Consider the following 144,179-nt stretch of genomic DNA (forward strand, 5'->3'; position numbering starts at 1 on the left):
TGCTATTAAGTATTTAATGACCAAGCAGGATGCCAAGCCACGTTTGTTGAGGTGGATGCTTTTGTTTCAAGAGTTCGACTTAGAAATCAAGGACAAAGCTGGAGTGGAGAATAAAGTTGATGATCACTTGTCTAGGATTCAGGACAAGCAGTTACAAGAAGGACCTGAAATTGAGGTCAATGAGTCTTTTCCTGATGAGCAAGTGATGGCCATAATGTTGCATCCATGGTTTGCAAACTTTGCAAACTACAAAGCTGCTGGTTCAATTCCTGATGATCTTACTTGGCAGCAGAAAAAAAATCTTCCATGATACAAGGAGGTACCACTGGGATAATCCATTCTTATATTTTCAATGTGCTGACGGTATTATTCGTAGGTGTGTAGCTAAATTTGAAATACCGGATATTTTGTGGCATTGCCACGCGTCTGACTATGGAGGTCATTTTGGAGCAAACCGGACTGCGCAAAAAGTGCTGCAAAGTGGTTATTATTGGCCAACAATCTTCAAAGATGCACGAGACTTCGTAGAGAAGTGTGACAAGTGCCAGAGAACGGGAAACATCTCCCGTAAAGATGAGATGCCCCTCAACTGCATACTAGAAGTGGAGCTCTTCGATGTTTGGGGGATTGACTTCATGGGACCATTCCTTTACGTCATACTCAAACCAGTACATCTTGGTTGCAGAGGATTACGTGTCAAAGTGGGTCAAAGTAGTTTCCTTGCCCACTAACGATGCAAAGGTGGTCGTTTAGTTCTTACGAAAAAACATTTTCACCCGCTTTGGAGTTTCTCATGCAATCATCAGCGACGGAGGCACACACTTTTGCAACAAGCAGTTTGACAGTTTGCTTGCAAAGTATGGTGTCACTCACAAGGTGGCTACACCATACCATCCTCAAACCAGCGGACAAGTTGAAATTTCAAACAGAGAGCTGAAGAGGATCTTGGAAAAGACTGTCAGTAACTCTAGGAAAGATTGGTCCAAGAAGATGGATGATGCACTCTGGGCATACAGGACTGCCTTCAAAACACCCATAGGTATGTCACCATTCCAACTGGTGTACGGTAAGTCTTGCCATCTTCCTGTAGAGTTAGAACATAGAGCTATGTGGGCAAATAAATTTCTGAATTTTGAACCATCTAAGGCTAATGAAAAGAGATTAATGCAATTGAATGAGCTTGATGAGTTCAGGTTAGCTGCATATGAAAATGCCAGGATTTATAAACAGAAGACAAAGAAATGGCATGACAAGAAGATCCAGCCAAAAGAGTTCGAGCCAGGACAACAGGTATTATTATACAACTCTCGACTGAGGTTGTTTCCAGGTAAGCTCAAATCTTGCTGGAATAGTCCTTTTGTTATCAAGAGAGTTTTTTCATATGGAACAGTAGAAATCTCTCCTCTCAATGAGGACAGACCTTTTAAGGTCAATGGGAATAGATTGAAAATCTATCATGGAGAACAGATGAATCGGGATAAAATTTCTGTCCCTCTAGCTTCACCTGAAGCTTAGATTGTTCCAGTCAGGCTCGTGATGTTAAACAAGCGCTTGCTGGGAGGCAACCCAATAGAATTTTTTTTAATTACTTAGTTTTAATTTCTTGTTTTTAATTTTTAAAGTTGAAGAAAAACAGAAAAATCAAAAACAAACGGTGCACTGAGTGATAGAAAAGGAAAATCAGTTGAGAGTCCACGCTACTAGCGTGGGACTCACGCTAATAGCGTGGCAGAATCAAAGAGGCAGTACTTACCACGCTTAGAGCGTGAGTTTGACGCTCTCAGCGCCAGAAAAGCCAACTGAGGCAGTGAGGTCCACGCTAACAACGCCATTGTGGCACTGAAAGCGTGGGAAATTTGTAAAGGAAGCCACGCTACCAGCGTGGGAACAGCGCTCTCAGCGCCATAAATCAAAAAGTGGCAGTGAATATCACGCCTTCAGCATGGGAACCACGCTATCAGCGTGGAAATTTCACGCAATACTCGCGCCCATAGCGTGAGCTTAACGCTGGAAGCGCCAATGGGTCCAAATAAGGCAGTAAGAACCATGCTCACAACGTGAAACCCACGCTGTGAGCGCAGGAGTAAAAATCAGATCTTAAAAATTAAAACCCTAATCTCACGTTCCCTCTTTCACTCCCTCCCTCAGCTGTCACCTCTCACCCCCTTCCCCCCTCTCTTACTTCTTTCTCTTCCTTATCTCTCTCTCTCTCCACCATTAACCATAGCCCTCCGTAGACCACCTCCGTCGACCACCACCGTACATCATCCACCTCATTTTCTTTTCTTCCCTCTCTCACTTCCTCCTTTTCACTCTCACCGCGACCACCAGCTACCACCATAGCCCACCATTGACCACCCTCATACCTCCATAACCACCATCACTGTTCCCCTTCTTCACCGGTGCAACCCATCTCTTACACCAACCCACAACCACATCATCGAGCCACCATTTTCATCTTCTCTCCAAATCCTGACCACCGTTGAAAGTTAGGGTTTCATAATTTTATTTTGGGAATTTTTTTTTCACTTGCACACTCCAAGCGCTGTTTAAATTTAGTTCCTCCATAAGGAAAATGGCTGGAGATAAGGTATGACCTCTTACTCATAATGATGCTTGAACTTGGATACTGGAGAATTTTAGCCAATTGCATTGTATTCATGATGTAGATTTAATCAAGTGATTGGATATAGTTCTTTTGATTGTGGGCAACTTCTGAGTAAAAGCATGCATATCATATGTTTGATAATTGGTCTGTGTAGCCTAGCTAGTCACTTATACATGCTTCATGACATATTGCCATTACATGTAAGTTGCTAATTTTGGTGGAAGCTTGTCAATTGCTGAACTCTGAATTTATGCGACAATTGCCAGATTTATATCAATTTTGTGTGCTGGTCCTGACAGCTTCATGACCACACCAATATGGATTTTGGTAGATTACATCACATGAACAATAACAGGTCCCAATTATCATGCAGAAATTCGATTGAAATTCCTTGAGATATTATAAACTGAAAAATATTTTGTTGCTGAATGTGATGCTTTGGTCATAATGATTTTTTTTTGGATCATCGACTTTTATATATGCCTAGAATGACCTGATGACTGCCTGATGGTACATTATTTTGTTGTCAATGCTTATAATTTTTGAGTAAGCATATGATTCTTTTGCAATTCTGATAACTAGATACATACAAAAGACCCACTGTGACCATCAAATTTGGGAATTTAATGAATGTTCCCCTGATTAAATTTCAACACTCACGTTTATAAATTCCTTTGCTGTGATACTTTTCTGAGTGCAGGTAAAAAGAACAACAAAATGGCTGCTGGCACAAGTGATAAAAAGACGGGCACAAGTAGTGCAGCTGGCACTAAGAGGCCCAGGGCTTCTGCTTCCACACAGTTTGATGGTAACTGGTTCCTCACACCTGCTGCACAGGACCGGTACTACAATTGGTTCATACATAAAAAAATTATTCAGGAGAGAACAATTAGTGAGAATCTGAATGAAGATTGTCCAGTGAGGAGAACCATAGAGAGGAGACAGTGGCAGCATTTGGTGCAATTCCCTATAGTCAGCTCTAGCATCATACTAAAAGAATTTTGTGCCAATGCTGATCCAGAAACAATTGACCGGACCAGGAAGAGTTGGGTGCTGGGGAAGGAAGTCTCCTTCACAGATTTTCAAATTGAGAGGTTCCTGAAAACCTCTTGGGATGCTACCAAGAGATGTCACTTCACCCAGACTTTTAACAAGCTACAGCCTACTGACGGGCTGTATCTGGAGGAGATGCCTGACATTGCTGAGAGAGTCAGGATAGCAATTACCCAGCCACAGTCTGTTTGGAAGCCCAAGAGTGGTCAGCCTGATGTGCCCGAAAAATTAGATAGGTTGGACCTTAATGAAGAGGCTATTTTCTGGCATTCTTTCATCAACTCCAACATCATCGCTTCCACCAATCTGAGTGATGTTAATGTGGAGCGAGCAGTACTGTTGTATACTCTCCTGGGAGAGGAGAATCTCCACATTGGAGCTATTCTGTCTGATAGGATAGTTTCCATCATCACTCAGGGAAAGCCCGACCATCGCCTAGCACATTGTTCATTGATTGAACAGCTATGTGTGCAGGCTGGAGTAGAGATACCAGAGGAGGAGCCCCGAGATGTAAAGTTAAAGAGGGAAATGACGCAGAGTCATTATTGGGCAATGAGGAATGAGTCCCACAGGCAGGCCATCTGGAAGGCATCTAATGACATATTACCTCCTCCTCCACCAGCATCACCTGAGCCGGATGATGAGCCACCAGCAGCAGCCATAGCCACTACAGCTGATTCCCTACTTCTACAGCAGAAGATGATCCAGAACCAATACATGATGAGCATGATAGAGAGGCTATGCCTTGATAGAGGGATTGACACGGCTAGCCTCAGACCACAGTTTCCACCACCACCTCCTGCTCAGGCTGACCCACCAGTAGCTCTTGCTGATGCGGCTGATCCTGTTGCTGATGATGCTGCTATAGCTGACCTTGATGTTGATGTTGTCATGGACGATGCATGATTTTATTTTACATAGCATCACTATCACTTGACATTTACTTAGGCATTTCATTTTGATGTTTTGAGTACATTGTTGGTTTATATGATGGATTATTTCTCCTTATGCAGTACATTTTCATGGTTATTCTGTGTTTACTGTTTAATAAGTGTGTCACTGTTCCATCTGGCAGAATTAGCCCTTCGACTAGTATAGTTTGTTGCTGAGGACAACAACGTTCTAAATCTGGGAATTGTTGTCGCATGCTGTATGCGAGACTTGCTAAATACTGCGGAACTACAACACGGAAAGGACGTCTACACATAAATTTTTCTGAAAAAGGGGAGATATTTTAACCTTCAATTTTTTTTATTTTTTGTTGTTTTTAGTTAGATTCAATTTTTAAAGAAAAAGAAAAAAAAATTTAGAGAATTCCTAAACATGCAGTTCCAGCATGTTTTAAGCTTACTCAGTAAATAATTGGATTGAGTTAGATGAAGCATGATATCTGTGACCAATTAATTGTTTTAATCTGTGAATGATGACTGCTTGTTTTTATAACTATTTTGGTGAAATTTTTAATAATGCTTGATGTGAAACTTTGAATTGTGATTCTAGTTGAATGATAACTGTGAGGATTTGAGCCTAAACAGAAATTTTTCTTTTTGAGATGCCTCACTGTGGTAGTTTCTAGAACTTGAACTGTTTCTCTGGCTTGCATGCATGACTGAAATGATAAGGGCATTTTTATTCTTGATAACTTAGAGCCAAAGAGCCTACCCATAAGAATTTCCATTGTTAAGCCCCTTTGAGCCTTAAACCAGTTCATTCAAACCTGATGAAAATTGCTTAATCATGTTCCTTTTGACACACCTTGAGAGATTGAATGTTGATTAAAGAAGAAAAGTCAAATTACTTCTCAAAAAGGAAAAGTTCAGTAGCTGAACAAGGAAAAGAAGAATAAAAAATTAATTACAGCTCAAAAGAGAAAAGAAAGAAAACATCTGCAAACAAGGAAAGAAAAAGGTAGTGAAAAAAAAGGGAAAGAATCCCAAGTTTGTAAAATAAGGCAAAGCCTCGAAGAGAAGGAAGTATTGTTAAAATCAGTTTTTCAATCTCTCCAATCAGCTTCTGACCAAAAGATTCTCACCCCCAAACCAGGCCAAGTTACAACCTATCAAAAACCTTTTGATCAGTCGATGCATGTCAAATGTGAAAGTCAAAATTGGCTGCACAAAGGTCCCACCTTGATGCACCTACATGAGGGTAAAAACAAAAAATGGTGCCTACATGAGGGTAAAAACAAAAAATGGTCTTTGATGCGGAAGCATAGACAATCTATGCCCCTCATATTTTAGGATCTGCCCATTAAACATGTAGGGTTTAAAATTCATACCTTTTTCACTTGAAGGTGTCAAAGTGGATGACTCCCTCTAACAGTAATCCACACAGCTACCTCTTGGTTGCTTCTGAGAAACGCTTTCTCCCTGAACCCTCCCTTTCCTTGGAAGCTCGCTAGGCTGCGGCAAGGTGGAGGCTTTCAAGTGTTTTTGTTTATTTTTCTCAAGACTGTAATGTTGTCTTGAGGTTAGGTGAGAGGACCAATAATAGAGGAAGAGAGATGAAGAGAAAGAGGGGCGGCCAAAAAAAAAATTAGGATTTTAGTCCAGAGAGGCGCTGTATATCTTGATCTGAAGAAAAAGACGTTACATTAACGTTTCCTCATCAAATCCCTTAATCAGCATTAAGAGATGGACGATACATTAACGTTTCCTCATCAAATCCCTTAATCAGCATTAAGAGATGGACGTTACATTAACGTTTCCTCATCAAATCTCTTAATCAGCATTAAGAGACAGACGTTACATTAAATATAATTTTATTTAAATTCATAATTCAAATAAAATAGAAATAATAAATCTCTATCTAATCATATTAGATACAGATAAGGATAATTCAAAACTATCCTTAATTACCTAACCTCTTGAATTTAAATAAAATTAAATTCGATTTTATCCTAGCCCGCAATTTAAATTTGAATTCAAATTCGAAATTCGAAAATTCAAAATTCAAATTCAAATTTCGAATTGTGCCAAAAACGTATTTTGGCCAAGTCAACTATTTGACTTGCTAGGATTCATGGCCCAATACCGTATTGGGCCTACTAACACATTTGGGCTTATTAATAGAAAAATTAATCTTTCACTAATAGTCCAAAGGCGCATGATGATATTGGACTTGGAGTTCAACTCCAACCCAATTACACCTATAGTCTTGAAAAATCCAATAACACTTATTGGTCCAAACTTGCTAAATGTAAGCAATCAAGAATAACCTTAGTGTGTGACCCATTAGGCTCAATTAGTCACTGACATAAATAAACTTGAACCAATTAAACTCTTTTAACAGGCCCAATTTATCTAATGACCACATAAGACACTAGCATTGCTCTGCAGCCCAGAACTAATTGAGTTGATCAAGTGATCTACCTTTCTTATTTAGATACCGTGCCGACATCATCCCTCACAACGTCATTCACATTTAGTCGAGAGCAAGGATAGAGTATCATCTCTCTTTATTGACTAAATATAATATTTCACAGGAACTAGGAATCTTCTTCCATTGATTCTAAGATAGATCATGACTCTTCATGATCTCTTACTATGCATAGATTCCCGAGTCAACTAGAAGTCATCCAAGCCCTACCGGTCTTGTGAACGACTAATCCCTTATAGGGGATTGTGAAGTCCTTTCGGCATGTTCATCTATACTCATGTATACGAGTCATACCCAAGAGTACACCGTTCTCCCCATTTTTCAGGCGGATAAAGTTGTACAGTCAAAGTATAACTCTAGGATATAGTATTCGATGACATCCTTAAGCCTAGGACGATCTGCACTACCAAACGATGAGAGACTTTACAAATCCAATGATACTCTCTATAATGAATCCTTGTGGAGTCTCTCGGTGGGTCAGTTCAGTGCTATCTGTTCTCTAATAGATCCACCCACGACATCATCTAAAGCATCACCATGCCTGCATTCCATGAGGTTCCTACCTTGTGTCTTTATACAAGTAAATGACGTCGTACTAGTCTTATTGAGATCACCAATACCCTTTCTTGGTGATTCAAGACCAGGAACAGATTTTAGATAATAGACATACAGTGTCCTCAAGTCCTCATGATCATGATCCCTATCATAGATCCCCGAGTGAACACCTGTTCTATTCATAGGGTCTTTATCTTTATTCACATATTAACAATAAAATATTGGCGAGACATAAATATGATAAAGATAAAGTTTGCTCAAATTTATAAATCATGAAACACCACTTCGAAAAAGGTGTTCATCTGATAAAACAGATTGTCTCTTGGACACCTATATACTAACAAAATGGATTCCCCATTCTTAGGAATTGAGAATAAGTTCAAGCCTATGGAATTCCTACTACACTGATGGATAAGTGTGAAACCCTTAAACACTGAGTGTGATGAGAGTACATTTAAACTGTTGAGGAATATTCAAGCTGGAGTCTAAATTCTTAATATAACTGAAAAGCATTGTTGGAAATTTTAAACAGAGAGTTATACATGCATAGCAGTCTGAGTTCTTAAGTGGTTGTGTTTCATGTTTTCACTGAATTATTCTTTGCTGATAACTTGAATCTATTACATTGCTGAGGACAGCAAAGTTCAAATCTGGGAATTGTTTGATATGCGCTCAGCATATAAGGAAATCTAAGCCAAAAAGAGAAAGAATGTGATTAAATCTTAAGCAAAAAGGGCAATAATCACTGTTGATCTGTCAAATTTTTAATCAGAGATTGCATACTGATTTTATGTTGATTTCGTAAGAAAATAGACAAATTGGAGCTAAAGAGGAAAAGCTATACTGAAGGCCCACGCTCACAGCGTGGGTATGACGCTCATAGCGTGAAGAGAGCCCTTTCACACAGAAACAACCACGCTACTAGCGTGAGACTTACGCTAGTAGCGCCAGAGGTCCAAAAACAGGAAGAAGCTACCACGCTACTAGCGTGGGATTGACGCTAGTAGCGCCAGCCTTTTTCACAATCCACGCTTGCAGCGTGGCAGCCACGCCAGTTGCGTGGTGCTCCAGAATATAGAAGAAAAACTCCCACGCTCACAGCTTGGGAACCACGCTAGTGGCGTGGGAGGTGCGGACAAATCAACTTAAATCTTCGTTTAAATCAGAGACAAGATTACAGTGAGATGCAGAAAAGATTAGATCAAGATTCTCCACTAGGTCAAAGACTCTATGAATAGAGACTCAGACCTCAAGAGAAAAACACACTTTTGCACAGGAGAAATTGCGAGCGACAGGAATCGGAGCAAGCTTTCGGTGACTGAAGATCAAGATTTCTTCTTTCATTCTTTCCGTTTATTTCTAGTTTTTATGAATTCTTTTGAATACTTTGTTTTTTAGCTAGTTTTTTATATTGTGGTAAGGGTCACAACCCTTGATGTGAACCCCTTGTATTTTGGTTAAGTTTATGGTTAATTATTCAATTGAATTTATTTTACTCTGTTCTTCATTCCATAATTCTTTTAAAATTTGCGACTCTATTAGGATTGCGAGGGTTAGGGTTCGTAATAGGGATATTGGGATTCTAATTCCTGACAAAAGGGTAAGATAACTGTTCATGTATGCACTAGGGATAGACTATATGAACTGCAAATGTGAAAATTCACTGGGCTTAAAGATTAACTTGAAAAGGGATTTCTAAGGGATTAGGATTCCAATAGGGTTAATAAGATTAAGATCACTAAGGGATTAGGGCTTAACTAATTAATTATAGATGGTGAATTATTTGATCAATTGGGTAATTAAACATAAATATTAATCATTATTACAAGGTGGGGATCGGAAAGGTGTTGGCGTCCTTTACTGCAATAGTTTTCTTACAATATTTTCTCAAATCTTAACCCCTTTTGCTTTAAGTTTTCAACTTCTCTTGAATTGTTCATAAATTATTGAATAATTCACAATTGTTACAAACACCATTACTTTCAAATCAACTCTTGTTCTTCCATTCTTAAAAGGAACAATTAGTTGATATTCGACTCAATCCCTGTGAAGATGATACTTTTCTTATCACTTTATTACTTGGAACGATCGGTGCACTTGCCGATTTTTCGCAACAGTTCCCTAATTAGTGGTGTCATGTCACTTTAGTGGAACTTTGTCCTTTAGTGAGACGCGGTGTAATTTTTATCTAAACCGTAGTCAAATTTTTACCCGGAAACCCCCAAGACTCTAACTTTAAGTACTTAACATTAATTTTGTCTAATTATCATGTTCATAACTTAAAAATTTGATTAGTTGATCACAGATCCACTAACAGTTGTTTAATTGCACTGTAGTCTTTACCAGTGTTCTTAAATGTACCTAGATTTCATAATCTTCTTAACTTTAACATTTTTGGTCTTATTATGACTTGTTAGGCATATATTGGTCTTTATTTCTATTTTCTCATCTTTTTTCCGTTCCGGGATTTTACCGGCTGCTGCTACAGTAGTACAAAATACCCGGCAGAAGTGACTTTTTAAAAATACCCCAATATGGGTATCAATCTTCGTCAAATCATATCCTAAACTCATTCATGATGTTTATATCGTTAGATTAGCTCTCTAACTATAATTTTCTCACTTGAAGTTATTCTACTGACTGTTACTGCATCAGCTGTCAAAATTAACAGATGAAAATTCACCTGTGTAAAATACCCTCAATATGGGTATCAAAGTTCTTAGAATTTCAATCTCATTTCATTTATGACCATAAGGTCCTCATCATAACCCTCTAATTTGAAAGTTATATAATTAGGGTTATTATATCCACCACACCTTTTAAAAAGATTTTGTCCTCAAAATCAGATCATACCTGATATCAAAATCGGGATAACGCCGGAGAATATCATTCTCCCGCTCCCATATGGCTTCCTCAGGTGTCAATCCTTCCCATTGAATCTTGATCATGGGAATGACTCTATTTCGAAGTCGTTTCCCATCTCGAGCAAGAACCTTAGAAGGTCCAACAACGAACTTCAAATCCTTCTTAACCTCTATGTCATCGGGCTGTACAATATGTGAGTCATCAGATATATATCTGCAGAGCTGACTCACATGGAAGACGTCATGTAAATTCGCCAAGTTGGGAGGTAGAGCAAGTTAATACGCCACCGGTCCAACCCTCTTTATTATCTGGTAGGGCCCAATCAACCATGAACTCAACTTCCTCACTCCCAAGGCAGGACCAACACCTGTAGTAAGTGATAGTCGGATGAATACATGATCCCCTTCAAAAAACTCAAGGGGTCTATGATTGGCATCATAGTAACTCTTCTGACGGCTTTGGGCTTTCTTCAGCCTATCTCTGATCATCTCAATCTGCTATGTAGTCTCTTGGACCAAGTCTGGCCCCATTAAATGTCTTTCTCCAATCTCCGTCCAACAAGTAGGTGCTCTACACCTACGGCTATACAAGGCCTCATAAGGAGCCATGCCCAAACTGGCATGATAACTGTTGTTGTAGGAGAACTCAACTAGAGGCAAGTACTTGTCCCAAGCATTACCCTGCTCTAACACACATGCTCTCAACATGTCCTCTAGTGTCTGGATAGTCCTCTCTGTCTAACTATCTGTCTGCGAGTGATATGCAGTACTCAATCTCAATTGAGTACCATAGGCCTCATGTAACGCTTCCCAAAAGCGTGAAGTAAACTTTGGATAAAAATTTGATAATAGTTCAAAGAAAGATTACACCGGTGTCACTAAATGACAGAAAGCCACTTAATGACATAGCATAAACCCTAAAAACATAAGGGATCCCTCCCCTCATTTTTAATGAGCACCCTAGCAGCCCCCTCTCTCTAAGTTTGAGTTTTCAAATTTTCTCCCCATTCTCTCTAAGATTCCACCACCAAAACTCCATCAAATCACCAAACACTCTTCACAAAACTTGTTCCCCTCATCCTCCTCTTCAAGAACATACCATTTTTGTTCTTGAAAGCCAAAATTTTGTGGTGCATACCCCTCCATACAACAACGTTTTCTTGGATTTTTCAAGCCATGGTGTTGGTGCTTTGAGTTCTCCTTGAAGAATCTCATTTTGGTGTCTACTTCCCTAAGTTCTAGTGTAAGTTTTCTTCTGGAAAAATATCACCTTTGTGTTGTGTTCTTGATTTCTAACCTTGACTTTTCTTAAAGGTATGTTCTTTGTGGAAAGAAAACATGCTTGCTTGAGAAACATGGGAGCTTGAAGCATTGGTGCTCATTTGAATATGTAAGCATGAAACTTTAAAAAAAAAAGGTGACAAAAATCCCACCACCACCATCTAAACAATTTAGCCATCATGAGTTCTTAATGGGGTTGATGTGTTTAATTGATAAAAATTAGTTCTTGAGGTTGTTAAGTGTTGACAATCATGAGTAGGACCAAGGGAAAACGTTAAAAATGCAACATTTAAGCTTAAAAATGCTAATCTTGATTAAGGAATGGATTTAAACTCTAATGACTCTATTATATCAAATCTGTCTTAAATATTATAATTAGGGTTTTATGTTTAAAATTTTATTAAATGATGGATTAGTGGACTAATTAAGTGTAGGACTTAATTAACTAAAGAAATGGTAAAGTTAACAAGTTAAAAACCTAGTTTGTATAACCTAAACAATTTGTCCACCTAAGGATCAATTAGGTTTAGTATGTTAAATGTTGGTTTAAGACCTAATTAGGATACTAATCTAGGGTTTAAGTGAAGTGGACCATGCATAACGTATTAATTAACTATAAAAACCTTAAAATGGACCTAATGAGGGTTTAGAAGCACTAATTATGTAATTAGTGAACCTAATGAACTAAGACCTAATGCGACTATCTGGAAATGCATAAGTGACCTAATAATAGAAAAATTCTAAAATTAAAGTGACTTAGAGTTTCTAACCAAAGATAATTAGGATTTGCTAATTAAACACACTTGGGGTTAAATGACCAGTTTTTGGCTAATTTTGAGAGATCATATCTTCCTCCACAGAGATCCTATAGGGATTTTCCATAGATCATTTTGAAGCTTGAGATGTCATGTATATGGTGTCAAAATTTAGTACCATTTGAAGATGAGTAGCATTCTGTAGGTCTGATTGAGTGGAGACTGTCCAAGGAGGCCATGTGCAGGGGTTATACGTGGCAGCATCTTCCACGAATTGTTTCTCCCTCAGTTCTTACTCAAATTAGGCTCATGATATATCAAATTAAATTTAAATGTGTCTAGTTTTATGTATAAAAATTTGAGAGTAATTGGTTTAGTAAATTTTCTAAAATCGCTGAAATGGTGAGGGATATTTGGGGCTCTGTTTGGAGTTGGCAGGCAGTTTTGCTTGTCCAACTTCAAACGGTGATAACCAAAGATAGAGAACTCCAAATGAGGCATGTGATACCTTGTTGGAAAGGTAATTGAGTCTAGATTAATATACTAAAATATGAGAATGTTATAACAAGTGGATTGCGCACAGTAACTAGAAAACAGAAGTGTGTACAGTTATAAGAAAATCGTAAAAGTGAGATTTAGGCTAAGTGGGTTTATGTGAACCCTTAGTAACATATAATAAGTAATGTTCAAGGTTATGAATGACATATATTGATGATAAATGTCTTGATTAGTAATAAGTTAAGTGGAAAATGCCTTAATCTAAGAGAGTTCATTAATGGACTAAGTGTCTAATGAGTTATTGTGGACTTAGTGAACAATTCCTTATGCACTAAAAACATGTAATTAAGTAATAAATGGTCTAGACTTGTAATGGGCATATTATTGACATATAAGTATGAAATGTGGAACCGTTAAGTGATTGAGTATTAATGATGTAAATGATTCCTGCTCTAGGTTTGCCTAGAGGACTTGGCACTTGAGGATTTATTGGAGCATACGTGTTTTACTATTGGAGTTGGGCTTGTGATAAGCTCGGTGAGGTAAGCTCCTGGTTTTGTATAGATGTTATGGTTGTATTATATGAAAGTACGTGGTATGATGTATATGTGCATTCATTCACATTCATATAGATGTTATGTGATTCTTGATGTTATGATGATGCACTGATGATATATGTTATAAGGATCCTGGCTAGTGATCATGGTATGTAGGTTGCCTATGACTTGACTCTGGGAGCTATTTCATACTGAGGTTATGTTGACTGTCTATGGCGTGACCCTGGAGTCATACAGTTGTAACCGTCTATGGCTTTGACCCTGGGGTTACACAAGGATGATATGATGATGCTATGTTTATGTTGTATGCATGTATTATATGCTTTATATCTAACTTGTCATGCAGGAAGTGGGCTAGAGGATCCTCTATAAACCTTGAGCTTACTGAGATGTGTTATCTCACCCCGTTTGGGGACATCATTTCAGGCACCCAGGTTAGCAGTGTGTAGTCTAAGGGCAAGGGCCCAACTACGGATTAGTGGATTGTGGCTGCTGCTTATTTTTATGCTGTTATGTTGTTATGTGGCATGTGTAGTGTTTTGACATGCCTAATCAGCTTCTTTTGAGACTATGTTGTTGTATGTAATAATGCTCAAGATTAATTACTATTTGAGCTTTCAGATTATTGATGTATGTATTATGAGTTATGTTAGATGCATGTGATGAGTACACAAAGACATGATGTATGAATTTATTAATTTGGGCACGGAGCCATTATATATGTACTTACCCATTGAGGGCATTGCAGTCCATGTGGGACTTGCAAGCTGTCTGTTATTTAACTGTGTTTATCAGGTGTGATTGTGTGAGATTCTTATCTCCCAGATATCCGTTAAATAGCCATTATGCTGTCCGTGAGACTCTGGCAGGAATGACACTTGTTGTCATATCCGGTTAGTCAATGGCCACTAATACTGGCTAATGGGATTAATTAGTAATTATATATGTTAGATTTACGCTTTCGCGATATATCAAGTGAACGTTTTGAGAAATGTTTTCATAAAATGTTTTGGAAAAATTTTACTCGTATTTTTATAAGACGCTTTATTATGTTTTTAAAATAAAGTCTTCCGCTGTGTATGCTAAATATTATGGATGTTAACAATCGGTGTACTACGGGGTGTTACACAGGCCACCATATGTGTGCATATAACGTTGATCAAACCATCTTTGAGGTTGACGAGGGATGGGATAGTTCGTATTCTATCAATCTGCCAAAGAGGTTCTGTCAATATGGAAAGTTTAAGGCCTTTAAATACTCGTGTAGTCAAGCTGCTGCTACTGCTTTAAATCTTCGTCAGAATCCTTTCCAATACGTGGATGACGTATTCTTGACAACTAACATGGTTCAGGCATATTCATTTCTGCGGCAGCCAATTGGTAATCAGGAAGCTATTCCACCAAGTGCAGTTCTAGTGCTTATACCTAACACTTCTATGCTACATGCAAAAGGTCATCCAATGTAACATCCTGTTGTACACCGGTATTGTTAACATTAATTATGATATTAAGCGCAGTTACAATCACAGCAATTCATTTATAAAAATGCGAGTAAACTTTTTCCGTTTATCACGCAAGCATTTAAAATCATAAAAAACGTAATAAATAAAAGTTGTGATCGTAACTGTAAACTCTTTGCAGAATAATTATTTAAACTATTTTTACATCATATAATACTTCTCTCAAGTCACTAAGGGGTTCCCATAAACCCACTTAGCTAAATTCTCATTTTTACGTTTTCTACCTATCCGAACATGGTTTGGTCTTTAAATTTATGCGGACAAACCGCATTCTACAAGCCTCCCATATTTTATTATGTTAATCTAGACTTAATTACCTTTTTAGGAAGCTGTCACACCAGTCATAAAGTTCTCGTTTTCTCCAGATATAACCGTTTGAAGTTGGACAAGCAAATCTGCCAGCCAACCCCAAAACAGCTCCAAACAGCCTTCACTCAATTAATTATTCTGGCAAGTATAGTCAACCAATTGCTCTCAAATTTTATACACCATACTAGACACCTCAAGCTTCAATTTGACATATCATACATTCTAATTTGACAAAGAAACGAAGCGGGAATAATTTTCCCAATCTTGCACCAGATCTGCCACATGTGCAGTGGCAACATGGGCAGTCCATGCTCTCTGCCTTCTACAGGCCGACGACCAACCCAGAAAAATCCAAAATTTTACCACAATTTAGAGGACATCACAAGCTTCAAAACGGAATAGTGCACGTCCCTATCGGACCTCTGTGGAGGGAGATATGCTCTCCCAAAATTTGCCTGAATTCTGTCAATTTCTAGAAAATTCGCCAGAGTTTCCTCTGTTTTTCTGATAAGTCCCAAATTTACAAAAGTGCTCTAAACCTCAATTTGTACCTAATAATCATTGGGTGGAACACAAGGACCAGCAATACCTTGGTGCTCTTACAACCCATTACTGTTTATATTCAATTTAATCAATATACATCATTCATGCTTACTTTCTCAATTTAACTTATTTCAATCACAAAGTCCCATTTGCATGCATTCTTTGAATCATAAAGTATCATTCACATCCTAGAATAGGACTATTTCCCTTTCATCATATTATATATGCTTCAATATTACACAAGATCCAATTGTAATAATTACAATTCTCCAATTTACATCATAAACAATAAAGTCTCCAAATACAACATAAATAACAAACCTCAAAATGAAACATAATACATATGCAACTAGACTTAGGCAAAAGATGGCATGAACAAATATGACAATATACATCATCCTAAATCCATATACAATGTTCATGCCCTAAGTCTAGCCTAGGCCCAATGGCCACCAAAATGCAAAATAAATGGAATCCTATGTCTGAATCATCCTGCGAGCTTCTTGCCCGCCGCTCCAACACCACTGCTACCTCCTGAAATAAAGCCCCCAAAGCGGGGTGAGATATACAAATATATCTCAGTAACCCAAAGGTTCTGGAGAATACTTCGCCCAATGGCTCACTTCGATGCATATAAATAACATAACATAAAATCTGAAAATGGGATAAAGCAAGGGATTTAGTGAAATAAGGGAACATAGGGATACAAAATACGACGAAGCTGGAATGGTCAATGCCAAAACCGCGCAACGTCCAGCCTATTGGCTCGACAAATAAGCCTACGGGTTTCAAACCAAGGCGTGTTCCCAGAACATCAACCAAGGCATCCTCCATCCATATCCACCCGAGACTTCCTAGTGTGCTCCTATCCGGATCACACACCACAACCCCAAGTCAACTGGAACTCCCTCACGGAGACCTATCCAATGGAAGTCCGTAACGCCCGAAGGCAAACAGTCTACTGGCTAGAGACACGGTACATCCTATGTACCACCACACATACAATATGCATGAACATATTATCCTATATTATTTACATACACTTCCTACCATCACCCTCTACGGGCATGATGGAACACACAAGGGGATCAAACCCCAGTACGAAGAGGTTACCTGTATAATCCTCTCCCACAGCTCCAACGTAATATATTTCTCGAGCTAGGTGCACAAACAGAAATGCCTACACAGAGGACATTTCCAATTAATTTTCCATTCACCAACACATGCAATTCATCAAGTACATATGCATGGTTCCAAAAGACTTACCTCAATCCCTTTTGGTCCGGGACCAAGGCAACCAATCGAGCTCACAGTTCAAGGTTTAACTCCGCGGGAGGTAACCTACATTGATCATATACGGATCTCTAATATACGGTCAATCCACCAAAGTCACAAAATGACAATTTTTCCTCCCCCCACAAGTGAGGTTCAGCCATCCATGTGTTAAAACACAATTTATTTTTCTAAATTTTCTTTTCAATTTTCTTAAGCATCCTAAGGCTACCCCAATGTCATTTTAGGTGCCAATTTGCATTCAACATCATCACAACATCATTTTGCCATTAATTTCACTCTAGGTTCAATTTCCAATTTCACACAACCAACCATTTTTTCCTTTGATTTTCAAAACATCCAACCATCACACAGTTCATAATTAAATAATTAATAAACAAGAAATAACAATTTTAAAAATACTGAAAAATACATAATACCCCACCTCATCTCGACATAATGTATCCATGGTTGCCCAATAATGTACAACCTCATGTGGCTTGAATCGCCGAAGAGTATTAAACCTGTCATCCAAAATAAACATCATTATTAACAATGCAACTCGCAAATTAATAAAAAGACACAATTGCCAAAACACACATACTGACATCCATAGTGCATCCCAGGAGGAGGAAGAGGGGAGCAATAGGTGGAAATTTGATCCAGGCCCAAATCTGGAGAAGAATGTGGCACCCACCTATATCAAATCTACCGGCATCTGTACACTTGCACAAATTCTTGAACAAGTGCGCCAAAACCACAAACCCCCAGCTATATCGGCCAATATCATTAAACCCTCCTCCGAGCAATAGAACTAAGCGACAACCCATGTTGCTACCTCCTGATATATCGTATAGAAGCCAACACCCTAAAATACGCGTAATATGCGCCCTGGTGAAGAAAATCTCACGGACATGATCCCCAGCTACGTCACCCTAACGAGAATACATCTGATCTAAGTACGAGATCCGTAAGTCACCGACGCCATGAAACTCACTCGCCAGAGGCCTAGCACAAAAAATTCCTCACAAACGGTCGGCTAATCATCAGATGTAGATCCGATAAAACCTTGCCTATCAATAGGCAATCCCAGTATACCAGTCACATCCTGCAAGGTGATACTCATCTCACCCTAGGTCATACGAAAGGTATGTGTCTCTGGTCTCCACCTCTTGACCAGAGCACTAATCAAGGCAGCATCAATCTGAAATACATAATACAATTATCACATGACTTGTAATTAAATTGAATAACAATATAATATATTACATCCTAAAGTGCATACCTGAATATATCGCATGCGATCAACATGTATAAATCCTGCCTGGGTCAGGTAATCCATTACCACATCTGGAATATCATTGGCAGGTGGCCCCCTGCATCATACCGTGTCTGGTCTTCAGCTGACGTACCTGATCTGTATTCCACACGCGCTGTGAAATATGTGCACTCTGCGTCCTCTTCCAAAAGACCTCCCACCTATACGGCCCAGGTATGATATACATACTGGGATCGGTAGGCTATGGCTTGTGATCGGATGAAGACCCCCTAGATGATGATGAATCAACCATGATAAAAAACTATACAAAATATTAAATTTATTGTTACCATTAAATTATAATCAAATTATATATACATATGTGATAACACATATTTTATTATACTTATTTATTACTCTTGGGTGGTATTTTTATGATTTATTTGAATTAAATAAAGGTCTTTTGGGTCAAATCAAAATTCTAGATTTTAATTGGGTTTAATTGATTTTCGTCATAATTTTTTAGATTTACACTACTTTCGTATTTTGACCATATATCACTCTACAGATGTCCGATTGACTCTATTCTTGTTGTGTTTTGCAGCTAATAGATAGGGCTACAATCGCTATTTCATCTACTAAAGCCCAATTCGGACAGGAAGATGGTCGAAACCTGAGCCCAAGATGAACGTGTTTTGCTAGAAATTTATTTTGACGTTTGGACTTAAGTTATAATTTTGAACCCAATGTACATGAGGCCCAGAGCCATTATTTCTGTTTTGTTTCCTTTTATTTTGGGTTGGATTTGTAGAGCCCTAAGCCCAGCTTGATTAGGGGTTAAAAGGGCGAGAGTAGGGACCTTGTGGAGAATCTTTTGTTTGAGTTTGAATTATTACAGTTTTGAAATTAATATAATTTTCGTCTCTTTTCTCTCCTCTTTTCTTTAATCAACCCAAGGGTTGAGGATTCCATGGTTGAATCTTGAGGACCTGCGCCTCATTTTGAACCAAATATGTTTCTCTTTCCAACTCGGTTTGGCATTGCGCGATTGTGGGTGTTCAATCTGAGATACGCGATTGCGTTCTTAGGAAAGAGATTAACCATTAGATTTAATGGTTAGGTTGATTAACCCAATGAACTCAAGTCGAACGGATTGATACTCCGCGATTGCTCGAGTAGACGCGCCGTATTCGACCAAACGCAAGCAATCGCTTAGAGAGGGTTCTCAATTGGAAATAAAGATTCTGATTCAATTGAGATCAATCACGATTTGGTAATTATTTGTCCAATGATGGATATCCTTGGAATCCTAATTCTTGGGTTGGTTGTTTTTAATTTGATTATTCTCTTTTGTTATTTTATTTTTTTTATTTCCGTTTAAATTGACAATCATATTAAGTCCCCCCTTTTTAGTTTCCAATTTTCTTTAGTTTCCGTTTCTCCTTAGTTTCTCTTTTATTTAGTTCCCATTTTTATTTGGTTTTCATTTTATTTGATTCCCATTTTTATTTAGTTCTTGTTTAATTTAGTTTCCGTTTTCATCTGGTTTCCATTTTATTTTTATTTTTATTTTTATTTTCATAACTGAGCGATTAAGATCCTTGCAAACTCCTTGAGAGACGACTTAGGGTTTTCCACTTTACTGCAAATTTTCTGAACCCTAAATAAATTTTTTTTAATTTGCGCGAGTTCGACAGCTCATGTCAAATTTGGCGCCGTTGCCGGGGAGTTTGCATCGTTCTCTATCGTTCTTTACCCTCTTCCTCCTTTTGTTTCAATTATGCAGAAAATTAATCATAGGGAGTGGTGTGATAAGCAGACTGAGAGGATCTTCACATGTGGATGGACATTGTTTCAAGCCTTTTTATGAGGGACTCCAGCAGCTTGTGGAGACACAAATCAGGCTCACTGATGCCACTTATCTTCCCTAAGAAGGATAGGGAGTCTTCTTTTCATTTTTCTTTATTTCCTTTTTCTTTGCATTTTTTATTTCAACTTTAATTGTCAATAAGTGGATTTTCTTTTTCTTTCTGATAATTGTTAAGTTATACATGGAATGAACTTGGACATATTTCTTTTGATAGATTATTCTGATCAGGCTTAATTCTTGACTCTTGGATTATATTACTTGTTGACTGATATTGTTATGCTGATTGCGTAATTTGGTTTTACCCTTGTGAGATTTTGGGCCTTTATGAATGGATTACATCTTTTGCCATTCTCTCTTTCTTGTGTGTTTCTACTCATGATATTTATTCTCTAGAACTTGATCTTGTTCTTTTTGAAACTGCATTTTTCATTTACATGCATGAATATAATAGCTAGAGGCATTTTTTCTTTTATTTTTCCCTTTAGCCAAATAGTCATCCCTTTCATTATTACCCCTTGGTGAGCCCCTTTGAGCCTTTATATCCTTTGTTTCTTAAGCCACGTTACTTGCCTAAGTGAAAAAAACAAATTAATTCCACACCCTGGAGATTTACTGAGCATTGGTTTTCATTGTGATGTTGTGTTTAAGTGTGGGGGTTTTCCCGAGACGTACAAAAATTTAAGTGTGGGGGTGACCATCTGATTCTTTTCTGCTATGTGTTTTACTGTATTGATTCAAAAAAAAAAAGAAAAAAAAAAAGAAAAGAGAAAAAGCAAAAAAATAAAAAAATCAAAAAATGTTTATTTCTATCTTTTCATTATCTTTGTTTTATTTTCTTAGTGTTATTCTTAACTTTTGCTCTTATAGATTTCTATGGTGTTGAACCTTCTTTTCCATATTTTATCCATACCTTCACCTCAGCCCCATTACAACCCTGCATAAAGCCCTCTTGATTTGTGCATGCATGTGTTAGTAGCAGTGGAGAAGTAGAATTTGAGCAAGCCTATGGTAGAATGATTTTCTTGAGTAGATTTTAGTAATACACTGATTACCTGATACACTTGAGAGAAAAATATTGAGAGCAGCTTGTAATGAACCATTTTCAGTAATTGACATGTACAGTTGAAATTAGCAGGTCTTGTGATTTGAGATTAGGGAATTTTTGTCCTAATTGGTTAATCTGTTGAAGACTTGTGATCTTTGTATATTTCTTGTATGCTTGATAATTGTTATAAGGGATTAATTGATCTTAGTCCTTGCTTTCTATTTTAGTTTTAGCCTAGGAGTGCAAAAAGATAAGTGTGGGGAAATTTGATAACACATATTTTGTTACACTTATTTATTACTCTTGGGTGGTATTTTTATGATTTATTTGAATTAAATAAAGGTCTTTTGGGTCAAATCAGAATTCTAGATTTTAATTGGGTTTAATTGGTTTTCGTCATAATTTTTCAGATTTACACTACTTTCGTATTTTGACCATATCGCACCCTACAAATGTCCGATTGACTCTGTTCTTGTTGAGTTTTGCAGATAATAGATAGGGCTACAATCGCTATTTCATCTACTAAAGCCCAATTCGAACAGGAAGATGGTCGAAACCTGAGACCAAGATGGACGTGTTTTGCTGGAAATTTATTTTGACGTTTGGACTTAAGTTATAATTTTGAACCCAATGTACATGAGGCCCAGACCCATTATTTCTGTTTTGTTTCCTTTTATTTTGGGTTGGATTTGTAGAGCCCGAAGCCCAGCTTGATTAGAGGTTAAAAGTGCAAGAGTAGGGACCTTGTGGAGAATCTTTCGTTTGAGTTTGAATTATACAGTTTTGAAATTATTATAATTTTTGTCTTTTTTCTCTCCTCTTTTCTTTAATCAACCCAAGGGTTGAGGATTCCATGGTTGAATCTTGAGGACCTGCGCCTCATTTTGAACCAAATACGTTTCTCTTTCCAACTCGGTTTGGCATCGCGCGATTGTGGGGGTTCAATCTGAGATACGCGATTACGTTCTTAGGAAAGAGATTAACCATTAGATTTAATGGTTAGGTTGATTAACCCAATGAACTCAAGTCGAACGGGTTGATACTCCGCGATTGCTCGAGTAGACGCGCTGTATTCGACCAAACGCTAAGCGATCGCTTAGAGAGAGTTCTCAATTGAAAATAAGGATTCTGATTCAATTGAGATCAATCACGATTTGGTAATTATTTGTCCAATGATGGATATCTTTGGAATCCTAATTCTTGGGTTGATTGTTTTTAATTTGATTATTCTCTTTTGTTATTTTATTTTTATGTTTTCGTTTAAATTGACAATCATATTAAGTCCCCCCTTTTAGTTTCCAATTTTCTTTAGTTTCCGTTTCTCCTTAGTTTCTCTTTTATTTAGTTCCCATTTTTATTTGGTTTTCATTTTATTTGATTCCCATTTTATTTAGTTCTTGTTTCATTTAGTTTCTGTTTTCATCTGGTTTCCATTTTATTTTTATTTTTATTTTCATAACTGAGCGATTAAGATCCTTGCAAACTCTTTGAGAGACGACTTAGGGTTTTTCACTTAACTGCAAATTTTTTGAACCCTAAATAAAATTAATTTTTAATTTGCGCTAGTTCGACAGCTCGTGTCAATATGTAAGACAATGTTAAAAATAATTTAATTTACAACTACTTACAATATGTAACAGTGATATATATTTAAAAATTATGTACACACATCTAACAAGTGAATCATCCAAATGAAATTATATTATAATCATAATTTCAATTACTTCTTCTATGTTACTAGTCATTGCCTAAGTCACTGTCAATTTTATTAAGCATACACAAAATTCGAGAAACCTACCAAATTCCTAAGTCACTAATTAATTCGTAAGTAAACAATATTAATTCTTAGGTCACTACAACATTCCTAAGTCACTACAAAATTCCTAAGTCGCTACAAAATTCCTAAGTCACTTGATATTTCTAGGTCACTAATAGTTTCCTAAGTCACTAATACATTCATAAATCACTAACATATTCATGATCTATTACTGTAATTTAAACTTATAGAAAGCAGGTATTAAAAACTTACTTTTTTGATAAAGCTTCGCTAACCAATTTTTCACGGAAAGGAGAGCAACAACGTATTAGGGACAAGTTAGAGAGAGAAAAATGGTAAAAAAAGAAAAAAAAATTGGGTATTTATAGGTTGCAGGTGATCACGCCTGAATTGGGCGTGACCCACCAGGGAGTGACGCCTCCTTTGGGCGTGACCCCTACCGCCCAATCAGGGCGTGACACACTGCAATACACGTGTAATTATTTTCAAAACAGCAAATTTTTTTATTAAAAATACAAGAAATTAATTTTTTTTGCCTAGGTTTAGATACCGACATTCTATTAGAGTCAGGGAAGACCCCTAACTTTTTGAGGATTTTTGGAAGGAATTACATATCACTCATCAACAAAATCCTCACATCAACCAGTAGGATTTGAACTCACGTTCTTATGAAATATGGATCAAATCCTTAGCCAACCATACTCACCTTTCTTGGCCACATTTTGTAATCTTTTATGTTTCTTCTCACGAACCCAAAGAGAGACAACCTTCCTTTGTTTACTTTGTCTTTTTATCCACCCACCCTATGAACGCTTACCAAGAATACTAGTGGCCTTTAATCATAGAGATATCAAGAAGGTAGTTGTCAACAATGTTAATAAAATCGGACCGGCCGGTCAGATCGACCCTAGAACTGATAAATCGATCATATAACTAGTCTGGGTGAAGTAATGGACCGCCCATGTATCGGAACTGGTGCGAACCGGTGCAACCCGACCGATTTTTGTGAAAATCGCAGACCCGGTCGATTAGCCGGTGACCCGCCTCGGTAAAAAAAATCATAATGAACATATTTAAGTATTTTTTTGTTTGTTAACTTACATAGGTTATGTACCTACAATACTAATATTATCTCAATTATGCACTATGCAGAAAATTTTGGTTTGATTTATAGTTAGAGATGTTATTTACTGAACCTGAAGCCTCATATCACGATCATTATATTTTTATTTGATCTTTTATTAAATAATAATGTGTGATTTCTTATTTTTTATATTAAAATATTTGAATTTTTTATCATTTTTTTAGATATTTGAGTATGTTTATAATTTTTTAATAAAAATTATAAAATTGCATATAATTACCGGGTCATGCGGTTCTACCAGTGATCCATTGGTTGAACCAGTAACCCAATACCTTGATCGATCAATAACCGGACCAATTTTATTAATTCAAATATTAATTAAAAAATAGTTATTTTAACCAAAATGACTGTCCTTTAGAAATAAAAATATTTTTTCCAGAATAATTTATATTTAAAAGTTTATTGAAAAAATTTAAAATAAAAAAATTCTATAATTAAAAATACTTTTTAAAAAAAAACGAACATACAAACAAATCATGTATACCAAACAAAGAAAAAAGTTATATTTACAAACTAAATTATTTATAAACTTTTACAATTAAATTTTAATCGTTGATTTTCATCAATCAAACAATTATAATTTATTGAAAATTAATAGTTAATAAATAAATATAATTCAATAATTTATCTTTATTAGAATAATAAAAATTAACAGTTAAAATTTAATTATAAAAATTTATAAACAATTTAATTTGTAAATACAATTATTCCGAGATACTCAAACTAATTAATAATATAAATAACAGGAGGGAAAACACAACGTCGTTTGGAACTGCGCTCAAAGGTGTTAGAATTGTCGTTTGAGAGGTTGTGAATAGCGAAATTGGTTGCTGTGTTGCGTTGAGAATGAGAATCTGAAACAGAAAATGGGAGAGACAAGCACCATCGTCGACGACGATTTGCTTCTCAAAAACTTCTTCGCCGAAGTCAGCGAAGTTGAGAGAGACAATGAATTTCTCAGGTCTCTCTCTCTCTCTCTGATTATGTATATGAGATTATGATTTGTTTTCGTCACTCTTTCCCTCTGTTATTTTGGTGCATGCGCTCTTTGTTACCTCTGTTAGGGTTTATATATATATATATATATATATATATATATATATATATATATATTTGATTTTTCAGGCACTTATTCCTGTATAATTAATTACTGCATGTAATGGAGGATTTTTGTTGATTATGATCACTGCATGCAGCTCCCTGAGCTGTGATCCTAATTGTAACCAATATTTTGCATTGTTTGAGTTATTAGTCTCTGGATAGTGTGGTGCTGTCTCTGCATAGGCTAGAAAGTGTGGAGGCACACAATTGGCAATGTAGTTTGTTTTTCTTGAATTTTTGAGTTTTATTTTCATAGTTAGATGTGAATCTGTGATATTAAGTTAGATTTTCATTAAAATAGGGCGAGTCTTTAGTCAACGAAAAACCACACAACACCATATGATAGTAGCTCAGTTGGTACATGAGAGCTGAGCAGGTGGGGTGGCACGTAAGAGCTGAGCAGGTGGGGTGGCACATAAGAGCTGAGCAGGTGGGGGTGAAAGCATGTGTTCAATCCTCCCAATACTATCTTTGAAAGGAGTTTAAAGTCTTAATCCTAAATCCGTTCCGAACAGGATTGCCTCCTGTGGAGGATACCTGTGGTTTATCCAAAAAAAAAAAAACACAGCATTTGGGTATGTTGTATAAATGTGTTAATGTTGATTATACCTTTGACTGTAAACGGAAAGAATTTTTTAAGCTGAATATGTTGAGAGAAGCATGAAAGGCGGTGATTATGACATCTGAAGGAAGGGGGGGGGAAATTAGCAATTGATGGTTTGTTGACAATAAAAATGGCTGAAAGATCCCGGTGAAAAAATTAAGAAGCTAGCAAAAGGGGCAAGATTGTGCAGTGGGTGGGCTTTGATTGAAAGCATATGTATTCCTCAGTTTGTAGTTTCACTTTTATACGGTTGAGTTAGGTTCTTGTAACAAAAATTTTTTGCTTTAATTTTTCCCTCAGGATTCTCTCTTGTTTTAAGCTGAATCCATTTGAGTATCTGAACCTACCATTTGATGCTTCACCAGATGATGTGAAAAAGCAGTACCGGAAGGTAACTCCTTCCTCTGGCTGAGGGCTGTTTTAACTGTTCTGTAGGCCTCTTATGACATGCTTTTGCTATTTTTCTGTAGTTGTCATTGATGGTTCACCCCGATAAATGCAAGCATCCACTGGCAAAGGAGGCTTTTGGAGGTACATATATGCATGCTTTATTATTTCTGATGCTGGCATATTCAAAGTGGATATCAATTTCGATTTTAAGTTCTGTGGCAAAAGGGTTCTTAAAAGATTTTGTATTTATTTTTTGAATGTTTGTTGTATTATTTTCTTATATGCAGCACTAGCTAAAGCCCAGCAATTATTACTAGATCAAAACGAAAGAGATTAAATTCTTAGCCAAGTTAGTTCAGCAAAAGGTTAATATAAATTTGTTTTTTTTCCCTGGCGTTAGTATGGCTTAATTTTCCAGATTATTTCATAAATGGTCTCTGTATTTTGAACTTTGAGAAAAGTGATTCTGATTTCTGAATAATTGGGAAACCTTGATTTACTATCTTCATATCTCAGGGAAGATCAAAAAAAGATGTTCTTCCTTTCTTTTTCATCTTTGCAATTTTGCATAATGTTAATACGTTATTATGGACCCTATGTCTGCTAAGTACTGTGATTTCCTCGTCCAGTGTAAAAGTTTTTGGTAGAAGTGTCTGTTCTTCGTGCTTGCTCATACATCTGTGTTGTCATGGTTGGGGAGTTAATGGCTTAATGTAATATGTGTTTGAAGCAGGGGCAGAGGGTAGTGTAGCTTGAGAGGGGCCTTCCCCCGTAATTTCAAAGCATGACTGTTTATCTGTTATTTAAATAAATAAATAAAAAATTCGCCTCCCTCAAATAAAATTTTCTCATTATGGTCCCCCTCACAATCTTCCTCTAACTCTGCCCAAGTATGAAGCTTGAAAATCCCAACTTTGTGGCATGGGGTGAAGCTTTCTTTCTTTTTCTTCTTCTTCTTCTTTTCTCTCTCTCTCTCTCTCTCTCTGTCTCTCTCTTTGCCACCATCTCTATGTTAAAGACATGTCTTCGTGTTTAGAAATTTAGGGTCATATTACAAAAATAACTTACCTTTATTTTCCCATTAATGTGGCTTGCAGAAGAAATTAAAGCAAAGAGGAAAAAGCAGTTGAAGAAAGATACAGCTTCAAAAATTAAGTCTTTGGTTGATGAGGTACGTGTAGTCTTACTAGCATTCATATCTAAGATTGTGGACATTGATCAGTTCAGAATGCTCAACCTATAATTTTAGAATGCTCCCTCCCCTCCTCTTTGTATGTGTGTTTTGTTGCTTCTTGTCTGTCTCACAGTGCCATTGTGGTTTAAATACATTGAATAATGAGGTTACCAGATTCTAATCATGCAAAATTAGTATGTTACAAATATTAAAGGGACAATATACCTTTGGTTTTTCTTTTTCAAAAGATGTATCATGTTTGCATCTCTCTCTTTTCTGCATCTCAGGGAAAATATGAGCAGCAATATGAAGAATCAGAGGAGTTCCAACAGCAGCTGAAAATGAAGGTTTGAGAACTATTAACAGAACACGAATGGAGGAGAAGAAAAATGCAAATGAGGGTATGCTCCAATTCTTGATCTCCCTATCACCCCTCTCTTTCTCCCCATGGCAAAACAAAACAAAATGGTGTGACTTGGGAAGTTTCAGTGATAAGAAAGTGAAAGTGTGATCATTAGAAGACTGCTTACCTATGCAAATTTGGCTTGGAGAGAAATTATAAACATAAGCGATTCATGTTGTGACCTTGCTTTTATTCATGATCATGTAGATATCAGAGGAGGAAGGCAGATTAAAAAGGGATGAAGAGGAACAGAAAGAGATTTGGAAAAGAAAACGTGAACATGAGGAGCAGTGGGAAGGAACAAGAGAACAGAGGGTTAGTTTTCTATGATTTCGTCTTTGACCTACATTTTATTCATCAATCAGCAATAAAGTTTTATTGATCTGACTTAAAAGGGATCTTAATTTCAATTTTTTCTAATTTGTGCCTGGGAAATGATGTCTATAATGAAGTTTAGTGCCAATGTGACAGCATATCAATTGGTAGTACTAGTAGTAATGGACATACACATATATATAAGAAAGGTATTTGAACGTAGTATGCACCTCTTCAGCCTTTATCAGTTATTCTCACTGCATGTTAAGCTTAGCCTGTCATTGAACTACACTTGCTAAAGCCCAGAGATTTAAAAGCATGAATCCCATATTGACCGTGTTTGAGTCTAAGGATCGCAGTTTATAAAGGATATCTTTACATCACAACGAGTAATAGAGCCTGGTTTGATCAGGCCCAGTATCATGTGGTTGACGCATGAGTGAGTTCCATATTGGTCAAATGTGAGACTGATAAGAACCAAACTACAAAATCAATAAAGGATAACAGAACACAAGTCTTTTGGCCTGGAAAACCCAGATTTTTTGTATATGTAATGAAGAAACAAAAAGTTACAACTGACTGGGAATTGAACTACTGATAAGAAAATTACAGAACCACAATGACATGAAGAGAAGAATGAAAATGGCCGAAAAGAAAGATAGAACAGTGAAGCAATTGAAGAGGCTTTACACTTTCCCAAGGGTCCCAATTCCAAATATTCAATTCCATATCTCCTTCAGACACCCTTTCCACTACTTAACCAACTTCATCTTAACAAACTTTAGCTGAGTCAGCAATTACAGAGTTTGTGATTCTCTGCTCCTCCTTCTATAATACACCTTAATATTAGTTGGGGTCCTAACAATACTCCCCCCACAAAAATTTGCCTTGTCCTGAAGGTGATGGTTAGCAAACGAGTGTCCTTCCCTAGGATCCCACTGCTTCAATGCATGAAGCAATATAACCTCCACCGAGATCCCATTGCCCATCTTTAATCCCAGCTAATGTTTCCATGAGATAATTTGCAGCAACCAAAAGAGCACAAGTATAAAATTCAGTCAAAGATATAGTAGCATTGTACATGGCAGAATACACCCAAATATCACTACTCTTGGGATAAATGACACATATCCACAGTTGTTCCTCAATGACACTTGCAGCACCCAGAGCAAATTCAACAATGTACTCAAAAATATCAAATAGCTCAAATATATGACAATTATAATGTATGAATGTATTGTATTCAATTGTGTATAGAACTGTACAAAAGACCTCTATTTAAAGAGGTTAAATGACCTAATGGGCAAAGCCCAAATAACCTGCTAGAATAACAAAATAATAAATAATACAATGCTATTTAATATTATATTATTTCTAACACTCCCCCTCAAGCTGGTGCATATATATCATAAGCTCCCAGCTTATTACATATATGATCTATTCGGGGATCTCTAAGAGCCTTGGTGAAAACATCTGCAAGTTGATCACTGGAATTGACAAATGTTGTTTCGATCTCTCCTGACTGAATCTTCTCTCTAACAAAGTGACAGTCAACTTCTATATGTTTGGTCCTCTCATGAAAGATTGGGTTAGAGGATGTATGCATTGCTGTTTGATTGTCACAAATGAGCTTCATGGGCTGCTGTTCACAGAGATGTAGTTCCTTAAGCAATTGTTTTAGCCAGATGAACTCACAGGTTACATTTCCCATTACCCAATATTCTGCCTCTGCACTTGACCTTGCGACCACAGTTTGCTTCTTACTCTTCCAAGAGATCAAGTTTCTCCAAGAAGAACACAATACCCCGAGGTGGATCGTCTGTTGAAGGAGAACCTGCTCAGTCAGCATCTGAATAGCTAGATACCTTTGCATTCCCTTTATTTGTGTATAATAAACCTCTTCCTGGTGCTCTTTTGATATATCGAAGAATCTTGATAATTGCATCCCAATGGGAGTCACAAGGAGAATCAAGGAATTGACTTGCCACACTAACTGCAAAAGAGATGTCTGGTCTTGTCACAGTAAGATAGTTCAACTTTCCAACTAATCGGCAATAACCTATGAAGCACCGACACTTCAAAAACCCTGACATGTCGTGTCCGACACTCCCCGACACTCCAACATGCGTTATAGAAATTCAAAAAAAAGTTCAGAGGTTGCATTGTGTTGAGTTTTTAGTTCCAACTATTAGATTCGTTGGATTACGATTACCATTTTATTGAGTTTAATATAAATATTTGGGATATCTTATGTTTCTTTGCAAAATTGATGAATATTATAAGTTTAGTTTCATTTTTTTGTTAAATTATTGAATATTAAATATAATATACACTACATAAATTAAAAATATTATTTAACATCAAAACGTGTCCTAACATGTCGAAATCTAACATTTTTTAGAATTAACGTGTCAGAGTGTCGTGTCGTATCGTATCGTATCACGTGTTCAGTGTCAGTATCGGTGCTACATAGGCGATAACGACCAGGGTCTGCCAATGGCTCCCCCTATCTGGGTAATAGCTTAACATTAGGATCCATAGATGTACCAATAGGTTTACATCCCAACATACCAGTCTCATCTAGGATATCCAGTGCATACTTCCTCTGACAAATGGAGATGCCCTGCCTAGACTGTGTCACTTCGATCCCTAAGAAATATCGAAGTCTACCAAGATCTTTGGTTTGAAACTGATTGAATAAGTACTTCTTTAACTGATCAATCCCAACTTGATCGCTGGTAGTAATAATGATGACATCAACATAGACCAGGAGATAGATGCACTGGCCAGAAGAGCTATGCCTATAGAAGACAGAATGATCGGCTTTACTTCTGATTAAGCCAAAGGATTGAACAGCAGAACTAAAGCGACTAAACCAAGCCCGAGGGGATTGCTTCAGGCCATATAAAGATTTACGAAGCTTACATACCATTCCAGAATTCTCCCCCTGAGCACAAAACATGATGGTTGCTCCATATATACTTCCTCTTGCAAGTCACCATGTAAGAATGCATTTTTGATATCAAGCTGTAGAAAAGGCCATTGATGAACGGCAGCAAGTGCAAGAAATAGGCGAACAGATGCCATCTTGGCAACAGGAGAAAAAGTATCCCCATAGTCAAGACCAAATATCTGAGTGTATTCCTTGGCCACCAAACGAGCTTTGAGGCGATCAACAGTGCCATCAGGACTAACTTTGACAGTGAATACCCATCGACAACCGACAATTGACTTTCCAGGAGGAGCATGAACAAGATCCCATGTGCCATTGGAGTGAAGTACTTGCATTCCATCATCATCGCCTGACGCCAACCCAAATAAGATAGTGCTTCACATGTGGTTTTAAGAATAGAAACAGACGAAATACTAGAAACAAAAGTAAAATATGGTGAAGAAAGTCTATCATAACTCAAGAAACTATAAAGTGGATGAGGATTACGAGTGGATCGAATACCTTTGCGAAGGGAAATGGGAGTAATCTCTGATGGAGGATCCGAAGGGGAAGAGTCGACAGCAGTAGGCGGTGAGTCAGTAAGGGTCAAATCTGCTGGAGACGCAGTCTGACGACGTTGATAGGTGAGAAAAGGACAGTCCTCAGGAATGGAGGCAAGGCCCCGCTCCTCCGGGAGAGAGTCTCTTGCAACTGGTAAAGACAAATCAAGACAAGGAACAGGAAGAACTTGATCAACTTGTGTTATCTGAGACGGGATAGAATGAAAGGGTTGTTGATCAAGGAAAGTGACATCAGCCGAGACAATATAACGCTTGAGATCAGGAGAGTAGCAACGATACCCCTTTTGAAAACGAGTATATCCAAGGAAAATACACTTGAAGGCTTTGGATGTTAATTTATCTTTTCCTAGAGTAAGATCATGAACAAAGCAGGTACATCTAAATACATGTGGAGGTAGAGGATAGGAAGGTGCTCTTGGAAATAAAACACTATGTGGAACTTCATTATTGAGTACGGAAGAAGGCATGCGATTAATGAGAAAGCAAGAAGTGATTATAGCATCTGCCCAAAGGCGAAGTGGAACATTCATATGAATTAGTAGGGTACGAGCAGTTTCAACCAGATGTCTATTCTTACGTTCGACCACTCCATTTTGTTGTGGAGTGTGTGGACAAGTGGCCTGGTGTAACGTCCCACGTTTCTCCAAAAAATTAGAAACTTCAAGAGACATATTCTTTTGCATTATCATTGCGCAAGATTTGAATAGAAGCACCAAATTGAGTATTTATTTCAACCCAAGATTTTTGATAAATTGAAAATAATTTTGAACAATTTTTCATTAAATAAACCCAAGTACAACGAGAGAAATCATCAATAAAGGTTACAAAATACTGAAAATCCAAAACAGATATTGTTCGACTCGGACCCCAAATATCATAATGAACAATAGAAAAGGGAGCATCAGCTCTTTTATTGACTCTATTAGCAAAGGAGGAGTGAGTATGCTTTCCTTGCTCACAAGACTGAAAGTTTAAAGACTTAAGACTGGATAAAAAAGGAACCATATGCTGAAGCTTGGAGAGGCTTGTATGACCCAGACGGCTGTGAATTAGCTCAGGAGATTCAGTGAGAGAACAAGCTAATGGAGAAGGTGGTGCAATCAGATAGTAGAGACCTCGTGACTCAATACCCATTCCAATCGTCTTCCGCGTACCTGGATCCTGCATAGAAAAGGATTGTTTAGAGAAGGTAACAGTACATGAAAGAGAATGAGTCAACTGACTAATAGAGATTAAATTAAAAGGAATTCCAGGTATATAATAAACAGAGTTCAAAGTTAAAAAGGGAGTTGGGTTGGCTTCCCCAATTCCATGAGCAGGAGCCTTAGTGCCATCAGCAAGAGTGATAGAGGGTAAGTTATTAAAATAAGAAAGTGAAGTGAAGAGATCCTTATTACCACAAAGGTGATGAGTAGCACTTGAGTCTATTATCCAGGGTCCAAGAGATGATTGAGTAGCACTTGAGAAGTGCCTCATAGTCAGCACTTGAAAGAGTTACCGATCCAGTAGAAGGTGGTATAGCATCAGTTTGAGCAAAGTTGGTAGTCGATGGCTTCAAATGAGGGTACTTCCTATAGCAGCGTTCTTCAAAATGCCCATGATTCTGGCAATAATTGCAACGAGGCCTCTGTCCGTGGCCACCCTGTCCGCGGTCACGTCTGGGACCGCGTCCACTATTCCAATTGGAATCACTGGCACGAGAAAAGAATGCAGTGGAATCGGTAGCTGGCACATGTGTGGGAGCTGTTGATTTATCCTTAAGATTCAGAAGGCGCTGGAAAGTGTGTGACAAGCTAGGAGTCCCAGCACTTGTTAGAATATTCTCACGAACACTTTCTAACTCTTTTGAAAGACCGGAGAGGGTCACGACCATAAAGAAGCGCTCCACCTTCTTCTTGTATGCAGAGGCATCTGCAGCATGAGGTAACATAGCTAAGAATTCTTGCATCAAAGAACGAATCTTACCAATATAAGTCTCCATTCGAGATTCTGGTGATTTGCGCAATTCCATTATCTGAGAAACAATGGAATAAAACTGCTGAATGTCATTTGTGTAGAGGTTTTTAGCTTCCTCCCTTACGTCATAGCAGGTCTCAAAAGGGATGAAAATGTCTATAATTGTCGGATCAATGGATTGCCAAGGGATACTTAGCAATTGAGCATCAACCTTTTTCCATTCAGATGTCTGATCCTTTGAAATATCGGCAGACTTAGTTGTGAGATGTTTTCCGTATCCCTGACCAGTAAACCAAATCTTAACTAAGGTAGATCAGGTCTTGTAAGTAGCAGATCTGGTCAGTTTCATCGTTGTAATGGATGGGGTAGTACTGGAGATGATGTCAGTTTTTGGATGCATTACCTGATCCCTCCATCACAAAAAATAAAAGAGATGACCAGATCTGAAAATAGGAGAGGAAGGCGAGCTATTCTGTCTCGGAATGGCCGGAAAAAGACGCGTGAACAGTACTTATACGGACACGGTGGACAGTACCTGTACAGGCGCGGGGAACAATACCTGTACTGGGTGCGGTGAACAGTGCCGCGTGAACAGTAACGTCAATGAACAGTACCACGTGAACAATGTAGAACCAAGTCGGAGGGACGCACGGCGTTAGAGGAAGGAGAAAACGCCTAAGCAGTGAGCTTAGGGTTTTAGCAGAAGCGAAAATTCCCAGAACAAAGAGCTCTGGTACCAAATTAGAATGTATGAATGTATTGTATTCAATTGTGTATAGAACTGTACAAAAGACTTCTATTTAAAGAGGTTAAATGACCTAATGGGCCAAGCCCAAATAACCTGCTAGAATAACAAAATAATAAATAATACAATGCTATTTAATATTATATTATTTCTAACAATGACCTTTGCCAAATTTTAATTCTTCAAGAAATTAACAATTTCGGGATAATGAGCACTATTGAAGGATCTATGACCTTGCCATCTAGTAAATACGCCACCATTTCTACCATAATTTTGGGAAAGTTTAATTTCATTCCTAACTTCTAGAAGGCTAGGACTTCCTTTTTTTCCCTTCCAATAAACACCCCAGTTGGACCTTTCTTGTGAATCAATAGGAATAATTTGGCTATCACCACTCAAGGAAGCACGGACACTTGTAAAAACAGGAAGAGTCGGGTCCGACACGCTCCGACACGGCGACACGCTCCGACACGCTCCGACACGGTGTCGGACACGCGGTTGACTTTTTTCGACACGTTGACCATTCCGACACGCGAATTTGACCGTGTCCGACACGGTCAAATGGCATTTTCGTAATTTTTTTTTAATTTTTTTTTTTAATTTTTTTTAAAAAAATTTATTTTTTTAAAAAGTTAAAATATATTAATAAAGCTTCCACCTGATCATATCAATTTTATCTTTTGTCTTTTTTCCCCTTAAGTAGATAAGAGATCATCTCAGCATCATTGTTGTAAATTCCTATCACGCTCTTGTTGTATCTTCTTCTCTCTAATATGATTTGATCTCTCTATCTGATATTATATATATATCTCATCCCAGTTCTTATTTTTTTATTAAAGCTTCCATCTTTATAACATGTTAATGGGTATTATTAATTTTGTTTCATTTTTTTGTTAAATTATTAAATATTAAATGAAATATACACTATATAAATTAAAAATATTATTTAATATTAAAACGTGTCCCAACGTGTCGAAATCCATAATTTTTTAAGATTGACGTGTCGGAGTGTCGTGTCGTGTCGTGTCACGTGTCGCGTGTCGTATCGGTGCTACATAGTCACCACTTGCTCTAGGTGCCAGTCACTCAAAATGACTGGAATTACCATATCCCTCCTCACAAGGTTTCCGATATATAGGATCACCAAAAGCAGAGGTAATCTATATTGCGCAAGGAACCTTTTTACAAGTACCAATTCAGCTCCATGTGAAATGCTTCCCCCAGTTGAAATCCCTTCATTTACATCAGGCAAGCCCTCCTTGTTAGACCATTCCCCTTCTTCCCTGTTAGAATAGGAAATATAATATATATAGATTTGGTTTAGATTTGTATAGATTACTTTCCTATTTGTAAATATTCTTTTCCTATTTAGTTTTGGATTAGGTGTGGGCTTCTCACTTAAGCCCATTAGGATTTCTATATATTGTAACTCTTTGTATTAGCTTAATACACAACATATTATTTTATATTCAAGTTGGTACCAGAGCTCTTTTGTTCTGGGGACCCTCACTTTCGCTTAAAACCTCATTTTCGCTTTAAAACCTAAGCCCACTGCTTAGGAGTTCTCTTTTCTTTGTCGTGCGAGGCTGTAAGCTCCTTCAGATTGATTTTCGCACGCGTCAGCATCTCTGACCGCCACCGGAACCACCGTTCGTCACTGTTCTGGCCACCGGAGATTTTTTCTGGCAAGTTTTTGAACCAGAACACCTGCGATCAGGTCCCTCTCTCTCCGGCAACCAGTTTTATGGAAGACCCACCGCCGTCGCAGCCTCCACGCGCCACCTGTCTTCTCTGCGCGTGGTGCTCACGCGCTACCTTCCACCAGCGCGTGTGCATTGTTCCGGCGTCCTTTTCCGGCCGTTCCTAGACAGAAAAGCTCGCCCTCTCCTCCTCCTTCCAGATCTGTGGTTGGTTCTTCGTGAGTCTGACTTTTTGTGTGTGCCTCTTCTTGATTTGCGATCAGATTAGTTTCTATTCACTGGATTTTGTACTCTTGTGATTTATTATAATGGCGGCATCTTCTCCTGCTCACTCGTAGATCAATTCTCACTCTCGTCCGGCCAAAAGTTCCCTAATATCATCTCCACCAATGTTGGGCCCATTACCTCTTCAAAGCTGAAGAGTTCTGTTAATTACAAGAATTGGGCCACCTCTGTTCAAGTTTGGTTCATTGGACAGGGACATGGGAACCATCTCACAACTAAATCTACTGATATTCCTAAGGAAGAAAAATCTGATTGGGAAAGGATTGACAACCAGCTTCTGAGTATCCTTTGGCAGTCTATCGATCCAATCGTCTTGCATATTTTCTATTCTTTTCAAACATGCAATGAAGTGTGGGAGGAAGCAAAACACCTCCACTAATGATGTTCAGCAGTTCTACTCTATCATGTCTCAGTTTATGGATCTGAGCAAATCATCTGACACTCAGATGGAGACATATGTTGGCAAAAGTCGATCTTGGATGCAGACATATTTGGATATGTTTCTCTACCCTACTGATCCTTCTGCATATCAAAAACAAGTGGAACGCCTCTGTATGGTTGCCACACTTTCTGGTCATCCCGAAGAATATGATAATGTCCGGGATACTATCTTGACCAGTGGGGATCCTGACCTATCAATGATGTATCATCGTCTTCTGAACCTTAATAAAAAATCTGTTCCTACATCATCTTCTGTTATTGATTCCACTGCTCTTGTTTCCCGTACTGACTTTCGCGGGAACATTGGAGGTGGTCGAGGTCGTGGTAAAGGCCAGGGAGGACGTGGTCAGCGATCTCGTTGTCATTATTGTCAGCAACTCGATCATTATGAGGAACGTTGCTACACAAAGTATCCTCACTTGCGACCCTCTAATGCTGCTAATATAGCTCAATCGGATACTACTTCAACTGGTACAGTCTCTCTGTCCTCTGAAGACTATGCAGCATTCCAGACCCTTGTCAGAAGGCTTCTCCTCAGTCTCAGCCCTCTGCTTCACCGTTGCTTGTGTTTCTCATTCTGCATCACTTAGTCCTTGGATATTTGACTCAGGTGCTACTGATCACCTTTGTGGTACTAAGGAACTCTTTTCATCTCTTACGTATTCTGATAATTTACCCTCCTTTACTCTTGTTGATGGCACTAAAGCCCCTGTTCATGGGATTGGACAAATCTGTCCAACCTCCTCATTGACCTTGACATCTATCTATTACATTCCTGACATCCATTATAACTTAAATTTTTGTTAGTAAATTGATCAACTCTCTTAATTGTATTGTTACCTTCTAAAACCATTCTGTTTTTGTGCAGGATCCGGGTACAGGGAAGACGATTGGAGTAGGCCGTGAGTCACGAAGTCTGTTCTACCTGGTTGTGCCTCGTCCTTCAGTTGCTTATTCTCTCACTGAATCTCCATAACTCATTCACAGTCGCCTTGGTCACCCTAGTCTTTCGAAATTGCAGAAGATGGTTCCTCTTTTATCCGGTCTTCAGACTTAAGATTGTCAGTCATGTCAGCAAGGGAAGCACATACGCTCCTCCTTTGCCAATCGAGTCAATAAAACGAGCTGATACTCCTTTTTCAATTATTCATTCAGATATTTGGGGTCCAAGTCGTGGTGTGTCTGTTTTAGGGTTTCGGTATTTTGTTACTTTTATTGATGATTTTTCACGTTGTACCTGGATTTATTTAATGAAAAACCGTTCTGAGTTATTTTCTATTTATTAAAAATTTTCTGCTGAGATTCATACCCAATTTGGTGCTTCTATTCGTATTTTACGTAGTGATAATGCTAAGGAATATGTTTCTATTGACTTTTCTAATTTCTTAGCCTCACAGGGTACTTTACACCAAACTACTTGTCCTCACACTCCACAACAAAATGGAGTAGCCGAACGTAAAAATAGACATCTCATTGAAACTGCACGGACTCTTCTTATTCACATGCATGTTCATCTTCACTTCTGGGCCGATGCAGTCCTTGCCTCTTGTTTTCTCATCAACCGTATGCCTTCATCTGTGCTAAATAATGACATTCCTTATAACTTGTTGCTTCTAGATGCTCCTCTCCATTCCAGATGAGCAACATATTGCTTCCATACCTGAGGGACGTCCAATTCTCACTTATCAGCGTCGTAAAACTGTGCCTCTCGTCGACTTGACCCCTGCTGACTCATTGCCCCCTGCAGTTGATTCTTCCCCTCCGGATCCTTCACCAGAGGCTCTTCCTATTGCTCAAAGAAAAGGTACACGTACTACTCGTAACCCTTATCCTCTTTATACTTTTTTGAGCTATGACCGTCTTTGTACTCCTCATTTCACCTTTGTTTCTAGTCTTTCTTCTGTTTCTATTTCTAAGACCACAGGTGAAGCATTTTCCCATCCAGGGTGGCGCCAAGCGATGCTTGATGAGATGACTGCACTTCATTCCAATGGCACTTGGGATCTTGTTTCTACTCCTCTAGAGAAGTCTATAGTTGGTTGTCGCTGGGTTTTTACTGTGAAAGTTGGACCTGATGGCCATGTTGATCGTCTCAACTCACGTTTAGTTGCAAGGGTTTTACTCAAATCTTCGGCCTTGATTATAGTGACACATTCTCTCCGGTCACTAAGATGGCGTCGGTTCGCCTGTTTCTTGCTCTTGCTATTGTTCATCACTGGGCACTCCTTTAACTTGACATCAAAAACGCTTTTCTTCCTGGTGATTTACAAGAAGTTTACATGGAGCAACCACTTGGCTTTGTTGCTCAGGGGGAGTCTGGGAAGGTGTGCCGACTTCGTAAATCCTTATATGGTCTCAAGCAGTGTCCTCAAGCATGGTTCAGTCGCTTCAGTTCTGTTGTTCAGGATTTTGGTTTAATCCGCAACAAAGTTGACCATTCTATATTTTATAGGGTCACATCTCCTAATAAGTGCATCTATTTGTTAGTCTATGTTGATGACATCATTCTCACTGGAAGTGATCAAGCTGGAATTCGTCAGTTAAAACTATTTATTCAGTCAATTTCAAACAAAAGACCTTGGGAAGCTATGTTATTTCTTGGGAATTGAGGTGGCACAATCTAGACACGGCATTTCTATCTGTCAAAGGAAATATGCCATAGATATCTTAGAAGAGACTGGTATGTTGGGTTGTAAACCAGTTGATACACTCATGGATCCCAATGTCAAATTATTGCCCGGACAGGGGGAGCCATTATCTGATCCTGGTCGTTATCGGAGGCTAATTGAGAAGTTCAATTATCTTACTGTGACTAGGCCAGACATTTCTTTTGCTGTTAGTACGGCTAGTCAGTTCCTTGATTCCCCTTGTGATTCTCATTAGGATGCTACTGTAAGGATCCTCCAATACATCAAAGGAGCACTAGGAAAAGGTTTGTTGTATTCTGATCAGGGAAATACAGAAATTTGTGGTTATTCAGATGCTGATTGGGCAGGATCACCCTCAGACAGGCGCTCTACTTCCGGTTATTGTGTCTTCTTTGGAGGAAACTTAATTTCTTGGAAGAGCAAGAAACAACTTGTTGTTGCTCGATCTAGTGCAGAAGCTGAGTATCGTGCAATGGCAATTGCTACGTGAGTTAATCTGGTTAAAGCAGTTGATTAAGGAGCTTCATCTTTGTAAACAGAAACAACCCACGTATCATGGTTTAACCAATTGCTACGTGAGTTAATCTGGTTAAAGCAGTTGATTAAGGAGCTTAGACCCAAGGAGCTTCAACTTATTGTGTCAACCTTTCAAGCTTCGAGAGGTTGAAAGGTCTGTCACAGGCAGGGTCGAAGTTGATCACGTGTTGAAGGTTTAGCAAAGATGTAGGGTTCGTCCTTGGGTCTAAGCTCTGGTTCGCGTATGGATTTCGGACAGCTTTCGGTATGAATTTAGTTTTGGGTATGGGTTTGGATCCAGGTATGGACATGTTTTCGAATTTGAAATTGAATTTTGGGTATGAGTTTAAGTTTGGGTTTGGTATGATGGGTATGGATTGAACCCTCTCTTTAGTGCAAGTTATTTTTGGGCCACTTGGTTCAAATTGAAGAATGGGCTTACAAGCCCAATCTGTGTATGAAGCAGAGATACCATTCTCTTTGGATTGGACTGGAAATAACTTGTCATAATATAACTTGACTCAATTTCAACTGTGATCTGTTTTGCCTTCCCTCCTCACCTTCACGCATCAGTAACCATCTTCCTCGATTACGATTGCATCGCTGAATGAAATCCAACCCAGACCAGTTTAGCTGCTGCTGCTTTGTCTCTTTAGGCACTTGTGTCCTTCTTCTTCCTTGGTTGCGCCACGCAGAACCCTCCGCTCTGTCAAGAAAAAACATATCTGGTGGGTCAACTAGTTCTTGCACATCTAGAACCTCCGTTTTTCTATCTTCCTCATCTCGCTCTCTGTTCACAATCCCTTCCAAGATTTTTGTGAGTCAGCAATTACAGAGTTTGTGATTCCCTCCCACCTTAATATTAGTTGGGGTCCTAACAGAGACATGGACTTTCATTTACTTTAGATGCTCTCCAGTTATAAGTCTCGCTTATAGGAGTGTGTGCTCTAAATCGCCCTGTCATTGCTATTTTTTGAATATGCTTAGCATGCATATTCATTTCACTGAGTATGTCATCAGTTCTGTTTAGCTTGTTTTTAAACCGTGGTTTGGTATTTTGTGTTTGGATTGCTTTTATTTTTTTAAATTTTTTAGCATTTATGCTTATATCACTTTGTATTACCTCAGTTCTGTTTATCTAATTTTTTCAAATTGTATTTTGTATTGCTTCTATATATTTAAGATCATCAGTAAGATTGGATAAAGCTTCTTGCACCTTTTTTGTGCATCCTAGTAACATGTTACCTTTTTACTAGCAAAAGGAAGGATAAATTATAACAATTTCGTTAGCAGGTATCCAGTTGGAGAGATTTTATGAAGGCTGGAAAGAAGGTGAGACATTAAGCTTCTGGTTGTCATATAAGCAAATATTCCATTGACACATGCCTAGGACATTGGAAATGACCAACTGCTTTACTTTATTACTTTTCCATCTGCAGACTAAAATGGGAGAAATTTGGCCCCCTAAGCTCAAGACAGAGGATCCCAACAAATCCTACGTTCAGAGGCCTGTAAAGAGAGGTTAGGTTCTGACATTTGTTGAAGGGTTCGATAGGCAACCAATCTAACTGGGAGTTCAAGAGAACTCATGCAGCATATTTATAATTGTGCTATGGGAAGCATCTCAACCTAACTGGGAGTTCAAGAGAACTCATGCAGCATATTTATAATTGTGCTATGGGAAGCATCTCCAATGGAATGTATACATGGAAGCATATTTATAATTGTGATATGGGAAGCATCTCCAATGGAATGTAAGTTATGTAGACCTCCTCAACTGAATGAAATCCCATTTGAGATGTTACACCTCAATAGGTAAGAACTTTAAGTTCTATGCCATTATTAACCTTATTGTTATTTTGGGAAAGTAGTCGTTGTGTGGAACCAATATCTACTGTTTTAAGCCCCCCCAAAAAAATAAAAAATATTCATCAAACAGCGGACGACGTAACCGTGCCCCCCAAAGTTCACCTTGAAAATAGCCTAAAATATCGGTTTAGGTTTGAAACTTACCTTACAAATTCAAACCATTAAGATCTTGTAGTGGGTTGGTTTACCCTGATTTGAAAAAAGTTATAACTTAATATCACTATGCGGTGCAGCTCAACTCACAAATACGCATAGTTCTTTCAGGTGCTGCCGCTTATCTTTATTTTGATCAAAGGACAGATGTTTTTTTGGATTTTTTTCATTCTATCTATTCATTGAATAAGTGATGATCCAGCGGTTCTTACCACTGAGTTGAGCTATTCTATGAAAGGTTTCTTTGTTTTGAATCATCCGATGACCACATTGAACTATTCATGTGACTGAGAGCCCTACAATCAAGACACAACAATGCAATTATCAAGGTGCACTATACCACTGAGCTAATAGCCCGTACTGGTTGTCTCAAATCACACACTAGTATCAAAAATCAGTCCTCGCAACTGCCAGACATTGGAGGACACGGTACTTGGTGAACCATATTTAATCCCCCAAGATTTTCACAGCATAAGGAAAAATACAAAATTATATTATCAAAATTCACACGTCTGTGTCATAAAACTTTGATTCACACAAAAATTAATTGTACAAGAAATGGATGAGGACTACACAATGCAACACCTATGATACATGGACCTCTAAGATTTCTGATTTATATATCTCACCATCACAGGAAAAGGAGAAAGAGAAAACTCATTGTCCTCTTGATTCACACACTAGTATCAAAAATCAGTCCTCGCAACTGCCAGACATTGGAGGACACGGTACTTGGTGAACCATATTTAATCCCCCAAGATTTTCACAGCATAAGGAAAAATACAAAATTATATTATCAAAATTCACACGTCTGTGTCATAAAACTTTGATTCACACAAAAATTAATTGTACAAGAAATGGATGAGGACTACACAATGCAACACCTATGATACATGGACCTCTAAGATTTCTGATTTATATATCTCACCATCACAGGAAAAGGAGAAAGAGAAAACTCATTGTCCTCTTGATTCCCACAACAACAAAAAAAAAAAAAAAAAACTTAGGGACAAGGAGTAAAAAATATGTAAAAATTAATGAGAAAAATCCATGAGACAACCATGACCTGGATTTTGTACCAACGGCTCAATTTACAATGGGTGGGGGGAACCCATCTGCAATTTCTAGCTTTATCAAAGTGAACCTAGCAGTAAATACCAACGTTGCTTCTCGAACTTGTATCTTGTAAAGGCCTGCTTGATTCAGCGGGTGAGAACCACCATTATGAAAGCCTTCAAGCTTTCTCTGCGTGTATTAAGATCACAAGCTCCCATACCCCGTAAATGGCGTCATGCTATACACGTAACACCAGAAATCCATGCGATAGCACAAGCCGTTAAGAGTCATAAACAATAGGGGCATTCTTAATGATCACTATATCCAAGCAAGCGAACCTCGGTCATTTGCCACTTGAGGACGGCCTCTAGTTGGTGTTGGTGGTCGGTTAGCATTCAACTCCTGTACATATTTTAACCAAAAAAATTATGTTTAATAACAAAAACTTCAAATAGAATGCTTAATCCCACAAATCCACGCAATAGATTAGCTCAAAATTCACTTAGATGCACTCCTCTATTTGATAGGTGCAAAATTACGCAACACTAAGAGGGAGCCAACTACTTCAAAAATATATATATATATATATATATATATATATATATATATATATATTCGAAGGAATACCTGCATCCATGTATCTTCAATATGACGTTCTGGTGAAGTTTCTGGTGAAGAAATTGCAGGTGGTAATGGATGAATCAGTTTAGGAACCACAACAAGATCTCTGCCCAAAACTAATATTGCCCCAGCATTATTTGCAGTACCTATTGCCACAAGGAAGTGCCAAAATTTAGAAGGGAAAATGATACAAGGAAAAAAGTGCAATATAGAAGCCAGCAACAAATACCACAGTAGTTTGTAGCCGAGAAAAGTGTGATCAGATGTCCCTGGGCAAAACGCTCAAAGCCATCCATCACACATTCATGTGCACGGACAATCAGCTGAAGATCATTGTTGTTGCAAAATTCCATGACCCGATCAGGCTGCAATAGCAAACCTCATTTAGATGAGCATAATAGCAAACCCAAGTTTAAACTCTTAAGGTAGCAAAAGTTTAAAAATTAAGTACAGACATCATCCAAAAGGGCAAGTGCCTGTAATTAACAATAACAATAACGCCCATCATAAAAGGCAATCTTTAAATAAGAAGAAATATCAAGTGCTGGAATTAACAATGGCATCAGCACAGGAGAAGGGAATAAATGTGAAGTACATGCAGTACAACAACTTGAAGCAACAGCACTAAAAAATGGAAGTGATAAGTTTCATTGTCTTTTCAAATTGAAGTCCATACATAAAGCACAGCTTCAAAAATAATTGTTTAATGGATGCATGTTACAATTGCAGAAGTTTTAGGGTACAAACACTGTACATTTGATTTAAAAAGTCTCCAATAATGCTTCAAAATTCAGCACCACCAATACATCAATATGTAAAAAAAATCACTCCCCGTTAAACCCGACTAGCGAGTGTAGGGTGGAAGAAATCCTTGTACGCAGCCTTACCCTTACATAATTGCAAAGAGGCTGTTTCCTGGATTCGAACCCATGACCTTTCAGTCATGAAGGAACAGTCATCACTATGTATTTCTAGAATAATAAAATTAATATATGAGCATTCTAAATTCATCAAGTTCAATCACACAAACCAGTATTAATCGGCATTAATATATAATATTTATCATCTAATCTAGAAACATTGAATCTACTATCTATTTATATCATTATCCTGGCAACTAATAAACAAAATATTAACCATTTCACAAAATAACAGGTCACGATCACTCACCCCAAAAGTAACTAACCCTGGACCTCTAGCATTTGGCCGCAGCCCTTCCACGCTGTCATTCTCTGTAGGATCAGACCTAGATAAACATTTCATGCTGTTATTATCCAAAAGGACACAATAAATTGTCACGAATATGTAAAAATCTTACAAATGCACTAACCATAATAGATCCATAAGCACAATTGATCCTGCTTCCATTGTAATCGGACGCTGAATATTCTCAATTTGCTCCAAATGATTTATTGAACGACCAATACCCCCGTGCATGCAAATAATTTTTTTCTCAATTAGAGCTGCCAGAGGAAGCCAATTAAACAGACGGTTTATCCGGTGCCATGCCCAAATTCCATCTCTCTCACCCTGATCAGCAAATTACAGGGTTGCTTGAGTATTCGATAAGAATAGAATAGATAGTATAGTATATGAAATTACTTACCAGCCTCTCGATGCACTCAATTCGGAAACCAAAAAGGGCATTAATATCTGCAGCTTCATGATTTCCACGTATTAAATGTACATTGTTTGGATACTCAACCTGCAAATTCACATAACCATGCATAAACCTGTTACCATCAAACTTGATAAACAACACAAAATGACGACCTATATATCCAGAGTACCTTTAGAGCAAGCAGAAGGCTTATAGTTTCGAGGCTGTGCTGGCCCCTATCAACATAATCTCCTAGGAATAGATAATCGATATATCTGAGTCATTTACACAAAATTAGCGACAGAAAATCGAATGCCTGAATCACTGGCATTATAATATTGACAACAAAATATTATGCACATGGGGGAAGAAAAAAAACTACTAATCATTTATTCTGTTTTGTTTGTAACTATAAACTCCCAGATCAACATAAAACAATCCAATTGTTTATATGCATTAAATCTGACAATCAATCTAGCAACTAGTAAGCTACACTATCCAATGCAAACTGCCAGGACAAATCCCACTTAGAGCACAACGTTTATAACCATAAACTCTCATATAACATATAACAATTCACCTTAGGTAGATCAGGTTAGGCTAAATGGGTCAAGAAATGGTACCATGAATATAAAATTTGGAAAAGCATGAGACATTTGTAAAATGTATGTGTTGGAAAATCAATCACAATCACAATCACAAGAACTTATGCTCAAGTTAAGATCACAACAATGCATCAAGCCTAGAAAAACTAATAAAGTGACCCTGAATCTAACGAGGGACTCCACAGATGTTCAAACCGAATTATGGTAGCAAACCAGATGGCATAAATAATAATAAAAAGCATATTGTGGTTTTGACATCTTAATACATTGACAACCAAGCTTAGACATCCTGATAAATAACCTATTGAACCAGAGGCTTTAGCTAGAAAACAGACACCGCAATTCACACAATTAGAGGAACATACTATCCATTATTCACATATAAAGCTATCCATGGGAACTAAGGAACTAAGGAACTTACGCTATGTCACCAGCAGTTGATGGTGCCCCATACTCATCAAAGAGGCGCATAAGATCCCCAAACTGCCCATGCAAATCACCAAATATTTTAATTGGTGCCCTAAGCTGTAAGACACTTGGTTCACTAGAAAATATCCGCTCTGCACTGTCACAAAGATCCGCAATTTCATTGCAATCCAAGAAAAACTGCCGGCGAACTGGTGGTTTCCAGCCACGAGGCTTTAATAGGTGTGCTATGACCTATAAAGAAAGTCAAGAATCATCATAAGAAACAAAATTGACATAAGGTGACGCCAATATCTCCGGTGATTCAACAAAATATGTATGAAAAAATCAAAATGGGGATGTAAAAGCAAACCAAGATTAAACACAACGCATTCAGAAAGTTGCCATGAACAGAAGGGGTGTGATAGACTAGACAATGACAACGAAAGGAAAGTGAATGGACATAACTTATCAGATGTTCTGCACCTGACCCATTGATTATGTCTCCAAGATTCGATAGGTCAAGCGGACATTTAATAGTTCATGTTATTTAAAAAAAATAGAAAATAATATAGTGCATCTGATCCATTACCATTGCTGAATTATTAAATAAAAATATGTTCCTTTTGTAAGAGCTTAATTTTGATCAACTAATAGTGTAAAAATTTTGTATACTATCATTCATCTATGTATCGTCACATCATTAACAAGAGGTCGACCATGATAAGAACTATTAAAGAGGTCAAACTCTTTTATGATGTGGCAATATACATGATTAATGATAGTGAAAAAAATGTTACAGCGGGAACAAAATTAAAAACTTCATAATATTATTAGTACGAATATTCTGCACTCAATTATGACTAGTGATAGAGACAAATATGTACCTTCTTAGGGACACTATTGATAGACATCTGCCGATCTAATAATTTTCTAGCTGCCGTTGCATTTTCTGGAGTCCCATAACTGACCCGCCTGCCTTCATTTTCAAACTGATCAATTGAAAGCTGTCTAACCATGCCACCTAATGCTCCACCAGTCTCTGCAGCAACAACCACCTGCAGAAAATTCAAGAGAACAGAGATTGCACTTGAATACTTCATGAAAAACTTGACACAGCATAACTTTTCCTTGGTAATCAAAATGTATTACTCACAGCTCTGTGATGCAGCCTAACTCCACCTTGAGCGATGCTATCTAGCCCTGCAGAATCAGGCTTAATCAAGGAAGATATTTGTTTCCCACTAGGGGTAGCCTCAGCCCCACGGTCTCGGTCAGGCAATTCAACTTCTCCATTCACTTGTCGTGCCTTGGCAGCAGCCAGTGTGGCACTGATAGCTTCAGCTTCTGCAGCTGATGCTTCAACCAGATACTCAACTCCTTTGCTAGTTCGCCTGTGCAAAGTTCTTCACGTGAATAATGAAGCCAAAGAAGTAACATTTTAATACTTGCCCAATAAGATGATAAAAGCTACCATACCTAGATCCTTGAAGCATGGCATTTTCAGTGCTGATATCAGTATATATGTCACCATTTACAGGGGGAGCAACTGGATTCCCCAAAACAACTGCACCATCAGAAGTCGCTTCAGGCATTGTTTGCCTTGTCCCATCATCAACAAATCCATATTGTCCAGATAGCCGTCCCACTTGTAAATCAGATGCAGCTGCTGCAGCAGCATGTGAAGCAGCAGTTGTTGTTTCGGCAGCAGCAAGATCTTCAGCAACAAGTAGATCATCCAGCAAGACTCCTGCAGCATAAACACAATACATTATGGTCAGTCCTGCTCATCATGTGAAAAATTAGAACTCATCCACAAGATAAAATGACAACGTAGGAGAGCAAACATCTCAGCTTGCAAGATGAACAGGGATTGACTGGCCGTGCTCAAGAACAATTCAAACAATAATGTAATCTTAGATCAACAACAAAATATATTGATAAGAGAAGAACAAATTCAGCAACTGTGTTAACGGGAATTCTCTCATAGTTGCTGACTGATGTCATAGCCTGAGCTAATAGTAAACCTAGATGAATAGAAATACCCACAAGTTTCTCTTAACTATCTAGATGTGCTCCTCTCGACTCTATTTTTCCTTGAAACACCAAGCTTTACATGCATCTGATCAACAGCATGTTTGCTATGGCAGTCATACTGTTCGAGCTATTTCATAAGTTTCCATCTCCCAACTTTTTTAGAATCATTTAAGAACTATTCATATACTGGTAAGTGATAGAAGAGATTAACATACTGTAGCTTCTAACTTCAAGTCCAGACAAAAATCCAAAAAACAAATTCCACTAAAATATTACATTAAATAAAACGTGTAAACAAAAGACAGCAAAGAAGCTAAATTGCCATCAGAAAGCAGGCTGACCTAATGAACAACGTTGATCAAAATGTATCATGTCATCCAGCAAATAGGAAATAAATCCCATCAAAACAAATGCAGAAAAAGTTAGTTTTATGACTTACCGCCACGTAAACCACCGTAAAGAAAAATTAGGTCCCCAACAGCAGCCGCTGCATGCCTACAACGCCGAGTCAACTCAACTGAGGCATCCCCACCAGCTGCATCAGCACTGTATCTACCTGTTCTTGGACTGGTAACAACAGATTTTGTATCACACCAAACACCAGCAGCAGTGTCCAACACTACAAACCGAGAAAAAAAATAATTAAACATGTTAAAGATATATAAAACCATCAATATAGCCTCACCCAACAGTTAAAGCTTTTGGGATGAATTGGTTCTTTACATGGTATTAGAGCCTCGGTGTCACGGGTTCGATCGTCACCGCCCCCCATTTAATTAATAATTAATTAAGTCTTGTAGAGTTTCTTAGCACAGGTAAACTGGGCCTAATGCATCATCCACCCTTCAAACCCAATGGGCTCTCGTGTAAGGGGGCGTGTTAGAGATATATAAAACCATTAACGTAGCCTCACCAAACAGCTTAAGCTTTTGGGTTGAATTGGTTCTTTACAAACCATAGCATTCATTGGTATAAAAATAAATCTTGCATTCACATAAAAATATATAAAAAAAGTTTACCATTGGTACAAAATAACTAAAGGCTACAGCAGCAATAGGCACCAGCAAGCTACCCTACAAACAGTAGCTACAACAGTAATGGAATTCCAAAAGTATTTGTTATTGCGTATAACAGATCACCCAGATTTCCACAAGAATATGTTCTTACTTCATTTCACCAAAAAATAAGCCACTCTTCTGTTAAAGATGAAAAATGCATGTACACAAGAGTGGAGGAAGAAGAAACAGAGTAAGAGCATAAAAACCAAGTTTGTAATAAATGCAATCGAGATCAAACAAGGCCAAAAAAAAAAAAAACAGCAGTACCAGTCAAAAAAACTAAAATTTTAAGCTACACCACAATCACAAACCTGCGACACTTGACGAGTCTTCTACCATTCGGCCTCCGCCAAGAGCTCCGCCAGACACATGGAGCCTTGCATTAACAAATACCTAAAACCATTAAACAAGTGAATTATGATACTTGGAATATATAACCAACTAGGAAAAAATAGAATAAAATAAATGAAACTAAATCTCACTGCTGCATGCTGATATCTAGGAGATGGTGAGACACCAGGGGCAATTGCCCATTCCCAACGACCATCTCTATGCTTAGCAAGTCCATATGCACTTGCCAATGGCTGCAATATATAATTCGCGGGGGTAAGGGGAAAGAATAAGACCAGAGCTTAGAAGTAAAACAGTTCACAAGTGTCACAGAAAAATATCTAACAGAAATTTAACAGAATTACATGAAGCCACCAATTCGTGTTTGTCTATAAGAAAATAGGATTGGAAAACAAAAAGCAGAAATTGATAGAAGTAACTATCAATAGACTTATAAAGTCCACATAGACTGGCCACGACTATCAATGCCATCAGCCAGATAGAAAGCGTCCAATTTTTACTTGCAGGTGATGGCCTGTCTAAGCAATTATAGATTTGGTAGAGTTATTGGAACTTCAACAACCAATCATCAAGAAGTACTCCGATAGTTTCTGAGTCTGTTTATTTCAATTCAAATATCAATATGAAAAGCGTTCAATTAGTTATTAGCAGATTCCATCCTATCAAATATCAATATGAAAAGCGTTCAATTAGTTATTAGCAGATTCCATCCTATATATGGTTAAGTCAGATTCTACAATTGAATGTGTGGATACCAAAATTCAGCACATATAGATAATATATTCCAAAGGGAGAGGCTAAATTATGGAGAAAATCATGATATATATATATATATAGGAAAATGTTATACTTACTACCTATTTTTCTTACTACTTGTCACTATTAAATCTTAAACCGTTGATTTCCGTCAATCTAACGATTGTAATTTATTGCAAATTAATAATTAATTAATAAGTATGACCCCCTAAATTACAACCGTTAGATTGACGAAAATCAACGGTTAAGTTAGATTGACGAAAATCAACGGTTAAGTTAGATTGACGAAAATCAACTGTTAAGATTTAGTAGTAAGAAAATAAGTATAACCTCTGTGTGTGTGTGTGCGTGTGCGTGCGTGTGTGCGTGTGTGTGCGTGCGTGTGCGTGCGTGTGCGTGCGTGTGTGCGTTCGTGCGTGCGTGCGTGCGTGCGTGGGTGTGCGTGCGTGTGCGTGTGTGTGTGCGTGTGCGTGCGTGTGTGTGTGCGTGCGTGTGCGTGCGTGTGCGTGTGTGTGTGCGTTCGTGCGTGTGTGATGGGGAATTTTTTGACTCCAGTGTCAGATTACGAAATTTTACTCCCCATCTCAGCAGTTGATTTCCATCTATCTAACAATTACAGTGAAGGGTATTGGGTCTTGGAAACTAGGTGTAAGATATTACCCGGGCAGTTAAGTGGTTACAGCATTTTCTTCTTGACACTTACCTCTTTATGGCAGCAAGTTATTAACAGCAAGTATAGTTTAGATCAGAATGGATAGGGAAGTCAAACCAGTGATTAATTCTACTTACACTAATCCATGGATGTTCATCTTTCAGGGATATTTTTCTTTTAGACCACTGAACCAATGTGATGGCACTCATATCAAGTTTTAGGAGGATTCCTGGGTCGAAAATGTGTCCTTCCTTGACTCTATAATCTTTCTACTGTAGATGACTCCTCCCATAAATAGTTTCTATTGTACTTGGTCCTTATTAAATTGGGATTTTCACTTTAGCAAATCTTGAGTGATATGGAGGTGGATAAGGTAAGTAATCATCATTTTTTGCTTGAGTCAAATCACTTTTGTGCATATTCTGACAGGTCAGTTTGAATTCAGGACTCTTCTGGATTATTCTCTTGCTTATCAATTGATGGACCTCAAAACAAGACTTGTAATATCAAATTGAAGTTTCTGGAGGCTGCGCTCCTCACAGCAACACAAATGCAGCAAAACCAGAAATTTAAGACAACACCCAAGCTATGGAAGTCTGTAACAGAGGACTAACCAACCCAGAAAAGGAAAAGAAAAATGACCGAGACCTGGCCACCCAGAATCTCAATCCTTTCCTAATTACCCAAATCAGAAAACACATACCCCCCCCCCCCCCCCCCCAGTTCCCCACTGCTCTTCTACCACTACTTTTGGCCCTATTAGAATACTGCTTCTAAAAACAATTATTTTGTTTTCAGAACAAAAAAACCCGTTTAATAAAGCATGTTTTGTAAAAATTGTTTTAAAAATTGTAACTATTTTTTTGTTTTTAGAATCAAATTTAGAGAACATGTCTGAGTTGTTTTTGTTTTGTGTTTTGACTTTTAACTTTCAAAACAAAAAAACAAAGAAAACACATGTTTTCATAACTATTCTACAAAACAGCTTTAAGAACAAAAAAACCATAACACAATCAAACAGACCCTTTATCCCCTCATCATTCTGTTCTGCAGCTTTTTCCATTTTCTCCACTTCTCCACTATTTTCTTGCCACCTGGACTGCTTGATAACCAGCTCACCTCCTTTTCATGACTTGGCTCATTTGGTGGCCCATTCCCCACATCTCCTATCACTGCTTTCTTCCTTCTGCCATATCTTCATTTAAATGGCTCACCATCCATCTTCCAATTTCTCACACTCTTCCCAAACTGTTGAAGTTTCCTACTAGAAAAATTATATGAAAGTCAAAGCTCACTCTAAAGTGAAGTCCTTTGCTTGGACAGCATTTCCAAACAGGATTATTACAAATTATTTGCTATAGATTCACAGGCCTAGCATTGCTCTCTCCCTAGACATGGGTCACGCGCAAGTCAAGCTCATAAATAGTGTAACATTTATTTCTGAATTGAGAGGCAACCACCCTTTTATGAATCAATCCAATTTGCAAAAGGTATTGACTATCCTGCCACACTCCTAGTATCCCGGTTTTGTTTGTTTTTAGATTTTTGTTCAACTCTTGAGGATACCTCATCCTTCCCCTGCGGGACTTCTCTTCTCTTTATTAATATTTCTTTATAAATCAATCAGGCATACACAGACCTACCCAGTGATCAGACTTGTGCAAGGTAGCTTAGGATAAAGGAAAAAGTAACTCTTCTCTTCACCAAAGATAATTAACTCTTGTTAGGCCACCACAGATGAAAGCCATATGCAAGGGGAATAAGGGAAAGTTCTATCAAAAGATTCCCAGGCAAACCAAATCAATAGAATGAGAGAGTGTAAAATTCTGAATAGATGACTCACAACACTATTGGCATCCCTCCCTCCACAAAGCAGAAGAAGCCCATCAGAGCGTGCACTTGCAGTTGCATACCTACTCAAAAGTAAATGACAAAACAGCAACTCAACCCCACATTATAAAAATTTCAAGCACAATGATAGCCAACTTAAATAAATACAAGGAAAGTTTAACAGAGTTATTCGATGACATCTACCAAGGTTCTTAAAGTACTCTCTTGTGCTAACAAAAATTACAGCAATAATGAGCTTACTTCATTCAGAAACACAACACTAAAGCTAATCAAGACTTTGACAAAACTTTTCATTATCAATCAAATGATAAGCAAATTACAGAAGAAAAAAGCTCCTCTGAAGTGAGTTTGTCTTCAAAGCGAGCAAGGGGGTATACACCCTTAGTGGATTAAAATCATGAAGCACTTTATTAAATCAAAGGTGGATACACCCTAGCTCACTTTAGAGGAGCCTTTTCCATTACGTAATAATTCAGCATTTCAATTTTCACTCCTCTGCAATTTCATTATCTTCACACATAAAAGCAACCACAAAATAAAGGTGATCCTACTTTAAAATCAAACACCTCTCAAACTGAAGAAAGAATAAAGCAATGATCAAGCAATAAACCTACCCAAATCTACGAGGCAATAGTAAACCAATGGATATTATGCTTGACATGTCAGAACAAATGAAAATTACAGAAAATTCGATTTGCACTGATTTTGTAGAAATAAAGTCAAATTTTATTTACTAAAAGAAATGAAGAGGGAGATAAACAGAACAATATAAACACATTAAAGACATTGACCTTAGACATTAAAATAGTTTAAAACTGGGGGCAACCATCTTGGTGACATCCAAAATCACACAATATGATATCAAGTAAAACGAAGTTAACAAACAAACTTGATCCACAAAAACATATAATCCAATGAACCAGCATATCTACATAAATGCACAAACTGAAAATGAAGGGTTTTAATCTATTTACTCGATTGCAATCACTTAATGACAGCCCTCAGAACCTAGTTCAAGACTACAGAGCAGGAAAAAGCTATAATATTCAGTGTTTAAACTGATATGTACACTTAAGTCAAAATATTAGTCGAGAAAGGTAGATTTCAAGGACACAGTACATGCATGGAGGTGGACCTTCTCCTTCTGGCTCCAACTTGCGCCATTCATAAGGCTTGGCCGCCGTGTCCAAGGCCCATACATCAGCCAAAGGTCTCTTTCCTGGAAAGCAGGGACGAAAAATGTAACATCCAATAAATTTGAACTCGGAGAGCAAACATCCAAGGCAAAGAATGTAAAAGGGCTAGCATTTGGGTAGTACCATCATTTCCTCCAATTGCCATGAGATACCTCTGCCCCACCAAAGCCATAACATGTCCATAACGTGGCCCTGGTCCCGGGCCCGGAACACCAACTCTACATAACATTCAGAACCCACTGTATCAGATAAATGTCTTCTTTTTTTTTTTGGTGTTGGGGGGGGGAGGGGGGGATGGGATGAAATGTGATAGGTTACTAGTCTAACCTATGCCATCGTGGCCGATGCTGAGTGAGGTCAAGAACATGAAGGTCCTCTGCTGACAATCCAGCAGGACCAATGCCACCCTATTTTACAGTGCAATATTCCACTAAGTAAGAATTAAGCTAATCATTTAAAGAAAGGAAAAATTAACCAAAACGAAGTTAACATAAAAGATACCCTCTCCACTATACCTGAATAACTACCATCGTTCCCACAGCAGTCGCCACGTGTGCTGCCCTTGGGGTTGGAGGCTCTCCAAACGGAGTTATCCTGCATTGAATTTTCCTTTTAAGCACTAAAGCAAAGTACATAAGGCCATACAACCATTACTTTAAGCCTTGATGAAGACTGGAAAAAATCACCTAGTACTAAGCTTACCTAGACCATTTATTAGTCAAGACATCATAACAGTGGACATCAGCAGTGGCACCAGCTAAACCTGCAGAGCAAACGAAATATACCAATCATGAAAAATTTCAAGCATAAACACTTACTGATCCAATCAGTATCAATTCTTATCCAGATGAAAAAATGAATAAAATCTAGACAAATCACTGTTATCTTGCAGCATCTCTCTAAAGATGAGCAGATGTTGCCAAATTCCCATCAAATTAGGAATGTTTGCACTTAATCAAGTTTTCAGTATTTAGTTTCTGACACTGGCATGTACCAGAAAAAATAAACATTGACAGCATCCTACTTGGATGACTTGAATTTTAAGAATTAGAATAAAAATTATATGGACCTTCAAATGACTTACAAAAGTACAATGGCTAAATTATGATATAGGGCATGCACATTATATGGAGACAGGAATTGAATTGTTTAGCTGGAACCTTGGTACTTGTGGCCTAAATGATAAACCAAGCATTCTTAATCTGGTTATCTCATTTTCCTTCTTTGATCGGCAATAGTATATTAAATAATATTGACATGTTCAAAAAGAATAAATTATTACACCAAAAACAGCAACATCCATCACTTCATTCTGTGATTTATGAGGAACCAAACATTCAGCTATTCAAAAAATAAACAAAGCAGCCACATATGCAAACAATGAAACAACCATCTCTCAAAAGATTTAACAGTTTCTTTTTGTGAATCCAAAATTTTCATTGACTACAAAGAATGTTACCATGATACATTACTATCCACATCTTAAACAAAAAAGTTTAGCAGTATATATATGACATACACAACAGCCAAGGGAGGCAATAGGAAAAGGGGAAATAAAAGATTCAGACAAAAACAATCATGCACGGTCTACAGCAAGTTGGATTGGGGTTCAATGGCCCAACCCAGCTATGAGTGAAGCCATAAATGATAATGAAATAGAATTCTGGCACGCAAATTAACAAAGCGGGACTGAGGCAGTAAATATAATTAAGTGGATTGGAATGGAATGAAACAGAATGAAGTGAAGTGAATGACAATAAAGGAAAGAACCACCGAATCCATTGTTTGAACACACTATATTGTAGGAAGCAAAGAAAGTCAATAATGAATTGTTCCCCGATGACATATTTTTCCTCCACTTCTTGTCCCGTAAAAGGGGGGCGAAAAGCCATGCGAATGGAAATGTTTTAAAATGAAATTTTATAAACTTCAAATCTTACCCACCAACCACTAAAAAGGAAACAAAGTTATAAAACAACAAAATTTGTAAAAATTCAATAGATTCGCAACTCAATTTTATTGCATTGTGTTCCCAAGATGAAGTATCCAAAGCAAGGTTTACGAAAGCCATAGTTTCTATGACCAGAAATACTTAGTTCATAAGGCCCAAAGACCAAAAAGATGCCACGAAAATTGAATAGGCCTAAAAAACTCATCCCTCTGTCATCGTATTTGCATTTATATGAACTAAAACCACAATGTAATTGGAGTCTTTGCATTTTTATTTTTATTTTTAATAATTGGAGTCTTTGCATTTAAGCATCTATAATAACTAGACAAAAACAAAAACCCTATTCGTGCAGCGAAATATATTTCAGCTTTAAAACACATCAAGCATGCAAAGCGCATGGCATAAATTTCCAGATTCTACTCACACTAACAATACCAAATTTCAAAGTACTCAGCAACTGATGCATCTACGTTACTTATTGTTTTTAGGGAAAACACAAGGACGTAAAATACATACGTATGCCAGCATTTCCAGCGGATGAAGGAGTCCCTGAAGCCGCAGAATTCCCTTCAAGAGCAGTGGCACCGCCGAACAAAATCAGTCTCGTACCAATGTACCCGGGCGTGCCCTCCTCTCCCACTGCCGCAACTGCCGTCAGCGTGTGGCCGCACCGCGGCCCTGGACCATCCTCTTTCTTCTCCAAAATCGCATTCACCACTGAGTAAGTCGGCGCGAGCCTCGGACCAACTACCGGACTTCCCTGCACCTGAGCAGCCGCCGTTACCTGCTGTTGCTGTTGCTGCTGCTGCTGCACCGGCGGTTGCGCCGGAGATCCGCCGCCCGACGATGACAAAGGCGGCTCCACTAGCTGCTCTCTATCGGGATGGTTCTCCACCGCAGGATCGTGATCGGTCTCCGGCACCATCGAGGAATCAACATCCATTGCTTTAACCCTAATATTCGAGCAATTCCGCCAAGATCGAAGCTATAATTCCCGCGAAATCGCATCCCGAACCACCATTTCGATTCGGTTCCAAAAATTCCAAACGCCGCACAATTGAAAACCCTAACTCAAATCCTCCACTCCTCAATTCCGAGGAAATTCTCTCTCTCTCTCTCTCTCTCCGAAACTCGAAGGAAGGAAAGAAGCGGTGAATGAAAGGAACGAAACGAAACGACGGAAGAGACAATCGCTAACCCAAAGAGCAAAAAATAAAATTAATAAAAATAACTAAAAACAAAACAAAACCCAATTACTTTCACAAAGATGAAGAGATTGTGTCTTTCTCTATTAGTTTTTTTTTTTTCTGGCTTTACAATTTTTTAAAAAAATATATATATAATTTTGGAGGGTGTGTGTTTATTGATATTCAGTTGTGTAGAAGAGAAAGGTGCACTTGGTGACCGGAATGAGCCGGTAGGGTGTGTGTACGGAAGAAGTTGGGGACGGCAACAGAGCGGAGAACGGAGGAGGAGTAACCGGTATAACCGGGGATTGGTTTAACTATCTACGGTGTTCACCGGTTCCTAATTCTAAGGAAGGGTTTGCCTTATACAAGAGGGGTTGACAACTCAGCAAGTTAAGAAGGTGACCCCACCATTTTGGTTCTATCTTTTTTATCCCATTCTTACCAAAAACACTATATTTGAGAGGTTTTTTTCTTTTTTATCTGATATTATTTGGGAGTTTTTAGTTAAGAAAAGAGAGAATGATATGACGAATTGAAAACAAAAAGAAGAAGAAAAAACGATTAATTTGTATATGCTTTTATCATGTTATTGTTGAAGTAGATATTTTATGAACAGAGCAGTACGAATGTATTTAAACTGGAAAATGAAAAAGAAAATAACAATCAGTATTTGTGATTAAAAAATATTTAGTAAGTATTTAAATCAATTTATCTGGAAATTAAATTATTTTATCTTTTATAAATATATATTTTCAAAATAATCAAATTCAAACATGCTCTTATACTAATAGTTTATATATTGAACTAAACAAAGATATCCGGAATTTTGTAGGACTCATATATGGATATTAACATTGAAGTTTTTTTTTTTTTTTTTGGTAAGCATTAACATTGAAGTTTTAATAATAAATCGTAAAGACACAATTACAGAAATAGTCGTTAAGTAATTTTTAAAATATTTATATCTTGTGTGTGTGCCATTTATTTATTTTTTATCTCATATTTAATCTTAAACCGATCGGTATTTGGTATTCAATAGCGCACTTGCATGTGAATTTATGAGAATTTACCTATGTATGTTCTATTTTCTCTTCTTTAAAAACTTGTCAAATTTCATATTTATATTATTTATTTTTCATTTTTCTCGTGTTTAAGCTGACTTATTCTGTCATAGAATAATAAATTTTTCATATCAGTATTGACTTAAATACACATCATTTAAAAAAAAAAAACGAGACATGGAATCAACGGCCACTGACAAATTTGTATTCAATCACGAAATTAAATAATTAGAACCCTTAAATAGGAGTGAAATAAATGATCAAAATTAAAAATATAAGTTACATTTAGGGGTGAAAGTGGGTCAGGCCGGCCTACGGCCTAATCTATATCAGGTCGGGTTTGGCCTATTACATATAGGGTGTGCATGACAATCATTCTATTCCCTAGCACTGTTTTTGAAAAGAAATAATTATTTTCTATTTATGTGTCTTGGAACAGTTTTTGAGAAAAAAAATGTGTTTGATAACATGCTCTATTTTTATTCTGAGAATGAGAAATGTTTTTGATAACACAACAAATAATATAATAAAAACTAATTCCTATTAAATATAAAAAAATTTCGGATCATCACATTTCTTTCCATATGGTGTGATTGTGGTGTTGGTGGCGGCAGTGGCATGGTGGCGGCGGCGGCGGTATGGTAGTGATGGTAGCAGTGGCATGGTGAAGATAGTGGTGGTGGTTGTGACGACAGTGGCTGCGACGATGGCGGTGGTAATGGCGGCGGCGATGGCGGTGGCGACGGTGGTAGTGGTGGGGATGGTGGTGGTGGTGGTGGAGGTGACGACAGTGACTGCGACAATGGTGATAGGTATGGTGGTTGGTGGCGGCAACAATAGTAGCAGTGGCATGGTGGTGATGGTGGCTGTGGCTGTGGCGGTGGCGGAGGTGGTAGGTGACAGTGGTGGTGGTGGTGGTGGTGATGGTAGTGGCGGGGGTGGTGACGGTAATGGTTGTGACGATGGTGGTGGTGGTTGGTGGCGGCGGCAACGACGCCGGTGGTGGTGACGGTAGTGACTGTGGCAATGATAGTGGGGGTTGGTGACAATGGTGGTGATGGTACTGGTGGCGTCGTGGTGGTGGTAGTGGTGGCAGTGTCGTATAATGGCGATGGTGGCGGTGACGACAATGGTTGCGATAATGGTGGTGGTGGTTGATGGCGATAGTGGTGGTGGTGACTGTGACGGTGATGGTGGTGGTGGTGGCGGCGACGGTGATAGTTGTGGTGGTGGTGACGGTGGCATGGTGGTAGTGATGGATGGAGGTGGTGGTAATGGTGGCGGTGGCATCGTGGTGGTGAGGGGTGGTGACGACGACACTAGTGGTACGATAGTGGCAGTAGTCGTGTCGGGATTATGGTGGTGGTGGTGATGATGGTAGAGGTGGAGAGTGATTGAGAGAGATAAGTCTTTCTCATTTTGTGCCCGAGAACAAAAAAGTAGAAATTTTCTGATTTTTTTTTCTATTCCCCAGCACAAAAATTAAACCGGTTCATCCCGGGAACAAAAAAATAAACTGATTTTACCAAACAAGTTTCCTATCCATTTCTGTTCCCGGGAACAGAAATTAAAAAAGAATTGATTCCGGGAAGGTTGTCATGCACACCCATAGTCAAATAGAACAGGCTCGGGCTTTTAAAGAAACCTATTTAAAAAGTAGGTGATAGGCTCTTTTTTTACATATCAAGCCTATAAACCTACAGGCCGGTCTATCTCATATTATTTATTTTAAATAAAAAAATAATATTATTAATAGTAATACCAAATGGTAATAGTTCAGTTGGTGCATGTGAGCTAAGTAGGTGGTGGAATGACTTAGGTTCGATCCGTCACCAATACTATCTTAAGAGTGGCATAAAATTTGTATCAATCTCTACACTATCTTCAGAATCAACATTTAGTGTTGGAAGAAGAGTTTTTAATGCCTATCGTTCTACCTTGGTTGAAGATACCATCCGAGCTTTAATATACGGTGAAGATTTGCTACGTAATAGGTATGACTTGAGGAAAAAATAAAAGGTATAAATATAATCAATTGAAATTATTTTATAATTTAATTATATTCGATTAAATTTTAATATAAATTTGAATTTATTTTTTATGTAGGAAGAACCAACATCTTAGCACGTGAGATTGCCTATATAATTCTTTTAAAAGATTTATTGTTTCTTAATCTTATTTTTTTTGTTTCTATTCTTTATTCTTGTTTTTTGTTTTCTATATTTATAAATTGTTTGCCAACTTATATAATCTTGGAATTGTATTTGTAGGGGAGAGAATATGAAGAGAAATTTTTGGCTACTACAAGCATCATGATGTGTTTGTTGGATTCATGTAGTTATTTTAATTTACATAGTATAGATTTATTTGTCGGATCTGATGAAATATATGTTATTTAGTTTGAGCATTTTGCATTTGAAAGTGACTTTAAAATGTCTTTTTTTTAATATTAAGTAGTATTTTATTTGTCGTGTCAACTTTTTTAATATAAAATTTTTATTTTAATACTCATATACAAAAATAAAAAAGAAAACAAATTTATGACAAAGGTATTTTATACATATGGAGGCAAAAATGAGTTCCCATAAACTCTCAAATTGAATATTATTATATATTAATGAAAATGTAAAATGGAATTAAAAGCACTAAAAAATTTATAAAATAAGATTTATTTCAAATTTTTATTTTATTTATTTTTTAAACGGATTGATCTGTCAACCTAGTATAAAACAAAATGCATTGATATTTCAAAACTACTTTTAAGAGCAGACCAACCCGCTCTGCCTCGTTTTTATTGTTTGGCAGTGGATTGGCCCACATTGCCATCTTTAGGCCAACGTAAATGGTTAAAATAATATTCGATAAAATTGATTTAATATTTTATTTAAGGAATAAACTGTAACCTAGAAATACAAATTGACAAAATGAAAGATATAAAAATAATTTTTTCTATGATCTAAATACTCGTTACTTATTAAAAGTGTATTTTATGTCAGTAGGAATTAAAAAAAATGTGATATCAATTTTATTTTTATTTTTTTATAAAAGTTCTTTCTAGGTACTGTTGTGGATATATATCATATCCTAACTACCTAGCTAAGAATTAATCAAAGGATAAACACTTAATTATCCTAACAATATTAAAAAGCAAGATACTTATGTTAGAATCCTTATCTCAACAGAAAGAAAGTTGAATCCTACCATAACTAGCAGATCTACACAAACACTAGAGGTAACCCTTATAAATAAAAGGCTAAAGACCACAGGTACACAATTTTTGACCTATTTACTATTGTTGCCATCATTGTGCACACACCCATGTTTTGGCTATAAGCCTATTGCTTGTGCGCAGTGATTGGAATATTGGCTATAAGTCAACTACGGTACCTATCTTTACGGTATCTCTGAGCGCATACCATTCGGTATAGCAATTAGGTCTTCTAGGACCTAACATTGGCGCCGTCTGTGGGAATGTTAAATTTCGATTCCCATTCCACGATGACGAACATCCGTTCGACGTCCAGCAACGCTCAGCCCCTACCGTCGTCATATCAGTCTGCCCTCGGTTATCTCCAATCGACTTCAGAACCAGTTTTGGTGGAGGTGCAAGTCGGAGAGGTCGGCACAGAGCAACCACCCTACATGACCCAGGGCAACCCAATGGCGAAGTCTGCACGTCCGCAAAATGACCAGCCCAGAAGTGAGGATCACGTTGTTACTACCGCCATGAATGCAATCCTGCAAAGGTTACATGAAATGGAGAACAGGTTCCTGGCTCAACAAAGGCTGAATGCCCAGAGGATGGAGGCATTTGAGGCCGATCTGCGAAACCAAAACACTGAAGGCCGAGCTGGAAGAGCAAGAACTGAAGGACCGGAGCATCAGAACAGGCCCAGTTCAAACTGAAGGACCGGAACGTCAGAACTCGGCAGCTGAAAATGTCTGAGATCCTCACCACGACAACCAGCATGAAGGAGGAGGACATGGCAACAACCAAGGAGATAACTATCTCCACGCTAAAGAGGCTAATGATAGCCCGTTTACTGAGAGGCTCATGAACTTGGCAATTCCGTTGAGGTTCAAAAGTGCCAAGATACCTCCATATGACGGAAGTCAGGATCCAGACACCCATCTGGAGGCATTCAAGACCGAGATGTTGTTTAACGGGATAACTGGACCTATTAAGGCCAGAATCTTTGCTACGACCTTGACAGGTCAAGCGATGGCATGGATAACTAGGCTCCCCAGGAACTCAGTTGATTCATTTGAGGACCTGGCTTGAACGTTCCGATTGAACTTTGCCACGAGTAAAGCGCACACTATGCCAGCCTATGCTTTAGGAAGAATTCGGCAAAAGGAGAATGAAACATTAAGAAAGTACCTCGATCGATTCAAGGATGATGCCCTCAAGGTTCGAAACCTGACTGAGCCGGTCCACCTGCACTTAATCATTTCGGGATTAGATGGCGACTCTCCACTCGCAAAATCCATCTATAAGAACCCGATTAACGATCTGGAGGAGTTTTGACGAAGGTCGAACAAATACATCGACGTTGAGGATATGCAGAAGGCTTATGGTGAGTCCAGGGGGCGAAGCACGAATCGTGGAAGTCCAATCAAGAAAAACAAAGATAGAGATCAGATAGGGTCAAAGAAAGGAGCCGACTCTCATGACAAGAGGTCGGACGAACGATATCTGAGAACCAAATACGACAATTACATACCATTAAACATGTCTAGATCTCGGATATGGAAAGAGGTGGCTCAAACCGAGATGCGTAATGTCGAAAGGCCTCGACCCCTCAAAAGCAAGGGTGGCTTGGACAGAAACAAGTATTGTGCTTTTCACGATCAGAAGCACATTGACAAGCACTACGGATAACTGCTGGGATCTCCGGGATGCCATTGAGAAGCACATCAGATAAGGAAAGTTGAAGCAATACATCATCCTAACTCAGGGCAAGAAAAATGGCAAGCAAAGGCAAAGAAGCCGGAGCAGGAGTCATAGCCCGAAGAGGGAGAAGAGGAAAGATCGTGAACAAGACCGCCCTCCTAAGGGCAAGAAGGTCGAAGACAAAGATGAAGAGTTCTAAGAAGCTGAATTTGAGTGCAATGTGATAAGTGGAGCCTTGGGCGGAGGAGGTGACACTGCAAATGCTAGAAGAAAATACCTAAAAAAAGTCATGTCGGTTAGAGACAGACCAACCATCAAAGGAAGAGCCAATAATCCTGCTCCCCCAAGGTTGTTCTTTACTGAAGAGGACCTAGAAATGGTCGTACCCAGACATACTGATGGTTTGGTAATTACCGGGGTGCTAGTTAACTGCCGGGTTAAAAGAATCTTCCTCGATTATGGAAGTTCGGCTTACATACTCTTCTGGAGTGCTTTCCAGAAGATGAATTTAGATGAACAAGATCTGAAATCGTGCGTCACCGAGCTGATTGGCTTTAATGGAGAACCATCTCCTCCAAAGGGCTACATAGACTTGAAGCTGACTTTGGGAACAAAGGAAGCATTTCGAGCTTGCAGAGTTAAGTTCATAGTAGTAGATGCACCATCCTCCTACAATGTGATTATTGGTCGGCCTACGATCAATGAGTGGGACATGTTAGTTTCCACTAAACATCAAGCACTGAAGATGGTGGGATCAAAGAATGAGGTCATCACCATAAGAGGAGATCAGTGGGAATCTAGATAATGCTATTATAAGACATTAAGGATCATCCATGGAAGGCCATCATCTCCTCCTAGAATTAAAAATGGAGGTAAAGCCTCCATTAGAGACCAATCGGTATACCCATGTGAAAACCAAGTAAATTTGGTTGAGTTAGACATGAGGGAGGAGCTCCAAGCACCTCGTCCAGAACCCGGAGGAGAGCTGGAAGATGTCAGCATTGGGGAGGACGGCAAACGTCATACCAAGGTCGAGAAAGGCCTGGAGGCCGAGGTAAAAAAGACACTATTCTTATTTCTCAATGAGAATTCCGATGTGTTTGCATGGAAGGCGTCGGAGATCCCGGGGATAGATCCAACCTTTTGCTGTCACAAGCTTTTTATGTTTCCCGGATCAAAACCAGTCTCCCAAAAGAAGAGGAAAATAGGCCCTGACCGACGTCAGGCTTTGAACAAGCACGTGGACGAGCTATTAGACGCTGGCTTCATCAGAGAAATACAATACACCACATGGATCTCCAATGTTGTGATGGTCAAGAAACCTAGTGGGAAGTGGAGAATTTGTGTAGACTACACCGGCCTCAATAAGGTTTGCCTAAAGGATTCGTATCCAATGCCTAGCATAGATAAGCTAGTTGATAATTCATTAGGATTTCAACTACTATCATTCATGGATGCGTACTCCGGGTACAATCAAATTCCACTGCACCCAGATGATCATGAGAAGACTACTTTCATATCTGAAAGGGGGAACTTCTGCTACAATGTCATGCCATTTGGGCTGAAGAATGTCGGGGCAACTATCAAAGAATGATGAATCGTGTCTTCCAAAGTCAAATTGGAAGAAACCTGGAAGTATACATTGACGACATGATCGTTAAATCCTTGCATATAGCCGGATATGTGGCCGACTTAAAAGAGACCTTCGAGCAATTGAGAGCTCGGAGAATCAGGCTGAACCCAGCCAAGTGTGCTTTTGGGGTGCCAGCTGGAAAGTTCTTGGGCTTCATGCTCACCAATAGGGGAATTGAAGTTAACCCCGACAAATGCAAGGTCGTATTGGAAATGAAAGAACCAGAGAACAAAAAAGAAATCTCGCAGTTGACAGGTCGTCTCGCGGCCTTAACCAGGTTTTTGCCAAGGTCGGCAGAGAAATCCTTGCCTTTCTTCAAGCTCCTAAAGAAGGAGGCGGGATTTGGATTGGGGGAAGACTACAAAAGGGCATTTGAAGAAATAAAGAAGTGCCTAGCTACCCCACATGCGCTGTCAAAGCCAGATCCTGGAGAGACGTTGATCTTATATCTCTTTGTGGGAGAAGAAGCCATTAGTGCCGCCCTAATAAGGGAGACTGATAAGGGACAACAACCGGTATACTATGTAGGTCAAACATTGCAAGGACCTGAGCTTCAGTATCAAAAGCTTGAAAAGGTGGCATTCGCCTTGCTTACCACGACAAGAAGGCTTCGACCTTACTTTCAAGGGCGTTAAGTGATCGTGAGAACCAACCAGCCTATCAGACAAGTACTACATAAGCCAGATTTAGCTGGGAGGATGATCAACTAGGTCGTTGAACTCTCAGAGTTTGACATATCATATGAACCTCGACAAGCAATCAAGTCTCAGGCTCTGGCCGACTTCGTGATGGAACTTACTTCCTTCAAAGGAAAAGAAAAAGAGAATGAGGACCTCTGGATAATATACGTTGACGGATCCTCAAACTATAAGGGAAGCAGAGCCGGGGTGAAAATTGAAAGCCCATATGGAGTATCCATTGAACACTCACTCCACCTTGCATTTTCGACTTCGAATAACCAGGTCGAATATGAGGCCTTCATTGCAGGAATTGTACATGCAAAGGAGCACGGAGCAAGAAGGATCGAAATCCTCAGTGACTCGCAGCTGGTAACCTCGCGGGTTGAAGGGAAGTATCAAGCCAAGGGGGCCCTCATGATGAAATATCTCCAACAAGTTAAGGAACTGTTGGCCGAATTCGAAGAGGCGGTGATCCAATACATACCCCGAAATGAGAATAGCAGGGCAGAAATCCTATCAAAGCTTGCCAGCTCAAAGGGAGCGGGAAATCATCAAACTGTGATACAACAACGCATCCCAGAGCTGACTTGTGTGATGTTCATAACTGAAAATGAGAACTGGAGAAGGCCAATAGTAGCCTACCTAGAGAAAGGATTTCTTCCCGACAAGGTCCAAGAAGCCAGAAAGTTTGTGAGGAACTCGGCTTCTTATACTATTGTAGAAGGGCAGCTCTACAAAAAGGGTTTCTATACACCTATGCTCAAATTCCTGAATCAAAATGAGGCCGAATACGCCTTGACCGAGATCCAGGAAGGCATTAATGGGCATCACATGGGAGGAAAAGCTCTAACCAGGAAGGCACTCAGGGCAGGATATTATTGGTCTACTATGGAAGCGGAAGCGAAAGAGCATGTCAAAAGATGCGAACAATGTCAAAAGCATGCACTCATCATCCATGCACCTTCTGAGGAGTTGCAAACCATCACAGCACCGTGGTCGTTCTATAAGCGGGGGATGGACCTGTTAGGGCCCTTTACTGCAGCTGAAGGACAACTCAAATGGTTGATAGTAGCAGTAGACTACTTCACCAAATAGATTAAGGTTGAACCACTCACCACCATAACCTCGGCCAGGATTCAGAGATTCTTTGAAAGAAACCTGATAAGCCGATTTGGAATTCCAACCGAGATCATCACTGACAACGGAACACAGTTCGTTGATAAGAAGTTCCAAGAGTTTATGGCCGACTTCAAGATTAAACATTGGTTCACATCAGTGGAGCACCCCCAGACAAACGGACAAGCTGAGTCAGCTAATAAGGTGATCATCAACGGCCTCAAGAAAAGGCTATTTGATGCTAAAGGAAATTGGTGATACAGAACGAGTGCCCAAACCGCTACAGAGGAAACTCCCTTCAAGCTGACATATGGATGTGAGGCTATGATCCCAGTAGAGATCAAAGAGTCATCCTAAAGGAGGGTGCAAAGATTGCAAGGAACTGAGGAGCAGAACAGTGAAGCATTGCATTAACTGTAAAGCTCGACCTATTGGACGAAAGCAGGGAGAATGCCAGATATAGGAATATGATGGCAAAACGTCTTGTAACAACAAGGTTCAATAAGAAAGTCAGACCTTGATCATTCCAGAACGACGACCTAGTGTTAAGAAGAGCGGACATCAGCAACAAGAATGCCAGAGATGGGAAGCTCGCTGCAAATTGGGAAGGCCCCTACAGAGTTAAGGAAAACCTGGGAAGAGGAGCCTATGCTTTAGAGACAGTTTCTAAGAAGCCTGTTAAAAGAACTTGGAACGCAGATAAACTCAAGGCTTATTATAGCTAACCACGAATTCCGACCTCCAAGAAACTGTAAATAGATTTATTTCTATGCAAATAAGACGAGATCCTAAGCTCAGTCAGTAAGTTAGATTTACTTCTATGTAAATAAGACGAGCTTCTAAGCTCAGTCAGTAAGTTAGATTTACTTCTATGCAAATAAGACGAGCTCCTAAGCTCAGTCAGTAAGTTAGATTTACTTCTATGCAAATAAGACGAGCTTTTAAGCTCAGTCACTAGATAGATTTATTTCTACGCAAATAAAATGAGCTTTTAAGCTCACTCAGAAAATAGATTTTAGTTAAATGCAAATAATACGAGATTTGATCTCAATTTTAAAGTATATCAATTTCTATTCAAATAATACAAGCCTCCGAGCTTAATGATCCAAAAAGGAATACTTTTTGTTGACGAACAAGACTTATTCCAAAATGATCTCGTGAACTCGGCAATTATAAGTCGGTAAAATAGAAAACGAGATTAATAATAAACCCCAAGTTACGACTTGAATGGGAGCTCCGACAATCAAATAAACCAGCAATTTCAGAAACAAAGAATTAAAATTGCAAGTTAAAAAGTCGACATAAAGCGGCAAATATGTCCATACAAACTTAAAAAATGGATCAAAGTCCCCAAAACAAAAGGTACATTGTAAGGTCGGCATACCAACCCCTTCACTCCTTATCAACAGCATGAACGGCTCTATCAACCTCGGTCATGCCCTCATCCTCTTAAGGAGATTCGGGGTTCAGAGTCCCAGGAATGATCTAGTCGTCCTTCACACTATAGGCAACGTCCATCCCCTCTATTACAAGACCGGGGTTCAGAACTCGAGCTTGAGCGATGGCATTTTCAAAGGACTCAGTGGCGGCAGTTACAATCAAATCTCGAGCTTCATCAAAGTCTGCTTGCAATTTCTGGATCTGAACATCCTTGTCAGCCAAAGACTTAAAGAAGGCCTCCTTTTCAGCGCTCAAATCGTCTGCTTTAGCCCTGCCGAGTCCAAAGACTTCTTCACTTTAGCCAGCTCGGAGGATAAATCATAAACCTTCATCTCCAGCTCGAATTTCGACTTGCTGAGCTCATCATGCTTCCCCAAAATTTCCTCCACCTTTATGGAGAGAGACAAATTCGAAGTAGTTGACAGGTCGAGCCATTGATGAAGGTCTTGAAAGGATTGGAGCAAGGAAGCTGTCTTCAAAGCATCTTCCTCCAGACGAGTTAGCATAAACCTCAAGTCAGAAGTCAATGGCGAACCACCCATAAGTTATTGAGGGGGCTTCAGAGTAGTGACACGAGCTGTCGAACACGCGCAAATTAAAATTTTTTTATTAGGGTTCAGAAAATTTGTAGTAAAGTGGAAACCCTAAGTCGTCTCTCAAGGAAATTGTTTTGGTAAAAATCGCTTATGATGACAGAAAATTAAAAGGGGGTTTTGGATTTTGATTGAATAATTAAAAAGGCAGAATATAAATTTGGAATAAAAATTCGTAATTAAAAATTAACCAACCTAAGGTTAGGGTTACATGGACGTCTTTCCTCAGATAAAAAGATATCAGAATCGTGATTGATCATCAATCGAATCAGAATCCTTATTTCCAATTGACAACCCTCTCTAAGCAATCACTTAGCATTTGATCAAATACGATGCTTCTACTCATACAATCGCAGAGTATCAGCCTGTTTGATTTAAGGTCATAGGGTCAATCAATCTAACCATCAAATCTGATGATTAATCCCTTTCCATAATCGCAATCGCGAACCTCAGATTGCATATCCACGATCGCACGATATCAATCTGAGTTGGGAAGAGAAACAAAACTGATTTAAAATAAAGCGCAGACCCTCAAGACTAATCCATGGAATCCGTTACCCTTAGGTTAATTAAAAGGTTCTTAGCCTTGCATGGCTAAGGTAAACATGATTAAAATAAAATAAAAAGAAGAAGAAGAAAAAGATGAAGAACGCGAAGAACGCTCCAGAGAAAGTGCTTTGATCCCAAAATACGAAAATTCAGAATGAATCAAATGTTTCCTACTCTGCTGTCATATACCCCTACCCAAAGCGGGTTAGGGTTCAGTTCTGATCGGCCTATCTGTCTAAAATACGAAATAAAATAAACTAAAACTAAAACTTGGCTTTGGGCCACTTAAGTAATTGGGTTTTAATTTAAATTACAAGTCCAATAATAAAATAAAACTTCAGCAAAACGCGTCCGACTTGGCATAAGAAATCGACCAGCTTCTAGTCCTAATTTGGCTTCGAACTCTTCATAAGAATTGTAGCCCTCTGTGTTATCTGAAAAACCCAACAAGAACAGAGTCAATCCGACAACTGTGGACCGAGATATGGCCAAAATACAGAAGTAACGTAAAGCTGAAAAATTCTGACGAAAATAAATTAAACCCAATCAAAAACTAAAAATGTAAATTAACTCAAAACATCATTATTTTATTCAAATAAATCCTAAAAATACTAATCAAGAGTAACAAATAAGTGTAATAAAATATGAGTTATCAAATTCCCCCACACTTATCTTTTTGCACTCCTGGGCAAAATCTAGAATAGAAAAAGAAAGCAAAAAAATAAGAAAAGAGTGAAGATCAACCTATCCTTCTTAATAATTAGCAAGTATACAAAAGATAACAAAAATCACAAGTCTTGAACAGATAAAACAACCAGGACAAAAATTCCTTATTCTCAAATCACAAGACCTATCAATTTCAACTGCAACTGCTAACTACACAAAAATGGTTCCTCACAGGATGCTCTCAATCTTCTCTCAAGTGTATCAGTTAATTCAGTATATCACTCAAATCAACTCAAGGAAATCATCCTACCATAGGCTTGCTCAAGTTCTACTTCTCCACTGCTAATAACACATACATGCACAAATCAAGAGGGCTTTATGCATGGTTGTAATGGGGCTGAGGTAGGCATGGATGAATATGGAAGAGAAAGCTAAACACCCCAGAAATTTACAAAGAGCAAAAGTTAAGAACTAAACTAAGAACATAAAACAAAGATACAAAAAAGATCGAAATAAACACTTTTTGTTGTTTTTTTTGTTGTTTTTTTGTTTTTTGAAGTAAAACCACATAGCAGAAAGGAATCAGATGGTCACCCCCCACACTTAAACTTTTGTCCGTCTCGGGCAAACCCCCACACTTAAACACAACATCACAATGAAACCAAAGCTCAGTAAATCTCCAGGGTAGGGAATCAATTGGTTTTTCACTTAGGCTTGTAATGCGGCTTAAGAAATAAAGGATATAAAGGCTCAAAGGGCTCACCAAGGGATAATAATATAAGGGATAATTATCTGGCTAAAGTGGGTAAAGAAAGAAAGAATGCCTCAATCATATTCATGCATGCAAGTGAAAAATGCAGTGTCAAAAAGAACAAGAGCAAGTTCTAGAGGACAACAATCAAGAGCAGAATCACACAAGAAAGAAAAACTGGCGTACAGATGAAGACCATGTCTACAGGCTCAAAAACCTCACAAGGGTATACCAAATCATGCAATCAGCAACACAGTATCAAGCAACAAGTAATGCAATCCAAGAATCAAGAACCAAGCCTAAGCAGAAATTTCTATCAAACCCTGTGATTCAAGTATATCCATGTACCACTTAATAATTACCAGAAAGAAAAGAAAAATCTACCTATGAAAAATCATAAACTAAAAGAAAGAAAGGAAAAGAAAAATAAAAATGCAAATAACAGAAAGAAAAGAAAAATAAGGAAGAGAACTCCCTGAACTCCCTAAGGAGAATAAGCAACATCAAGCAGACTCTCAAACTGTTCTGAGCTCTTGCTGGAACCAGTTCATTTTTCTGATTTGCCACTACAGTCACTCCAGACTTCTTGGGAACCACTTGAAACGGGCTGACCCACCAGCTATCTGAAATGGGATAAATGATGTCGGCCTGTATCGGCAATGTCAGAAGCTTTTCCTCCCGCTCAGGTAGAAGGGTCTTGGCCACTATCACAGGTAACTGCTCATTTTCCTCCAGATATACATACTTCAGATGGTCAGGTAGATCCTTCACTTCCAACTTAGGTGGCTGCTCAATGGATGTGAGAAGTCTAGTGGGTGCAGGTTCTGCAGAAAACACATTAACATCTATGCCTACAATCAAATTCTCAGAAATAGAATCATCAATAATTTCAACAGGCAACACAGAATTCAACACCAATGCAGAATCATTATGCAAATCATCATTCAATACATGATTAAAATCAGAACAACACAAAGCTATCTCAGCACAAGCAGTACAGTTACTACTATCGGTACAATCACATGACAGAGCAGAATCAAGTAATGATGATAATTCTGGATATTCAGCAGTTAAGTCAGCAGAGATATCATCCACCATTTCATCAATTACATCCATACAGAAAACAGAATGCTCTTCCCTAGGAAATTTCATGGCATCAAAAATATTAAAATTAACCATGTTATCACGAAATTCCAAGGAAAGAGTACCAGCATGCATATCTATCTTAGTCCTAGCAGTTTTCATGAAAGGTCTACAAAGTATAATTGTACTACTAAGATTCTCACCCTCTATCCCTAAGATATAGAAATCAGCAGGAAAAATCAAATTGTTCACCCTAACTAATATATCCTCAACTACACCAGAAGGATGAACACTACTCCTGTTGGCTAACTGAACAACAATACCAGTAGCATGCAAGGGACTAAGACCAAGAGACTTATACACAGATTCAGGCATGACATTAATGGATGCTCCTAAGTCTAACATACAATCATGAAAAATAGAATTTCCAATAATGCAAGGGATATTAAATGTCCCTGGATCTTGACACTTCTTGGGCATGGGCTGGATGAGTGCTGAAACATTATGGCTGACGCTAACTCGCTCATCTCCTTTCAGCCTCCTCTTGTTGGTGCACAACTCCTTCAGAAATTTGGCATATCTTGGAATTTTCTGAATCGCATCCAAGAGTGGGATGTTTATCTCTACTTTCCTGAAGGTGTCAAGAATCTCTTTATCTTGAGCTTTAGCTGCTTGCTTCTTAGACTGAGTGGCTATTTGAGGGAAAGGCAGCGGGATGTGGAAATCGGAAGTATCAGTATTCTGCTTCCTTGAACTATTGTCACCTCCCTGGGATGACTCGGCAGTAGATTGGTTTGGCTCCTACAATTGGTTGCCAGACCGCAGAGAAATGGCAGAAATGGCACTAACATTGCTGGTTCCCTTTGGATTTGGAATTGTTTGGGATGGAAGGGAACTGCCACTTGCTTGTTGATTCTGACTCATTGATGTTGCAAGTTGGTCAATCTGTGTTTGCAGATTCTGGATGGAAGACTCAGTCCTCTGCTGGAACTGCAAATTATTAGTTGCCATCTGCTTCACTAAATCCTCCAAAGAAGGACCATTGCTACTGGCTTGCTGCTGCATTAATGGCTGCTGCATCTACTGCGGAGGTGCAGATTGTTGGAAATTCTGCCTTTATTGTGAGGGTACAAATTGCTGCCTCTGCTGGAATGTTGCACTTTGTTGATTCTGGCCCCACCTTAAATTTGGATGATTTTTCCAGCCAGGATTATATGTATTGGAGGAGGGATTGTTTTACTGGTGCTGTGGATTTCCAGGAAAAACTGCAGCAACAGACTGATCAACTTGGGAACCGCTGTCATGTAAGGAAGGACAAGCATTCGTGGGATGAGAAGGATCATAGCAGATGCCACACGGGTTGCTTGTCTGTTGAGCAGAAGGTTGCACTATCTGTGTCACTGCCAACTGCCTCACCATTGATGTCAACTCATCAAGCTTGTTCTCTATTCTCTGGTTATCTGTACTTGATGCTCCTGCTGCTGCCACTATTGGATTTTGCATTGGAGAAGTTTGCACTTGGAACACTGCACTGCTGTTTGCTCTAGTGCCAAATTGTTGAGCATTGGCTGCTATCTCAGCAATCAACTCTTTTGCCTCAACAGGGGTTTTATTGCTCAGGACTCCTCCACTAGCTGCATCTAAAAGATTCCTATCCATAGGCAGCAACCCTTCATAGAAGTAAACAATTAGGAGATTTTCTGGAATCTGATGGTGTGGACAGCTTGCACAAAGCCTTTTAAACCGCTCCCAATACTCATGCATGTTCTCCCCATTAACCTGCTTTATGCCACTGATATCATTTCTGATTGTAGTGGCTCTGGATGAAGGGAAGAATTTCTCCAGAAACAATCTTGACATATCATTCCAGCTTACAATGGAGGAAGGTGGCAAGTAGTACAGCCAGTCCTTAGCTCCTGTCCAATGAGAAAGGAAAGGCACGCAACTTGATTTGCTCCTCATCCACCCCTGGTGGTTTCATAGTGCTGCAAACTACATGGAACTCCTTCAGATGTTTGTGAGGATCCTCACCTGCAAGACCATGAAACTTGGGAAGCAAGTGTATCAGTCCAGACTTAAGCTCAAAAGGTACAATAGGATTACAATAACGAATACACAGAGGCTGCTCATTATTAGCATCAGGTGCAACCAATTGCTTAAGAGTCCTATTATCCATGGTTACAGAATCAAATAAATTACCAAATGAATAAACACTATGTAAAGGACTCGAACAAACAGACTCAACAGACTCAGACTCTAAGGTATGCTCAGGAACAGCTCTACTGTAAGTCAACCTACGAGCTCTAGTAGCAGCATGCAATGATCTCTCTATCTCAGGGTCATATGCATATAAATCTTCAACACTGGTATTACTCCTAGTCATGCATCATAGGCAAAGCATACAGCAGTAAAGTCGACACATATACGATAGAACACAGAAAAACTACCAAAAATAGCAAGCAGAAGCAAAAATAAATATACGAAAAATACTAAATGAACTCAGAATGCTATAGGACCAACTCTCCTAAACTCTAATTGACCCTACAGACTCAAAATTCAAATAAATGTTTTTTCAAAAAATAAAATAAAATAGTAAACGAACGAATTCGGCGAAACTAGGGCCTGATTTGTGGGGAATAGCCCCACGATTTTTGACAGGAATGATCGTCTTCTTTAGCTCACCAATTTTCAGATTGATCAAAGTAAGTCGAACAAATCCATAAACACCCGACACGTCCTGAAACGACAAAGAAACACCAAAACGGGTTAGTAAACGACAGAATTTGGCAAAAATAAGGGCCACCTCACGCCCTAAAAAGGGCGTGACTTATGTTCAGAAGGTCGAATTCCTTTGGGAATAGAACTCTTGAAGCCAATCTCTCAAACAGATGTTTTACTGATTTCCCCAAATTTGCCCAAAACGTAAACCGTAATGCAGAAAATGCAAAAACTGAGAAAAGATGCGTGTGCAGAATCAAATTCCGATGCAGAATCACAAGTGCATAAATCGGAATCAGAAACACAAAAGAATGCAAACGCAAAAACAAGACAGATGCGTAAATTATTTTTTTTTAAGTTTTTTTTTTTAGAAACAGAAACGAAAATTAAAGAAGAAGATGATCAAGAATCAAAAAATGATTTAGACCGATGCAATTTCCCCGGCAACGGCGCCAAATTTGACACGAGCTGTCGAACACGCGCAAATTAAATTTTTTTTATTAGGGTTCAGAAAATTTGTTGTAAAGTGGAAACCCTAAGTCGTCTCTCAAGGAAATTGTTTTGGTAAAAATCGCTTATGATGACAGAAAATTAAAAGGGGGGTTTTGGATTTTGATTGAATAATTAAAAAGGCAGAATTTAAATTTGGAATAAAAATTCGTAATTAAAAATTAACCAACCTAAGGTTAGGGTTCCATGGACGTCTTTCCTCGGATAAAAAGATATCAGAATCGTGATTGATCGTCAATCGAATGAGAATCCTTATTTCCAATTGACAACCCTCTCTAAGCGATCGCTTAGCATTTGATAAAATACGATGCTTCTACTCATACAATCGCAGAGTATCAGCCCGTTTGATTTAAGGTCATAGGGTCAATCAATCTAACCATCAAATCTGATGATTAATCCCTTTCCATAATCGCAATCGCGAACCTCAGATTGCATATCCACGATCGCACAATATCAATCTGAGTTGGGAAGGGAAACAAAACTGATTTAAAATAAAGCGCAGATCCTCAAGACTAATCCATGGAATCCGTTACCCTTAGGTTGATTAAAAGGTTCTTAGCCTTGCATGGCTAAGGTAAATATGATGAAAATAAAATAAAAAGAAGAAGAAGAAAAAGATGAAGAACGCGAAGAACGCTCCAGAGAAAGTGCTTTGATCCCAAAATACGAAAATTCAGAATGAATCAAATGTTTCCTACTCTACTGTCATATACCCCTACCCAAAGCGGGTTAGCGTTCAGTTCTGATCGGTCCATCTGTCTAAAATATGAAATAAAATAAATAAAATAAAATAAAACTAAAACTTGGCTTTGGGCCACTTAAGTAACTGGGTTTTAATTTAAATTACAAGTCCAATAATAAAATAAAACTTCAACAAAACGCGTCCGACTTGGTGTAAGAAATCGACCAGCTTCCATTCGGAATTGGGCTTCGAACTCTCATAAGAATTGTATCCCTCTGTGTTATCTGAAAAACCCAACAAGAACGGAGTCAATCCGACAACTGTGGACCGAGATATGGCCAAAATACAGAAGTAACGTAAAGCTGAAAAATTCTGACGAAAATAAATTAAACCCAATCAAAAACTAAAAATATAAATTAACTCAAAATATCATTAATTTATTCAAATAAATCCTAAAAATACTAATCAAGAGTAACAAATAAGTGTAATAAAATATGAGCTATCAAGAAGCTCTGAGTCGATCTGAAACTTAGACTTTCCACAGCTCCCTAGGTTCCAAGACAACTATGTCCCCTTGAGGAACATTAGGAGGAGGTGGAGATACTAGAGGAGTGAAATGAGGAACAGAAACCTCAGTTGATCTCACCCCCTCGCCTATGGCAGAACTGCCGCCAGCTACAACGTCAAATCGTCGTTTTTTCGAGGCCTTGACCTCGAGAAAGGAGTTATCTCTGGCCTTCCCCTTAGAAGAAGTCTTCTTGGGCTTCGGCAAGAATTTCTTGTAATCAGATCTTGTTATACTAACTGCAAAGATAGCCAAAAATCAGAATGCAAGATATAAGACATATCAAAATAAGTTTCAAAGGGAAATCACATACCGAGCTCACGAAGGAGATCATCTCCAAACTTATCTACAATCCGACTTAAATCGATAATGCCAAATTGTTTGGCATAACCGATCAGGACGGAAGCCGCGAATCTTTCTGAATCGGAAAGAGCTACCTCCGGAGTGGCATGATCTCTAGGACGCCTTCGGTAATGATTTTGCGACCAGTAAAGCTCCAACCGACATGACAAATCCCCCGTGTCCAACCATTCCTCGGCGAACCAAGGGAGAGAATCAGAACGAGATGCTACTTTAAAATAGGCATCCTTAAAACCTTTGAAGGATTGGGAGTAGGGAATAAAAATAACCCGATTTGGAGCACCTCGAAGGGTAACCCAACCCTTCCTTTCCTTAACTTCGGCCCCAATCCGGGCTGTATATACATCGAATAAAAAGAAGAACAAACAAACCGAGCAGGGAAGGTAGAGATATACACACACTTGTTCAAAACCTCGGATAAAAGCCCACGAGTTGGGATGAAGTTGCGAAGGAGCAATCCGAAGTCGGCGGATCACGACAACTTGAAACTCAGAAAGGGAGAACCGAAGTCCCAACTTGGTAATTCAATCTCGGTAAAAATAAAAGAAATAAGGTTCGTCCTCATCAGGACCCGCACATACCGGGTTATCACCCGTTGGGAGAATGTCAACCCTAGTGGGGTCACCAACAGGAAGTTAGGATATCTCGGCAGGAGATATGGCAGATCACAGGTTGAGAATTTCAAGAAGAACCCAATTCTGGACGTCAGATTCCTCCACAACTACAGTCCTGGAACACGAAGGATGAGGGTCAGTATAAAAATCAACCAAATCTGACCTCCGACTACCAGGGTCGGATTGCAATGAGCATGGACTCCAAGAAAAAGGGATGGAACTGTCAGAACTACTAGCAAGATCAATAAAGGGCACTCGACTTGAATTCGAATGACATAATATGGTAAAATGGGCTTTAGACCTCGGAAAGCCTAATTCGGAGGAGGAAGAACTAGAAGAACTATCGTTGAGCCTGGGGGAAGGGATTCGATCTAGAACGGATCTTGGACCTGGAGCAACCTGAGACGAGGGAATAGTATAAGATAGAGGAACTGGATTACCAGGGGAGCTCGGCCCAAGAGGAACGACGAGATTCGAGACCAAAGAAGGTCCACCCCTACCAAAATTAAGTTGAGATTGACGCTCCCCTCCTCCTCTCCTACCTCGCCCTCTCCTGCCGCGTCCACCTCGGGAACTCCGGCGACCTCCTCGATGGCCTCGAAGAAGCTGTTGAAGCTTCTCCTCCTCAGTGTATTCCTTACTATAGAACCAATACTGAACTGACCGAGGTAATTGTTTCACCATTTCTTCATTAATCTTCTCTTCACCACCTCGGCCAATAGCCGAACCAGAAGATGGACCAGGGGCATCCATAATTAACCCCAGAAAAAAGGAACTTCACTCAAAATGTTCAGAGGGGAATCTAAAGGAACGTAAACCAATGTTCCTTCCCAGCAGAGAAATAGAGAAATTGAAAGGCTTTATAATGTTGCTTAAACTAATGGCAAAAGGAAAAAAGGACGAGAAAATACCTGAAGATGGAAAAAGAGGATGAGGAAAGTTAAACTCAACCCTTCAAAGGCCTTCGCGAAGAACGACACCGAAGGAACTGGAAAACTCACTTGAAGAAAAAATCCATATACGAAAATGTGCAGAGGCAAATGGTTCAGATACGAAATTCAGAAAATTCTGAATAGCTTCGAGATGGAGGATTTAAATAGAACGTCTGCTTCAGGTGCGAATATGAAAGGTTTACAAACGGTTAAGGAGTCAAGGGTAAGGAGGTAAAGTCACCTCCCCACGCATTAAAAAAAATGCAATCATGACCCATATGGGTTCGGGATGGCGCACTGTCCACGACACACGAACTACCAATGGGCATGAGTAGGGGTGTAAATGGGCCAGGCTGGCCCAGCCCAGCCTACGACCCGGCCTACATTGAGCCCAGCCCAGGCCCGACCTTTCAGAGAAGTAGAGTAGGCTTAGGCTTATAAAAAAACTTTTGTAATAAATAGGCCATAGGCCAATTTTGTCAAGCCCGGCCTACAGCCTTGTAGGCTGGCCTATTTAATTTATTAAAATAAAATAATAAAAATAATATTTATTTTATGTTGCAAAGACTCAAAGTACCAAATACCAATATCTCTTACCTTTTGTGCTATTTTATTTTATGAAAGGAAAACTTGTCTAATGTCTCCAAATTTTACATGTTGTTGCAGCTTAATACCATGGAGCAATGGGTACCTTGCTGGATTATGATGTTACTGATGAAGATCTTTCAATAATACTCTTCTTTCCCTTGTCTTGATGGTGGTTTAAAGATTTTTAGATGAATGACATTCTCTTGTAGACTTTATTTCAGTATCCAGTAATTGTATTTTTCTTATTTTTCTCATTTCTTTGACTCTATCCCTCTATGATATACATTCTAGAGCTGAGGTATTATGTTGACTCTTTCTTGTTTGTTATTTTTTTCTTATGAGAACTACAAGTGCATGCATAAATGGAACTTTCTTTGCTCTATACAATTTTTTTTTTGCTTAGTATATATAGTGGGAGGCCTACAAGGCCTGTAGGCCATGTCAGGCTTTCTTATTTTTGAAAATGGGTCGGGCTTGGCCTACAAATAAAGCATTTAATAGGCTAGTAGGCCAAATAGGCTGAATTTTTATTTACGTAGGCTTGGGCCAGGATGGCCAAAGCCCAGCCCAGCCCAGCCCATTTACACCCCTAGGCATGAGGCACGTGGAGCTCATAACCGTCAAAGGTAAGCAAAGGGTCACGCTAATAAGACAAGGGCCAGGTGCGGTCTTATCCACGACGTGATGGCCGAGATCTATACCACGGCCAAATACGACCAAAGAAATTTGAACAAGAGAAAGACGAAATTGAAAATTTCCCACGTCAGATACATAATGTCGCCGGCGTATTAGACATCGAAGCTATACCCCATCCACCGACGTAATAAAGGGATATCTCGGCATGAACAATTCTGAGTAGCACATAAACACCTCGGCATTCCAAACTTCGATATACCAGGCTGGGGGGCTACTGATATGGATATATATCATATCCTAATTACCTACCTAAGAATTCATCAAAGGATAAACACTTAATTATCCTAACAATATTAAACAGCAAGATACTTGAGATAGAATCCTTATCTCAACATAAAGGAAGCCGAATCCTATCATAACTGGGAGATCTACACAAACCCTAGAGGTAACCCTTATAAATAAGAGGCTAAAGACCCCAGGTACACACCTTTTGACCTATTTACTATTACTGCCATCATTGTGCACACACCTATATTTTGGCTATAAGCCTATTGCTTGAGCGCAGTGATTGGGATATTGGCTATAAGCCAACTACGGTACCTATCTCTATGGTATCTCTGAGGGCATACCATTCGGTATAGCAATTAGGTCTTCTAGGACCTAACATGTACAAAAAAAAATCTCAAAAAAAAAACCGAGCTAAAGAATATAATGATGATTGTTCTGCATCCCTTAAGTGTGTATTTTATTGATGTATTAGTTAATCATGTAAAGTGTGGTGGGAATTTATGTTTAACGCAGTAAGCACGAAGGTTACCGCTACCTGCCAAGGAATCTCATAGACAAGGACACATGGACCAATTACCTGCCAGATCAGTCTTGTATAGTCTTCTTTTTGTTTTACCGCTTAAATTTAATCAATCTCCAATAATTTGCGTCTCCATAAGATTAATAGAAACGTAGAAGAAAGGTCGTTCAACATTTTATAGGCAGCTTAAGTTATAAATTTATAATCAGGAGGTGTGTGTTTTGGTTGGATAAAGCAATACGTTGAAGTTCTCAAACTTGTTATTTAATTCATTTTGATCTATTTTTTTTTTATTTTAAGCATGATAATAATATTAGAGATTTATTCTTTGATAAGATTACCTATCCACATCAGTTAGTGAAAAAAGATATAAAGAATTAGTGCAGGCAATGTATAAATAATCCTCTATACTTTTTGTTCTCGCTTTTTTTTTTATATCAACTGATGAGCTAAAGAATTTATTTTACTGATCTAGGGGCAAGATCTTTAGACACTGATGTCAAATTTAAAATTTGACACATCATCTGAGAGTCATTAGATCAAAAAAGATCAACGACTCTGATTTGTAAGCATGTGACACCATTGATCTTTTTTTATCTAACAGCTCTCAGATGAGGTGTCAAACTTTAAATTTGACATCAGTATCAAAGGATCCTACCTCATATATATATATATATATATATATATATATATATATATATATATATATATATATAAAGGAATACCATTCGTTGGAAAGTTTTACATGTGTTGCATTCTCCTTCACTTTATTTGCTGACGTGTCTCATTATTTTTCAATTTGCTGACATGTCGCATTCTCCTTACATTTCTCTTTTAGTAACTTTTAAATTTTGAATTTTAAATTCTATAGGTGGAAATAGAGTTCAACATTCTTTAGTAGCAAACATATGTATTAATATTTCATTACTTTTTGCATTGGGTGGTGGAAAAGTATTCAAATTCAAAATTTAAACTTGAAGGAGGGAAAAGAGTTCATCATTACTATCTTACTGCTTTCTGCAATTGTTAATCCTATTAATATCCCACTATTGGGCTTAATTATTAAAAAGCAAAATTATTGTGTATAAATAGGATATGTATTACTGGGTCTTTTCATTAGATAATTAGCTTTTGTGCACATGTTTCTTCTCTTCTCTATCTGTTTATCTTCTTCATCTTCTCAAGTTGTTCTTCTATAAGATGAACATGTAATATTTTTTGTTTTTTTTTGTAGCTCTATTGTAGAGTAAAGCTGACAGGATGATTTGGAATCACTAGGATATGTACTTTTGTACTTCCTTAGAGGAAGGTATGACATTCTTCTCTATATTTTTTCTTCTACAAGTATTTTCTCCATAATCCAATATCATGAATGAGATGATATAATAAAATGTCTTTATATTTATGTTTAGCCTTCCTTGTCTGTGCTCTTTGGGCACCATCTCAAGATTCAACACGGTAATCTTAAAGTCCTTATAGTTTATATCTTTAATGCCTGCAAGAGCAAGATGAGTTTTTCCTTCTATTCCTTTTTTCCATACATAATTTATTTCTCACTGTTGTTGTTCTTTAATTTATATATGTTCTTGACAGATATGCTTACCGAGATGGTGGAAGAGATGAGTTTGATAGGAATGATACTACTTTTACCTTCAAAAGACCATCATCTATTTCTTCAAAGGATGTTCGAAGTGTACCAGATGCTAGACCAGTACAACCCAGCAACATAGTTTCAACTTTCAAATGGTGATTTAGAAAAAGACAAGATATAATAAGCTAGACTGTTGCTCTAATTCTATACTTTTGCTTCTAGAATGTTGTTCTCACATGTTTGTCATGAAATTGTAAAATTGTCATTATGCATTATGTTTTGGGAACGAGGAGCCAACATCTCATTAAATTTTTTAGTTGATGTTTTACTTTTTTACAATGAGGTATATGTCTTTTAACAGTCCAAGAACCAATTATAGCTGTTGCATATATTAGTCTGTACATCATTGAAATCCTCCAAATTTAACTCAACAGAAATGAAGAGCCATTCAAATATTAATTCCTTTGATTTAATTTTGAAAAATAAATAAAATTTAATAAAATAAGTTTATATTAAAACACATACAAGCAAAAAAAATTCGAAAAACAATTATGCATTATGTTTTAGGAAACAAGGAGCCATCATGTCATTAAATTTTTTACGTGTCTTTTTTTTCATAAGATTATACATTGAATTTTTTATATAGAAATGAACATACGTTGTTAAATAGATATTCATGTTAATTAAATTACTGCATGGAAAAGGACAAGCCACCGATGGATTGTCATCTTAATAACGTTCCATATACAAAAGTAATCATGCATAATCATAGTCATCAAAAAATGGTTCGTAAAGCATATTATGGTTGATTATTATTATTATTACGATTATGGAATACCTAGAGTTACTTTGTTTTGCTTTACAATTAACGGTATTTGAAAAGGCAAACTCAAGCCATCTATCTATTCGTTTTTATTAGAATATCCCCTAAACTTTCGAGATAACTGCATTGGAAAAGTAATTAGATGGATCAATTAAAAATATTAACTAATTAAAATGGAACATTATTTAGCATAACTATTTTTTTAAATAAAGAAATACAAGAATGCAATTCGGTGGGCATAAGCAGCCTAAAATATTTTTTAATATTTTAAATAATTTTTTCTTTAAGAATTATATGGCTTAATTTAGCAATGTAATTAGGCATTGGAAAGCTCTGTGTAACACCTCGTCTGCAGCCGGTGTCTTAACATACAAATGGTATTTAAAGCGCAGCTTGCAATAATTAATCGTGGAAGCAATATACTATTTTATATAAATAAACAAGGTTAATTCTCATGGTGGATTAACTTTTCCTTTTAATAACAATCCTTATGTAATTGCAACACTAAAATAAATCTGGAATTCCTCGTACTCATAAATAACAATTCAAACGCATCCATAACTCATGGTGCTATAATACAAATACTCGAGTCAACAAATAAACAGGTCATTTAATAGTGGCATAGACAACCCCTATGCTCATCATGGCAAAATGAACAATCATAATATGCATGACTCATAACAATAACGAAATCTCTATGTTGGCCTCTTGCCTCTATCAGTGTCCGTCTCACGAACGTCATCTCTTGAAAAAGTGCTCCAGAAGGGGTGAGTTTTCTAATAAAAATCTCAATAAAACAAGGAGTCCTCAAGGGATCCTCCACCCCAAGCTCACTTACATGTATAATATAAGTTCTAAAACAGTGCAGACAGTATATAAAGAAGCAGATTAATAACAAGATAAGGGGAATGACTATACCTGGCCATTTATAGCAATAAACGATGCAGTATATAAAATGAGCATTTCATGCAATATATCAAATGAGTGTGCAATGTCGCATATGTCCCTGTCACGTGTGTATGCATCCTACTGGCCAGAGAATAAAATGTAGGCATTACGTACGTCTACAACCTACAGTACAAGGAGTCCATCATGTACCTCACACACGGAGTTACCATCTTGCATGTGGCCCGACATGCTCAGGGATTACCGTCTCGTGTGGAATACCCCACACATATATACATATGGCAAATGCACTATATCATAATTCAGCTCAACAACATATCCAATACTCATACCATAAACAGATATAATTCTATAATCCAGCTCAACAACATATCCAATACTTATAACATAAATAAATATAATTTCCAGAAAACATACCATGCACATAAATCAATCCCCCATGGGGTTTGGCGGAATAAGCAACAGATAAAACCGAGGACCAAAAGCTTACCTGTATCGGTAAAGTCCTCTAATACCAACACAGTATCATCGTTGTCACAACAACCAAACAATCCAGTGAGTCATAATCTGGTTTAATAGCAAACACATCATCAATAATCATATCCTACAATTTCATGTCAAATGGAACATGTTTTTTCTTTCATTTAGCGTACTACAGGCTTCTCCCAAAGCCCCTAAGCACAAAATTGCGTTTACTTTTTTTAAAAATTTAATTAAATCTCTTTATAAAAAATTCTAAGATTTTAATATGTAAAACTAGATACCCTAAGCTTTCCAACTACATATTTTATATCTCAATTGGAGTTGTATAACTCCGGTTATATTTTTCGCAAAGTGAATACTGCAACTGAATTTCCAACAAACAAGTCGCAACTTCAAACTAACACAGCGATTAAACCACTTATCCAATAGCTATGAAATTTTACAGGTTTGTATCCCTATGTGTTAGCTTCATATAAGTCCAAACCTCACTCAATTTGGAGCTCTGTAGCCTAAAATATCATGATTTTACCAAACTAGTGTGTTGCTATCACATTTGCATTAGGTAATCGATTACCATAGAGGGGGTAATCGATTATCCTTCATGGTAATGATTACCACTCTAAGGTAATCGATTACCACCTGTGCAGAACACAATAAAATGCAAATTTTTCTGCATAATTCGAACTCCAATGGCCTCCCAAGGTTCCCACCTTCGATTTACCTACAAATAGAAGTTCAAACTACCATATTACACTCAAATTAACAACCTTTTAATTGAATTATCAAAGTTGTCTTTTTAAAAGACTTAAAACAAGCTTTGTTCATGAATTTACAAAGGAAATGGTGAGGGGTTACCTAAGGGCCTTTGAAAACAGAAAAATGAGGGAACTTTGAGGGCTTTGAAGATGCTCCAAGCTACTGACTTGGTGGTGCACGAAAATCACATTCAAAGGTAGGTCTTTTCTTCACAAAAATTGGTTCTTGAAGCTTCCGAGAGTGTAACAATGGCTCCCACACCCTAAGACCAAGTGGACAACCCCATAACAGCCCAAAACAAAACCTTGAATGCCCCAAGAGTGGATTTTTCTTTCACGAATTACAAGCTCTCAAGGGTTTAGAAGATTAAGAAGAAGAATAAAGCATAAAAGTGTGTTCTTTGTGAACTTCCATGGAGAAAGGCACAATTTTTCTTGGGAGTGGTGGAGAGAATGTTCAAGGTTTGAGAAGAAAGGGGTTCACAGATTTTCTGAAATAACCTAGGTTTTGTGCCTTTTAGCTATTTATATAAGTGTGCCCACTAATCAACAGTATTAGTTCTAATAGCTCTGCTAATCATTTTTCTACCAAACTTTATATTCTGAATCTAGAAATTTTTCTAGGAATTATCATATTTTTATTATAATTTTTCGAGACACTTTGCCAGTACGCATTTTCTGATGCGAAATAGCCGGTATTAGTTCTAACATCACCGCCCATTATTTTTACCCCATACTTGATATTCTTAACCTAAATATTTTTTCTAGGAATATTCATATTTCTATTTCTATTTCTCGGATTACTTCGCCGCTATCCATTTATACCGCGAAATACCTGGTATTTACACTTTCCTTCAGATAAGTGACTTAATATTAATTATTATACTCTTTCCATATTTATCCAAAGTCAATTATGCAATTATTTTCTAAACTCATAATTAAATTATTTAAATTTCTAATTTAGCGGTGCAGGTTCTTACACTTTGCTTTGCATGCTCATATTGGGAATATGAACCATAAGAGAAATTGATGGCTCTTCAATTCCAAAATGTAATACAGGCATATCAACCTTTTTATCTTCCAATAAATTCATCATAATTAGCGTTGAAACCAACGTCCTATAAAAAATAAAAGTGAATATTCCAGAAGCCAACAAGTTTTTTTTTTTAAAAAAAAGAACAATTCTACAATATTCAATTCCTAAATATAATACAAAAAAAGAATAAGAAAAAAAGCGTTCAAGTATTTTATTTTTTTAACGTTTAACATATACGTTTTAAATATATATGTATAATATAATAACCCTAATTTGGATAATTCAAAATTTGAGAGTTATTATGAGGACCTAAAGGTCATTAATGAGATGAGGAAGAAATTGTATTATTTTGATAGCCATATTGTTGGTATTTTAAACAGGTGGATTTCTGCCTGTTAATTTTGGGAATAATGACCATTTTGCCATGTTTCACCAAAAAATTTACCAGATACCACGCCAACAGTAAAATTTTCCAGAATGCCACGTGGCATAATTCGCTACCCTGTGTAGCGAATTATGCTTGCTGCTGTGGCAAGTCACAATTGGTGGGAGTAATTCGCTACACAGGGTAGCGAATTACTGCCTGCTTGACACGTGTCATGCTTGCTGACTATGTAAGCTGATTCTTGACCACATAATTCGCTATCCTGTGCAGCGAATTACTCCCACCAATTGTGACTTGCCACATCAGCAAGCATAATTCGTTACACAGGGTAGGGAATTATGCCACGTGGCATTCTGGAAAATTTTACTGTTGACGTGGCAGTCTGGTAAATTTTTTGGTAAAGCGTGGCAAAATGGTCAGTGTTCCTTAATTTTGACTGCTGATGCAGCAACAGACTGTAGAATAACCCTAATCAGGTGAAACCGAGTAAGAAAGTTATTCTAATAATATCAGTATCATTGATGAGTTTAGAATTCAATTCTGTAAAGATTGACACCCATATTGTGGGTATTATGAGAAAGTGAGTTTTGACATAATAGTTTGTACTGTTGAGGCAGTAACAGGTATCTGATAAACCCTAATCAGTAAATCTGAGTCTGAGAACTATTCTGTGAATTCTGATACCCATGTTGGGATATTTTGATAAAGTCATTGTTACCGGATATTTTGTATTGCTGTGACAGCAGCCGGTATAGTTCTGAAATGAGAAAAGAGAAGATAAGTCCAATATATGTCAAACAAGTCATAATTAGACCAATGATGTAAAGTTAAGAAAGTTATGAAGTCTGGGTATAGTTAAGGATACCCGTAAAGACTACAGTGTAGTTAAACAGCAGTATGCGTATCTGTGAGATACTAATTAGATTTTTGAGTTAGAAACATGTTAATTAAACAAACTTAATATTAATTACTTAAAGTTGGGATCTTGGGGGTTTCCGGGTAAAAATTTGATAACAGTTCAAAGAAATATTACACCGGGAGTCACTAAACGACAGAAAGCCACTTAAGTGACATGGCGAAACCCTAAAAACATAAGGAGCCCATCTTCCTCACCCTCATTAGCAGCCCAAACACTTCTCTCTTTACCTTGGAGGTTTTCAAATTTTCTCCTCCTTCTCTCTAAGATTTCACCACTTAAGCTTCATCAAAATCCAAAACATTCTTCACAAATCTTGTTCATTAGCTCTTGAACTTGTGAAAGCTTGTATTCTTGACCCTTTGTAACAGTCTGTTATGTACCAGTGTTGTTAACATTGACTATGATATTAAGCGCAGTTACAATCATAGCAGTTCATTTAAAAATGCGAGTAAACTTTTTCCTTTTCATTACGTAACAGTTTAAAACAATAATAAAACGTAATAACATAAGCTGTGATCATAACTGAATTCTAAATGCGGAATAATTAAAATAATAGTCTAACTAGCATACATTACTTATTTTAAGTCACTAAGGAGTTCCCATAAACCCACTTGGCGTAATTCTCACTTTTACGGTTTTTCTACAATTGAACATGGTTTAGTCATTTGGACACTGTGCGAAATTCCCAAACTATAAGACTCTCATATTTTAGTATGTTTTTTTAGACTCAATTAAGTTTCTAAAAATGTATCACATGCCTCAAAAAATTCTCTCTAGCTCCGGTTATCACCGTTTGAAGTTGGACAAACAAAACTGCCAGTCAACCCAAAACAGGGAACCAAATATCCCTCACCATTTCTGCGATTTTGAACAAACTACTCAACCAATTGCTCTCAAATTTTTATACAGCATACTACACACCTTGATCTTTAATTTGACATATCATGAGACTAATTTGAGTAATAATAGAGGGAGAAACAATTTTTTGAAAATCGGAACCCAAACAGCCCTTGTGCAGGGCCTCCATGGGCAGACCTCACTCAATCGATCCTACAGGTTGCTACACAGCTTAAAATGCTACCAAATTTTGGCACAACATAGCTGATATATTAAGCTTCAAAATAATGTTTGGTACGTTTCTATTGGACCTCTGTGGAGGGAGATATGCTCTCCCAAAGTCAGCCTAAAAAATTCCATTTTAGTATAAATTTTGACGACACCTTTTTTGTTTATTCAACCTATCCCATTTTATCAAAAGTATGTTTTAAAGCCTCAAATGGTACCTAATAGACAAGGGTGGCACACAAGGACCAATAATGTCTTGGTGCTCTCACAACCCATAACAATTTATATCATTCTCATTAATTTACAATCTGTTACTTGGCTTTATTGAAACTTAAACTCATTACAATCACATTGTCCATTTCATGCATTCTTAATAATTGGCATATAAATCATAACCTAAAATAGGCCTATTGCCCTTTCATCACATACATGCTTTACAATTTTACGCAAGGTCCATAATCATTACATTACAATTATCCAATGCCAAATATAACTACAATAAAGTACCTCAAAATGAGTCAATACATAAATCCTAGACTTAGCCAAAATATAGCATGAACAAATAAGGCATGATATATGTCACTAATGCAATATACTATGTTCATGCTCTAAGTCTATCCTATACCAAGTGTGGCCCTAAAATGCAAAATAAGCTCCAACTCCATAAGCTCAACCCGTGGGCCTCTTGCCCATAGCTCAATTCCAGCTACAACCACCTGAAATAATGCCCCATAACATGGGGTGAGATATATGAATATAACTCAGTAACCCAGAGGATCTGGAGGATCACTCCGCCCAATGGCTCACTCAGATGTACATACAACAATGAATCATAACAACAAAGGGATATAGCAAGGGATTTAAAGAAGTAGGAATGTATAAAGAAGAAAACATATGATGAAGCTGGAATGGTTATAGCCAAAACCACGTAACATCCGGCCTACTAGCCTCGGTATATAGCCTACGGGCTCTCATCCAAGAATGTGTTCCCGGAACATAATTCAAGGCGGCCCCATCTGATATACCTGAGACATTCCTAGAGTTCTCCTCAACGAATAACAGCTCTACGGCCCTAGGCCAACTGGAACTCCCTCATAGAGACCTATCTAGTGAAAGTTCGTAACGCCATACGACAATCTATCTACTGGCCAGAGATACGGTACACTCTATGTACCCAATATATATATATATATATATATATATATATATATATATATATATATGCATGAGCATGTTATTATCACATCATTGACATACAACTTCCAACCACTACCCCAATGGGTATGGTGGAGCACACACGGAGATTAACCCCAGTACCAAGAGATTATCTTCTTGAAGCTCCCAAGCTAGGTAGCTTCAACGCAAGTTAACCCGTAACTTAATCCAATCAGAAATGCCTACACAAGGTCATTCTCATATACGTTAGCATCACAAAGACCACACAATTGGTCATAAACTCAATCATGCAAAGTTACACAATTGCTTACCCAAATCCTTTTGGTCAAGGACCAAAGGCAATCCACCATGCTCAATCTTCAAGGATCATGTCCGTGGGAGGACCCCTACAACGACCACATATAGGATCATCAATTCAATGGTGTATCAAGCCAAAACACAAGACATTACACTTCCTCACTCCCACACATAGGGTTCGACCATTAAGGCCTTAAATACCTAACCATGTTGTTAATTTTATTTCAACGTTCCTATGGCTTCCTAAGCCCTCCACAACACCATTTCAAGTTCACAACTTAATTAAACCATAACTCAACATCATTTTTCCTTAATTTCCCCTTTTAAGCCGAAATCAACAACTAAGAACATCCAATGATTTTGCTTCCAATTCACATGCCTCACACAATCACACAACCTATTTAAACTTAGCTCAAACCATCACAACATCAATTACACAATTTTAGAATCATCCTTCCCCATTTTCCTTCCTTTGGCCAAAATGCACATGCTCCCTCACCAAAAGATTTTCAATTCAATTCCACACATTCAACACACCATACAACATATAATTAACTACTACAACTACTCCACAACTCAATTTTCCATTCACACAACAATCCATTTTCACAAATTTACAAGTTCATCATTCAAATTTTCCTAAGTTACAAGAATTTTCCTCAATAAATTTTATGAGCTCAATCATCATAAAATATCATTCTAAGATATATTTATCTAATACAATTTCAATTTGAGGTCCCCAACCACATCAATTCACATACACATGCTCAAGGTTTTCAAATTCCAATCTACCAAAATAATCATCAATAGGTAGAGCAACTCACCAAGGATCATGGCCCAGGACTCCTCCACAGAATACTCAAGCAATGGCTCAAGCAAACAACTCCAAGAACACCACTTTTCCCCAAAAAATCTGTGGAATGGGTAGGGTTTTTCTCTCAAAATAGAGGGTTTCAAGGCTACCAATAGGTTGGTTGTGTTTGGATGGTGTTTTATCTAAAGTTTCATGTAGGACATTGTTGATTTTGGAGAGAATTTGGTTAAGAATCAAAGCCACAAAATTCTTCCCCAAACATAGCCATGGCCACGGGTTTTGGAGAGGAAAGGAGGAGAGAAAGTGGTGAGTGAATAATGTTGTGGACATGTGGCTTTGTCCACTTAAGTGGATGGGTCCTACTCGCCACCTCGCGCAATTCAAATTAATTCAAATCTCCCGCTTAAACCACAAATCTTCGAATAATTCCTAGACTATTTATAAACTCCAAATTTTAACATTAACCAAAGTCCTTTAAATGCCTTTGAGCAGATGAATCCAGAGTTTTTCGGTCATTCGGTGAAATCACATTTTTAAGCTGTTATGTGCACTGTGGGCACGTTTCCCCAAAAACCCTAATTTTGATCAATTTCCAAGCCTAGAGCTCAAATTTCATTTGACACGCTTTTCGGTGCAACTGTACCGCTGTATTTTTACCCGATAAAAACACTATTCATCAAATTTCCAGAAACTTGCCTAACCATTCAATTTTTCGTTCTGAATCCATTTCTAGGGTTAGTTTTCCTATTTGAGACCTCCTACTAACATTTCATTGTCTAAGGTTACGTGTTTGGCAATTTACTGTTTTACCTTTTTTACGTATTTCGACTCAGAATTCAGGATTTTTCCTAATCCTACCCTTTAATCTATATTTTAACTATAATTATAGGTTTTAAAACTACGAGATGTTATACCCTTGGACCTTCATTTTCTTGGCTACACTCCCTCCAAGCAGCAGCTGGATATTTTTTCCTTTTGTGGCAAAAAATGGTGGTTGAAACTCTTTGTTGAAGAACACACTTCATTTGGTCATTCTTTGAGTTTCTAGTGTAAGTTCCTTGTATTTTCTTCTTGAAAACCCAATATTTACTCTTCTAAAGTTATGTTCTTGGTCCTAAATCCTTGAATATCTTATGAAGGTGTGTTCTTGGTGAAAAAGAAGCATTCTTGGTAAGTAAAGGTTGAAGCTTGAACTAAAGGAGTCATCTTGAAGAAGTAAGACTTGGATCCATGGAAAATATGACTTCAAACCCTTCTTTCCCCCACTTTCCATTTCGGCCATGATGTATTCTTGTTGATAATGATGTTGTAAATTATTAAAAATTGGATCTTGGTGTTTAAAAATGTTGGTGGAAGTATTAAACTTAAGAAAGATGAAGACTTGTAAGAAAAAGTGTCACTTTTTGGCTTATGTGTGAGTTTTTTTTGGAAATGGATGAACTAAGAACCCTAAAATCAACCATGATGATTCTTCCCTATTCATTTAAATTAGGGTTTGATGGTTAAAATTAATGAAGATGACACCTTTGTAAACTAATGGCTTGAAGGACTTGAGTAAACAAAGAAAGTGTGTAGAAAAATATGTAAAAACCCTAAATCTGGACACTATGCAATTCAGCCATATGGTGTTGTAGCCTAGGGTTTGAAATTTTAAAATATGTTCTAAGACTTAATTAAGAAACTAATGAAGGGACTAAGTGAAGTGGACTAAGCATAATTGATTAATAAACTATTAAACCCTAAAAATTGACCTAATTAGGGTTTAGAACCACTAATTATGTAATTAGTGAAGTAAATGAACTAATGCATAAGTGATGATGTGGAATTACATAAGGAATATAAATAAATGAAAAACTCTAAATTTATGTTCACTTAGGGTTTCCAACTAAACCTAATTAGGGTTTGCTAATTAAACCTAATTAAGGGGTCAATTGCTAACTTAAGCCTAAGGTGAGTTTGAATCCACTTAGGTATGTAATAAAATGAAGGAAAAATCATAAGGAAATAACATATATACATTTCGGCCATATCAAGTTAATTAGGGTTTTATGTTGCAAAATGATTAAGAATGATGGATTAGGGTTTTACTGTGTGATTAAGGATTAATTCAACTTGTGGATTGAAGTGTGGATTGATTTCCCATGTCATTGGGCTTTATGGTGTGCCACGACCAAGTAGGATAATGTGACCTTAAATTGGTTGATCTTTGAATTAGTGGCTTAGAGTTTAATTAATTAAGTTAAGAAGGCTTAAAAGTGAATGATCTTGAAGAATTGGATTGTGTTTCTTTGAATTGTCTTAAGTTGTAAACTTAAGTATTGGGATCCTAATGTGAATTAATGTTCAAGGTTATGAATGATGTTTAGTGGTGATAAATGTCTTGATTAGTTGTAAGTTAAGAGGAAAAGGCCTTAACCTAAGAGGAGTTATTGATGGACTAAGTGTCTAATGAGTTATTGTGGAGTTAGGGAACAAATGAACACCTTATGTACCCTATGTATGTCACGGTCATGAAGGATATATATGGCTAGGATGAGTTGAAATTAATACAAGTTATCTTAGTTTCCTTAGATTGTAATTCTAAGATGATTGAAGTGCATAAATCACATAGTTGATTTTGTTGTGAGATAACAATTCATTATGAACTAAAACATGTAATTATGAAATTAATGGTCTAGACTTGTGTTGGGCATACTATTGGCATATGAGTATGTAAAAAGGAAATGGAATCAATAAATGGCTAAGTCTTGTATATTTACTTGACTAATTAATATTTCATTAATGTATATGTATGATTCCTTCTCTAGGTGTGCCTGGAGATACTTGCTTGTGAGGACATTGAGTTGGAGCATACGTACTTGCCTAGGCAAGTAGGCTTGAGTATAGCTCTTTAAGGTAAACTTTGTTTAGGATGTTCCTCTTCTCTTGTGACTCCACCATGATGGTGGGCATTATGATTGCAGTTGTATGAAAGTATGAGATATGTTGTATATGTGCATTCATCCATATTCATTTAGAGATTATATGATTCATTATGTTATGAGGCACTGTTGATGTATGTTATAAGGTTCCTGAGCAGTGAATATGTATGTAGGCTCTTGGGTCATTCCCTTGAGTTATTTCATGCTCTTGAGATATTGTGTGTAGGCTGCCTATGACTGTACTCTGGGGGTTATTGCACACTAGCATGTTGGACATGCCAGGTGTTGGCTATTCGAGGTTCGAGACCTGGAATAGCTAACCAGGATAAGATATGTTGCTATGTTTATGTTGTATGATTATATATATGCTTTATATCTGACTTGTTATGCAGGAAGTGAGTTTAAGGGAATAGGGGATTCTTTATAGGGGTTTACTATTCTTATGCAACAGAAGACAACTTGTCTTATGTTGCTGAGACAAACGATGTGGGACCCCTTTTTTTATAAAAAAAAGAGAAGAAAAGAAAAAAAACCTAAAGGGCCCACCATTTTGTTAGTACATGAGAGAGACTTATCTTATGTAACTGGAGAAAAATTTTTCCCTTCTCTATAAACCTTGAGCTTACTGAGATTGTTGTTATTTCACCCCTTCTTAGGGATATCATTTCAGGTACCTACCATAGTGGTGAGCCCTCCATGGGTAAGGACCAGGCACGTGGCTAGTGAGTGCCAGTGGATATTTATTTGATAGCATGTATAGTTTTTATCATGCTATAGTTATGTATGTTGAGATTATGTTAATTGTGTAATAATTCTCATGACTTATATTTAATGAGCTTATGGAGAATTATGTATTGATTATGTATTTGTTTAGATGCATGTGTTGATTATATGAACATACTGTAGTTGACGTTTAGTTTTGGGCATGGAGCCTTATGTATGTATTGACACATTGAAGAGATCACAGTCCATGTGGGACTTGTGAGATGTCTGATTATACAAACTATGTCTATTCGGATTATTTGATTGAGTGAGGTTCTTATCTCCCGGATATCTGTTAAACAGTCGTTATGTTGTCCGTGAGGCTTTAGCAGGAATGACACTTGTTGTCATATTCGGTTAGTCAATGGCCACTCCTAGTGGCTAATAGGATTAGTTAGTATATGTATGTTTTAGAATGTATGCTTATGCAATATCTCATGTGAACGATTTTGGAAATGTTTTTAGAAAACGTTTTGGAAAAAGTTAACTCATATTTTTATAAGATGATTTTATATTTAATAAAATAAAGTCTTCCGTTGTGTACGCTAAATATCATATATGTTAACAACCGGAGTACTACTGGGTATTACATATAACCAATTTTAAAAATTATAAATTACAAGCATTTTTCTTCTCAACCATAAAATGCTCTGTCGATTTAAGAAAAGTATACTTATAAATTCAATAATAGTTCAAAGTACTGGGAATATTAAAAATTAAAATTAAAGATAATGAAACATTATTGAGTGAAAAAATATATATTTTATGTACAAGTATTTTTTTTTAAATATTTAACAAAAATGTATTAAATATATATGTATAACCAATATAAATTTTTTAAATTAAAACAGAAAAAATAACTTTTAAAAAAATATGCATAATTAATACAAAATATTTTAAATTTTAAATTTAAATAAACAAAAGGACATTTATCATTCTGTAAAAAAAATATTATAAAAATTTAATCACTATTAAAATGAATGACCATTCAGTTACCAGTGACATCTAACTTTTGCATCATATAAAGATATCATATAAAGATATTTGTCATTAAGTATTTTATAGACAATTTTAATGTTTCTCACTACTTTCTACATGGAAAATTGTTAAACCTATTAATAATATTTATTATTATATTTATTGGATGAGAAAATATTTAATATTTAAAATTCAAACTTTTTTAATTTAAATTTTGAACTTTAAGGTCGGGAAAATAGTTCAGCATTTAATTTTCTTCGGTGAAAAAAAATATATATAATAAATTTAATTTAATATAAAATTATAGATTAAACGAAAAAAATATTTAAAATTATAAAAATATATGTATAGTTGATAAAAAATAATTTAAAGAAATTTAAATGCAAAAAAAATAAGAAATGACATATTTATACTTTAAATGAAAATAAACTAAAATTTTAATTTAAAAAAATAATACAAAAAAAGAATATTTTTTCGTACAAGCACTTTTTAAAAACATACTTAACATAAATGTTTTAAATATAGATGAATAACAAATTTAAAAAAATATAAAAATTATAAATAAGTATAATCAAAGAATTGAATATATATACTTAAAACCAAAGTAAAATTATAATTATAATTATATTTAATTTTTTAAATTATATGTGACTTTAAAATATAAATCAGGCATAACTTATTATTTTTAAGTGTTCACTTTTTCTGTAATTACTGCAGATAACGTAAGTCCAAAACAACGTCATTTTGAGGCATAAATTAAGGTGTTTTTGTAATTATAATTTATTTCAGGGTTATAATAGTCTTTATTATAATTTTTTAATCTTTCAACCGAGAACAATATTGTTTTGGGAGTGAATGCTGATAACTTATCTGCAATCACTATTGAAATATTTTTCTGTATTTTTAAATAAAAAACCTATTATATACTGATATAAAATCTTGACAGTTAAAGATGGCAAATTGGTCTCGACCCATCGTGCCCGCCAATATATTTTTTTCTTCTTATATTTACTGTCTAACAAACTCATTTTTGTGTGGCTAAGTATTTATTAGATTATTAAACGTAATAACTCAAATATTTGCCAACTCTTCATCTAATATATATGTCACAAATACACACACTTTAGAAAGACGATTTAGAGACAACTATAAAAAAAACATAGATAGATAATAATATAGATGCAGCTATAAGAACCTTTTCTGTTGATAAATATAAAAACTTATTACATGCTGGTATAAAATGCTGACAATTAGAGATGAAAAAATGAGTTCGGCCCGAAAGGCCAACCCACTCCACCCGCCAACACTTTTTTTTCCTTATATTTACTGTCAAACAAAATGTTAATATAAAATGTTGATAGTTAGAGATGACAAAATAGGCTCGACCCAGAGGGCCGACCCACCTCGCCCACTAACATTTTTTCTTCTTCTTATATTTATTATTTAACAAATACGTCTTTGTGTGACTAAGATTATTAGATTTACTGCTGTAAATATTTTAGAAACAATTATATTATGATAAATGAAAGTCCATCTCTAAGAAATACTAAAAAAAGATGAGTCAAACTACTTAATTTTTGAATGACTACTGGACAAGCTAATATAATGGCATTTGCATTTTATATTAAATGATCAAACAAGATGCCTTTGCAAAGTTTGGGGGATCGTAAGTAATCACTAAGCCCACAAGTATAGAACTTTATGCATGGAGTAGAGTTTCGTTTGAACTAACAAAAAAAAATTGATTGTTATTGATTACTCAATTAATACTTATGCAATTAAGCTAATAAATAATCTTTTGAATTATCACATTCAACTTCAACTATGAAGTATTTGTTAAAATATTAAACATAATAACTTAAACATTTGACAACTCTATTTGTACAAAAAGTTGGAGTTAGATACTTAATAGTGTTAATTTAAATAAAATGCAGAGATATATTTTTATGATTTGCGTTAACTTTTACAAGGCAGACAAACCGATTTCTTTTTTTTTCGTGCATCGCACGGGTAATAGACTAGTTTGTCATAAAATATTAAATTGATATAACATAATAATAATAAAAAAAAACTTTAGATATTTGTCATTTCAATTATAACAATAAAAAAATATAACATCTTAAAAAGTAAGAAATTTATTTTTAGTGATTTCTAAGAAATAAATTCTTCTATCGAAAAGAAAGTTAATTTTATTTTTATTTTCATTTTTATACTTTTAAAAGAAATAAATCATTTCTTTTAAAAATAAGCTTATATTATAAGTTATGATATTTTTAGTTATTTAGTATTATCATCATCTTATATATATGAATTATTAGATATGAGATGATGAATGAATAAAAGTAACCAAAAAATTTCTTATTCTTAGACTGTGTACTTAAAAAATATAGTGCAATAATAAAACATGAAAAAGTAATATAATTTCAAAAAGCAAATATCGTTCAAATTATTGGTAAGTTTATCCTAGGTTTAATTCTTGTAGATATCACATTTCCGTCGAAGACGTTCAGTGATTGGCAGTACAACCACACCAATTTACAGTGCAATATACGTAAGCACGTGCGTATTTAGATGAATTTACTTTCAAAAACATTTTTTTGGTATTTGAACTAAATTATTTCTTACACACAAGTATAGTGAAAACACACGATTGCACTTGACTCTTTCTGACTAATCCAAGCATTTTATTCTTCAATCCCATGACAACCCTTTCATCCCATTAATAAGAACAATAACTCACTACTACGAATACATAATATTTTCCCACACTTTTTTTTTTTTTTCCTGTTATGTGGCGAGCTTCAGTGAAATTGCCTACATCATCTATTTCCGCAATGCCTTTCAAACATCATTTATAGCTTATGCTTCATCTCAGATTATCAATGTTCATATGGGTGTAACAGATAGGGTGTTGTACAAAAACCAGGGGGCATGACCTTATCAGTCCTTCACCAGACCTGTATTTACTGGTTTCTGAAAGAATCTTGCAACCGGCATTCCATCAGTATCATCATTCCCTGCTCTCCAAGAACGATCTTTTTTCCTCTGGGGCTTCTTATGATGCTTATCAGATGCTTTAGGCTTCTTAATAGTAACTTTCTTTGAAACTAGTCCATTAGCCATGTCAAATGAATTGAGATCATCCAATACATGTTCAAGATTTGGTGCAAGTTCACTCTCAACATCTGAAGAATCTTCAGTACCAGATGCATCTGACACATTCAAGTTAACTGAGTCATGTCCGGTGGGATCTTCCAAAGCTAGTTCCTCATTTGACATACCAGGGGGCATTTCATAGTGAGGCAGCTTCCCATCAATATAATCTTTCAGTATCTGACGGGAAGCCCTAGTTTCATCAGGCAGTCCACTAGAGGCAACATACCCACGAGAAGCACAATATGCTCTCAAAAGTTCAGATGCTAGAGGAGGGCGTGATTGGGACTCATATGGCTTAGGTTTAGGAAGATTGATCTTATAAACTGCCTCGATGACTTGTCTTGGTACTCTATCAGCTACAACTTGGACAGACTCCCTGTGTTCAGTCATCCTATCAATAGGCAACACCCCACAAGCAATCATCTCATATCTTGAGCTTGAGAAAGATGGAAAAACTAATCCAGGACAGTCACAAAGGGTCAGTTCGTCAGAAATAATTAATGTCTGAAAGTGCTTTGTTTTACCCGGAGTAGAGGTGACACCAGTCCGTTTTTGACCAACCAGAGCATTGATAGTTGAACTCTTCCCCACATTAGGATATCCAACAAATCCCACAATTACATTACTTGATGATGAGCTACCAGAAGCATTTTCACCAGGGGATTTAGTGGTAGAAGGTCCTGTGTCAGAGGAGCCTGAATTTTTCCTTCTGTCTACTATCTCTTCTGCCTCTGATTGCAAGCGGGCCAAAAGCTCATCCCTTCCATATATCTTCGTGTCTGGGTTATTAGTTCTCCCCAAGTTATCAGGCTCCCATGATGAACCAAGCTTTTTGCCTTCCAGAGCTGCAGATGCAGCTTTAGCTGACCAGAAGATGAAGAGGATATCATGAGCACGAAAATATTCTGCCCATTTCTCTCTGCAGGAAAGGAGAAGAAAACAGTGGATAAATAATAAGGATCTTGGCAAGATATTAATGCAGTATAAACCTTATACGGGACATTCAAACCTGATAGAAGCAGGTAAAAGATCTGCTTTATTAACCAAAAGCAATGTGCGTTTATGCTCATCAACCTCTCTTGCATAAGCCTGTCCCAAAGTAAAATAAATGCAAAATGAGTCATGCTTGGTGCACATGATGGAATGATTCTTAAAACGAAATAAATAAGAAATGTCCAAAGTAGGCTACATAGATTACAGACAGATGATATCTAGTCAAATCTGTCATTATTGTCTTTTAAATTTCTTACAGAGATTTAAATATGCTATATTGCTACTATGTTTTAAAGAACAAAAATGGAGGCTCTGAATGAAACTGTGATTTTTTGAATGGCACTACCACTACAAATGATTCAGCTATATCTGATCCTTATTAGTCAGTGCTTAGATTTGCTACTGACCTAGTAATCTCCAGAGGTTTCATGTTAGCATTTCTTTAAGGAAGAGAAAAAAAAAAGCATCATACCTCAAGGTCAGGACAGCGATAGAACAGTGGATCTCGCGAATCAACGACCATAACAAGCTGGTAAAAAAGTGAGACAGAATAAGATCATCATCTTCAAGATTTCATGCACTTTGAGAAAATACAGAGCAAATGTCAGATAAAAAATTTCTACACTATGGATATTTCTTTATAAATATAAAAGCATAACTAATGAAAACAAAAATACCAATTATCCAAATGCTTTCATAAAATATAGGATTTTTTCAATTATAGAATATATTAATAGGAAGAAAAGAATAATGCACATCTGGGGAGGGATAAAAAGTAGGCTATTATCCATAGTCCCAACCAGAGCTTTGTTTCTTTAAAAAATTCAAATTGTTTTTAGGATCTTCCTTCAGTTAGCAGCTAAGGATGCAGGTCCAGCTTGCTTAAGGGGCAGCTAGAAATCTAATAAAATTAATCAATACAGTGAAAAGGAAACAATAAGAAAAGATCGCAAAGTATTGTGGCATATGTGGAATTGCTTCTGTATCTATTAAAATGTAAATCCAAACAATCACCTTATAAGGAAGACAGGAACTACATTATATTTGAATGCTATATAAATACTGCATTTTTTTTTGCTAACACTATTGCCAACTACATCCTGCAAATGACACAAGGGAAGTGAAATTGAACTCACCAACAGAGAAGCAAGACCATGAAATAATAAAAGTGCCCAGCACCATCATCATTGAGTTCAGTTCGAATAACTAAGTCGTTATTGTATATAACTAAGCCTTGGCACAACAGTTGGTGCTGGCACGGTTTGAACAATGGAATCAGCCTTGCAAATACAAGGTAAAGCTGCCTACTATAGACTCACACAATGGGCATGACTGTGACCTGTACTGTACCCTGAGCATGGTGAGCTTTATAGCAACAGATTGCCTTTTTTTTTTTCTCTCTCTTTTTAATTATTGTATACGGTAACATAATCATATTCTCATCAAGATCCATTAAAATGAAAGCATCATCATTCCAAAAAGAATTGTGCTAAATTAACTCAAAAGACAACAATTTATTGAAAAATAAATAAATAAATTACATTGAAATTCTTTATGAACCCAAAAGTAAGATATTTCTAGGTAAAACTTCAAACATCATAATACTAACAACTTACCAAATCACTACGCTCAACAACCCGCCAGAGCTGTCTCCAGATATCAAGATTTTTCTCAAATGGAGTAAGGACAAGCTTCTTATTCTCCTCAAGCCTGAAAAAACATAATCACTCTTTTTACCAATATAAATTAAAAAAATAGATAAAAGCTTTTTAATTCTTCAAATGCAACACTTAAAACAGAAACCATTTCTTTAAAAAATTGAGTTAACCTTGCTAGGCTACGACGCCAAACCAAGAAAGCTTGTGTTTCATTAGCATGAAGCTCCTCCACCGACATATGAGAATTCCATGTTGGCCTGCGAGGAACTCGGAGACTGGTAGCATGCAGTGCCTCCTCTATCTTCTGTTGCTTCCTAATTTCCTCAGGCGTCAAGTCATGGGCTTGGGCTTGGGCTTCATCGATGGGCTTGATGAGTAGGGTAGGAGGAGGTGGCTCGTGTGCCTGCTCGATGATGGCGTCAATGTCGGAGACCTCGGTGAATGATTCGAGAACCTTCTTCCTGTAGAAGCGACCTTTTTCCTTGGTCTGCTGTATCATCTGGTTGTGTTGCTTCACCAGGGACCTACCTAGCCCCGTTTTCTCGTTCTTCCCCATTCCCAAACTCAAAAAAAAAACCTAATGCTTTCTCTGCCTTTGTTCTGCTTCTCCTTTTTTTTCTTCGTCTCCGCGACGGCCACCACCGTTTATTACTTTTTAGGGTTTAAGATTTTCTTCAAAAAAAAATTTCTGCGTTGTTATTTTAATTCTCAGTAAAGCAGTGTCAGCAAATAAAAATGAAATTCTTTTCATTTTATATAATTATGCCTAAAGAATACATAACATTATTTATAGGTGTTTGTTATTTTAAATGACACAATTTTATGCTATTTTTAATGAAATTATGTCGTTTTGATATTTTTTCTTTTTTATAAAATTAGAAAAAAAGAGAGAGGAGAATGGAGAATACAAAAACATACCAAAATGATGTAGTCTTATTAAAAATAAATCATTTAAAACGACAAATATTTTTTTCTTTATAAATAGCTTTTAATAAAACAATTTAAGTATAGAATTAGCCACTTGCCTAACCTAAGGTTAATTTGGTTCAACCAGGCTAGGCCCAACTTAAACGGGCCTAATCTATTTTCCACACCACATAAACTACACTCTTCTACGGAGGTGATAAAATAGGTCAAACTCGTCGAGCTGATTCGTTTAACCCGTCCCAAATGATAAATTAGGTTAGGATTTTCAATTCGCTAATACATTTGAACCCATCTTATTTTAGGATTGGTCAAAATGGGTTTAACCTACCGCGGAAAGGGTTGATCCGTCAAATTAGTTTTTTTAAATTTTAATTTAAAATATATTCATTAATGATATTTTTTGCACATCTTTTGTCTTCATTTGATACCTTTCATATTTATGAGAAGTATACTTTTTGAAAAAAATTACCTTTCTAATATATTAGTCGTTTGGTGGAGCGAGATGGATTGGATCATTTTAAAACGGTAGAGACAAGGCGAGAAGGGTTACCTCCTTTTGTGTCAGGCAAGGTTATGAAAATTGCGTGGAAGATTGTAGTATCGTTCGATCCTACGATTTTTTTCCTTCAAATAATCTGAATCGTAATTGGGATCGTTTCTCTCTTAAATCGGTTAGGATCGACGGGTAAACACGTTAGATAGATGGAAACGGACGATTTCATCATTCAAGCGATTTGCGTAAATTAAAAACCCATAATAACGGCGACAAAAATTTGGGAGAAAAAAACGCATAAGAGAGAAGAGGCTTCCAGCGCAGGGGGGTCGGCGAAGAGCAAATTCTCAACAACCACTTGTTAATAAACTTAGCCAATGGAAGATGGAGAATCCTTAAAGAGAGAAACAGTACAAAAGAGCACATGAAAGGGGAAGACGACTTTTTGATTGTACGAAGCTCATTTTTAAAAAGTTAGACCAGATTAATTTCCAAGTCAAACTTATTATCATACTAATGCATTACGATGCGATACTGATGTCATCGAATTCAGACATGGTAGTTTTGGTACCACGTTTTGTGCAACCAACGCACTCAAAATGAATATCTCTATAATTCAAGAGTTTTAATGATAACAAACAACATTGGAAGAGACCTCAAGAATGATACAACTCACAACAATAAAAAAGAAGTCTAAGAAGATTGCTTGAAGGTGAAGCAACATCCAAAAGAAATCAAATCAAGAAACATGCAAGCCAAACATCAAGTCAAGTCCAAGATCTCAATGGTATATTTATCTAGGACTTAGGAAAATGTGTAAAGGTGTATAGTATTATAGCATTGCATAAGCTCAAGTCATACACATCATCAAATGCATAAATGAATCTTGAACTAACAAGTCAAACATGCATCTAAAGGTTTTTCAAATGACTTAAGCAAAAAAAAAGAATCATGGCATTATAACAGTTACATATTCATGGCCTTATACATCCGTCAAGAAAAGTCAAATCAAGTGGTTTAAATCGTTCAAAATTGGTTTGGAAAGAGTACTGATATCATTACACTAGTGAGGTTAAGGTCTCTAAAATTCTAGGATTAACTAGAGAATTTGAACTATTTGAAATGAATGATGGTGAAACCATACAAAGTATGCAAAAGAGATTTACTGATATCATTACACATTTAGATGCATTAGGTTCTACATGCACTAACTTTCAATTAGTTACGAAAGTTTTGAGAAGCTTGAATAAGGACTGGCAACCTAAGGTGACAACTATTTGTGAATCAAAAGACTTGAAGACCATGTCCATTGCCACACTCTTTGGAAAACTTCAAGAGCATGAATTAGAACTGACAAGGCTAATTTTGAAGGAGCAATCCAAAAAGAAAAGCAAAGGAATGGCTCTCCAAGCAACAAGCTCAATCTTTCAAGCTGAAGAAAAAGAAAAGAATCTATCTGATGATGAATTGGATGAAGAAGAAATGAGTTTCTTTGTAAAGAAATATGAAAAATTCTTCAAAAGAAGAAACCCACAAAGAAGATTTCCCTTTCCATCAAAAGGAAAAACAAAAAATGAAGGATCACCTAAACAAACATTACATGCTACGAATGTGGAAAAACTGGTCACTACAAAACCGATTGTCCAAATCTCCAAAATAAAGACAAATATGAGAAAAGACAATCAAAAGAGAAGAAAAGATTCAAAAAGAAAGCCTATGCAGCTTGGGATGAAGATTCAAGCTCTCCCGATAATTCAAGTGAGGAAGAAGCCAACATATGTTTCTTGCAAGATTCTAAAGCTTCAAATAAAGTAAGCAAAGAAATACAACATATGTACTTCATGACTATGGAAGATGGCAATGAATCGGAATCTGAGGTAAACTTTACTTGCTCTACAACTTCTCTTTCATATGAAGAACTGCAATATTTATTTGAAGAATTACATAGTGAATCTTTAAAGCATATTAAAACTCTTAAAGAATTTAGAAAAACTATTAGATCATTATAAAAACAAGTTGCATTTCTAAACAAAGAAATAAAAAATTTAAAGGATGAAAATGAGACACTCAAGATGATTGATGCTAGTGCAAATTGTATTAAATGTTTATCATCAAATAATCATGCATCATCATCATCATGTACTTCATGTGAAAAGCTAAAAAACGAAAATGATGATCTAAACAAAATGCTAAGCAAATTCACATGTGGTAGAGATAACTTGAATATACTTCTTGGAAAACAAAGATGTATGTTTAACAAATCAGGGTTAGGATTCAACACTAACAGTCAAGAAAAATCTTACAAGAATTTCTTCATTTCACCTTCCTACATGACTAGTAGTCCTTTCATTAAATGCTTTCATTGTGGTGGAAAAGGACATAGTGCATCCACATGTAAGATTAGAAAGAATGGAGTTAGTAGTCAAAAGAAAATATGGGTTCCCAAGGGAACAAGATCTATGACTAACACACAAGGACCCAAACAGATTTGGGTACCAAAGATTAAACGTTAAAACTGTTTTGTAGGTATACTTGAGAAGCATTTCATCCAAATGGGTATTGGATAGTGGCTGTTCAAGGCATATGACAGGAGACAACACCAAATTTCTCTCAATCACAAGGAAAGAACATGGACATGTATCCTATGGGGACAACAACAAAGGGAAGATCCTTGGCATTGGGAAAGTTGGTAACTCTTCTTCAACCTGTATAGAAAATGTTTTACTTGTTGAAGGTCTTAGACATAACTTGCTAAGCATCAGTCAATTATGCGACAAAAATTTTAAAATTATTTTTGATTCAAAATATTGCAAAATTGAAAGTTTAAATGATGGGCAAGTTAAGTTTAAGGGCTATAGAGTGGATAATATCTACATGATTGATCTAGATGGTATGCCTTCAAATGACGACAGTTGCTTGGTTAGTAAGGAAAATGATTCATGGTTATGGCACAAAAGAATTGCACACATTGGCATGAATCACTTAAACAAATTGATCTCTAAAGACTTAGTAATTGGTCTTCCAAAGCTTAAATTTCAAAATGACAAATTATGTAATGCATGTGTAAAGGGAAAACAAGTGAAGGCATCTTTCAAATCTAAAAATATTGTTTCAACTACTAGGCCTTTACAACTGTTGCACATGGATCTTTTTGGACCTACACAAACTATGAGCTTTGGTGGAAATTACTATGCATTTGTCATTGTGGATGATTTTTCTCGCTTTACATGGACATTATTCCTTGCTCATAAAAGTAAAGCTTTTCAAGCATTTAGAAAATTAGCCAAGTTTATTCAAAATGAAAAATCTTTGAACATTGTTTCTATTAGAAGTGATCATGGGGGAGAATTTGAAAATCAAGATTTTGAAATGTTTTGTGATGAAAATGGAATTCAACACAATTTTTCCACTCCTAGGACTCCGCAACAAAATGGAGTTGTAGAAAGGAAAAACCGTGTCCTGCAAGAACTTGCAAGGACAATGATCAATGAAAACAATCTTCCAAAATATTTTTGGGCGGATGCTGTAAGCACTGCCTGCTATGTAATAAACCGTGCCTTAATTAGGCCAATTTTAAAGAAAACCCCCTATGAGCTTTACAAAGGAAGAAAACCAAACATTTCACATTTTCACATTTTTGGTTGCAAATGTTTCGTCTTAAACAATGGGAAGGATAATCTTGGCAAGTTTGATTCAAAATCTGATGAAGGTATATTTCTAGGATATTCACTCACAAGTAAAGCATTTAGGATCTACAACAAAAGAACTATGGTAATTGAAGAATCAATTCATGTAATTTTTGATGAAACTGACCCTACTCTGCCTAGAAAGAATATTTGTGATGATGATGTAGAAAACATGGATAACACGAACTTGACTGACAAAAGACAAGAAGAAAAGCAAAAAGAAAATGGGCAAGTTCAGGATGAAGAAACTACTCAAGCTAACAAGGAAGAAATGGATCTTCCAAAGGATTGGAGAACGGCAAGAAATCACCCCATTGATGCAGTAATAGGTGACATATCAAAAGGGGTAACTACTAGAAATTCTATTAGAAATATATGCAATCATTTAGCATTTGTTTCACAAATTGAACCTAAAACCATTAATGAGGCAATTATTGATGAACATTGGCTATTGGCAATGCAAGAAGAATTAAATCAATTTGAAAGAAACCAAGTGTGGGAACTTGTGCCAAGACCTAATGATTATTCAATAATTGGCACTAAATGGGTATTTAGGAACAAGCTTGATGAAAATGGAATAATAACTAGGAATAAAGCTAGGCTTGTTGCTAAAGGATATAATCAAGAAAAAGGTATTGATTTTGATGAAACATATGCTCCTGTTGCTAGATTAGAAGCCATACGATTATTACTTGCGTTTGCATGTATGATGGATTTCAAACTATTTCAAATGGATGTTAAAAATGCATTTTTAAATGGATATATTCAAGAAGAAGTTTATGTTGATCAACCTCCTGGTTTTGAAAATCATGACTTGCCTAACCATGTTTTTAAACTTAAAAAGGCATTATATGGTTTAAAGCAAGCTCCAAGAGCTTGGTATGAAAGGTTAAGCAAGTTCCTTTTAGAACAAAATTTTGAAAGAGGAAAGGTTGATACAACTCTTTTCATCAAAAGGAAAAATAAACACATCTTGCTCGTTCAAATATATGTGGATGATATTATATTTGGTGCTACTAATATTAAACTTTGTGAAGAATTTGCCAACATCATGAAAAGTGAATTTGAAATGTCAATGATGGGTGAACTCAACTTCTTCCTTGGTCTTCAAATCAAGCAAGAAAAGGATGGAATCTTCATCAATCAAGGAAAATATTGTAAAGAACTGCTCAAAAAATTTGGGATGGAGAATTCAAAAGCCATCGACACTCCAATGAGTACTGCTTGCACATTGGACAAAGATGAAGGAGGTAAGTCTGTTGAGATCACCAAGTACAGAGGTATGATTGGCTCACTTCTTTACTTAACTGCATGTAGGCCAGATATAATGTTTAGTGTGTGCATGTGTGCTAGATTTCAAGCTAATCCTAAAGAATCACACTTAAGTGCCGTAAAACGAATTTTAAGATATCTTGTAGGCACTACACAAATGGGATTATGGTACCCTAAAGGTGCATCATGTGAACTAATAGGATATTCCGATTCCGACTTTGCGGGTTGCAAATTGGATAGGAAAAGCACCAGTGGTACTTGCCACTTTCTTGGTTGCTCACTAGTCTCTTGGCATAGCAAGAAACAGAATAGTGTGGCATTGTCCACAGCCGAAGCTGAATATGTGGCTGCTGGAAGTTGTTGTGCACAGATTCTATGGATGAAACAACAACTAAAGGATTTTGGGGTCGAACTTGATCACATCTCAATAGATGTGATAACACTAGTGCCATCAATCTCACCAAAAATCCCATAATGCAGTCAAGGACTAAACACATTGATATTAGACATCACTTTATACGAGATCATGTTCAAAACGGGGATTGTATTTTAGAATTTGTAGAATCTTCAAAACAATTGGCCGACATTTTTACAAAGCCTCTCCCAAAAGAAGTATTTTTCAATTTGAGAAGAGAAATTGGTTTAACTGATCCATCATATTTGTAATTTTGCATGAATATTCCTTAATCTTCGAAGCTATATTGATTATCTCATAATTCTTACCCAAAGATTGATCATTTTGATTATATATCAACTTATTGCTATGATGTGTATGCCATATGACACGATATGTTGGATTAAAAGTGATAAAATTGGATATTTTCGCATCTGTCTGGAAATATCCTGATATGTCATATTGAATATCCGGATATCAATATCCGGATATGTCAAAATGGAATATCCGGATATCAATATCCGGATATCGCAAGTCAAATATTCGGATATTTGTCGCGCTGAGGGTTTTCAAAATGAGAAATCCGGATATTTTCTTCCATTTTCCCCTTCCTCTCTTCTCCAAATCGTTTCCTCCTTCTCTCTGCACATCCTCCATAGCTTGGGCCTCCTTCCTTCGTCATTTTTGGGATCATTGGTACTTAGGTCTTCATTTTCACTCTTTCTCTTCCATAGTCCATCACAATCTGCTTTCTCACTGGAAATTTAGGTTTGTTCCGCTTTCTATTGGTCTGATTTAGTTCTTGGTCCATTCCTATTCCCGCAATATTTTAGTCACATTACTCTTTTAATTTAGATTCCCATCATTATGGCTAACCGTGAGCGTCGAACTAAAAGGAGAGCTGACTCCCATGCTACTTCCTCTGTTCCTGCTGCCTCTGAAATTGACCGCTCTGGCTTTGGTTATCTTTTCAATGGAAATGCCACTGAGATACGCACATTCATTGAGAGATTCTCTACACGACCCATTCTGGAGCCAAAGTATCTAGACACCGAGTTCTTTGATGCTGAGGGTTTTGATATATGTCAAATTCTTGATGCCCTCCATTTGCGCCAATTTGCTGCACTCCGCTGTTCCTATTCAGAGGTGCTTGTGAGAGCATTTTACAAAAATATCGAGTACAACAACCGCATCTTAAAATCTCGGGTCAAAGGAGTTGACATAGTTGTCACTCCAGATGATTGGGAAGAAATCATCGGCTATACTTTTCAGTGGGAAGATGATGAGATCGCCACCATTGCTGAGCCGATCACTTTTGATGGACTCCACTTCTCAGATTTTCAGTCCTATGATCGCGCATCATTTTTACCATCCATCCTTCGTCCTAGGGCTACATTGACAAATCAGGTGCGAATCTCAGCCAAAAAGCTGAGTATCTCCTCCCGCATCTTACTATATGTGATTTCTCACATCATTCTCCCTAGGCATTCAAATCATGCCATTGCTCAGGAGAATGACATCTTCACTATGTGGGCTATTAGAAATCAGCTACCCATTGACTGGCGCCATACCTTCTGCACTCAGATGAGAGAAGCCTCATATGGCTCCACTGCCCATCTACCATACCCCATGCTTGTTCAACGCATTATGGAACTTAAGGGTGTGCCCATGGATGGTGAAGAGAAGAAGAAGCTGATGGTTGGTCACAACTGCTTCGGGGAAAAACTACTTCTCAAGACTCGTATCATCCGACAACATGGTTAGTGGCAATGGGATGATGAATTCCTATATGCTGATGCCCCAGCTGATGATATGGAGGAAAATCAGAGTGCACCGCAGGCTGTTGATATGCCAGCAGATCCATCTGCTGCTGCGACTTCATTTCCTCCGCTGCCACCTCCAGTTGGTGCCAGAGGGTACTCCTCCGAGGATATTATGATGTATCTTCATTCCTTCCGATGCGAGGTGTCTGATCGTCTTACTCGCATCGAGACCACTCTTGGTCTTACCGGAGCTGGTCCGTCTCGTGCTTCACAGAACGATGACTCAGCTGAGGACACTGCTGGCACTGAACTGATCCTTTCAGCTTCCAGCTCCGACGATGACTCTTAGTCTAGGATTGCTTATTACTTTATTTTCTAGCTAGACTATGACTTTTGGATATCTGTACTCCTTTTTGCTTGCTATTATGTTTGAGTACTACGCGTATGTATTACTTTTGGCTTAATGATATGCATTATCTTTTCCTATTAATTTGATCACACTAAATTCACTTGATGCATGCTTACTTACTTTATCAGATTAATTGCTTCTTTTTTATGTTGCCAAAGGGGGAGAAAAGATAATTAAATTGAGAAAAGTTCAATTAGTCAAAATGACAGGTAAAAAGGGGGAGATATACCCATATCATGAACTCAGGGGGAGTATCAAATTTAAAATAATTGAATTTATATAACACTAACCCTCTTTCTCAATTTAAAGTTTGTCATCATCAAAAAGGGGGAGATTGAAGAATCAAAGTGATGATGTGGCTGCCACGATGATACTATTGATGATTCCACGTCAGCATAGTTTTGATGATAACAAACAAGTCAAAGAAGATTGCTTGAAGGTGAAGCAACATCCAAAAGAAATCAAATCAAGAAACATGCAAGCCAAGCATCAAGTCAAGTCCAAGATCTCAATGGTATATTTATCTAGGACTTAGGAAAATGTGTAAAGGTGTATAGTATTATAGCATTGCATAAGCTCAAGTCATACACATCATCAAATGCATAAATGAATCTTGAACTAACAAGTCAAACATGCATCTAAAGGTTTTTCAAATGACTTAAGCAAAAAAAAGAATCATGGCATTATAACAGTTACATATTCATGGCCTTATACATCCGTTAAGAAAAGTCAAATCAAGTGGTTTAAATCGTTCAAAATTGGTTTGGAAAGAGTACTTACATAAAATATACTTTTCTAGTTAATTTCCATAACCAATCATATGCTTTACAAGTCATAGAAACCATATTGAAAGAAAGGAATTTTCAAAAATGTGTAAAAAGGTCACTGCCATGAAATATCCGGATATCTAATACTGATTATCCAGATATCACATATCCGAATACGTGCGCGATGAATATCCGGATATCTACTGTTTAAACGGCTATAAACGGCTATAATCACATACGATATGTGCGATAAATATCCGGATATCTACTGTTTAAACGGCTATAAACGGCTATAATCACATATCCGGATATGTGTTCGATGAATATCCGGATATCTACTGTTTTTAAACGGCTATAAACGGCTAGTTTTCGAATTGGGTGCCTATATAAACCCCCCTAACATCTCAAATACACACAATTCGGTCATTGATCATTTACCAAGTCTTTATCACTCATTCTAGCTTGCTTTTGCTCACATATTACTCATTTTGATCATTGCATAGACTTGAGCTTATCTTTGTTGTTAGGCTATACACCTACTAGTTCTTCAATTTGTAATATCTGTACTTTGAGAGTACATATCCACTCTTTATCACCTTCATCTTACTTCTTGAAAAAGGGGAGTGAACCCTTGTGTTGGTCTGCCAAGAGACAGAAGTCTTGGAAAGGGGAGTGAACCCTTGTTAGTCTACCAAGAGACAGAAGTCTTGGGAATTTGTAAAGGTTTGTCAAGCACCCGTGAAGCTTGACCGTTAGTGAAAGGTTTGATCGAGCGACTTCAGTCTGGACGTAGGTCACAGTGGTAGTGACCGAACCAGGATATATCAAGTTTGCAAATCTCTCTATCCCTTATCTCTTGCATAAGCATTGATTAATCATTTGAGCATATTTAAATTCATATCTCATCAAATATTTACCTAATCTATTTTTCTGTTATTTAGTCACTACACGCTGTAAATTATTTAAATTAAATAAATTGACTTTGAAAAAGAAAAGTAAGGCATTTTAATAGAAATATTTTTAAAACTCAATTCACCCCCCCTCTTGAGTTTGAGGCCACTTGTCCAACGAACTCATCATTTGATATCTCTAGCATCTAACTTTCATGAAAACCCATCTTTAGTATTTATTAAATGATTGAAAGTAATTGAAAGCAAAGAAAACCATTTTCAAAACGAATTCCAACCTTTGACGGGTTGGTAATCGACTACCTTCAACATGGTAATCGATTACCCAACCTATGGTAATCAATTATCCACTGATGCAGAAGACAAAAATAAAGGCTATAAAATGGCTAGTTTGTGAAAATGGTTGTTTATACAGCAATGGTGGGCCTCTATAAATAAGAATCATTGTTCCATTGATTTGACAACACTTCTTGATCATTATTCTTGATTTAAATCATATTATTGGCTTATTCTCATTCATCTTGATCATAAACACTTTTTGAGCTTTATTCTTGTGAGAGTGTTAACACTCATAGTTCTTCAACTTGTATAATCTGTACTTTAAGAGTACTTAGCTATTGTTAAACACCAACATCTGATTTCTTGAATAGTTAAGGGAGTGAACCCTTTATACTTGAGAGGTCACCAAATTCCTATGAAAATTTGGAGTGAAAAATTATAAGGTGTCAAGAGCTCGAAGTCTTGAAAGGTTGTAGTGGTTTGTCAAGCATCCTCAAGCTTGATAGCTAGTCAAAAAGATTGATTGAGCGGCTTCAGTCTAGACGTAGGTCACGATGGTGGTGACCGAGTCAGGATACATCTAGTTTGCAATCTCTCTAACCTTGAACTCCTTACTTTAGTCTTGAAATTGCATTTTTAGATTGTGTTTATTTATTCGCTCGCTTATTTTATTGATCACATACTTGCTCCTACACTTAGATTTTTTCTTGTTAAATTATTTAATTGAAGCAATACTCTTCAAAATATCAAAAGAGGCACTTTGCGAAAAGATTTTATAAAACTATATTCACCCCCCTCTTGAGTAGTGAAGCCATTTGTCCAACATGTTTGGTGTCAGGTGTCATGTCGCGTCTGAACGTGGTAGTTTGGGTACCATGTTTGGTGTCAGGACAATCAAAAGTTTTTTGTTTGTGCGTCAATATATACTTTCTCCCTCAAATGAGATCAACTCAAATTCTTTCTTCTTCGAAGTAATTTTTGCTCACTACTTACTTACCTAATAAATTCTCTTCTTCTAATTTCCAATATATATATATATATATATATATTCTCTTCTTCCAATAATTTTGTTTTAAGTTCAAATTTCTTCTTCAAATGCGGAATTTTTGCTCACTTGTTGAATTCTCTTCTTCCAATAATTTGTTTTAAGTTCAACTATCTTCTTCTTCAATAGTATAACACCTTGTAGAATTAAAACATATAATTATACTTAAAATAAGGATTATAGGTTAGGATTATAGGTTAGGATTAGTGAAAATCCTGAATTCTGACTGAAAATATGTAAAAAGGGTAAAACGGTAATTTGACAAACACGTAACCCTAAACAGTAAAATATTAGTAGAAGGTCTCAAACGGGGAAACTAAACCTGGAAATAGATTCAGAACGAAAAATTGAGTGGTTAGGCAAGTTTCTGAAAATTTGATGAATAGTATTTTTACTGGGTAAAAATACAGCGGTACAGTTGCATCGAAAAATGTGTCGAGTGAAATTCGAGCTCTAAGTTTGAAAATAAGTTGGAAACGGTACATAGGACTAAGAATTACAATTATTGATGAAATTTAATGAAAATTAGGATTTTTGGAGAAACGTGCCAACAATGCACATATCTGGTTAAAACTGTGATTTCACCGAATGATCGGAAAACTCCGGATTCGTCTGATCAAGTATAATTAAAGGACTTTGGTAAATGTTAAATTTTGAATTATATAAATAGATTAGGAATTTTTTGGTGATTAGTGGGTTAAGTGAGTAGTTTAAGTGACTTTTTGTCCTTTTGTGCCTATGTTGCAATCCATGTCACTTAAAGACATTTAGACTTCTTCTTCTCTCTCCAATTTTCTGCACACCCTCCCTTCTTCCTTTCCCAACAGTGACTCTATTAAAGCACCTAGAGAGAGCTTGATTTTTTGTTTGATTTCTAGACATCTTTCGGAGAAAGTTCCACCATCAAAGTTCATCCAAAAAATCTAGTGAACAACATTCATGTTGTGGTTTTTCTTGTAAACCACTACATCTTGAGATATCCGTCCAAAAAGGCTACGAAATTTTGAGCAAATTGGGGCCATTGGAGCTTGTTTGGCTTGGATGAATGCTTAAATACCATTCCTAGGGAGCTTGAGAGTTCATTTTTGGTAAGTATTCTCAATCCCATTGAGTTTTGTAGATGATTTGAAAATGGGTATAAAATTTGAATATGTGTGAGTTGGTTGAGGTAGTTGAAACCTCAAATTGAATTTGTGCATTAGACAAATGTTGTTTAGAATGATGAATTAGAGTGATTGAGCTCATAACATTTATTGTGAAAAAGTTTAGTAACTTGTGAATTTTTGGATGGATGAGCATGACTTTGTGAAATTGGATTATTGTGTGATTGGAAAATTGTGTTGTGGATTAATTGTAATAGTTAATTATATGTTGTATGATGTGTTTGAAGTGTGGAATTGGATTGAATGTCCCTTGGTATGCATGCTTTTACAATTCGGCCATGTAGGTGAAAATAAGGAAGGATGATGTGTATTTGATGTAACGAGTGTTTTGAGGATTTGAACCAAGTTTAAATAGGTTGTATGATGGTGTGATGCATGTGAATTGGAAGCAAAATCATTGGATGTGTGTGGGTTGTGATTTCGGCCTAGAAGAGGAAGTTTAGGAAAAATGGTGTGTGTCGTGATTAAATGATGTTGTGGACTTGAATTGGTGTTGTCATGGACTTAGTAGCCATAGGAACGTTGGAATAAAATTAACAACATGATTTAGTAATTTAGGCCTAATGGCCAAAATAGGGTTATTGGGTTTGTGGGAGTTCATTGTGTTGTATTTCAACTTGATGCACAATTGAATTGATGATCTTATGTGTGATCGTTGTAGGTTTCCTCCCACGGACGTGATCCTTGAGGATTGAGGTTGGTGGATTGCCTTTGGTCTTTGATCGAAAATATTTGGGCATTTCTGAGTGGAAGAAGTTACGGTAAAACTTGCATTGAAGCTACCTAGCCTGGGAGTTTCAATAAGATAATCTCTCGGTACTGGGATTAATCCACGTGTATGCTCCACCATGCCCATTGGGGTAGTGGTTGGAGGTTGTATGTCAATAATGTGATTATAACATGTTCATGCATATATATATAAGGTATATAGGATGTACCGTATCTCTGGTCAGTAGATAGATTGCCTTATGGCGTTAGGGACTTCCACTGGATAGGTCTCCGTGAAGGAGTTCCAGTTGGCCTGGGGCCATAGAGCTGTTATCCGTTGAGGAGCACTCTAGGAATGTCTCGGGTGTATCGGATGGAGGGTGCCTTGGATGATGTTCTGGGAACACATTCTTGGATGAGAGCCCGTAGGCTATATGCCGAGGCCAAATATTGCGTGGTTTTAGTTATGACCATTCCAGCTTCATCGTATGTTTTCTCCCTATGCACCCCTACTTATCTAAATCCCTTGCTATATCCCTTTTTGGTTGTTATGATTCATTATTGCACATTTACATCTGATTGAGCCATTGGCCAGAGTGATCTCCAGAACCTCTGGGTTACTGAGATATATTCGTATATCTCACCCCGCGTTTGGGGCATTATTTCAGGTGGTTGTAGCGGGACAGGTGATGTGAGTCTAGCATATGATGTTTTCTAACTTAAAAGAAGCAAGGAATTAATCATAAATGTGTGAAAATAGTCTTTAAATGCAAGAAATATTGATTATTCCTTCTCAATCATGCTCTCACTCAAGTTATATGTTTAAATAGCAGGAAACGCCGCAAAAAGAAGCAAAATCAGAGAACCAAATTTCCCGCTGGCGCACGACGCGCGGAGGTTGGCGCATGAGGCGCGAGACCGGCGCACTAGGCGCGGTACCTGGCGCACGAGGCGCCAAATCATTGGGTAGCTTCTGTTTCGGCGGCGCACTAGGCGCGAGTATCGACACACAGCGCGCCAACCCGGCGCACGGTGCGCGGGTGGCGGAGCAAGGCGCGCGGGAGGCGGCGCCCGAAGCGCCAGTGTTCGACTCAGCTTCTGTTTCTCCCAAGTTTGGGGCGCCAGGCTTGGCACCCTGTGCGTGGGCGATTTAATTTTTACTGCGAATCAGCCAAAATAAGGCCCAATTGGAGTGCAAGTGAAAATAAGTTTTCCCAAAACCTAATAAAAGGATCAGAAACAGAAGAAGAAAAGACTTTTTGAGAATCAAGAAGAGAAAAACAACAAAGAGAGTGGAGATTCCTTGGAGCTTCTTGGAGATTCAAGGATTCGATCGATCAAGACGGAAGATCTTCATCTTCCCTTTCTCTTCTAGGTTTTAAATGCTACTTTATTTTATTGTTATTTTGTCAGACATGAATATGCCTGGCTAGTTTTATCATTGTGGTAAGGGTCACAACCCTTGATGTGAACCCCTTGTACCTTGGTTGAAATTTATGTTTATCTATTTTAATTGAGTTTATCTTTTCTTGTTCTTCATTTTATAATTCTATTGGAACTGATCAATCTAGTAGGATTTCGAGGGTTAGGGTTTTCGATAGGGATGTTGGAATTCTAATTCCTGACAAAGAATAAGATAACTGTTCATGTACGCATTAGGGATAGGCTACATGAACAGCGAACGTTAAAGGTTTATTGATTATAAGGGTTAACTCGAAAAGGGATTTCTAAGGGATTAGGATTCTAATAGAGTTGACAAGGTTAAGATCACTAAGGGATTAAGGCTTAACTAATCATATAAAAGATGATGAATTGTTCGATCAATTGAATAGGTAAATGTAAACGTAATCCAAGTTGCAAGGTGGGGATCAGAAAGGTGTTTGTTTCTCTTACCGCAATATTTTCTCAAATATTTTCCCAATCCTTAATCTTTTGTTCTTGCATTCTAAAAACACTTTTGGAATATTTACATTTTTACTTTAATTGTTTTAGTTTGTTTCATGAACTACAATCATTCTCAACCTATTGTGATTAATTCAACAAGAGAGGAATAGTTATAACAACTTAGGTGCCTCAATCCTCATAGAGACGATACTCTACTCACTCTATATTACTTGGTACGATCGGTACACTTGCCGATATTACGCATCAACAGGAGCCATGGGCAAGAGGCCCACAGGATGAGCTTATGGAGTTAGAGGACTTTTTGCATTTTGAGGCCATACTTGACATAGGCTAGACTTAGAGCATGAACATTGTATATTGCATTGACGATGTGTATCATGTTATATTTGTTCATGCTACATTTTGGCTAAGTCTAGTTGATTATTTATCTTGTTGTATTTTGAGGATTTTCTTGTATTTATATTTACCATTTGGAGAATTGTAAATTGATAAGTATGGACCTTGTGTAATATTTTAAAGCATGTATGTGATGGAAGGGTAATAGGTCTATTCTAGGTTATGATTTATATGCAAATTGTTAAGAATGCATGCAATGGGATAATGTGATTGAAATGATTTTAAGTTTTGACAAAGTAAGGAATGGATTGTAAATGGATGAGAATAATGCAAATTGTTATGGGTTGTAAGAGCACCAAGGCATTGTTGGTCCTTGAGCGCCACCCTTGTTTATTAGGTACCCTTGAGGCATAAAAACACACTTTTGATAAAGTTTAATAAGTGATAGGTTGAATAAACAAAGGACGTGCCGCCAAAATTTATACTAAAATGACAGTTTTTAGGCTTATTTTGGAAGAGCATATATCCCTCCATAGAGGTCCAATAGGAACGTGTCATACATCATTTTGAAGCTTGCGATATCAGTTATTTTATGTGAAAATTTGGTAGCATTTGAAGTTGTGTAGCGACATGTAGACGCAATTGAGTGGAGACTGCCCAAATGGCCCTCCACATGGGCGCTGTCGGGTTACAGTTTTGGAAAAATTGTTTCTCCTTCAATTCTTACTCAAATTAAACTCATGATATGTAAAATTAAAGGTTAAGGTGTCTAGTTTATTGCATAAAAATTTGAGGGAAATTGGTTGATTGTTTTATGCAGAATCGCAGAAATGGCAAGGTATGTTTGGTGCCCAATTTTGGGTTCGCTGACAGCTTTGCTTGTCCAACTTCAAACGGTGATAACCAGAGCAAATAAAAACTTTATGAGGCGTGTGATACTTTGTTGGAAATTTAATTGAGTCTAGAATAACATACTAAAAGATGAGAGGTTACTAGCATCTGAATTTTACGCAGTATCCAAAAGACTGAACCATGTTCAGTTATAGAAAAACCGTAAAAGTGAGATTTATTCTAAGTGGATTTATGGGAACCCCTTAGTGACTTAGAATAAGCAATGTATGATAGTTAGGCATTTATTTTATTTATTCCGCGTTTAGGTTTCAGTTATGATCCCAGTTCATGTCATTATGTTTTATTATTATTTTTAAACGCTTACGTAATGAAAAGAAAAAAGTTTACCCGCATTTTTAAATGAATTGTTGTGATTGTAACTGCGCTTAATATCATAATCAATGTTAACAATACCAGTGTACAAATGGCTGTTACAAATAGATACCATCTTTTTTTTGGTTGATTTCATTTTTTTTATATCAGTAAGGAGGGTGTTACTTGAATTTGTTAGTTGCGATTTCAATTAAATTTCAAGCAAATGCTAGTTGCGATTTCAATTAAATTTCAAGCAAATGCTATATATTTATGGATTTAACCGTGACTCTTATTCGTAAAAGTGAATTGAAAATATGGCATTGTTTGAGTTTGATACATTCACTTGAAATTTAATTTAAACTCCAACTAAAAAATTCAAGTAACACCTTCCTTACTGATATAAAAAAAATAAAATCAACCAAAAAAAAAGACGGTGGCTATTGAAGAAGAAGATAGTTGAATTTAAAACAAATTATTGGATTAAGAGAATTCAACATGTAAGTGAGCAAAAATTACGTATTTGAAGAAGAAAGTTGAAATTAAAACAAATTTATTGGAAGAAGAGAATTTATTAGGTAAGTGAGCAGTGAGCAAAAATTACGTCGAAGAAGAAAGACTTTGTTAGTTGAGCAAAAATCATGTCAAAGAAGAAAGAAATTATGAGTTGATCTCGTTTGATGGAAAAGGTATATTCCTAGCACCAAACTGTTGGGTTTTGCTCTTTCACTATAGCCCAATAGGGTCTAGTGTGTAAGAAGAGCCCATGAAACCTAAAACACATTCTGCTAAGGGTCAGGGTTTCTTGGAACCCATATATATTCTACACTTATAGTCATCAACCTCTCTATTATTCATTTTGGTGGTTGCAGAGGCTGAGGTAAGGTCATCTTCTTGAAAGTGAGAGAGTGCTCACACACTTTTCATTTCTCTTTGAGACATAGTCTGAAAGATCTGTCACAGTCCAACTTTAATGAGGTTGTTCGTGCTGCGGCGTTGAGGTAAGCAGTTCGTGAAGAGGAATCATACAAAGAAAGATTCTACATGAGATCTGCACACCGAGAGGTAATTGTGAAACGAGGATGATTTGGTAAGCATACCAATGTACTAGGTCCTAAATCGCTTCCGCATAAATCCAATAGTTCCTACACAATTGTGGTACTCAAACTACCACGTTCAGAGGTGGTACCCAAATTATCACGTTCAGACGCAACATGACACCTAACACCAAACATAGTACCCAAACTACCATGTCTGAATTCAGTGACATTAATACCACGTCGTAATGCATTAAAGTTTGACTAGAAAATTAATCCAGTTAATTTTTTAAAAATGAAATTATTATGCTCATAAAGCCAAGAAAGACTCCTTAAAGAGAGAGAAAGAGTCTATTCGAATTTTTCTTTTTCTTTTTTGGAACAAATATTCGAATTTTTCATAAAAGTACCTGTACACCCACCGAGACTTTTATTCAAATCTTATCTTGTTTTATTTTTAATTTTTACTTATTCCATTGACTTTTTCATTATTATTTTTATTTGAATGAGCATAATGAGTTTTTATATAATTGATAAAAATTGATTATTAAATTATTCTTTATAATTTGAAGTTTTTAATTAAAAGATGATTTAGATTAATTATTTTAAGTAATATAAATAAAATTTTAAGTAAGATTTGCTTATTAGATAATGAATTATTATTAAAATATAAAATAATACAAATTTTGTATGTGTCAATACATTTTGTTAATTAAGTATTTCTCATACTTAAAATATAAAATATAATAAGGTCATCTCCTTTTAAAATATAAATTATAAAAAGTTACCTCATATTCTTAGGAAAAAAACTCATTTCAAAAATTTATGTAATTTTAATGTTTTATATGCACGGTACAATGTCACAATATGTGTAAATCTTATGATTTACGATCTTTTTATTTCCTCTAATCTTAGATAAAATCTAGATCTTAACAACATTCGTGTGTTAGGGATTGAAAGTCTATCAACTTCACAAACTCCATCATCTATATTTTTAACTAAATAGTGTGTTTTGTATGTGGAGAAAAGAAAAACTGTTGGTACATTATTTTTCTAGAGATTATGAATACCTTCACACTATTTCCAAGTAATTATTTTAAGATCATAATTTTTTTTTAAATATGAATAATTAATTACTTAAATTATTAATTAAGTCAAGAAGTAATTATTATTAACTTCTTTCTCAACATTGTTAAATAATTAAATAGTTCTTTAAAAGTACAATTCAATGCATGGGAAAAGTTTAATTAAAAACTTGAATTAATTACATAAATAGTTAATTGAGTCAATAAGTAATTATTTATTAAATACTTTTTAAATAATAATAATAATAATGAAATGGCTAAATTGTTAAAAATTCATTTTTTTGTAATTTTTTTCGAAAATGTCTTAAAACTAGCTTCAAAATGTATTTTCTTAGCTCTGCGATGTGCATATCTTCCAGAGAGCAATTATCATATATTATTCTGGCGGAATGTTCTGATAGATTCCTGTATTTCAACGTGTCTTTTTTTTTTTTTTTCTTTCAAAACTAAGATGTAATTTTATTTAAATGCAGTTAAACATCACCTTTTTTTTAATTTGATATATATTACTAGAATAACTACTATTTATTGTGTTTTCCAGATTAAATATGTATTTTAAAAGATAAATATTTTTTGTTCTTGGAGTAAGTCTCACTCTGGAAGGCCCATGAAAAACAGTTTATTTTGTAAATTTCTTTTCAATATTGTTGAGCTATCAATTAATTAATTAGAATACTACGTTTTCTTCATCTCGTGTTCCACGTTCATAGAAGAACACAATATCTAGGAACCACACAATAAGAAAAAGAAAACCTTGCAACTTGGCAGTAGCAACAAAACGGAAGGGAATGGCACTCTTAAAAGTTGTACATCTGAGTATAAATACACCGCATTATCACATAACTCACAACAATAAATATGTATAATTTCAACAGACGTGTGTATCCTATGCCAGGCAAATCTTACAAACATGATAACCCAAGCCAATCTCAACAATCAAACCACATCAGCGTCTTCATGTAGGAACATGCTACATGTGCATTGTGGTTGCAACCCTTCAACGCTTTTGCATTACACAACTAGACACACCAATGTCAATAGAGAATGGAGTAGTTTCTTTTTCTATGGATACTTGAATCTACAGAACTGTGGGCTGTGGAACTGATTTAGTAAGATTCTCAACCTCTACTCCATTGAGCTTAGGTTTATCCTTTATAGACTTTCGCCTGCCACGTGTCGCATTCATATTAGTTCTAGTAGGATATCTAGCTGTTTGAGCCCCAGGATCTCTCCCTGATAAAATAGATGAGAAATTAAATTTAGAAATGGCTGATTCCGTTAATCTAACACAATCATTCAACAGGATTTGACAATATCACATTGCTTATCACCCTACCTTACCTACACAAGTATTTCAAAAATAAAAAACTCTATAATTTATGATATTATTCTTACCAGAAGGAGAGCCCAGAGTAGTTGTAAAGCTACTCCTTTGTGACTCACGGTTTAAATTCGGAAAATAGTCTTTTGCATATATGCAAGAGTAAGGCTGTATATAAGGATTGCCCTCACCCGATCTTCACTAGTCCGGGTTTAATGGGGAGTGATTTATTCTTACCGGAGGATATTTACATGAACTATCTAATCAAAATTGAAATATTGATTTACTAAAGTGCTTACGAAACATCAGTGATCAAGTTCTGTATTAAGCGAATTTGAATGGTGTTATGCAACATGGGGAGGTGATAATCTAATTACATAAAGAAAATGCACAGAAAAGAACATACTCACCATTGTTAGGCAGAGATAATCGCTTTTTTGCCTGTTTATCTACCTGTGTGGTTCTCTCCTTTGGATTACTGTGAGATCTTCCAGTTTCAGATCTTGAGTTGCCTTCTTCAATGGGATTTTGAACATTTGCATTAGACTTTGGTTTAACAGACTGTGTGTTTGATGACTCTAGCAAACCTGCTGACTTACTAGGTGAAGAAGAATCACAGCCATCAGAAAGAGAGGGACCAGTTTTCTGAGAGGCAAGGTTTGGATGAATCTTGGATGGAACTGATTTTGTGTTAGCAGATCTTAACTGAGGTTTGATACCATTTTCGTCTACCATTACTCCATTTTCGTCTACCATTACTCCATCTCGGGTATTAATGTTAAGAAAGCGATTCTCCCATGGACGTACAGCCATCCATCTTTCCAACCAATTCCAACCCCAACTACTTTTATCAGGTTCAAACTCAGAGGAAAGAGCTTGTTGCCTTGATCCTGCTTGCCACTACAAAGGGTAAAAAGAGAAAGAAGATTTTCTTTACATCCATGCTTCTTGTCTGAAAAGATGAACCAAAGGAAAGAACATATACAAAGAAAATAGGAGGATAACGACTGACAAGGACAATGATATTAAAGTTCAATTTGACAAAATGTCATCTTGTAACATCCAGTTTCTTTTGTAAGCACCATTCATAGTTATTATTACAAAAGAAATAATTTTGAAAAAGATCTTGTCTTATTTATCATGTACTATAACACATTGGGAAATTAATACATATGTCCATCCATAAGAAATCACGGGCATCATAGCTCTACCCCAGAGATGCTGCACCCGATTTCACACTTTTCCTAATAAATATGATCCTATTGTGTCATTCTTGATTAAAATAGATGTGTCCAGAATTATTGGCAGTGAAAGATGCATCTGAAGTTCATTTCTTATGTAATTTGACAAGAATTTGCACGAGGGACCAATGTTGTTGTTTCTATATTCTTTGACTCGATAAACATGAGCTTCCTATGATAGTATGCATAGCTAAGATATCCAACTGCAAAAGATTGATTCTGAAATAGATATCAGTGAATCATGATACTGGATATTGTGTAAGCAAAGTTCACCATCAAGTGATGAGGAAATTTTTGGACAAAATTCAGTGGTATACATATGAGTAACATTATCAAGTAACTTTATTATCTTATTCTATTATCATAACTAATTACAACCAATAAAACCACCTAGATTGCTTTAATAGTGTTTACAACGGTTTTTTGCCTTTTGTATTTCTATGGGAAAATTTTGGTCTGTATTTCCAACATAGTTATCAAATGCGGATTGCGGCATGTCGCGGCCAACCCCGAAAAACGCGATAGCGTTATAGCGAGTCGTGGTTGCGAAAATAGCGGAATAGCTATATGATAGAAATAATGACAAAAAGAAACATTTTTTAAAGACAGAGATAGCAGAAGTGACAGAGAGAGACATGGATAGACTAAAAAACCCTTAAATTTTTTCTGTTACACATTTAAATTTAGGACAAAATTAACAGTTTGCCTTATGACAACAATATGGCCGCAAATGCAATGGCAATGGCCACTATTGCGTTCCGGTGCAGCGCGGAGCGGTTTCTTGTGGCGAGGCACCGCAACGCCATACGGCGCGGCTCGCGGCGCTATTGCGGCGCAATTAACTACTATGATTTCCAATTAGCATTCTCTTCTGCAATTATATAAACAAGCTTGTGTTGAGGAAGGACCAAAATAAAGAAACTTGAGATCTAAATTAACCACCCACGTCCTATTTGATGTTTTGAACCTATAGATTGATATTCAAATAGCACAACATGCAATTACTTATGTCTCACGTTGGATATTAGCAATCAAGGAATTGATGAGAAAGATTAATCATTCTATCGTATTCAGATTATTTCTTAGTATGCAAGTTACAGAAAGATTAATCATTGTATAATGCCCATCCTCATCATTCAACAAGAGGCTCTTGTAAATTTATACCTGATGAGCCAGAGCATATGCCATGGCTCTCTCACGTTTGGCTGCAGCCTCCTGTCTCTTTAATATTTTGGCTTGAATTTCTTCAACAGATCCCACACTGTCACACCAACCTTCCTGTATCAAACAAGTATGAGAAAAACATAAGTGAGAGAAAAACACAACCTAAGTTGCTGCATACTATTATAACGTTAATAGGTTCCTTGAAAGTATATTTGAAAACAAAACTGCAATGTATACCACTCCAAGCACTAATTTATAGCATTTTTCAGATGCATTTCTTCACAAAATTACCACCTTCAGTAAAACATTTGAGCACAAATAGGATTCATACAAAACTAGATCAAACAAAAAAGTTTAGTTGTATCTAAAATCAATCAATGGCATAAAACTTTGTTTTGGTTTGTTAGTTTTGGACGTGAGTGATTTTTATTTTTTTCATTTTTCTTCCTTCCTTCCATTCTTTCTTTTCAAATTTTGTCTAGATTTAGTCAAGATGCAAGGAAACTATTACACTCCCCTCAGATGTACTGGGACTTCATACATATATATCACTAGAATGGGTATCATTCTTTAACAGTTCAATCTTCTTGCATATTGGAGAAGAGCAGCCCTCATCCAGCAATTTCTGTTCTTGCTGGTTTTATCTCCATTAGTTAGCTTGACACGTTCTCTTGATTCACTAGCTCCCAAAATCTCGCTCTCTTGGTAGGTATCTCAAAATACAATCCAGAGTCCACTGCAAATTTTCTGCAATTTCCATTTGTCTGCTGTGTCCAAGTTATGTTTCTCATCCAGATGTTCCTATTAGGCATGTCTCAGTTCAAACTGGCACACTGCAGTTAATTGTTATATATTTATAGTTTCATTCAACATAGTTTAGTATCTTGCTTTAGTAAACACTTGGTTTCTGATAATTATCAATAGACTCATTGATAGATAAGAAATCCGGACAGCAACTAGTCATGGGAAATTAAAAAAATGATAAAAAAACTAAAACAGAATACAGGAACGACCAGAAAATGCAAACAAACATTATATCTAAAAACCTCTAAATTGTGTAAAGTTATACATTATTGCAACATGACTCAAGTGGTCACAAGCAAGAAAGAAAAAGGTAGATCCTACTTCCTTATCTTACCGATCAAACAACTATCTCAAATTCATGAAGCTCAATTTTTCTATACTCTAACCGCTGGGAAATAGATAACAAAGCAAGGAAAAGAATAATGTAAGAGATTGAGATATTCCATACTAACAAAAGCAATATCACTTTGGGAATAGTACTGCTTACTTCAATTTCTCGAACACGAGCTTCATTTGCAAGCTGTTGCTGCAGATTCTGTTGTTCTGTTTCACTTTCCAGTGCCAAGCGAACACGCCTTGCCCGAACACGGGCCTGAACCCTCACCAAAGCTTGCATACAACGGAGAGTTATCGCAGCTTGTTTTCTTACTGCATGGCCTCTTACAAGGGCCTGAAGTCTTACCAATCCTTTCAAAGCTCGAAGTGCTCTTCTGGCCTGGTACACAGAACAAAAGTTTCCAGCTTGGTCAAAGTTGTTGGCAATAAAGCTACTAAACTGATTAGAATAGGTTTCAGAATAGAAAAGGAGTAAATTGGGTGTATGGGGGGAATAAAAGAATGTAAAGAACCTTGGGATACACCACCCCAAAAGCTAGCTCAAAGGGTGGGAGTGCCCAAGACCTTATAAACTCCACATTAGTTGCACATACAACCAATGTGGGACTATATATCTCAACAAAGAAAGAGAGAAGTTTCATATCGATATGAAGAGCACTTCAAGATGAAGCAAATTAAATTATGAATTTATGATTACAGAAAAAACATCCTAGAAGTAGATATAATCACTTCAGTCTAACACTTAGTACCTGAGTTTTCGGAGTAAAAGCTATTTTTCAGGGATAAAAGTGATACAAAGAAAAGCAAATAAATATCCTCTTGAAGTATAAAGAGAAAAAAATGAGAAAATGTTATTAAATCAATATCACCCTCCAATCCCATGGAAATAGGAGAAAAATATGTAAACAATTTTAGTTCAGGTAATTAAACAAAACTGATGTGAAAAATTACCAGAAATCCTCGAAATGCTGTTTGAATGCATGTTGCAGCCCTTTCTTCCCTCATAATTTGATGATTATGTGCAGCATCCTGTGTTTGTTGTGAAGTAGAAGGAGAATAATGGGCATCAAGGTTTGAACGAGGATCTGCTTCTCCAATAGGTGGAGTAACGTCATCATCAAACTCATTTTGAAGTTTACTATTGTCAATTTCGATCAAATGCTTTCTCCGATGCCGAAACTTGCCTACTTTCTGATCATTGAAAAAGTTCAAAGTTTAAATTAAAAAAAAAAAAAATTTAATGATATGGAACACGTTATATAGTAGCCAGAAGGAAGAAGTTCATCAAGCAATGCCTTATACAACAGCGGCAAGAAGCCTAGAAGGGGAGTTTTGAAAATGATCAATTAAAAACAAATACAATCATATTAACTTAGAAAATAATAGTTTAACAATATGGAAAGTGGAAGCTAAATCAGAAATTAATGTCAAATATTGTAAATCATTCTCAAAACTCTTCCATTATCCATAGAGGTGAAAAAGGAGAAAGTTCTGCTGTTAACGACAGAAATGATTATTTGTCAACCAGGGTACATACCACAAATTTACTACGGGAGTTAACAACGGTAAATAAAATGATTACGACAAACTACAATGAGTAATGAAAGCAGAACCTTACAATTACTTTGAATGTCTTACTTATCTGTTTTGCAGCATTGACATCAGAGCCTTGTGCACAGAGAGATACCAATATACTAAATATGTACTCTCAGATTAATACTTAGAACACACAAACACACAAGCACACACACACACACACATATATATATATATATGAGTTTCTATAAAATGGCATAACAGGACAGAACAAGATCAGAAAACTAACGTGCATGTATTCAGTACAATGGTAATGCTAGATAAGGGGTAACAGTTTCCATAACACTACATTCTGAAGGTGCTTTAAGCTTCACAGTGAGAATTTAACAAGGATAGAACAAAGTTTCAGGTCCTTAATTGACATACAAATCTTTTTATAATCTCTTTTTTAGCCTTAATATGCAAAGATTTGAAGGATAAAATGTACTTAAAATTCAACAAACACATTTTGTCCATGTTTCAGGAAAAGAGGCCATGAAAAGAATGACAAAACTTAAATAAGAAATAAAACACTATGCACTCGAGGTAAAACATATTTCTGACATTTCAAATGACTTTATTATATACTTATAAACACATAAGCTGAACTTTGTCCCCACTTGAATTGAAACCCAAGCAAGCAAACTTACTGCTTTTTCTTTCGTTTTCTTATGTTCTTTTTTTGGATGGAGGTGAAGACAGGACATGAGAAATAACTAAATGATAGCACACAACTTAAGCCAAAAGCATCAATGTGATAATTATGCTTGCCACCAGAAAATGAAAAGGTACTAAAAGTCAGGAATAAAAGTACAAAAGAAACAGAAGAGACTAGACATAGACAGAGAGAGGGGGAGAGAGAGAGAGGGGGAGAGAGAGAGAGAGAGAGAGAGCTATACTCACATTTCTATCCTTCTCTGAAGACTCGGGCTTCTCTGATTTCTTTAGACCAACCAATGATTTAATCCACTTCCCCGAGACACCCATAATGTCATTCACTTTATCTCAATCTAGCACAAACCTGGCAAAGGAATTTTCCGGCCAAGTCAGTGCAAAAGCATTTAATTATTATACACAACATTAATTAGCCAAAAGGTGAACTGCATTGAAGTATGAGGTACTGGAATGATGAAGCAAGTAGCAAAGGATCAATACGAGAGCATGCTTAACTGATAAAAACTATTTACAAGTTATAACAAATTCAATTTTGTCACAGTACCAGGTCTTCTTGAGACCTTCATAGTCTATATTGGTTGTGATTGGTGTGTTAGCATGCCTCCAATTAAAAGGGTCTATGTTATGAAGAATAAGAGTCCCAAGTCTGTTAGTAACAATAACAACTGCCTATCAGACAGCGAATAGTTGACACTTGTAATAAAAACAGATACAGGGAGTTAGTTAGGAGGCAGTTATTGATTGGAGAAGACGGGGAAGCGAGGACCCAGGACTCTCAAGCATCCTGGAATAGGAAAGCTATCACACTTGGGCCTAGCATTGAAGTCAAAATAGGAGTGGCCAAGTGATGAATAGCTCCAATATTGCGAAGCCAAATTTGGTGTATAGGAAATTAGGCATCAGTTTCAAATCAAAACACACTAGGCCAGCCTAGTAAGGTTCTTTCAACACCATACTAAGACCCAGATGGACTTTATCTTCTCCATTCCAACCTAAACCATCGGCAAACCTCCTTTGGGACTTATGTTAAAAAACTTGACTGTTTCTGTGAATGAAAAACCTAATAAAATCCAAAAGCAAATTGTTCCAGATGTCAATTAAAACTATACACTATAAACAAGTCCTGGTGGAATAATTCTATGCAATAATATAATAGCATCATTCATAAGGAGGAACAAAATACGAAAAAAGAAATAGATGAAAGTAGTCCAACCCTATATTTTCTCATCCTCAATGTGAAAGCCTATGCTGCAAAGCTGTCATAGTTCCTCACACACCTACCTTTGTATATCAATACCCAAACACAAGACCTTGACTGCTTTGAAGCATCATTATGACAAAAGATGATCAGGAACACAAGGGTCAAACACAAAATCCTTAAATTTGCCTCAAATTCTACATATCCCAAATTAAAAATAAACCTCCCACAAGGCAAATCTCAGAAAATTCCAAACTCCAAAGCACCAAAACAATGGCCATGAATGTTTGCATATGGAAGCAAGCAAAGACCAAAAGACACTGCCCTCTGTCCACAAATTGTTAATCACTAGCAGATTCAAAAAGAAATCCATAGAAACTGTGTCTATACAAAGCATGGCAAAAATGTCTTTTCAACTCATGTACAAGTAATTGCATACCATAGACGAACCATTGCTTGTAACATCAGGTAAAATCAATCCTAAAAGCGACAGATCTTACCACATATGAATAATAATAACATTAACAAAGGATGTTGACACCTGACAAACCCTACTGCCCCTTACTTTTGACAACAACTAGTAGTTTGACATAAACACCCAATAAACCCGGTTGCCTAAGAACAAACTAATGACCATTAAAACCCAGAACATGCCAATTTCATGAAACAGAACAATGACCAAGTCCAAGTCCAAGTATGTGAAACAAGTCAATTATCCAAATGCCGCACAAAAGATTGAAACTTTTGGGAAGAAAAAGGAACCCAATTAAACAGGAAAAGAGTGCAGATCCAGGGAATGGAAAGCTGAAGCTCAATTCACCTGAAACACTGAAACTGATGAAGGTGGGAAGAGAGAGAGAAAGAGCTAAATCAAAAGCAGGAGGCGACACCCTTTTACTTTTAGCAGCTGATCCATGACTCACTGAGCCAGATACCGGGTTCTCTCATCCAAATTCTGCAGCTTTGAGAGGATTTCAAAGTTCTCTCTTTCTCTCTCTATGTCTATGGGATTTGAGCCATTTTTATTTTTTTTAAGGTAGCTTTTTCTGTGTGTTACTTAATACAGGACGTAGGAAAAAACAATGTGCCGGCAGAGGAGGAGGACAGGTGTCGTCTAACGTGCACCAGGGAAAATGGGGAACAGAGAAAACGATGTCGTATCAAGATCGGCGAGGACCGAGGAATTGTTGCTGTCACGTCTATACTCGTGAGGGCCATGGATGAGTCAATCGTGGGGGACCTCTCTAACAAATCCCTTCATTTTATTCAATCAATTCATTTTCTATTCTTTACTTTTTTTTAGTACAATCAATTCATATTTTATTCACGGGGCGAGGAGAAAAGTTTTGCCTCCTTCACTCACAGATTCGTGTGAGCCTCGTAATAATAATAAAAAAAAAGACAGACAGGTTAACAATGGATGTATAGAAAAATTTTATTCTCCAACAACATAATATTTATATTTCTCTTTAATCAATCAATTATATATAAATTAATATTTCACATATTATAAGAAATAATTTTATTTTCAATACATACAAAAAAAAATATGAGATTCATATGAATTTATGTGAAGAGAAAAGAGAAAAAAAATTGAATCTCATACACTTTTATATATATATATATAAATATATATATATATAAATATATATATATATATATATATATATATATATATAAAAGATACAATTATCTCATACATTACAAAAAATATTAATCACATGTTTTGTTTTAAGATGATATGTTAATGAAATTGGTAAAATGAAAAAAAATATTATAATTACTAACCAGTCTATGAATAAGTTGAAATTCTTTGTACGAAATTGTGATGTTCAAACAAAACGCTCCATTCCCATAAAAATCATTTGCGCAAGGGGCAGAAAATCAAACTGAGCATAAAAGTGGTGACTGAGTGTATCAAAGGGTTATAATGAAACATCAAAGCAACTTTAATTTGAAGTATAAAATAGAAGAATCACAATGCTCCCGCCTCTTTTTGGCACAATTCGAAGGTTGTGGTTTTATTTTTATTTTTGTAGATAAGGTTGTTGTTATGGACCGACCTTTACTGGCCCAGTGCATTTGGATTTTGGACTTCAAAGTAGAGGATTCTTCGCTTCATGCATAGCTCACGTAATGGAACACATCTTTGTTAAGTGTCCTAGAGACAATTTAAAAATCATATGACACTATATAATTTGACACAGTGTTATAAAAATCAGACCGGATTGGCCGGTTCGAAATGAAAATCAGTAAATCAATCATGTGACCGGTTCAGGTAGAGTAATAGATCAAAAATGCAAAAGAACTGTGTGAATGAAAGTTAACTGACCGATTTTACTAAAATTGTCGTCAAATCAAAAATAGACAACACAAGGGAAGGGAAAGTGTCGGAGAAAATGGAACGGTGGCCACCGAGGATGGTGGAGATGACTTGGTCAGCAATGGGGTCCACCAGGGAAGGCCACATGGCAGTACAAATCCTGGTCCACCAGCTTTCATATAATGATTCTCCTTCTTTTGCTGGAAAGATGTGATCCCATTCCTTAGTCGAGCTGCCTTTACTGGAGGAAAGAATTTGACTAAGAATTTTTCAGCCAAATCATTCCATCTTCTAATTGAATTAGGGGCAAAAGTGCTCAACCAAGTCTTAGCCCTGTTGGCTAAGGAGTAAGGGAATAACTTCAGCTTTACTGCATCAGATGTAACTCATTGTATCTTGAAGCTATCTGCCACGTCCATGAAGTTCTTCAAGTGTAGATGCGGGTCTTCACTTGGCATTCCATTGAACTAGCCAATTGTTTGCAGCATGCTGAACATAACTGGTTTCAGCTGAAAATTTGCTGTTGCAACATCAGGTTGTACAATCCCCGAGTGGAGGTTGTTGAGTGTGGGGACTCCATGGGCTCTAATAGGCATTTCTGCTCTATTGAGTTCATCCCCATTAACAGATCCTTCTGCTTCCATGTCTGCTGTTCTGGGTATTGCTATAACTTTGTTCTGTCTCTGCCTCTTTCTTCTTGCTAGAAAAGTTCTTTCAATCTCTGGATCAAATTCAACTTCTGGCTTGTTAGGAGGGTTGTTAATAAACTAGCTGGAATACCTGAAAAGGACAAAAAGAAGAATGGATTAAATATTACTTCACAAAAAGATAATAGCTTTAAAAAAATTCCCGGCAACGGCCAAAAACTTGTGCAATTTCGCAATCAATTATATCAATCACACAAGTACGCAAGTGCGCGTATCAACAAGTAATAAAGTGGATGTGTGAGTCGAATTATCGATCCCACAGAGATTAGGTAAAGCTACGACTCTGAGTGAAGTAAATAAAGTAACAATAATGACTTTTGATTAACTAATGACTAATTTAGGAATTAAGAAATAAAATAAGCTAAGACTAATGATTAACTAAGAAAAGGCAGTAACAATATAAGTTTGCAAGTATTGAAAGGTAGATTGAGATCAATTTCCCCGTTATTGCAGTTTCACCAGAAGCAGTCACAATGCTACAACAATCATCCATTCAGTAATCAGAACACTAATGTATGCAAGGGCTCACACCAACAATACATGTATACTAGTTCCCATATCTCTATGGCCAACATAGTTATGAATCATTAAGTTCAGGTTCCATATGATTTTGTGATGTGAATGATCTCTCTACCCACAATTAACCAATTTTACTTAGTTAAACCACAATGTTTAATAACTTTCAGGATTCACCTATATCTCTATATCCCAAACATTAAGTATCTTGCAACTCTCTCTCTCGATGAATAAAAAAGATTAGAAACAATGTAAACACTTTATTAGACAACTAAAAGGATAATCATGCAACAAAGTTTAGGCAAACTGATTACATCACAATAAGAGAAAAGAAAAATGAAAATGAAAAATATTAGGGTTGAAAAGGAAAAATAAAGAAAAATAAAAAAATGTTGAAAAAAGAAAAAAGAAGAAAAAGAGAATAGGGTTGTAAACTAAATTGTGTTTACAATTATACCATGATCATTTTGTGTTTCAATCCTTTAGCCATATTACTCCTTATTCATCCTTCCTTTAGCCAAGCCCCATTACAACCTGAATAAAGACCTCTTAATCTTCTGTGCATGTTACTTAACTGTGGAGAGTGAGAATATAACCAAGCTTATGATAGTATTGATTCAGTGAAGGTTTTAGTGAAACACTTACCCTTCAAACACTTGAGTGATGAGTGAAATTAATTATTCCAGTGATGGGTGTGTGTGTCTAGATTCAGTGCTTGCTTGATTGATAGATATTTTCCTGTAAAGTAGCAGCCTAAACATCATCATCATCACCCAAAACCGGTCTCTTATCTTTGTTGTTGTCCTCCCTCTCCTTCATTAGGAACTGGAGCTTTTTCTGCATTCGCCTAAGCATCTTCTCTGCTTGTAGATTCATAGTATGTGTCGTAGCATCATAGCATTTGTATGCACCTCAAGCTCGGAAGTCTTCGCCTGATGTACACTTTCTACTCTCTTAACCAACGCCTTCATCCTTTTAAGCTCATCTGCAAATACATCATTACAAAGTAAGCTAATTTTTTTGTACTTAATTTAAATGTACTAGGGAGTTAAAATGTAAAATAATTAAGTGTGGGCATTATGTTTACATGTAGAAACACCTCCAACCTGGCTGGATGAACGCTTGCTAAGTTTCAGTCGGCTGGCAAATCCTCCCAGCCCGAATGTTCTTCCTTTCTTGTCAAATCCTCATGTAGCCTTAATGAAGAGGTGCTTGTTATTAGACTGAGAGGAGCCAGATGTGGGGTCTGTCGCAGCCTGTGTGACCCTCTCCTCTTCAAACTTGCGATAGTTGTCTTGCAAGCAACAACAAAAAAACACCACCAATGTGGACATGTAAAATGAAATAAACATCTTGCTTGTTGAAACAAATAATGAATAATAAATGTCTCACTGCTGTTTGCTGGGAGCTGGCATTACTTCCAACTTTTGGGAATGGGTCCGCTGAAAGGTAGCCCAATCAAACTTTTATGGAAGCACCTCCCCAAAAGCTTCCTGCAAACAAAAATGAGGACCATTAATTAATTAGTTGCAAGTATAAAATATTGAATACCGAAATAGAAAACAATATGGAATGGAGCCTCCAATATTTGAGTGTCCATCCATTCGGGACCTATTTTGCTTATTTGGAGCGGACCTCTGCTGAAATTTTGATTCGGCTTCCCAGTTTGCCAGTAATTGTGCCGCAGTAATAGGATTAATCCAATTTGCCTTGCCCATTTCATGTCTCAATTTATAAAATCGATCTGACAACATGCCTCCTTTGTAGTTATAAGTTGTCGCCAAATCCTGGCAATGCTTGGGCAACCACCTACACTTGCCTTGAAAATTGCCATGAACAATTAGTGCACAAATTGATACAAGTGATTAGTTTGTATGTATTTTGATGAGAACCGATTAATAACCATAAAATGGATATAACTTACAATGAAATCATTCAACCAAGCAGTGCGACTAGGCCCAGGAATCTCTGACCAATTGCCCCATGGATGATTGAAATTACGGAACAATTGCTAAGATAATAGATCAGGCTCAAAATATTTCAAATATGCATATTTAAATTTTTTTATCTTTGTAAAAAAAATTGAATCAAAATTCAAAATATTGTCATGAACCCCATAGAAAAATTTATTAACAATAATAGCCCAATATATTGTATTGATAATTATTTATTTTAAAATACTAGGATGGTTTTAATGGTGAACATTGTTAAGTAGAGTTGTCAAAATTGTTTAGTCCACCTTATTAAGCTTGAGCCCATGTTAGTTAGGATGAAAAAAGCACGTGGAGCTAAAAACCCATAATAATAAAGATCCTGATAGGCCTAAAAGCTCCAAAGGCCTATGGGTTACGGTCAACTCGCATATCATTCAAAGTTATAATTTTAAAAAAAGTTCTTTTTTTTATGCATGCAAAGAAGAAGACAAGAAAAAATAAAAATAAAGACTGGATTAAAAGAGATACTAAATAAAAAAATCAAAGGCTAGTCCAGTCTTCCTTTGGGATAGAAAAAAAACACCTGCAGTATCTGCCTGATGAAGAAGCTGCAAAGAACGTGGAGGAGACGTAAAATAAGATGCATACGATGTTGATAGATTAATGAGGGGAAGAGTAGCAATAAAGGCAGGGCAAAAGTTGGCCTCGCGAAAAGCATGAACTATCACAATTTGCCAGTCTTGATCCAAGAGTGCTCGTATCTGAGTTAGTAGGCGTGACTCATGAGCTGCATCACCCCGTCTAGTTAGCAAAGCGACCATCGAAATGGAGTCACTTCCAAGAATCAAACGACGTCAAACAAAACCTTAATTTTAATGGATTTAATGCCTTCAAAATTATTATTTTTTGGTATGCCTTCAAAATTATTTTAATAAATAAATATTTAACATTTTTTTAAAATATTCTATACAAAATATTACTATTTTAATGAAATAATATTTGCGTGCAAATATACAAGTGAAATGTAAGCAAAATTTTAACCATTTTTCCAATAACCTTGACCATTTGGTTTTATTTTTTATTTTTTTCTGTAAACATCCAGTTGGTTTTATTTAAAAAACATAGAACTCCTCGCATTTTATTATTTTCTTGAATAATGATATTTATTATTCATTATACTTACCATGGAGATTTTTATTAATCAGTAATATTTTCAATATATGTGAAAATTTTAACGGTTTAATGTTTTTAGTAAAAATTAGTTAAAAAAGATTTTTTTATAGCCCTATCAATTATTTTGTTGCCACAAATCAACTAATACATAAATTTTAAATAAGTTTCCATAAATTTTTTAACTACATTTTTACACTTTTAACATTTTTAAAAAATTAAAGTGATGTTTATAACTATCGAAGTGATGTAGAAATTTGAAAAGCTTAGATTTAATTTTTTTAATTAACAAACATCTAATTGAAAAATTAGTTAAATTATATAAAAATTAAGATACATAAAAATTATATTGAAAAGTTTAGAAACCTAAATTTGGGAATTCCTGTTTCTTTGTTACTTGTTTATTCATAATAAGATAACAAGACACCTCGACCAATACCATAAAAGACACCCTCAACAACTTATAGACGACCAATACTGATTTTTTTTATTTTCTACTTTTTTCCTCTCAAGTTCTCTTCAATGGCTGAACCCCGAAAATCACTTGTGATTGAGCTTTACAGGGATGGTGCAAAATGTTCAAGAACCGTCAAAGAAGAGTGCCAACAAAAGGAGATTGCTGATTCTCTATGCAAGAAAATGAGAAAGGAGGCTCTTGAAGTTTCTCCAACACTGAGAATGAGTAGAATAACTGAACACCCACCAACGAAATATTTTCTCAAAGAATAGTCCAGAAGAATGTCAAGAACTGCATCCAAAAGCTGTGAGTTGAAGAAAGAAGGTGCAGAGTGTAAAAAAGAGAAGATACCAAGGAAAGAGAACATGGACAAGTACAAAAAGATGCAGTGTTGGATGATCTTGAAGAGGTTGATGGTAGGAAGAGATGATTGGACTTTCAAACAAATTGATGTCAAGGTCTTAGAGTTTCTTGATAACCCTGAGGCTATATTCGAGCCAATAGATTTGAAGAATATTGAGTACGAATTGAACAAATGTTTGTACTCAGCACATGAAGAATTTGTAGATGATATGAGACTTGTATTCTCTTATGTGTTGCTATACCCTTCGAGGAGTGAGATTCACAGGATTTTTTGAGAGTGGTTGAAAATCTTTGAAGAAAAAGTGGATACATGAGAAAAGAAAAGTATGTCCAAATGATGATAGAGAAGCTGCATACCTTTGAATCAAGGTTGTTGAATCCTGGTTAGAGTGTGATTTTGTACAAACTTAATTCTTGAATTACTAGGTTATAGATTTTGTTACTTTTGATTTTGATTTATTTTTTTAAATGTAGGTCCGTAAAAGTTTAGTGTTTTAATATTGGTTGGTGTAAATATGTTATGGATTCAGACATGATTTCTATCACAGGGATCAATCATTAGATGACGTGATTTCTTGTCATAGTTACTGATTTTTTTCTTCTTCTTTTGGGTTAATAAGGATGGCCAAGCCCGAAAACAAAGCCAAAAAGCAGAGGCGAAGATATCCTAGTTGAGACTAATTGGCAAATATTGAGATGGCTTAAAGGGTCTGAGGCGAAGATTATGTCTTAGTATGTGGAGAAGATAAAAGTTACTACTGTTCTAAGCATTATCATTGTTGAATTGAGTAGATTGGATAACCCAATAAACCCATAAATAACTTAAAATCAATTTCAATGGGTAATGATGTAGCAGATGAAGCAAATTCTTGTACTCCTTTTTTGGTTGCTTAGGAGCAAGTTGGGAGTAGATTAAAAAAAACTGAAGATATATTATTCTATCTTAATATATTATTCTATTGTAAAAAGGAAAATAGGGATAAAATTATAAAAAAAATTACTATTGTTTTTAATTGAACATAATAAAGATAAGAAGCTATTCAGGATTCAAATTTTTCTTATCATTTAGATTTAAAAAAAAAAAAATTAAAGTTGCTTAGCACACTTTGTTTTTTAGAAGTGTTTTGTTTTAAAGCTTTGGTTTTTATTGTTCTAAGTAGTTCTTATCGCACATATGTATTAGCTGCGACAATATTTCAGAGCAAGACTCCTAATCTCAACATTTTTTTTGGTAACAACCGTATCTCAAAATTTTAAATTTCGCCTAACTTCTCCATGGATATCTGCCTCTTTCTCTCTCTAACACACACTCTATAATACATATGTAAATAGATCTTCTAATGTGAAAAAAAATGACATGATCATGTGAGAAGATCACAACCATACAAAGGTAAATTAACGGTTATGATTTTGTAACTACCTATTTTAATATATTTTCTCTCTCATCCTTTATTATCATTGATCTACCTTTGTATGGTTATAATTTCCCACATGATATGGTCATGTGATTTTTCACATTAGAGGATCCAGATCCGGCGTCGAAAAATTTCTTCGATTGTTTTCTGTACGCCGTATTTGAAAAGACAAAAATTTAGTATTACACTTGAATTTAGCGAAACGTCACTACTATAGAATCAAAGACCTTTTTGCTTGCCATGTTGAGCTTAATTATTGATTATTTGGTAAGACAAAACTATTATTACACATGACTAAATCATATGATTAGCACCTAAAGCAGATGAGGTTACATTGACAAGATCACATAACTTCAGGGGGCCAAAGTTTCCAAGGATAAAGGACATTGCATGGCTTTCGTCACTACCTTCACAATGGTAAAAATATATCACTAACTGCCACGGAGAGAAACCAATTAATAAAACTTGTTAATTTCCTCCACTATAAAGAAGAAAACTATAGATATAAAAATTAGGAGTCACAATTTGGGACAACTCAACACGACACAATTTTGACCCGAATCTGAATACGTTCAACACAAATACTACACAAATTTGAAATCGGTTTGAAATATTTGACTTGAACACGACTTACATATTTTATGAGTTAACACGACGCGATACAAATAACTCGTAAACTCATAATATATCGCTTATTATGTGGGTTGACACGACATGAATAATATGTTTAACTCCAAATTATGTTACTTTTTATGTAGGTCACACAACACGATATGACATAAATAATTTATTTACGACAAGATATGACACAAAAAACTTGTATGGAGATATAGTTGTTTTAAAATAGGTCGATCATTTTATATTAAAAAATAAGAGGTGATTCCTATACTTTAGTCCCTGCTATGTTAAGATAATAGATCACGCTCAAAATAATTTATATAGACATATTTAGTTTTTTTTTTTTTTTAAATTGTAAAAAAATAAAAGTGAATTAAAATTCGAAATATTGTCATGAACCCTTAGAAAAGTTTATAACAGTAATAGCCCAATATATGTATGGATAATTATTTATTTTAAAATACAAGGATGGTTTTAATGGTGAGATCTAAAGTTGTCAAAATGGAGTAGTTTATCTTATTAAGCTTGAGCCAATGTGAGTTGAGGTGAAAAAAGTCACTGGGGCTAAAAACCCCGTAATAATAAAGATACTGCACGGCCTAAAGCTCCAAAGTTTTATAGGATAGGGTCACCCACGGATAATCAAAAGCTATAATTTTAAAAAAAAAGTTCATTTCTTTTAATGGAATCAAAGCGTTGAAATTTATTTTAATAAATAAATATTTAATATTTTCTTAAAATATTCTAAATAAAATATACATTTTTCATAATTTAATTTTTTAATGAAATGATATTTGCACACAAATATACAAGTGAAATATAAGCAAAATTTAAATCATTTTTCCAATTATACTTGAACAGTTAGTTTTATATAAAAAAAAATAGAACTCCTCGCTTTTTATTATTTTCTTGAAAAATGATATTTATTATTCATTAATACTTACCATGGAGATTTTTATTAATCTGTAATATTTTCAGAATATGTAAAAATTTTAACAGTTTAATTTTTTCAGTACAAATTAGTTCAACAAGATTTTTTTATAGCCCTCTCAATTATTTTGTTGCTCCAAATCAACTAATACTGAAATTTTAAATAAGTTTGCATAGTTTTTTTTACTACATTTTTACACTTGTAACATTTTTTTTATTTTTGGTAGTTTACACTTTAACATTTTAAAAAATGTAAAGTGATGTTTATAACTATGAAGAGATGTAGATTGATTTAGAGATTTTAAAAGCTTATATTTAAGTTTTTTTTGGGTACATTTATATTTATTTTTTTAATTAACAAACATCTAATTGAAAAATTAGTTAAATTATAAAAAAATTAAGAAACATAAAAATTACATTGAAAAGTTTAGAAACATAAATTTGGGAATTGTTTTTCTTTGTTACTTGTTTGTTAATATTACAAGACACCTCGACCAAAACCATAAAAGACATCCTCCACAACAAAACTATAAACTACCAATACCTATTGTTTTATTTTCTAATTTTTTCCTCTCAAACCCTCTTCAATGGCTGAACCCCGAAAATCACTTGCGATTAAGCTTTACAGGGATGGTGCAAAATGATCAAGAACCATCAAAGAAGAGTGCAACCAAACAGAGAATAATGATTCTCTATGCAAGAAAATGAGACGATCAAGAACCGTCAAAGAAGAGTGCCAACAAACGGAGATTGCTGATTCTCTAGGCAAGAAAATGAGAAAGGAGGCTCCTGAAGTTTCATCCAACGCTAGGAATGAGTAGAACAACAGAACTCCCACCAATAAAATCTTTTGTCAAAGAAAACTCAAGAAGAATGTCAAGAACTGTGTTAGAAGGCTCTGAGTCTAAGAATGAAGCTTTAGAGTGCAAGAAAGACAAGAATCCAAGGGCAGATAACATGGACAGATACAAAATGATGCAGTGTCAGGTGATCTTGAAGAGGTTGATGGTAGGAAGAGATGATTGGGCTTTCAAACAACCTCTTCATGTTAAGGTTTTGGAGTTTCTTGATAACCCTGAGGCTGCATCCAAGCCAACATGTTTGAAGGATATTGAGTTCATATTGAACAAAAGGTTGTACACAGCAACTGAAGAATTTGCAAATGATATGAGGCTTGTTTTCTCTTATGCATTGTTGTACCCTTCGAGAAGTGAGATTCACAAGATTGCAATGAGGGTTAGTGATAATTTTGAGAGCAGTTGGAAATCTTTGAAGAAAAAGTGGATACATGAGGAAAGAAAAGGAAAGAAAAATATGTCCAAATGTTGATAGAGAAGTTGCAGACCATTGAATAAGGTTGTTGAATCCTGGTTAGAGTGTTTTGATTCTTTGTCATAGTTACTGCTTTTTTGTTTTTAGGATAATAAGGAGGGCCAAGCCCAAAAAGAAAATCAAGAAACGGAATTAATGCTCTATTTTTTATATTTGATGTGATATTAGATGCTAATGGAATGGTAGCTTTGTAGATATTTGATATAATTTCATCTATTCTCTACTGTTCTCTGTCAACTTTGACATTTTTCAATATTGGTGTCTCATTGCATTTTCTATGGAAATTTTATCCATTGGGGAAATTGATTAATATTATCCTTTCGTTTTTTGTCTCGGGCACAAGTATCTGTCAACGTTCATAGACTTGCAAAAAAATCATCACATTTAGACATTTGGTAATCACAATATGAAACTAGTGAGGGAGTGTATGGTGTTTTGGAATTGAGTGTTATTTTTTAAGGTTTAAATGAAGCAAACCAGAGTTTATGATTGGTTTCTAACTACAATCACAAATCTTGTCTCTTTGAATATTTTTAGTCTTAACTAATTTCAAGTAGTTTAATAATTTTCTTATTTGAATCCATTTTCTAAATGAACTCATTTAATGAAGATATTATTGGCAGATTGTGTACTATGTATGTCATTATTGTACTTTAAAATAGCGGATAAGGAAACATTTGCTAACTGCAATTGAACAATTGCTTTCTACGAATTGACTATTTTGTGGATCTCTCTTCCTTCTAAGAAATTTTGTGTCACTCTATGAACTGAATTTATGTGTGTCGCTGATATACTGCAAGGCTACCTACTTGTTTTTTTTGTTTACGTTAAATGTGGATCTTAGATTGTGTGGGGAGTTTGAGTTAGATATATGTTGAGTGGGGAGAATAGGTTTTAGAATTTTGTAGTTAACTGACATTATAAAATATGCTTGCAACTTGTTACCACATGATGTCCATATGTAGTTTAATGTCTCTTACAACCCCCCCCCCCCTTCAAACTCTGGGAGATTGCAAAACCTGGAAGAGATTACCACACAGTTTGTTGTTAGTGAGGAGTTAGGACATCAGAAATCTGATCTTTTGAGGTAGAACATGAGCAATAATCAAGCTCTTGTTGGTGACTTTCTCTTGAACAAAGAATATGTCAAGATCAATGTGCTTGGTTTGAGTGTGAAGTTCAGGATTGTGAGACAAGGCCACCATACTCAAGTTGTCATAGTAAATGGCAAGACTTAGATGTGGTAATAGGAACATGAAGTTCATGTAGGCATTGCTATATTTAATGAGTTTACAGCCACTAACCGTAGGTGCAAAGAGACCCTTTGCGTCATTCCTTTAGGCTAAGTTCCTAATATATTTCCATTGCGTAAATAATAAAGAACCATTAGATAGATGCTTAATTTTAATTCCCAAAAAGTAGACAAGAGAGATCAGTTGTTTGAGAGCAAAAACAGAATTAAGCTTGGTCATCAGCTGTTGAATGAAAAGAGAGATGTCACATTTGCTAAAGAGGAAACCAAAACTATGTAGTGCAGAATTAAGCCTTTCAAACCATGCCCTAGCAGCCTGTTTAATTCCGTAAATAGCTTTCTGTAGCTTGCACACAAAGGACTTATCTAAGGCTTCAAATGCTGAGGTTGGGCCATGTAAACTTCCTCGTCAAACAAGTCATTACGGAAGGCACTATACATATCAAGTTGCTATGCAACCATGAGTATAAGACAAGGTGAGTATAATGTGAGAACATGGAACTTGAGAGCAATTGGAAATCTTTGAAGAAAAAGTATTTATGTGAGGAGAGAAAAGGGAAGAAGATTTATAAGAGGGAAGTGTGTCCAAAAGTATGACAGAGATGTCTAAACCAAAAGCTGGTGGGGGAAGGGGATAGAGATAAGTATTCTTAAGGAACTTTGTTCTGCAATAGATTGTTATGGTTCTTATTATATTATTTTGAATTATCACTCTAATATTCATGGAACTTCAATTGTTATTATTTTCAACAATCACCTCAATATATTGTTATTCTTCTGATTATGTTATTTTTCTTAGTTTATGGGAATTTATTTAACTCAAAAATTTAATATTCACTCTTATTTTATCCAAGTGTTTGAAGTTTGCTGGTGCTCTTTTTTTTTTTGGTGAACTTACTTAGTCTAATTGAGAATGAACATGTTTGTACACAGATATGTATCAATGTGAAGTTGTGCAGAGTGCAGAATAATTCCCAAGCACAAATACGCCTTTCCATCCAAATATAATGTCGTCGTTAGAATGTTTACATGTTATATAGACAGTATGTGAAGTATATTTATGCAGAAATAGTTGAACAAATTATACGATTAGCGTCTAAAGTAGATGAGGACGCAATGAAGAGATCACATAACTTCACAATGAAACACGCTTCAACTCTATAACTACAACCAATTGCAGCACCCCAAGCAAGGGAGCATACAATATTTGCTTCTCAGAGTAGAAATATAGCCTCCTATACAACACAAAATTAGTATCTTTCGGTAATCCATATGAAGCTTTAATGATAAAATTAATATCAATAACTGCAAAGGAGAGAAATCATTAGAACGGGCTAATTTACCCCACAATAAAAAAAAATATAATTATATATAAAAGTCAACATTGTGACACAAGATATGCTCTTTTGATACATGAAGTAGCTTTCAGTTAAGAGAGTTACAACCCGCTTTCCTTATAAAATGCAAAAATCAACAATCTGAACCTCATTGATATAACTAGAATTTGTATGTATAAAAGATTTTGAGCCATTTGAGGCGTTCAATTAGGTCCTGCAAATCTATACTTTCACGACACTTTTCCATCAATATATTCTTGTTCTTTATTTCATCCTTCAACAAATGTAAACAGTTTAATGATAGTTGCACCTTCCTACAGTTGTTTTCCAACACAAGAAAATCATATTCCTTTGCTAACCTTCAATTAAGCTATTATTACGATGAGTGTTTTTAATTGGTTTTAATTTTGATGCATCTAGTATATATTATGTATTCATATCATTTAACAAGTTTTACATAATATATATTATCAAACTCATTAAACAATCGATAACATATTACTGAATGATAATATAATTTTTTTACACTGCTCAAAATTATTATTATTTTTAAATTTTGACCAAGAAAAATGCAAAAATCTTTTGAAACAATAACTTAACAATCTTCCTAATTAATAAAAATATTAAAACATTTATTATCTGTCTCTTTGCAATTTATGTCATGGGTATCTTTTTTAATTGTGATGTTAAAATATTGGAATAGTTTTTATTCTTCACTAATTTTGGAATACATGAACATATTTAAAATTTAATAAAAACTAATGTAAATAGCCAAGTCGGACCTATAACATAGCCTATCATAGGAAATAATTTTGTCTTTAATAAGGAATCAATGTTTGATTTATTACAATTAAAATTACTTTAGGTAACACATGTGTTATGAAATACGTCAATCATTTTATTTTAAAAAATAAGCGATGTCATTCTTATAATTTAGTTCCCACCATGCTAAGATAATAGTTCATGTTCAAAATATTTTATATAGGCATATTAATTTTTTTTTATCTTTGTAAAAAAAATTTGAATCAAAATTCAAAATATTGTCATGAACCCCTTAGAAAAATTTATTAACAGTAATAGCTCAATATAGTATATTGATAATTAT

General features: G+C 36.4%; 5 protein-coding genes and 2 pseudogenes across 7 annotated transcripts; 3 read left to right on the forward strand and 4 right to left on the reverse strand.

The window, feature by feature from the left end:
* The first annotated feature begins 25,153 nt into the window (after window positions 1-25,153).
* LOC133301258 (uncharacterized) lies at window positions 25,154-41,846 on the forward strand (annotated as a pseudogene).
* Window positions 41,847-42,914: 1,068 nt separating this feature from the next.
* Window positions 42,915-57,690, reverse strand: LOC133301260 (serine/threonine-protein phosphatase BSL3). Of its 2 annotated transcripts, XM_061500878.1 has the most exons (22): window positions 56,756-57,690; window positions 54,991-55,051; window positions 54,804-54,882; window positions 54,616-54,695; window positions 54,412-54,506; window positions 54,212-54,311; window positions 53,085-53,154; window positions 49,965-50,066; window positions 49,794-49,875; window positions 48,864-49,043; window positions 47,867-48,137; window positions 47,544-47,781; window positions 47,275-47,445; window positions 46,404-46,642; window positions 45,568-45,652; window positions 45,384-45,482; window positions 45,108-45,307; window positions 44,948-45,023; window positions 44,007-44,142; window positions 43,784-43,923; window positions 43,495-43,558; window positions 42,915-43,394 (listed from the first exon to the last, which is right to left on the reverse strand). In XM_061500878.1, the coding sequence occupies exons 1-22, from the start codon at window positions 57,180-57,182 to the stop codon at window positions 43,390-43,392; spliced, it is 3,000 nt and encodes a 999-aa protein (XP_061356862.1). In that variant the 5' UTR covers window positions 57,183-57,690; the 3' UTR covers window positions 42,915-43,389. The 2 variants fall into 2 exon arrangements, with proteins under 2 accessions (XP_061356862.1, XP_061356861.1); XM_061500877.1 differs by having other exon boundaries at window positions 42,915-43,558; window positions 56,756-57,688.
* A 10,608-nt stretch (window positions 57,691-68,298) lies between these two features.
* On the reverse strand, window positions 68,299-74,071 carry LOC133301248 (uncharacterized; annotated as a pseudogene).
* A 23,771-nt stretch (window positions 74,072-97,842) lies between these two features.
* On the reverse strand, window positions 97,843-101,677 carry LOC133301255 (GTPase LSG1-2-like). Its single transcript, XM_061500871.1, has 5 exons — window positions 101,197-101,677; window positions 100,985-101,078; window positions 99,841-99,897; window positions 99,385-99,464; window positions 97,843-99,294 (listed from the first exon to the last, which is right to left on the reverse strand). The coding sequence occupies exons 1-5, from the start codon at window positions 101,580-101,582 to the stop codon at window positions 98,160-98,162; spliced, it is 1,752 nt and encodes a 583-aa protein (XP_061356855.1). The 5' UTR covers window positions 101,583-101,677; the 3' UTR covers window positions 97,843-98,159.
* A 19,505-nt stretch (window positions 101,678-121,182) lies between these two features.
* Window positions 121,183-129,745, reverse strand: LOC133301253 (protein IQ-DOMAIN 5-like). 2 transcript variants are annotated; one of them, XM_061500869.1, is made up of 7 exons: window positions 129,541-129,745; window positions 127,751-127,868; window positions 126,224-126,463; window positions 125,424-125,651; window positions 124,133-124,246; window positions 122,138-122,627; window positions 121,183-121,639 (listed from the first exon to the last, which is right to left on the reverse strand). In XM_061500869.1, exons 2-7 carry the CDS (start codon window positions 127,832-127,834, stop codon window positions 121,485-121,487), a joined length of 1,311 nt encoding a protein of 436 aa, XP_061356853.1. In that variant the 5' UTR covers window positions 127,835-127,868; window positions 129,541-129,745; the 3' UTR covers window positions 121,183-121,484. The 2 variants fall into 2 exon arrangements, with proteins under 2 accessions (XP_061356853.1, XP_061356854.1); XM_061500870.1 differs by having other exon boundaries at window positions 126,224-126,456; window positions 127,747-127,868.
* Window positions 129,746-136,108: 6,363 nt separating this feature from the next.
* LOC133301250 (transcription factor GTE12-like) lies at window positions 136,109-136,465 on the forward strand. Its single transcript, XM_061500866.1, has one exon. It carries the CDS (start codon window positions 136,109-136,111, stop codon window positions 136,463-136,465), a length of 357 nt encoding a protein of 118 aa, XP_061356850.1.
* A 3,501-nt stretch (window positions 136,466-139,966) lies between these two features.
* On the forward strand, window positions 139,967-140,482 carry LOC133301251 (transcription factor GTE12-like). Its single transcript, XM_061500867.1, has one exon. It carries the CDS (start codon window positions 139,967-139,969, stop codon window positions 140,480-140,482), a length of 516 nt encoding a protein of 171 aa, XP_061356851.1.
* The last annotated feature ends 3,697 nt before the right edge of the window (window positions 140,483-144,179 follow it).

The sequence above is a fragment of the Gastrolobium bilobum genome, unplaced genomic scaffold, assembly GCF_033153095.1.
Source record: "Gastrolobium bilobum isolate Gb01-03AN ecotype WA unplaced genomic scaffold, APGP_CSIRO_Gbil_v1 utg27625, whole genome shotgun sequence".
NCBI lineage: Eukaryota > Viridiplantae > Streptophyta > Magnoliopsida > Fabales > Fabaceae > Gastrolobium > Gastrolobium bilobum.

Bases quoted from the DNA above. Each gene is read 5' to 3' on its own strand.
- LOC133301260 (XM_061500877.1), bottom strand. From the start codon at position 57,182: ATGGATGTTGATTCCTCGATGGTGCCGGAGACCGATCACGATCCTGCG. The intron at 54,696-54,803 runs GTATAGTGGAGA...ACTGTAAAATAG, and splicing joins GAACGATGGTAGTTATTCAG to GGTGGCATTGGTCCTGCTGG. The intron at 53,155-54,211 runs GTACTGTGTCCT...ACTTTTGAGTAG, and splicing joins GAAGGTCCACCTCCATGCAT to GTATGCAACTGCAAGTGCAC.
- LOC133301255 (XM_061500871.1), bottom strand. From the start codon at position 101,582: ATGGGGAAGAACGAGAAAACGGGGCTAGGTAGGTCCCTGGTGAAGCAA. The intron at 101,079-101,196 runs GTTAACTCAATT...ATGTTTTTTCAG, and splicing joins TGGCGTCGTAGCCTAGCAAG to GCTTGAGGAGAATAAGAAGC. The intron at 99,295-99,384 runs GTTTGAATGTCC...CCTTTCCTGCAG, and splicing joins CTTTTACCTGCTTCTATCAG to AGAGAAATGGGCAGAATATT.
- LOC133301253 (XM_061500869.1), bottom strand. From the start codon at position 127,834: ATGGGTGTCTCGGGGAAGTGGATTAAATCATTGGTTGGTCTAAAGAAA. The intron at 125,652-126,223 runs GTAATTTTTCAC...TCTGTGTACCAG, and splicing joins CAGCATTTCGAGGATTTCTG to GCCAGAAGAGCACTTCGAGC. The intron at 124,247-125,423 runs GTAAGCAGTACT...TGTTTGATACAG, and splicing joins CTCGTGTTCGAGAAATTGAA to GAAGGTTGGTGTGACAGTGT.
- LOC133301250 (XM_061500866.1), top strand. From the start codon at position 136,109: ATGTCAAGAACTGCATCCAAAAGCTGTGAGTTGAAGAAAGAAGGTGCA.
- LOC133301251 (XM_061500867.1), top strand. From the start codon at position 139,967: ATGAGTAGAACAACAGAACTCCCACCAATAAAATCTTTTGTCAAAGAA.